General features: G+C 34.6%; 2 protein-coding genes across 5 annotated transcripts in view; both read right to left on the reverse strand.

Moving 5' to 3' along the window:
• Positions 1-3,534: 3,534 nt before the first annotated feature.
• On the reverse strand, positions 3,535-58,835 carry LOC145256393 (ciliary microtubule-associated protein 3-like). 4 transcript variants are annotated; one of them, XR_013863988.1, is made up of 8 exons: positions 58,683-58,835; positions 51,885-52,036; positions 45,386-45,484; positions 24,417-24,550; positions 21,332-21,458; positions 19,673-19,743; positions 5,911-5,972; positions 3,535-4,049 (listed from the first exon to the last, which is right to left on the reverse strand). XR_013863988.1 is itself a non-coding variant. In XM_080115260.1 (7 exons), coding segments are annotated over exons 1-7 (621 nt in total). In that variant the 5' UTR covers positions 58,729-58,835; the 3' UTR covers positions 3,535-4,048. The 4 variants fall into 4 exon arrangements, 2 of the variants coding, with proteins under 2 accessions (XP_079971386.1, XP_079971377.1); XR_013863987.1 differs by having other exon boundaries at positions 3,535-5,972; XM_080115260.1 differs by lacking the exon at positions 19,673-19,743.
• A 31,878-nt stretch (positions 58,836-90,713) lies between these two features.
• Positions 90,714-108,920, reverse strand: part of LOC145256409 (zinc transporter 7-like) — a 108,381-nt gene continuing 90,174 nt past the window's right edge. The window contains exons 9-11 of the mRNA XM_080115279.1: positions 105,960-106,050; positions 104,098-104,247; positions 90,714-90,974 (exon numbers count right to left, since the gene is read on the reverse strand). Coding sequence (XP_079971405.1) covers positions 90,927-90,974; positions 104,098-104,247; positions 105,960-106,050 — 289 coding nt within the window. The 3' untranslated portion in view covers positions 90,714-90,926. The remainder of the gene's footprint in view (positions 90,975-104,097; positions 104,248-105,959; positions 106,051-108,920) is intronic.

Here is a 108,920-nt window from a genome sequence, read left to right on the forward strand (position 1 = left end):
TGAAATTGTCCAGATACATGCAAAGTTCAGAGATCTGAAACTCTCCCTATGCCAAAGGCAACAAAGCCCAATACCATGCACATGGAATCAAAACCATACCAGCAGCTCAAGTCAAAGATAGAGAAACAACCCTGATATATGTTGGTATCATAAATCTTTCAGTGACCAGACTCACAGGTGCAGCCCTCCCTTCAAACACAACAGAACCCTGGGAAATAAATAAACCAACAGACAGTGACGATGACCCCTGTTGTCTCTTTTATGTGTTGGATTATTACAATGGCCTCAAATTCCTAGTTGACACTGGTGCAGCTATCAGCATGATACTACCCACAAACAGATGCATCTTGAGACTCACCCCATTTCAACTTTGGGCAGCAAATGGTTCCATCATGGAAACTTTTTTTTTTTTTTTTACAAAGGAGTTACAACTTATCAAGGCCCGGACACCACTCGAGAATAAGGGTTAATGAGTGTACAGTAGTCAATGCAAAAATGTTGCAGTAATCATTAGTAGTGGGAATTGGCTAAATTGGATTACTTAAGGGAATGGTTCATCAAGAACTTTTCACGTTGGACTCAAAGACAACAAGGTGAAGTGTGTGTAGTGTTGGGATACTGTTGATGTGCGGTTCCCATTGTGATGCACTTACTTCAGATGCATGCAGTTGGTCAGATCTGCCTTCAAGTATTGAGCTTCTTTAGCTGGTCTGATTAATTGTCTATTCCTTCGATAGATGTTACCATTTTGAGGCTCAACTATGTATGATCATGATGTCACGGCAGGATGCTGAATGATTCCGGGCTCCCATAGTTTTGTTTTCTTGTGCTGGACATAGATTTTCTACCCCGCATATAGAGATGGGTGTTGCCTGTTATACTGCTTGTCATAACAGTTCTTTGATCTCTCCTCATATTGCTGTAGTGCTGTTCTTGTCTGTTCATCACCAAGTTGCTGCTTGGATACTAATGGTGTCTGTATTTGTCAGCCATTGAGCAATTCTGCTGGAGATTTGATGTTTGCAGGCACGGGTGTGGCTTTATGCCATCATTGCTAGATAATTGTCTTGTGCCTTTAGCAGTGTTTTCTTGCATATTCCAACTATACTCTGGTACTGACAGTGTCTTGCTTGTGAATGCAACTGGCAACCCTTTTTGTAGCAGTCAATGCATTTACCAATAACACAATGGGTTCCTTTGGGTCCAAAATATTGGAATGTTGTATTTCTTGCAATTCTTTGATTTCCTCAAATGCCTTTTGTTACTGGGATAACCATGTGAATTCATTTCTTTTTGATGTCACGTTGCAAATGAGTTTGATCAAGGTTGCAAATCGTGGTGAAAATTTGTTCAGGTAATTAACCAATCCTAGGAAACTAATGAGTTGATTTATATCCTCAAGTGGTTGTATAATCGCCTCTACTTCCTTAAGATCAGGTTTGATACCCTGTTTCAAAATGATGTGACCAAAAAAGGTATTTCAGATGTTTTTATCACAAATTTTTCTGATTGAATTTGCAGTTTTTTCCCTTGATTGCTTAAGTGCTTCATCATGATCACTACCATCTTCTTTGAATCCATACATGATTATGTCATCACATGTAGAAAGGAAGTTTTTAAGGTCACCAAAATTCTTTTGCATCGCCCGCTGAAATTCATCCTGGGCACATTTTACTCCAATGGGAAACATGTATTTACCATATGGTGTTATAAATGTCATAAATCTTCTGGAATTCTCATCCAGTTTTAGATGCCAGTACCCATATTTAATGCCTACGGTTGTAAACCATCTTGCGCCATTTAGCTCAGCAGTGACATCCTTAAACGTTGGAGTTGCATAATGTGGTCTTCACACTACTTTATTTAAGTCCCGAGGGTCTAGGCATAGTCTGACCGAACCATTGTTTTTGGTCACACACACAAATGAGTTTACCCATGATGTTGGTTCAGTCACTAGAGATAATATACCTTGAATTTGCACTAAGGCGCCTAATTCAATTTTTAACTTCTCTTTGACAGCTGTTGGGATTCATTGCGGTTGATGTACAACTGGTGGTACTTCAAGGTCCACATGAATAGTATATTCACCAGGTAGACAACCATTAGCATCAAATACATCAGAGAAACCCTGAATGATTTTTTTCTTTCATTTAAATTCCATTTTCAACTCGATCTTGGCACTGGAATGGGCTTTATATTTTTTTGCAATGCTTGGTTATTGTTTGTTTGCACCTGATGATTTTTTTCAACTCTCTGTATCAACTGACTTCACAGCTAAGTTTAGGGTCACTAGCCCTAACTCCTGTGATGTCAGTAGTCCTATCAATACGGGTCGTTTTGAATTCACAACATGGAATTTGTTCTGGAATCTTACCCCCCAGCCAGCATGCTCTTTCTTGGTCAATCTTCGTTTCACCGAAGGCAATTAACCGTGTAGCTGTTGCTTTGAGTGGTACTCTATGTAGTTTTTTGTATATTTCCTTGAGTAAAAGGTTGCTTATAGCACCTGTATCGACCTTTGCATTGATATCTATTTGCCTCTGACTATTGCCAATTTTTAATTTAGCATATGCCTCAGTAGTGGATGATGGCAACTGCTGAATGGTGTGGAAATAAATGTCTTCTTTTGAACCACTAATGTTACTTTCAACTTGTGTTGCTATGTGGATTTGTCTGTTTTTATGCCACAGTGGTGGTGTCGTTCTTTTCTGTACTTGTTTCTTATCTCCCAATTTGGAGCAGCAAACATTGGCAAAGTGTCCTTTGTTGTTGCATATAATGCACGATTTTCCTTTTACTGGGCACTCTCCTCAAGGATGCTTGTACGTCGCCTCCTCTGGCTTTACTATGCATGGCACTCTTGCTATAGTCAGATCATTACCTTCTTTGATTAAGGATTTCTGCGCTGACTTTAGATAAATTCTGAGTATGAAGAGATCGACTACAAGGGTATCAAAAATGAGCCGATTCATACAAATTTTGTCTGCACTGCAGCAATTCATGTCTTGCCACACAAAAATTCGACCTTGGATTTGCATACTGTCTAAAGTATTTAATGTAGTTTTCAACTGTCCTTTCTTCTTCATGGCAAAAAACGAATGTATCACTTATTTCTTGTCCTTCGACAGCAGCCAATAATAAAAAAATATCTAACCTTGATATCATCGTTAACATTGTGCATTGGACCTTTAAAATGAAGCCTGGCGACTTGCTGAATAAATCTGTTCATTGATTTAGCTAGGTTTGTGACCAATCTATTGTTAGTGGTGGAACTTGGGATGAAGCTACCATGCTAAATAATATCGATTTGGTATAAGGTAATTATCTTACCTTTTGTGTTTAGCGGCTATTCACGTGGTTGTCTTTTTTTATTTTTTTAACTCATGTGGAAAAAGAAATGTCATTGCTTATTCATTATTTCCAATTTTGGTAAAAAATATGTCTTTGTAATCTCACTCTTGGCATCATGTTATGTTGGGGGGGGGGGGGTTAATCCGATAGGATGGTTGTGATAAAGAATGGATAAGAAAGAACGAGAGCTAAAGAATGCAGGTTTTATTTACAAAAGACGCCATGACAGCAAGTGTACAAGGGAAGTAACTGCTATGAAAATGTCTCTGCCAAAGATTTGTTCCGGCTGTATGTAGCGATTGCTGCAAACTGATAATAATAATAAAATGTTGTGAAAAGCAATATTCTTTTTCATGGATTGCTGCATTTATCTTTGATCCTCCCCTTATAATACTCAATGTTCAGGGACATAGGTACCATTTTTAAGTCTTTGGTGTGACTCAACTAAGGATTGAACTCCAGTATCCCAGCCCATTAGAAAAAACTGTGCCCATTAGGTTAAGTAGGTTGGATTGAAATACACTAAAATTCTAAAAATGTATTGCTACACCCTTACTCCTCTACGATGACGTCCAGTGAGTAATGGCAGTAAATCCAGATGCTCTGGGTTCTGGTTGGTCACTCAGTATCTGGCGGTCACTCTGGTGAAGGCCCTAGGTGTTGAAATGCCCTGTCCAATGAATCACCACTTTCCCCATCTGAAAAGATCGAAAGGGCAAATCGTTCAGCGCTGGTCACGAAAGTCTGTATTACTGGTGAGCAAAAGTCATCTCAAACCCAAAACAGAACAAATAACATTTTAATGGTTTTTTTGGATAAAGTAACAATAATTATTCATGAAAAAATTCATACACTCTAATTCTTCACAAGTTTTACTTAGACTCTTAATATTTATGTCTGGACTCTTGGGTAAAATTTGGTTTATTTTCAAGTTTAGCTATTTCAATCCTAAGTCCATAGGTCAGTCTCTTAAAGGTATGGGGTCAGTGGGTGAGCAGAACAAGTCTGAGTGATCTCCAAGTTTAGCTATTTCAACCCTTAATCACAGAGTCAGTTTCTCAGTAGCATGAATTCTAGCAAATGAGCAGAGAAGAGTCTGGACAATTTTCAGGTTTAGTCATTTCAACCCTAAATCTAAGGGTCAGTCTCATAGCAGGTGAGCAAAGTGTAGTCTAGGTGATTTTCAAGTTTGTCATCTCAACTCTAAGCCCAGAGGTCAATGGCATGGAGTTTGGTGGCTAAGCAGAGCAGAGTCACTGAAGCTCACTTATGCACTGATTTTTATTGAAAATCGCTGGGACATAGCCCTGTCCCCACCCTTTCCAATAGAATTCAACTCACAATTCTTGATAATACATTATCAGTACTATTCTACAATTCATAACCCTGGAGAATACATTATTAGACCAATTGATTTTTAAGTCCATGTTTTTATTCCTGCTATCATGAATGGGAGGTTCTCCCTTCTCTTTTGAGCTGATAATCAAAAATCACAAATGTGGTTGATTAATTGGCATTAAACACAGCCCTTCTTTGTTTAATTCCTTGTCAAACTTTCCACCATGGAAAAGGGATTATTGTCAGGTAATTTAATTAACAGTGAGGTGTGTGATGTCCTTTTCAGTTTTTGACAGACAATTCACTTTTGAAAATTTGGTCAGCAGCATCCTGTCTCAGATGTTGATCAAGATTCTAACATGGTGGTGGTGGTAGTGGTGGTGGTGGATTGGAGAAGAAGAAGAAGAAGAAGAAAAAAAAAAAGCAGATAGCCAATTTTCCCCAAGACCAGTTCTTGGCAAATTTTCCTGATAGACGACTCACAGTTGTTGAAAGGCCATTATTTATTTTATCAACATCAGCCAATTTTTATTTCACAAATCTTTAGGAAAGTTAATTTATTATCAAATCAATATTTCTTTTTATGACCTAGAATTACCCATAGTGACCTTACAAACCAAAGTGATCCTTACAAAAAAAAAAAAAAAAAAAAAAAAAAAAAACCCCAGAATATTTTGTTATCAGTCCCGTTTTTATGATCCTGACAAGCATTTAATACAGTTCAAACGTTTTCTTTCATTACTTCTTTTTTCTCTGCCTTTTTTTTTTGCACCATCTGAATTCCAACATTTGTCTCTGTGGCAAATCAATCCTTTTTAATCAGTCAACATTGTCACATTTGCTATTGGTGTACCCATTTGCAAAATTGACCTATTTAAAAAATAATAATAACCAAGTGATTTTTTCATATTTGTGTTTGGAGATAATCCTCAAAGAAAATATCAGATTCAGAATATTTCTGAAATGATTCAAAATAGTTAAAGATATATTTTTACTGAAACAATAGCTTTTACTATTGTTTCAGTAAAAATATATCTTTAACTATTTTGAAGTAGAAACTTGTTGGCAACAACAACTTTAATCATCAATTCACTTTAATATTTCATTCAGTTTACAATGAACTTATGAAGAATTTTATCTTCATAAGTTGTGATACTAAGAAAGCATGACATCAAATTTCTACTTTCCTCACTGGCACTTCAATTTGAATGTATTCTTTACCAGTAGAGTTTCAAGTATGCCAGTTTTTGGTGATACTTTTGTTCTTCGGTGGTTGTATACAACTGTAATAAAAAGAAAAAAAAACAAATAAATAAAATTTAAATCTTTTTTTTTAAACAATATCGATCCTTCTCAGGACAAAAGTTTTTGTTTTCTCGATTTCATTTGTTTTCTACAATTATGTTATATCAAATCGAACAGTAATAATAATAGTGTTACATCTCTTGATCTATACAAATAAGTGCACATCTATTGGCAATAAACTCCAAAAATACTGGTTGGCTTTCAACCTAACTTAGTATGAAGATAGGTCAGATAATTTCTAGAAAGTTATTTCATTGTATCTTTGACTTTTGCTATAGGAGCTGGAAGTGACATTTTTTTTTGCTTGATAGTCTATTAATTATGATGTAAGCTCATTTTCAAACAATAACAGGTTTTAATGTCTTGCATGTATTTCTTTTGTACAATCGATTGAAATACAGGGTGGTCTTTTAAGTAAAAGTAGCTCAGAAAATGTAATAGAGAGGAGGAACATTGTTTTATTGTTTAAATTACCTGTAATGTTATAAAAGATGATGAAAGTGCTCCCCGTTGACATCTATGCATTCCTGGGCACGTTTAACAACGTTTGCAGATACTACCTGTAGTTCTTCTTTGGTGATTCTTCTGATAGCATTGGTAATGTTTGCCTTTAGTTGATCTAGATTGTGAGAATTATTTGCGCAAACTTTTTGTTTTAAAGTCCCCAAAGATAAAAATCACATGATGACAAGTCCAGCAAACGTGGTGGCCATAACCCTTTGCTTATTGTTTTCTCTTCCGTAAACATGTCATGAACTCGTATTAGTGATCTGTGAGACATGTGGCATGTAGCGCCATCTTGTTGGAAAAAGAATTACATTTTGTCTTGTGATGTCAGTTGGTCGTTAAGAGAAAGATTAGAGAGATCAGGCTACTTTTAAGTGGGCCACCCTGTACGTTTGACAGTGAGTAGTTAATCGCAGTAGATATAATAAAAATTCAGTAGATATAATAAAAATTCAACTTCTACTTTGACATGTGTGTTAAATATGTCTTTGATTTTGTAGCAGTTTTCACGTTTCTTCTTCTGACAAGTGTAGATTGATATTCATATAATTTAATTTGATTGGCAAACATAGTTCACATTGTTTGCAATTTTTTTATTCATGTATATCATTTGAGAAATTCAGGAAAGTTATTTAATTGTATCTTAGGTTTCTCCTATAGAAGATTTTTTTTATTTTACAAAGGAGTTACCACTTATCAAGGCCCAAAGCCCACTTGAGGATAAGGGTTAATGAGTGTATGGTAGTCATTGGGACAATAGCATAATAATCATTATGAGTGGAAATTTTTGATAATTTGATTATTTAAGGAGACGGTTCAACAAGAATTTGTTTACATTGCACTTGAAGACGACCATATTGTAGTCAGTTGGAATGTGGGCCAGCAGAACAGAGTTCCACAGCCAGAAAGTTCTAGGAAAGAAGCTTTGTTCATGAAATCCACGTTTAGATTTAGGCACACATAAAGAATGGGGGGAAATTATTGACAATGGTTTTAGTTAAACATGTGTTTTTTTGTGAAAGTTTGGCAAGAGGGGAACAATAGATTGAAACTCAAATGTGCATTTGCCATGAAAATAACGCTAGAGCAAAGATAGGCTAGCAACATCTCTTCTGTGGGAAAGAGGTTGCAGGGAAAAGAAAAGGGCATCACTTATCAGATTTCAAAGCTAGTTTTGAACTCTGTCCAGGCAGAATAGGGTGCTCTGAGCAATTCTTGCCCATATATGGCAACAGTACTCCATCTTGAGATGTACGTGACTCTTATACGGGTGGAGGATTGCATCAGCAGTGAGATATCTACAGGAGTGATAGAATGATTGAACTATTTTTCCAATGAGCTTGTTGAGAATGATTTATTTTTTCAGTTTATCATTTGTAAAATAGGCACATATTTTAAGAACATAATGAAGTTTGGTGTGTATAGTTTTTTGCAGATATTCTTCTATTTTTTACAGCCAATTAAAATATGTTTGAGTAACTGATTGCATTGAGGTGCATCTTTTGCGTTGAAAAAGTATGCATGTGCTAAATATGTATGTCTGACTCTGCATGTTTTCTCTTCTAACTGTTGTTGATATTTGTGTAAGATACAAATCAAGCAGAGAATGGAAAATTCCATTTAAAAGTTAAAAGTTTAGAATAAAAATTATGTAGCAGGATATCATATCATGGGAGGAAATACATGGTAGAAAAGTAAAAAGAGGTCCTGCCCCTGGGAATTTCATGTCAAAGTGACCAGATGTGAGTTTCAAGTCCTCCTCACCCTCCTCTTATTCCACTACCATCACCAAAGGACTGGGAGAGGAAGATGCTATAAATTACTGTAAGAAGTAAATCAAATCTCAGAGCAATGAATGGAGTTATTTTTTTTTTTTTTAATGGTGTCCATTATTTTAATCACAAAACGGAGGAAGAAGAAGAAGAAAAGATGAATATTTGTACAACTGCTACATACCTACTATATTTATATTTACAATGAGATTTCACTAAGTACTTGTAGAGACAGCAGCTGTGTTTTTGTCAATGAAGAAAAACCAGACAATCCATAAGGATAAAAGAGTCCCATTCCCTCCATCATAATGTTACAACCTACTTATTGGTGCCTAATTAACCAGTTTATTTGGCAACATTTGTTTCAAATCATGGAAACACAATATAGTGTCCAGAGAAAAAAAAATCATTAAAAAAAAACAACAACACTACAATCCAACTTGTAAAATATGTTGAAAATCCGTGGCATAACATATTGCAAGTAGAAAAAATTAACACATATGCATAAAATAAAAAAAGATTATAAGATATAGAAAAATGGACATTTTAAATTGTTGTTCATTTAGAACCTGTGCTGCAATTACATAATATTTTTATTTTTTCTGATTTACATAATGCATATTTTATTGAGATAAATTACTGATTAGATATCAGACATAACTAATTTAAATCTGTAAAAAATTAATTAAATGACAGCAACCATTAATTATTATGGCAACCAGTTTTTGTTAAAAATATTTTGATGCCAATCCAAAGGATAAGAATAGATCTGTCTGCAAGTTATGTCAAGCCATCATATCAAAGAGTGGCAAATCAAAATCTTTTAAAAGAACAAATATGTTAAACTATCTTAGAAAAATTCACCTCGAAGAAGCTACAGATAAGAAAATGAACACATTGAATGTTCAGGGATAGACATTCCAAGAACAAGTGGCAGCAACTATGAACCTCCGACAAAACACTAAACTACTGTAGAATCGATATTGATCAAAAGAAAATTTGGGATATTTATGATCACAGCTCACAAAAGATCTATCATCTGATAATGATTGCTGTTAAACCATATTCTGTAACATCTGACATTGAATTTAATAGGCTAATTGCAAAACTTTATCCAAATTACAATATTCAAAAAAGGTCTTCACTAAAAAATAATTTCAGATATTTTTACAAAAGTAAAAACAAAACTTAATGAAGTGAGTAGCATTTGACAAATTAAGAGACATTTGGACAGCTACTATTAGGTTGGTGAAAAAACAATATTTTCTCACATATATATGATCTCTAAATTAATTCATTGATATATAGCCATGTTACATATCATTTTGAAGCGCATTTTTTGTTCTATCGAATCATGTTATTCATTACCATTCTCAATCTGTTCATTTTTTTTTCAGGATTTTTGACAGCATGGACAAAATTCAAATCTGCACAATTTTCTTGTTCCAGTTCAAACTAGGCTGAAAAGCTGCCGAGATAGCTCATCATATCAACGGTGGCACAATGGTGATTCAAGAAATTTTGCAATGGTGATGAGAGCCTTGAAGATGAAGACAGTCATGGCCAGCCGTCTGCGGTTGATAACGAACATTTGAAAGCCTTAATTGAAGCTGATCCTTGCAAAACCACACAAGAAATTGCTGTTGAACTTCAGGTTGACCACTCAACAGTCGTTCGCCATTTAAAGCAAATAGGGAAGTCAAAAACGTTGGATAAATGGGTGCTGCATGAATTGAACAAAAAAAAAATCGTTGTTTTGAGGTGTCATCTACACTCCTTCTGTGCAACAAAAATCTAAAAGTGTAAGCCATATTTAGTTGCAAAATAGTTTCCAATGGTTTGTTGTTCTACACAAGTCGTGAGAGGTGACTGGTTTGCAATAGACAGAACAGTTTCTGATGGTTCATTGTTCTACACAAGTCCTGAGAGGTGACTGGTTTGCAGTAGACAGAACAGTTTCTGATGGTTCGTTGTTCTACACAAGTCCTGAGAGGTGACTGGTTTGCAGTAGACAGAACAGTTTCTGATGGTTCGTTGTTCTACACAAGTCCTGAGAGGTGACTGGTTTGCAGTAGACAGAACAGTTTCTGATGGTTCGTTGTTCTACACAAGTCCTGAGAGGTGACTGGTTTGCAGTAGACAGAACAGTTTCTGATGGTTCGTTGTTCTACACAAGTCCTGAGAAGTGACTGGTTTGCAGTAGACAGAACAGTTTCTGATGGTTCGTTGTTCTACACAAGTCCTGAGAGGTGACTGGTTTGCAGTAGACAGAACAGTTTCTGATGGTTTGTTGTTCTACACAAGTCCTGAGAGGTGACTGGTTTGCAGTAGACAGAACAGTTTCTGATGGTTCGTTGTTCTACACAAGTCCTGAGAGGTGACTGGTTTGCAGTAGACAGAACAGTTTCTGATGGTTCGTTGTTCTACACAAGTCCTGAGAGGTGACTGGTTTGCAGTAGACAGAACAGTTTCTGATGGTTCGTTGTTCTACACAAGTCCTGAGAGGTTACTGGTTTGCAATAGACAGAACAGTTTCTGATGGTTCGTTGTTCTACACAAGTCCTGAGAGGTGACTGGTTTGCAGTAGACAGAACAGTTTCTGATGGTTCGTTGTTCTACACAAGTCCTGAGAGGTGACTGGTTTGCAGTAGACAGAACAGTTTCTGATGGTTCGTTGTACTACACAAGTCCTGAGAGGTGACTGGTTTGCAATAGACAGAACAGTTTCTGATGGTTCGTTGTCTTACACAAGTCCTGAGAGGTGACTGGTTTGCAGTAGACAGAACAGTTTCTGATGGTTCGTTGTTCTACACAAGTCCTGAGAGGTGACTGGTTTGCAGTAGACAGAACAGTTTCTGATGGTTCGTTGTTCTACACAAGTCCTGAGAGGTGACTGGTTTGCAGTAGACAGAACAGTTTCTGATGGTTCGTTGTTCTACACAAGTTCTGAGAGGTGACTGGTTTGCAGTAGACAGAACAGTTTCTGATGGTTCGTTGTTCTACACAAGTCCTGAGAGGTGACTGGTTTGCAGTAGACAGAACAGTTTCTGATGGTTCGTTGTTCTACACAAGTCCTGAGAGGTGACTGGTTTGCAGTAGACAGAACAGTTTCTGATGGTTCGTTGTTCTACACAAGTCCTGAGAGGTGACTGGTTTGCAGTAGACAGAACAGTTTCTGATGGTTCGTTGTTCTACACAAGTCCTGGGAGTTGACTGATTTGCAGTAGACAGTTCTCGAGTTGGAATCCACAGAGCAAAAGATTCTTCCTGTGTTGAGACGGAAAAAACATATGCGAAATTGCTACAGAAAGGTTTAATATTTATGGAGCAATTCTGGTTTCTGATTGGTTGGTAGCAGAATGGGAATTAATTTGATTCGTCAGTTCCTAGCAGCATCGTTTATAAATAGAATCTCCCGACTGTGCAGGATCATACCCCATTATATTGCAAAAATATTGTAACATCCTCCCTATTTTTTATAATGGGGGAAGTCTCTTGTGTTCATTCTGCTCAAAAATAAATATATATTTTTATATTCAATTATACATAACAAAATTAGAAATCATTTGGATCTTAAAATTTTAGCATGCAAAAAGACGCCATTTTTAATTGTGTTCAAATGTCAAACAGATATATATGTATACAGAGAAGAGAAATAAAAGAAAAATGGAACATATTTTTATCTTAAAAAGGGATGGGTATGTGAAAAAGAAACCATTTCTTAAATTTGATTATGCAGTTTTCTTAAAAATACGCATACATATATACATATAAATAAATATACATATAAAATAAACATACATGCAATATGTACCCACTTGAAAAAAAAGAGTTTTTTTGTTTTGTTTTTTGCTTTGTTTTGTTAATTAAAACAATGCAGAGAAAAAATAGGACATTTTTGATAAATAAGAAAGAAAACTAATGTGCACAAAAAATAAAAGTCAATTGTAATTTATGTGCGCCTTAAAATAAGCATGCAAAAAGTATTTGTTGAAAAGAAAATACGCACAGAAAATGTTTGCCAAAAATGATGCAAAAAATTATTTGTCAAAAAGGAAATTTACAAAGAAAAGGTTTTTAAAAAAAATGACTTTTTTTTTTTAATTTCATTATTTCAGTAAAAGTATTAGTTACGCATTAGTTGGTTAAAGTGTTAATACAAACAAAATGGATGGAGTTTAACGTCTTGCCCAGGCCTATTTGTGGATTCCAACTCGAGAACTGTCTACTGCAAACCAGTCAACTCCCAGGACTTGTGTAGAACAACGAACCATTGGAAACTGTTCTGAAACTAAAGATGGCTTACACTTCTAGAGGTGATGGACCCAGCATGCATCTTTATTTCGATGGATCTGAATCAAAATTCAAATTGTGGCAAGTAAAATTTCTAGGATATCTATGAATTCAAAAGCTACACAAAGTACTTCAAACACAACTTGAAAACAGAAACGACTCCGACTTCATTGAAAAGAACCCAATTGTCTTTGTAGAATTAATACAGTGCTTAGATGACCAAAGTCTATCACTGGTAATGAGAGAAACCGTCGACGATGGCTGCAAAGCATTGAAAATATTGAGAGAGCATTATTTATTGGAAGGAAACCCCAAAATTATTTCTTTATATACTGAACTGACCTCTCTAAAACGAATGGAAACTGAAACCATTACTGATTATATTATAAGAGCTGAAATGACTGCAAATTTTTAAAAAATGTCTGGTGAAGTTATAAGCGACAGTCCGTTAATATTTATGGAGCAATTCTGGTTTCTGATTGGTTGGTAGCAGAATGTGAATTAATTCGATTTGTCAGTTCCTAGCAGCATCGTTTATAAATAGAATCTCCCGACTATGCAAGATCATATCCCATTATAATACAAAAATATTGTAACAAAAAATGACCCATTTCTCAAGTGGAGTGTGGCGTGTGATGAGAAATGGATCCTCTATGATGACAACTGGCGACATTCGGCACAGTGATTGAATGTCGGAGAAGCTCCACAACACTTCCTAAAGCCGAAATTGCACAAAAAAAAAAAGGTTATGGTGACTGTTTGGTGGTTTGCTTCTTGAATCTGGGTGAAATGATTATGGCAGGAAGTACTGTCGACAAATTGATGAAATGCACCAGAAGCTCCAATGTATGTACCTAAAATTGGTCAATATGAAGGGACTAATTTTTCTCCATGACAATGCTCGCCTGCATGTTGCTCAACTAACTCTGCAAAAGCTGAACGAATTGGACTACGAGACTTTGCCTCATCTGTCATATTCACTGGATCTCTTGCCCACCGATTACCACTTATTCAAGCATTTCAACAACTTCCTGCGCGAAAAATGCTTCAAAAGCCAAGATGATGCCGAATCGGTCTTCAATGACTCTGGATTTCTATGCTAATGAGATAAACTTTGCTTCTCGTTTGATAAAATGTGTTGATTCAAATGATTCTTATTTCAATTAATAAAGTTTATGATGATCTTTTGGTTGAACATAAAAAAACGACATTATTTTGCACCACCTAATATGAATAATACTCCATTTCTGAGTTTGACATTGTATAAAATCTCTAATAAAGTTTTCTCAGTCTTGTGTGATTCAGGAGCAAATATGGTTGTTGATGTGAGGGAAGATTGTTAAGAGTCACTTCATACATACATTGCAACTCTCAATAAATGACTCATTATTTTCTCAACAATTTGTGAAGACAATCATTACAACTAACAGAAATATAATCTCTCACTTTAATCACTCTCTATTAGCAATTAGCAATTTAACTGAAATACAAGATCAACTTAATTTAGAAAAAACATAAACTCATTCAAGATTTGACCTCATGGTATAATTCAACATATTATATGCTGAAAAGGAATTTAGAACAATGAAAAACTCTTGTAATGTGTGTTATTGATAATAAGATTTCCACCTTAACAACTTACCACTGGGGACTTGTTCCAAAAATTGTTTAGTTACTGAATCCGTTTGAAAAAAATCACCAAAGAAGCAAGTAACAGAACTTCAATCATATCAATGATAATGCCTACAATTTTACCTCTGAAGTTATTTCTGTCAATCTAATTTTGATATTTCTGACTTTAGTGGAATCCTTCTTACCACTGTTAAAGAATTCAATGAATCAATGGAAAAAAATTTCCATCCAATCTAAATGATAAAAACTTGTGTGTCTATTTTCCTAGATCCAAGATTCAAATTTAAATTTTAAAAAAATGACATGGAAAACACCATTAAGAATTGAATTTTACATTTACTTTTTACTGATGATAATGAAGCAGAATTAGGATACATTTCTTCAAGCTTTGTTGAAGGTCAAAACAACAAAAGTGAAAGTAAAGCTCTATCTCTTTCAAAACTGTTTGATGAAGTATCTTCAAATAAACATGTGGTAACAAATCCAAATTTAGAGCAGGTAGAGGCTGAATTAAATCTGGAGACTGCAACTGTAAGTACAACAGAAATACAAGAAACAGAATCTAAACTCAAAAGAGTAAATCCCTTATTCATAAATTCACAAAAGAACTTGATTGCATAAGTTTCCCACTAGTTACAAGATCCATTGCAGTTGTGGAAAAAGACACAGGAGACCTTTCAAGTAAATTAGCTTAAAATCCCATGGAGAATGAGAGACTCTTTCTTACAAGTGGTAATGTATATGAACCTAAGAGAACAGGCAATGTCCTGAGAATAGAAAAACAACTTAAGAGTATTCAACTTTAAATACTAATGAGACTATAAAAGCAGAGGAGGCAGGCAGCAAGAATAGAAGAGGAAGTAGAGCAGCAGCAGGTGCAGAATAGAAGTAACCACCACAGTTTGCTTCAGTGGATGCAAAACTTTAGCTTATAGTTATTCACTTAATTAAGATTTGTAGTTTGTAATTTCTTTTTTTTTTCCTATCTAGTTGTTTAATTATATTCATTTAAAAATTCGAAATTATACTCTGTATTTTGTAATTTCATTTAATAGAGTAAAAAAAAAGGCAAAAGCTATAATAGCAGCCAGACACTTAACAAATATCAAGTTAAATTGGTAGTTACTGTGTTAATGTGTCAAAGCTATCTAATAAAATGGTTTAAATTTAATAGGAAAGAGAAAAGTAGTTAATCACCTGATTAATTGGTTAATCGACCAATTACTGATTAATTGGCAAAGTAGTTTAAAAAGCTGATTACCAATTACCTGTGGATTAATTGATGCACCTTTATTAGTCACTTTTGCTAATCTTATGATTAGCAGAGATTATGGGTCACTTCTTAAAGGTGGATTTAAAATTTATGTGGTATAACTTTTGATTTGTCAGGAAAAGATGAATGTAACAATTTATTTAACATTTATACGCAATATGTAAAAGTATGGTTAAAATTGGAATTTTTCCATGTAAGGTTAAAAGTGGGAAATGGAAAACTACATTTAAAAATTAAACATTTTAAATTATGTAGTTTGATATGATATCATGTGAGAGAAAAGTGAGAGAATTCCTGCTTCTGGAAATTTTATCCCAACATGATCAGAGGTGGGTTTCGAATTCTCCTCCGCATTACATGTGTGAAATCTTCATCTCCTAGTTCATCTTGGTATACTGACTACAAATTACTGTAAACAGTAAATCAAGTCTCAGGGTAATTAATGGAGTTATTTGTTGTTTTATTTAATGGTTTTATTATTTCTGCCACAAAGAGAGAAAAAAGAAAAGATCAACATCTGTACAATTGCCACATCACTACTACAACTACTTTTCAAACTATATTTCATAAAAACAACTATTTAGATTGACTAACATTTATGTTTCTGTTGTCGAAGAAAAGCCAGTCAACTCATGAGCATCAAGAATGACTTCCTCCTCCTCCTCCTCCTCCTTTCACAATGTTACAGGACTAGTACTTTTCCAGTACCCATAGTTTTGCAACATTTCATGTCTTTAAGGATAATTTGAGTTTTGTCTCTCATCACTGTCAGGCTAGTCGAAGAAATTATGTATTTTGATCCTCGCTTCCTCAAACTCTTAACAATTTCTAACACCTTTATTTTATAACTTGTAATTTAGGTGTGTAGATGGGAGCATTATTTAGTAATCTGATTTGTTTATCATTAAAGGTTAAAAATAAAGTCCCCTATTTACTTGGCTCTCCACAAGGTCAGAGTTATACACAAAGTTGATTTTTAATGAGAGAAAAATCCACCTCCCCAACAAGAAGCACTGTGGATTGAGACACAATTAAAATTGCCTCAGTTTAAAAGGATTTTCCTTCACTAACTAAAGACAGAACAGATACTACACTTTGAATTATTTATTTGCAAATAAAAGATATACAAGTGAGGCACAAAGTAAGACTTTGAACTCAACCTGAAAGTGGAGATGTGTGAAAATAAAATTAAAGGATCCATTTCAAATGAAAGTAGGTTTCAAAATTCTTCATAAAATAAAAAATGTCCAATTATCTTAAGAATAGAATCAGAATGGTCAATTGTTTTTATGATGATGGGTGTCTATGTCCAATGCAAATACAATAAATCACCAAATATTATGTTTTAAAAGACACTTTTTTTTTAATAGAAAGTGCCAGTATGGCTATCTATATATATAAAGTAGTAGCATTCATGTGTGCGTGTGTGTGTGTGTGTGTGTATTTGTGCATACAACATGACAAATACAGTTGTTTTTTGTTTTTTTTTTTGCGGTGGGGGAGGGGAATTACATTTGAAACATAAAATAACGATAAATTTAATTAATTTTTATGAGACCATTCTTTACTTTCACCTAACAATTTTATAAACAGAACGAACCCCAAAATAACATTCAGTTTTTTTTTTGGAGGGGGGGGGGGAATTATTACATTAGAAATATAAAATGACAAAAAATTTCATTTAATTGTTTTTGGAATTAATTTTTGGTAGATCTTTTTTTTTTCTTTTTGCAATCACACGGGAATTCGCTGCTATTTTTATTGAAACAAAAGTTGTAATGATTTATTTTTAATTATTTTTTTGGGGGATGGAGTCTTTTCAGTGCTCAATATCTGGAGAATAGTTTCTTCTCTTTGTAGCCCTTCTGCCGAAATATCTGGTGGACAGAGTATCACATACTTCTTTTTATGGGCGATTACATTTACATGTTTTCATCCGTTCTTTTATTTTTGTTGTGGGGGTATCCACGTTGCCCATGATGAAAATGATTAGGATACAGGTGCGTTTCAAATGGAACTTCATGTCAACCCAGGCAACGCTGGGTACCCATGCTAGTAGTAAATATAGTTTGGCAGTTAATACAAGTTAATTTAATTGCAATAATCAAAGTAATCAAAAAGATGAGTCTGTGTACAATAGAAATTAATAAAAGAAGTAGCAAAAAAATAGACATCTTTTTTTAAGTTCACACACGTTTGTAATAGTAATAAATTCTGAAAAATATCAGGAAAAAACGTTACTATATACAAAAGTGGCTGCAAGAACTTATTTATGGTTTTCCTACAATTAAAATTTTTATGTACACAAGTCTATAAATCTTCTACCAAAAATTTTTCTGTCATGCCATTGTGGCATAAAGATGACTTTTTTATGTGAAGAAAACTTCATAAATTCCATATGATATTTTGGATTTACAAAAACAAAGAAAAGGTTTTCACATCAGAAATAGCAATTAACAAAGAAAGATGAAAGAACAGAAAGATGAAGAGAAAAAGCAATGGAAGCAAGGAAGATGAGGGCAGAAGTATTTTATTTAACAGTATTTAATTTTGAATTTGTTGGTGAAAAACTCATACAATTGTATGTTTTCAAAACTTCAATATTAGAATTACAAACACTGCTAGACCTTGGATTCTAATACAAGTGCCATTGGAAAATTTTAGGAAAAGAAAATTGATATCAAATCAAAAAGTTTTTTTAGTTGGGTATTTTCTTTTAGCTAGAGATCAGAATTACATTTGTGAAAGCTAAATTTAAAATCATATATTATTATCTTTGTGAAATTCTATCATGTGTGAGATTATATTTACATTTTTTTAAATTTTTTCCATGAAAAGATTTCAAGAAATAAGACTATCTATATAATAGTACACCTTCTAATTGGTTATCTTAAATATAAAGTAAAGTTAGAATTTCCTTGGTTTCTTTGACTGATATGGGTCCATAAAAGCTGCAGATAGAATCTTGCACTTTAGTCCAATTTTTGATGCATATTTTCATAAATTATCTGTTTATTTTGTTCACTTTCAGTGTTTTTTTATATTTTATCCTATAAACCGTTTTCTCTTTGTTTACTAATTTCAGCACAGAAGTAAGGGAGAGTAATTTTCACAGTAATAAGTTCTCATCTTTTGACCCAGAACACTGTAATAACATATGAGCAATATATGTATCAGAAGACCAGAGTTTTAAAAAAATACACCTCTGGACTATCTGCATAAAAAAAGACATTGGAATTTATTCCTCTCAAAATGTCTGGGAGCTGATGGAAATACAGCAGCTTGAAAAGTAACTCAAATCAAAATATTGTCTACATAAACATGACAAATATTAAACCTGTTTGAAATTCTATTGTCTTTTGCAACAAAGTAATGGATGAACGCATGCACAAGCAACATAAATACAACAGCTAAAATCATGAATTTCTTTTCAGTGTCTGTCATAAGACTCACTCTTCCTTTTTCCCCCACTGATTTTGAGATTATGCAAAGTTTGTTATAAAATTGTATAGATTTTTGTACACATTGTTTTTGTCATTTACTCGCTTATTGTGCATCCCTTTACAAGTTTTTTTCACCGTATGCAAATGTGTGGCAGTAATAATACTGAAAACTAAAGTTTTCATGTTTCCAACAAACATTAAAAATAGTGTGATGTATTAAGTTTGAGTTTAAACAAAGATGTATATGGAACGTTTTGTGATGTATTTTCTAAGAATGGAATGAGGAAGAAGATTTTGGAGTAGTTTTGTATTATTTGTAATCTAAAAACATAACTTTGTAAAATATTTTACTAGCCATTGCTAGTAATTAATATGAAGTGAATGAATGCCTTTTTTACATCCCTATCTGTGCATGAAAAATGACTACTTAGATTTCTTCCATATTTGTTTAAAGGGTGATAAGTTGAAAGATGGGGGTTTAATACTGCAACAGTAGGAAGTGTACTTTTACTTCCACAATTAAATTAATAAGCAAAAAAGAAACAGTTGATAGGATTTAATATAAATTTGAATGAAACTGAAGTTTTTGTTTTGATCACATGTATCAGTAATTGGCATCAATTGCTGATGAAGTAGATTTTTATATGTAGCTTTTAGTCAGAAATGTATACCTGCCAACAGTACAGGGGAAATCTTACTCTACTTTATATATAAGAAGAAGAGGAAAATTGACGAATGCAATATTTAAATCATCATACCATGAGTTATCTGTGCTTGGATTCAAGATTTCTTAACAACTGTACATCTATATTTATGTATATAATCATTCCTGTAAATATAAAAGACAATTTATTTTCAAATTCACCTCTTCAGTCAACTTGTACAAGATGAGTTACAAAAATCGATTGAAGAATTTTAACCAAGTTCTAATTCACAGAAAGTGTTTTCATGCAATATAGATCATCTTAATTGGACAAAATGGATCCAAAAAAAGATTTTTTACACTTTGTGAGTACAAGTAAGTAAAATTACTTCCTTAACTAGAATTACCTACCTTGATTGAATTTTGAGTATTTTTTATTTAAAAAATTTTTTTTTTTAGATTCTCCAGTAATAGTCAGTTAACATACTTTCTAAATTCCGGTGTGTCTAGTACTGGAAGCGGTGACAAGGCAAATTAGTTCCTTCACTTTTTTCTATCACACTTACATCTCCCCTGTACATGTACTGTTTTTTTTTTTTTTTTTTTTTTTTTGGCTACGTTTTTCCAATCATTCTTTTTTTTTATTTAATAATCATTGAAAAGTTTTTGGTCTTATTTTAATATTTTTGAAAAACATTTTTTTGCTTTTTAAGAATCATTGAAAACATGTTTAAACATCTTTTAAAGTAATGAACTATTTAGTTTATGAACCAATGTCAGGCATGGAACTGTGCATTAATAAAATGGTAATAAAAGACCTATTAGACGAAACTTCGAACACGTTTAGTACATGCAAATAAAGACTAATTGAGTTATTTTTATTTGTATAATTTGGTTAATTTTTATTGTATATAATATTTCAATAAATCACAAATCACAATAGAAATGCTGCAAAACAATAAAAGTGAAGGAACTGATTTGCCATGTCACCACTTCTGTTAGCAGACACACAGGAAATTAGGACTACAACAGATTCTCAACTTCATTGGTTGTATTTTGTTATTGAAGGATGATTAAATTGAATAAATTGATCAGTGAATTTTAGCTGAGTTCACATTCAAAGTAGAGCATATTTTCGATATATAGACCTCAATGGGCTTAGCATGCCACGCTACTATTGTTGTATTTACATTTTAGTTTAGCAAAGATTCTGCTGTTTTGAATAAAAAGAGTTTTCTTATTACTAGAGCATAATTTTGTCTTTCTGTTTGAGGGCGTGACTATACAATTCCTTCTATTAATGTACTATTATACTATCTTTCAATACTCAATTCAGATTACAATTCAGGTGTGTGTGTGTGTGTGTAGATGGGAGGAGGTTAGTGTAGTATATGTTTGTTTGTCATGTTACCATCCTTCCAGGCATTACCTTCTCCTTTTTTTAAGGAGAGAGGTGATGATGGTGTAGTATTTGTTTTGTTGTCATGAGACCAGCCTCCCAGGTATTTCCACCTCCGTATTTTGGGGGAAGGGGCAGTGTCCATGAACAAAAAATTGTCTTTCATTAGTAAACTCAACACTTACATTACATATACTAGTAAAAATCGGTAACTAGACGTGGGGAGCATATTACATTATCATTAATATATATAACTATATCTATTGGACAAAAGTTGGTACACAAAATAATATTTTTACGCATTGGCTGTTCAGATAGATTACGCTATATGCAATCAGAAAGCAATAAAATTAATCAATGCAGTTAAATCCTTACCTTGTTTGTATTTGTTGGTATTGAGCTTTTAATTGTGATATCAGGCATCATAATAGGTGCTCCTCCGAATGACTGGTGCCATACCACTTTTTTGTTCTGGGGTGTGTCAACATTGTAAGTGCTGGGGCTGTTTGAACAAAATCAATAAAGAAATACATCTCCAAGAAGTTAATAGTGTATTTTCAAAGATTACATTTTCTTTTTGTTATTGCTTTTCAAATAATTGCACAATCTGATGGACATGGTATTCATCCTCGGTGGATTGAACCAAATTCTCCTAAGGAGGAAGTGTCATGGGAATATTAAATTCACAAGCAATCCCCAGTCACATGTATATGCCAGTCAGGGAAGATGATAGCATTAAGTTTTTGCAGTTTTTGGAGGGAGGTGTTGGTGTCCCCCTGCATACAGCACTTGGTATTCAAAAATGATCACCTGAGACTGCAAATAGACTGTCACTGCTCATCGCTGTATTGCTTGGGGAAAGTTCAGGAAGATGCTGCTAATTCTTTACATTTAGGTGCATTTCCTTCAAGACTTTGGACAAAGTTTATTTAACCTGTATTAACTTTGTGACATGTGTGCAGTCACTCACTCACACACACACACACACACATGCTCGCACGCAAATAAAGGAATGTTTATTCATTTCAATTTCCCCGCACATTTTAGACAAAAATATGTTCTTCTAGCAACGGCATAATTTCAAATATGCCCACACACTTTTTCTCACAACAAAAAAAGTAAAATGAACATATTTCTGGCGGACATAGTTGATGACAGTATCATGTGACACAAGCGACCAATGAGAAAATTTAGAAGATTGTCTTTTTAACGCTTTTCCAAAAACCAAAATATCAGCAGTAGCAATCTTGTTTCGGAGCCGGTCCAAAAAGTGTAAAAACGCATCAAACATTCTTTCTTCCCTTCTTCTCACTTCAACATCACACGAAAACATGCCTCTCATTTTCATAACATCGTCGCTGTCAAAGCTCTTAAAACCATGGTTACAAACACCATGCAGGCACTCAAAAATCACACTTATCCACACATGCACCCATTCCGCACATTTTCAATAAATTACTTTCCTCATGGGACTTTTAAATAAGGTGAACTTCACCAGTTAAAACACCAACCTTAAAATAAGGACATTATTTTCACAAAGGACTTTTACCTTCTAATCTTATTAATTCCACAAAGGATTTTCATCTTACATTTTAATTATAATGACTTCGCCAGAACTTTCACCAATCAGACCTTTGCTTATTCATCTTGTTGTTTTTGTTGAAAAATAAATGCGCTGCATTTTAAACTAGAAGGAGGTGTCATTTTGTTTTATTCCTTTTTTTTTTATTATTTTGTTTTGGGCAAAGAGATTTAATTTCACTTAAACTTCTTTTCCCTTACACATGACAACCAGCAGACTTCTGTGTAGAACAGAATATTGGTGAAATGGTTATCTAGATCTTCTAACAACTGGTACACTTTGTTGTTCAATAACATTCGTCATAACTCAGGACTTGTGCAACAAAACTAATTTTATTAAAACATAATTTATCTTTTTATAAAATAATAAGAAAAATAAAAAAAACTTAACATTCTGTTTTCCTCTTTTGAAATTTGAATATACACAAAAAGTAAGTCACACTCATTTAAGCAGTCTGAGCCATGGTTCAAAATAGCAAAACAACACTGATAAGCTAACCATATAACTACAAAGAAAGTTATCAAATATAGAAAGGAAATCCAACTGTAATTTTATCCATTAAATGACAATATGATATGTATGCCATAAGTGTGCTTGCAAAAGGTTGTATGCAACCTATGGTGCACATGTGTAACATGTCTGGTCTAAAGCATCCAACGCTTAGATCAGCCGATGTAGCAGTTATAAATAAAACTTATTTTCTATCATGGAGAAATGTTTCTGCTTGGTGATTTGGTTGCACATTAACTAATCAGCTTGCAAGTCACATTCATTTTATCTCTCCCTAAAAGAACTACTTCAGTCACTTTTGGAATCACCTTTGGTCAACAGAGAGAATCCTGAAAACAATGAGGAAAGACGTGACTCCCTCTCTTTCCCCTTCTCTCTCTCTTTCTCTAACCCGTCCCTGTCCACTGGGTGCTCAAGATTCGACTGCCTGAAGATAACTGCTGACAGATTTTCTGGGTTGCAGACTACTTTTTATTTTCTTCACTTGGGCAGTCCAACTTGCTTCCATTGTTACTGAACGGTATAAGTAATTAAATAAATCCTTTCATTATTGTTATAAAAAAAGTTTTATTCTTCATTACGTATGATGGTTTTCATTATATACTTTTAATACATAGAAATTTGCCTCATTTCTTTACTTAATCTAGCTGAAAGTCACTCAAGATTTTACAAAAGTAGAAGTAATAGTAATAATTCACAGTGGAAATTGTGCAATGATCTGGTTCATATAAACAGCAGCAGCAACATAAGCTAGGCGTATAATTGCATATCTATCAGCAAGTTATCGAATCAAGGAATGTAAGCTAATACGTATAACGGGCAAAAAAGTAGAGAAAAATGTTTCTGATATGATGACTACCTGAAGCTGACAATTTTCACTTTTAAGATTTATTAGTTTTATAAACTGTAAAATATTTTTTTATGTAACATTTATTTTTATATGATTTTTCTTCAATTATTTAATTCTTGATAATGCAAGTTAAAAGTTGGAACTTAAACCTCCACAAGCTTTAGAAGACTTTTACTGAGAACTGTTTCACAACACATTTATCTATTGTCGATGTGAAGACATGTTGCAATAGATATAACCACAAATAATTTTTTTTTTAAATAATACTTTGAAACAGCTGTTCCTGGCTGCTGGTAGACTGTTTTTTTTTTTTTTTTATCTCTGCCTGAATAATGAACCTGAGATTACTTCCCTTAGTGTTATTCATTATTTATACCTATATATTGCAACAGAGGTACAATATTGATTTATGAATACACGTGTGTGCATATTAAATATATACATCCATTTCATTGAAATATACAAATAGAATTGATTTTAATGTTAAACTTCAGAAGAATTTGAAATTAAAATACAACCTTGGATTAAATTCACTATCCGTAATTCGAGTTTTAAATCGCTCTACTCCAACAAGAAAAGGCTTGGCATCAGTTCGAAATCTCATAGGTTCTGTTTGGTGCTGCTGATAATGTGTAGGGCAAGGAGTGTCGTCCTGCAATAAAAAGATCAAATTATTAATTCAATTCTTCATTTCTCTGGGCATAAGTTCAACCATAACTAAGAATTTTGCATTATACCTTTTTGACCATTTCATATCTAAACATTTCATACCTAACAACATAAACATTTCATACCTAACAATGTAAACATTTCATACCTAACAACATAAACATTTCATACCTAAAAACGTAAACATTTCATACCTAACAACGTAAACATTTCATACCTAACAACGTAAACATTTCATACCTAACAACATAAACATTTCATACCTAACAACGTAAACATTTCATACCTAGCAACGTAAACATTTCATACCTAACAACGTAAACATTTCATACCTAACAACGTAAACATTTCATACCTAGCAACGTAAACATTTCATACCTAACAACGTAAACATTTCATACCTAACAACGTAAACATTTCATACCTAGCAACGTAAACATTTCATACCTAACAACGTAAACATTTCATACCTAACAACGTACACATTTCATACCTAACAACATAAACAAATTCTTAATGAGCCATCCTTTTATGTAATTCAATTTACCAAATTTCCACTACTAATGATTACTACATGTTCCCCTTGACCACTACACACTCATTAACCCTTATCCTCGAGTGATTTCCGGGCTTTGATAAGTAGTGACTCCTTTGTAAAAAAAAAAAAAAATCAATAATTCCATTTCAACATTTACTGCAAAAAACAAATATATATAATGATTGTATCATTAAAGTTTCCTAGATGTAAATCCACTGAAATTCCAATGTTTATCAAAAAGTGCTCAAGAACAAGCAAAGTGTACTTATAATATATTTATTTATACAAACATTATTGGCGACATATGCGCATACAGGTTTCTGCTTTAACTCCTTTAGAGAAGTAGTGTCATCAGGCCTAAAGAAGATTTGGCCTGATGATATTGCTTCTCTAAAGGAGTTGCAGTAGAAACATGTATGCACATATGTAGCCAATAATGTTTGTATAATGTACTATATATAGTACATTACTTTATACAAACATTATTGGTTATATATATATATATATATATATATATAGTGGTATAATTAGTGGTTCCACTATATATATATATATATATATATATATATATAGTGGAACCACTAATTAATTTAGCTTTCATATCTTGAAAGATGTTTTACATGTAAATTGCCTAATTTGTTCCAAGTCCTATGAAAACACTCATTAAATTTTATAATAAGAGTAAAACCAGAATGAAATTAGAGCTAAATAGTACCCAACGTAAGCATTAATACTTGTAAATGAAGTGGATGTGAAAACAATAGTAAATAGATTTGTTTAATATGAAAATTACTCCTGTTTGTGTTCCTCAAGAAGCTCGTCAATGTCCTTTTCACTGATGACAATTCCCATTGAAGTGTGAAACGATTTCCTCAGCTTCAGGTTGCATAACATCATTATCTTCAACGGTTCTTACTTCATCTTCTTCAAATCTCTCAACGTCTCATGTGGAGATGGCATCAGACCACAGCTTCTTTCAAAAAGAGTTCAAGGTGTGCCAGTAAACCTCCTACCCAGCTTGATTAATGAGCCTGGGGCATATCACAATATCAAAATGGTCCTTCCAAAATTCACAGAAGAAGAGATTGGAGCTGTCAGTGATTTCAAAACATCACTTGAAGAGATATTTCATATACAGCTTCTTGAAATTAAAAATCATTTGCTGATCCATGGGTTGCAGGAGATGGTGGCGTTAGGTGGAATGAAGAGAACTGTGATAAAGGAACATTATGGGAGACTATAATCATTGAGGCCAATAAGGTGAGCAGGGGCATTGTCAAACACCAGCAGACATTTTAGAAGATGATGCTTTTCATTCAAGTATTTTTTAACAATCGTTACAAGGGTTTGCACATTAGCCTTCCAGATCACTGGAAACTTCTCCTTTAGTATTTTGTGGAACTTGAAATCTCAAGGATTCTCTGAATGATACATCAGTAGAGGCTTAACCTTACAATCACTATTGGTATTGCTGCTGAGAGCAAGAGTAATCCTACCTTTCATGGGCGTATGCTCAAACAGCTTCTTCTCTTTCATGATAATGAGGCAATTTTTTCTCAAAAATCCCTATTTCATCAGAGTTAAAAACTTGCTGTTAGATTTAGTCTTTCTGCAGAGTCAATTCATCCAATTTCTTAATGAAGGCTTTAGCCGTTATCATGTATGAACTGGAAGTCTCCCAATTCTGCACCACCTAATGAATGCCAGTTCATCTCTTCAATTTCTCGAACCACTCCTGTGAAGTCTTGAACTCTCGAGATGCTTGCTGTGAATCCTACAATATCTCTTCGCCGGGGTCATCTTTTGCCTAAGCACATACAAGGTCACCAAAAATAGCAATTATTATCTTAGCGATGGTGTCTCTAGTGATTTCCTTTTCCTTAATCCGTATGAGAAGTAGTCTCTCCATCACATTCATGGTTGTGGCGCCTTTTAATTGAATTTATTATGCCCTTCAAATGCATTGCTGCTTTGGTGGCTTCTTTCTAGTGCAGGATGGTACAAATCATAGACTGATTCCAGCCATACTCCTTCACAATTGCACTCAACAGCATGCTATCTTTGTATTTTTTATCCCCAGCTTCGTTTCCATACTTCCATCTTCTTCTTTCCTTTCAATCAGAAACATTCTTTAAACCCATGACTACAGTACAATAAAACAAACGCAAACACAACGAAAATGAATGCAAATGCCCAAATAAAAGTTGGGGATAAATAAAACAACTTACTGATGCATGATGAGAAATTAAAAAAAAAAAAATTGCTCAACTCACTTGCTATTTGACATCCAAATCTAAAATTCTATTTTATAAAAAACACGACTGTTGTGTCTCCAGATCGTGTTCTCTTTTTTAACAAGGTACACATGATTTAAGAGCACCGGTGCCTTGTGCCTCGTTCTCATCCATCTCTGTGCGAGTTTTTTCTTATATAGTTTTCTTTCTTATTTCTTCCCTTCCTGATCTTTCTTTATCGAAAAAACTTAACCGTTTAGGCATTCAAAAAAAAAAAAAAAAAAAGGATATAAGGTAAAGGAAAAGACTCCATGTTGCCATCCTTTGAGAACTCCGAGTTCCCACGTGATCTCGTCCTAGTCTCGTTTTGCGATTCTGTCCTTCCTCCTTTTTAACCGCGGAATTTGAAACGATACACATGGACTTTACTCCACTCCATGAACTGGGCTTCCCCCGTTCTAAACCATGATGTACATTCAGAACATCCCATTATTTCTTTACCTGCCTATTCCTTCTATGAAAAACTTGAAACCCTATTTCTGTTTAATTAATCTAATGTGTGACCTCTATATTCAATTTGGAGAAATTCTAATTTATTCCCTCCTTCTTCGCTCGCACAGAACTTATATCTTTTCTCAGACTTCTATTTCTATTTTTAATTCGTGGGCGCTTGGGCAGTTTATGCGCCGCACTAGAATAACAACCTTTGTAGAAAAAGAGACATAACTGTTCCATACTTTCACCCAACGATTTAATAAAAAAAAAAGAAAAGACTTTTTCTAACCACTCCATACTTTCACCTAACGATTTAATAAAAAAAAAAGAAAAGACATTTTCTAACCACTCCAGACTTTCACCTAACAATTTAATGGAGAAAAGACACTTTTCTAACTGTTACAGACTTTCACCTAACAGTTGATTGAAAAAGATAAGATATCCCAGAATCTGTTAATTTGGAAGCCTGTCCAAAACATAATTATTTTCATGTATTATTTCCTTTTGTTTAATTATGTTTTCTCCTTTTAACTATTTGTTTTGTTTTTGTTTCAGATTTTTTTACCTAATTAATAAAGCGTTTTCAATGTAATAGTTGCTTTCGTTATGTTAATTTGAGTTTATCTGTCTGCCCAACGCACGCTTTCTGAAGTTTGACTGCTGGACGGTATTGCAGGTACCTGAAAGCAAGATTCTGAGGAATAACTGCCGCGAGTTCCAGAACAACGGCAGAAATATGACATAATTTTTTTAATCATTATTTTAATTATTACTGTTATATTCAAGATGTAACAATTTTAAAAAAATATATGAACGATATGAAATATGGTTTTATGAAAATGATATTTTCCTTTATTTACAACAATAACAAAATAAACGAAAAAGGTTTGTCCACAAATATTTACAACAATAACAAAACAAATGAAAAGGGTCGGTTAACAAAAGATACAGTTGGTTAGAATTACTACTATCAATACAAAAAGAAATGACGGCTTGGTGAAACTCGGGTCAAAAACCAGGACGAGGAAGTGGACGGTATGGGGGAGAAAGAAGGTAGTCAAAATTAAGAACTGCTAACAGACCTGACTTCGAGTGACTATTCACACTACTGATGATGAAATTCAATGACAATAAGATTCCTTTTTGTTTTTCTTTTAAATATTTGGTCAATGAGAAAATTTCAAAATTGTATTTACCACTAGTCCAGAAAACAGTTTCAGCAAACTTGCCATGGGTTGAGGGGATGTATTTTCCTTTTTGTGTTTTGGATTCTTTCGGCTGGACTTATCCATGAATCAGAGACCAGAGTTACCTTAACGAGTACAAGCTGATAACTGATCTGTTTCTCTCTCCACCTTTATTTATATGGCACCATAACCCATTCTAGATTATTGCAGAACCATCTGGGGCCTTCTAGATCATTCTAAACTTTCTATTACTATACTCTGGCTTTTAAACTATTTTGTGAATTAAAAACTTTTTAAATTTGATTATTAGGACTGCCTAGAATACTTTAGCACACATTTTAAACAAACAGTTGATTTTTATTATTATTTTATTGAAATGCCCCCATGTAACATTACTCATAAGGTCATGACCTCAATCAAATCTATAGGTATGTGGAAGAAAAAAGATTCGGACCAAGTAAAGATTAGATACCCGGTAGCAGAGGACAAAGATTGGCGCACATTTCAAGTGACACTGGTTGTTCGAGCTTGACATTGCTGGTGGTTGTTTGTAAACATGTCAAATAGCAGTAAATAGGAAAAAGTTAACAGTTTTGTAAATATTTAATATTAAAAAAAATGTTTTGTAAATATTTAATATTAAAAAAAAATGTTTTGTAAATATATATTTTTTCTTTTACATCTTAAAAAGTTTTGTAAATATATTTTAAAAAATCTTGCTCGCGAACATTCGACCATGTCTGCTATTTGACGTGTTTACAAACAACCAACGACAATGTCAAGGTCGAACAACCAGTGTAACTTGAAATGTGCGACAGTATTCATCTTCTGCTACAGGGTATCTAATCTTTACTTGGTCCAAAGATTCAAAGTAAAATGGATTATTTACTTTCTTACAGCTAATGTGTGATATCTAAGAAAAATTATACCAAACTTCTGCATCCCTTACAAAAATTTCAGAGGGTATAGGATAAAAATTAAAATAGAAAATCTTTCTTCAATCTATATTCTATAAATGTAATAAAAGTTGTTATGCGTACATTAATTTTTCAATTTTTAAAATAATTTTAATTTATGAGAGAGACGTAAATAGGAAAAATATGTTCAAGTTCAAGAAAAAATGTTTTCCAAATAAAAATCCACACAAATATTTCCAGAAAACTACTAAAATATTTTTAAATTGAATAAAACACCAATATTTAACAGATTTTCAAAGAATTAGTTTTTCTGTCACTTGTATCTTTCATATCCTGAAATTTTTTTGTATACGATATCAAATTTTCTATATCATGTTTCATAAGCTGAAAATTTAATTACCAGAGTCTTTCATGTGTAGAGATTCCAAGTGTTTTGTATATATACAGTCCTGGTCAAAATCATAAGATCACTTAAGAAAGTAAGCGCTTATGCATAATATCGAATTTTTAATCAAACAAATGGTTGAAACCATTGCCAAAAGGGAAAATATGATGGCAAAAAATGAAATCTGCTTCATTCGAAAACCTTAACCCTGATCTAATAATTATTTTTTAAAAAGCAAACATTTTCACCTGGTCAAAATGAGAAGACCACTTTAATAAAATCGGCTAGTTTTGAAAAAATGAATGTGAAAAGCTTTCTATGTTACTAAAAGCAACTTGATAGTAGATAAAAAACATCTTACTAAATTATAAATGGCAAAAGGCATTATCAGAGTTTGAGAGAGGAAGGATCTTTGAGCTTAATAGGGGTGGACTCTCCCATAGATTCATTGCAAACGAAGTGAATCGTAGCAAAACGGTCATCACAAATTTTTTCAGAAATCCAGATCAATATGGGCACAAAAAAAGTCAAGGTCGACCAAAAAAAAATAACCCCATCACTGGATCGCTGTATCAGAAGTTTAAAAAAAAACTCCAGTATGAGCTCAAGTCGATTGAAAAGCCAAACAACAGCAGAATGTAGTCTTAAAACCATCAGAAGGCATCTGAAAATGAAGGGTTTCAATCATTTAAGCGACTGCAGAAATCACGTCTTCTTGAACAGCACAAAACTAACCGACTTAAATATGCCGCCAAATACCAGACTTGGGATGAAGAGAAGTGGGAAAATGTAATTTTCTCCGATGAGAAAAAATTTAATCTAGATGGTCCAGATGGATTTCAACACTATTGGCATGATAAAAATTTGCCCAAAGAGACTTTTTCAACTCGGCATAGTAGAGGAGGGTCTTTAATGATCTGGGGTGCTTTCTCGTCAGCTGGGACCCTAAAGTTGCAAGTAGTGAAAGGCCGGCAAACATTGTTGAAGTACATTTCAATGCTTGAAAATGCTTCTATCAGGACTGAAGGTCCACGTCTGTGTGGAAGAAATTGGATTTTCCAGCAAGACAACGCTGCAATACATACTTCTCGACAAGCACGAGAATACTTTTCTTCAAATAAAATAGAATTGTTAGATCATCCAGCATGTTCTCCGGACCTCAATCCCATTGAAAATCTTTGGGGATGGATGGCAAAAGAAGTGTTCAAGGATGGAACCCAATATGATTCAATAAAAGAACTTTCTGATTCAGTTTTCAGTACATGGGATAAAATTCCTTCGCACATGATAAAAAACTTAGTCGCAAGCATGCCGAAGAGAATTTTTTAAGTAATTCGTAATAATGGAGTTTATACTAAATACTGAGACACTTTTTAGTAATTTATAATTGCCTTTTGTTATATAAATTATCAGTGGTCTTATCATTTTGACCAGGTGAAAATGTTTGTTTTTTAAAAAATAATTATTTCTCGTCAGCTGGGACCCTAAAGTTAAGGTTTCGAATGAAGCAGATTTAATTTTTTCCATCGTATTTTCCCTTTTGGCAATGGTTTCAACCATTTATTTGATTAAAACTTCGATAATATGCATAAACGCTTACTTTCTTAAGTGGTCTTATGATTTTGACCAGGACTGTATGTATATATATATATATATATATATATATATATATATATATATATATATATAGAGAGAGAGAGAGAGAGAGAGAGAGAGAGAGAGAGAGAAAATAAAATAAAATAAAAATCTTACGATCTTAATCTTATTCTTTTATACTTCCATAAATCTTCTAACCACCCCAACTCAATTATAAAATCTATAGTACCATCCGTCTCTAGAAGAATTTCTGCTCTTTCTGCTGATAAAAAAACTTTTAATCAAAATGCTACTTTCTTCAATAATGCCTTATGGAACTCAGGACACAAGGAAAAGATTAAATACAACAATTATGTTCCTCCTGCAGGCTGCCTTAAATCTGTAATCACACACAATATGACTCGTAAGAAACCAGTTCAAATAACAAGATCTGCCCCTATCAATAACAATGAACCAGTCTACATATATAATTCAAACCAAAATACTAATCGCAATACCTCTAACCCACCCAGTCACATCAGGAGAAAGAAAAATATTTGGTTTAATCCTCCATTTAGCCTAAATGTCAAAACTAATATACCTAAGGAATTCTTCAACATTGTACAAAACTCTTTCAAATACCCACACAGATATAGTTCTATTTTCAATAAAAATTCAATCAGGATTTCTTATTCAACAATGCCTAATTTAGCACAAAGAATCTTAACATCTAATAACAAAAAAATGAAATCAGCCCAAAAAATCCCTTTCCCAATTAAACCCAAAACTAACTGTAATTGTAATAACAAACATCTTTGCCCACTCAATAATGATTGCATCCATAAAGATGTTATATATTCTTGCACAATTACTGAGCTCCCACGCAATCCTCCCATAACAGACACTAATATTTCGTCTTCAAGTTATCCTTCTTCCCATCCTCCATCTGATATAGTTACTAATCCAATACACCACTCAAGCAGCCCCTCCATTTACAATCATACAACTAGCAATAATGATAATAATAATAATAATAATAATAATAATAATATTAATATTAATGAGAATAATATTTCTCCTAACAGCCATCCTAACACTAACAACACTCATTATCCCCTCCAAAATAGTCCTCATACAATCATTGTCCCACCATTTGTTGAACACTATGAACAAAATTCAAACCATTCAACTAATACAAATCAGCAAATTAATATTAATACCAGACCTCGAGCTTTTAATAAAGTACATACATATATCGGCGCTACTTCAACATTAATTAAGAAAAGAATATCAAACCACATTTCTTCTTTTAACAACCATAATTCTAATAATAACCAAGGAACTTCTCTAACCACTTTAATTAAAAAACTTAACTTTAATAATACCCCCTTCTCAATGAAATGGACCATCATAAAAAAAGTTAAGTCTTATACTCCAGGCTCTAAGTCATGTCGCCTCTGCACAACCGAAGCTATAACTATAATTACTTCCCTTCAAAGTAACAATATAATAAATTAAAAAATTAACTGATCTCTTTCTGTAAAAATAAGTCCAAATTTAATTATGGCAATTTTGAAATTACATAGTTATTACTTTTACCTTTTAGATAGATACATAATTTTTTCTTTAACTTTATCGTTTTTTCTACATACGTTCTTAATACTTTATAATTTAATAATCCTTTATTTTAATTCTTTATTTCTTCTTTGTTTGGCCGGTTTTTTATCTGCAATTTCTGTTTTTAGTCTTTAAATATTCCTATCTAATATATCAATCTACCCACACTTTCATATCTTGTATGTATATTTACTTATATTTTACTATATGCATTTACTTACTTACTTTTTCCTGAATTTGCAGATACCGGCCATCCTCTCCCCTTAAATAATTTTTACTTTTTTATTTTATATTTTATTTTTTATTTATTGTTTATTTATTATTTATTTTCTATTTATTTATTAATTTATTTATTTTCCATTTAGTGTCTTTTGACAACTCTTGCTGACATTTTCTTAAGTAATAACCTGTACATTTAAGTTGACTGATATTATTTTGCCCTATATATTTTTTTTCGCGCCTTTTAAGACTTCCTGTCTGGGTTATTTTGACATTTGTTTTTCTATTTTATATTTAATCCTATCACCATTTAATTTTTTTCCCCCTTCTTCTTCCCTGATCTTTCTTATTTATATTTATGTCTCGGCAGCAGTGTGAAAAGCATATCTTATTTTTCTTTTATTAATATTATTGGAATTTTTCCCCTTTTCCCTTGTGAATTATTCCATGGATTTCTGCCATTGGATTATTTTGGCCCATCTTCCAATTACGGGATTTCCTTGGATTTTACTTGTACAAATGGAAATTTAATTAATTTTCTTGAAGTTATATTTTTGGATTTTACCGTCATTGGATTATTTATCTTTCACAAGACTATCCATTCATGTGTAATCACCTTTTTTCTTCACCATATTCCCTCTGCTTCACTTTTTTGTTATCAAGTAAGATCTTTGACTTACTTGTTGTTTCATCAAATACTTTTGTATGCAAAATCCGATCCCGTATTTTGCTAAATCCTACCCTCTGATGAGAAGTATTTCTTCAAAACTCTGCGGATTAAGGACTATCCACTTATCAAGTGTTTCCTTTTCAGATTAAATATGTTTTTAACTCTTTTTCAAAGTGTTTTTTAACATGTTTTATTAACTGTTTGCTCGTATATATATATATATATATATATATATATATATATATATATATATATATATATATATATATTGTTACATTTTTAGTAAAAAAATGTGATTAATTATTCTTTTATATGTTGTTCAAAATCGCAAGAGAATAGGAGTTTGTTTTTGTTTTATTTTCATCAATTGTATTATCGTCTGCGTTCAGTCAAAAAAAAAAAGAAAACAATCAGAACAAGAGAGAATATGAAGAGATATATAGAGAGTGGTCAAAAGAAGAAAAGAAAGAATAGCTAACGAGCACTGACAGTAGAGGAGAAAGAAAAAAAAAAAGAAAGAAACCAGCTAACGAACGCTGGCAGGTTGTATAGAGAGGGGGAGGTGAAAATATATATATAGAGAGAGGAGGGGCGTTTTAACCTGCGCGCTTACGAAGGACACACGAGACAATCTGCTCTTCGCTGCTGAGGAAAGCAGCCGACAACGACGACACTAGGAACAGATATAAGATTAGCAGTAATACTGCGGTGGATAAAAGTGGAGGAGGTGCGCTTAATAAACATTGGAAAAGGAGTCCATTTGATATATTTGGAGCCAGTTTTTTTTTTTTTTAAGGAAATCGGATAAGAAGAAGAAGAACAAAGTAAAGTTGCTAAGACAGTGAGTGAAGCAAAATCTCTCTCTCTCTCCCTTACTCTATCTTTGTTTGAACTGAGCAGACAATAATAACCAGTACGAAAATGTTGTATTGAGATCTGGCATTTTTCTTGAACATTCTCTCTCGATCAAGACACTTTATTTTCTTTTATGCATTACTTCTTTAAATTATCAAAATAATTGCATTTTTATTTATTTATTTTTGTGTTGTTATAAATAAATTTACATCCATAATTTCCATCGGCCTTTTGTTTGTTATTTCAGTTGTGTTTTTCTGTCTTATGTTTTACCGTTGTCTCTGAAGAATTTGGATAATCCCTTCCCGTATTTATTTATTCACGTTTTAATCCCGGAAGAAAAAAAAAATTATTTTTTTTATTAGCGTTGCGATCATATCTCTACAGTTCCCCGTGGAGATAGCTGAGTCGTAACAATATATATATATATATATATATATATATATATATATCAGTCAAACACAGTAGTGTTTGAATATATGGTTATGGTTATATATGGTTAAGTGGCAGTTTTAGTCACTTAGAACTGCTTTAAAGCTTCATTATTTTTTTAATTTAATTTATGACATTATTTAATTGTTGTGTTGTAACACAATAGTAAAAGAAGAAAATCAAGTCGAGGTTGGTTTAATAAAGTGTATTAACAATCACAGGTACAAAGGTAGAAATACGGGTATAACTGACTAGCGCTCAGCTAGGCAGTGGAGTACTGTCGCTCCTTCTCACTAGTGTAGACATTACTGGCACTATATATATAGTGAGAACCGGTGTAATTTCCTTTATGCATAGAAAGGCCAGTATAACAATAATCAACTTTTAATGTTGCAATATTTTAAGTTATAAATTTATTATATTTTTTAATAGAATATCTTGTCCTTTTCTTTTCCAGTTTTAACAACTAGTTCTTTACTTTTCCACGCTTAAGCTTAACCATATTACTTTTCATGTTCGCATTTTTCTATTGTAATATATATATATATATATATATATATACATAATTATTTCTACAATAAGATAATGCAGCAGCTCACAAAAACCATGAAAGCCACAGATCAAAAGTCCTAAACTCAAATTTTGTACTCATCAACAGAACATATCCGAATTCTGGATTTGAAACCAGAGTCACTTGCATGCAAGACAAGTCACCACATCACATACAAGAACGTCTATAAATCGACACAGTGCAGTCCGACTGTTGAATATACCTGCTTATTCTCAACAAGGAATGTAGTTATCCAAATACTAAGAACCCAGGCTGATGTTTTGTGTTTTGTTTGGTTTTTACAAGGGAGTCACCGCTTATCAAGACCCAAAGGCCACTTGAGGATAAGGGTTAATGAGTGTAGGGTAGTCACCAGAACACCAGTGTAGTACTCGTTAGTAGTGATGGAAATTGAGTATAATTTGATTATTTAAGGTGACAGTTCAAAAAGAACTTGTTTATATTGGACTTGAAGATGACCATATCGTAGTCAGCTTAGCAGAACGGAGTTCCACATGTGGTTAATTCTAGGGATAAAGCTTTGTTCATGAAATTTGTGTTTAGATTTAAGCATAGATATGGAGTGGGTAAAATTGTTGATAGTGGTTGTAGCTACATGAGTGTTTTTCGTGAAGGTTTGACAAGGGGAGGGGGATTATAGATTGAAGCTCAGATAAGCACTTATCATGAAAATGATGATAGAGCAGAGAAGGCTTAGGACATCTCTTCTATAGAAAGAAAAAAAGGCATCACCTACTTGGTTTCAAAGCCAGTTTTGAACTTTGTCAAAGCGGAATAGAGTGCTCCAAGCAGCTTCTGCTCAAATGTGGCAACAGTACCACAGCCACCGAGATATAGAAGGAGGCCGGTGTACATGAACGAGTGATGTCATTTCCAAAACAACATGTAGGTAAAAACTGCCTACAGTTAGTTGTGTTCAGACACGTGGCCATGCTAGCAGGCATAAAAATATTTTTCATTGCCTTAGAGAATGGCTGTGAAGAAAGAATAATTCTCCATTTGGATAATTATATAATTGCACATTGGCAGGGATAATTTTAATCTAACAAAATATAGTAGTTAGTTGTTTTTTAACTTTTCTCAGATGTCTATCAAAGAAAGTCGAATATTTCATTTTATTTATTTAAACTACAAAACAAACAATTTGGTATGTAAATATTTTTCAGTCTCTTCTTTTAATAATAAAATTTTCATTGAGTATTTCCAAATATTTTAAAGCATTTTCCACAACAATTTTTTTGTTGTTATTTTTGTTTGTTTGTTTGTTTGTTTATGATGATGATGATGATGATGATGATGCCCCCTCCCAAATTCACCACCACCCTGATTTAATATCGTAGATGTTTATATATATTTTATTTTAACCAATGTTCACATCATGGTGTGATTGTCTTTTAGATTATTTCTTTAGTTATGTGAACTTCATTTTCGTATTCATGTATTCTGCACTGATATGAAAATGAAGACTATAGCAGAGTATAGGATTCAAACCATGTAACTGATGAAAATACTCTACACATTTTGATGGAAAACATGGGAAGAAATGGACATAGAAGAACAGAAAACTAAAACTTTAAATATAATTTTTGTATTAAAAGTAATAGTTATTTAAATATTTCAACATATAATCTTGTGGGGAAAATCCAACTCCCCAATAAGGGGTACTCTGGATAGAAGCAAAAATAAAAATTGCCTTAGTCATGCAGGATTTCTCCTCCACCAATCGAGGACAGAAAAAGTTAAGTGTAGCATCAGAACAGATACTACACTGTGATCTCGTCGCAAAGGTCAAGAATTGTTTGTGTTTAATGTTTCTTTAATTGTTTTTTCCCTGAATTCATAATTCAGTTTTATCAGTATTAGATTGTATATTGCTTTAAAATTACGTAATTTTACATAATATTTATATTTTATCTATATATATAAAAGCTAAAATGTGTGTATGTATGTATGTGTGTTCACTTTTTCTGTATGTCTACAAAAGGCTTTTTTTGCCGTGATTCTCGGTTGGCTCGCTCCTTCTTAAAACTTTTTATATGCTGTCTAAATAATAATATCTATGACTAAGGAATTCTGGTCGCAGCTATCTTTAATTTACCCGACTTTTACAAACTATTTTCAAGATATTTTTTGATTGCCGTGTAGCGGGGAAAACAGAAACTGGCTTCCAGTGCAAAACTAGGTCAAACATCACGTGACTTAACATTCTCGCACCTGTTAATTTCGCTTTATAAACGTTAACTTAACACACTCATCAATTCATCTATTCCCGTGGTCGAGATGGTTAGGTTGCAGGGTTTTTTTTCCATTTCCTTTCCACCTCCACGTCAAAGGTTTGGAGTTCAAGCCTACCTTTCTACTAAAACTTTTTTTTTCTTTTACACCTCCAAACACCCGGCCAACTTTTTTTATTTTTAAACAGGGTTGTTTTGATCTACCCCCCCCCCCCAACACACATACACACCTCCAAACACCCGGGCAACGCCGGGTACTCCCCCGCTAGTATTAAATAAAGTTCAGTTTCATTATTAATCGAATTGGACTCCTTTCTTTTCTATTTTTAACATGTTTTAATGCTCTTTTTAAAAATGACCTCATATAGTATCGACAGAGACAGTTTAACAAATCTTACCGACATTGTCTGCAGGCATTTTTCAGTTAACAGGCTTTCTATATCTCAGTGGCTGTGACAGTACTCCATTTTAAGAATATACCTGGCTCCTATACAGATAGCAGATTGTGTCCGGAATCAGGAGTGGTAGAATGATGCAACTATTTTCCTGACAACCTTGGCAACAGATTTGATCGAGGCCTTCCATTTCAGGCCAGGAGTGAGGGTTAGACCCAGAAGCTTGTCAAAGCAGGGAGCTTCTTTTGGTTGAGAGCTATTCATATCAATTAGGGCCAAGTAGGGATCAGAGTGTTTATGGTGAAAAGATAGAGGCTTAGTTTTTAATGCATTAAATTTAACCAGCCATCTTTTGCCTCATTAGTACCACATGCTTAAGGACAGAGGAGAGAGACTTAGAGAGATCTTGGTCGTTGTTGGCTTTGAAGTGTTGCTATAGATGGTAGTGTTGTCTGTACATATGTTGACATGTGAACTTAGAATATGATTTAGGAGATCATGAATGAAGATAAGGGGGAGAGTTGAGCCCAGGATGAATCTCTGACGCATGTTAGCATTAATACTTTAAGTTTTGGACTGCTGCCCATCGACCACTACTTATATAAACCCATTGGAGAGAAAAGATTTGATGGTTGAGAAAAGATTTGATGGTTGAGAAAACATTTCCAGATATTCCATAGCTGAAATTCTTGTGAAGTAGACCTTAATGCCAAACCCTATCAAATGCTTTTGATATATCAAGACCTATTGTTTGTGAGAAGAAACCCTTGTTGATAGATTCATTGATCCTATGTGATATTACAGTCAGTACATCAGCTGTAGATCTTGCAGAGATCTCGGAGAGATGCTTTCTGATTTGATATTTCAAGAATGGCAAACAAAAGTAGGACAATTCTATTTTATACATTCTTTGGTGCAATATTGTCAGAGGATCTTAAAATTGCAAGAATCACACTTATATTTCAGGATTTTTTTTACCAAAAGTGTATGTATATACCAAGTTAGCATACATCTATATATATAGTGTCCTAGTAAGCAAGCTTTAGTTTTGCTGCTTTGGGATGAATTTTGCTTCAGATTTTTTTTTGCTTGGTTGTCTCCCCTGTAGCCTTGCCAGGCCACTAATACTTATTATTATTTCATATATATATATATATATATATATATATATATATATTTTTTTTTTTTTTTTTTTTTTTTTTACAAAGGCGTCACCACATTATCAAGGCCCAGAGGCCACTCAAGGATAAGGGTTAAAGAGTGTACAGTAGAAATTGGTCAATATAGTAATCATTAGTAATGAAAATTTGGTAAATTTAATAACTTATATGGAACGGCTCATCAAGAACTTATTTACTTTAGACTTGAACACAACCATATTGTAGTCAGTCGGAAAGCAGGAAAACGGAAGACAATTCCACAGGCGTGCAGTTCTAAGAAAGAAGCTTTGTTCATGGAATCTACGTTTAGGTTTAGGCATAGATAAAGAGTGGGGGAAATTATTGATAGTGTTTACAGCTAGACGAGTGTTTCTTGTGAAAGTTTGGCGAGGGGGGACCATAGATTGAAGCTCAGTTGAACACTTTCCATGAAAATAACGATACATCAGAGACAAACTCGCAACATCTCTTCTGTGAGATAGAGGTTGCAAGGAGGAGAAAAGGACATCTCCTACGAGGCTACGAAGTCTATTTTGAACTCTATCAAGGCAGGACAAGTCCTTTCTAGCAGCTCCTGCCCAGATGTGGCAACAGTATTCCATCCTTGGACGTACCTGGCTCTTATATAGGTAGAGAATAGCATCAGCAGTGAGATATCTACTGGATCGATAGAAAGATCCCACCATTTTTCCAGCGGCCTTGGCAACAGATTTGATATACATGTTCCATTTAAGATCAGGAGTAATGGTCAAGCCCAGAAGCTTGTCAAAACTTGAGGCCTCCTGAAGACGAGAGCCATTCATTTCAATTGATGACAAATGTGAATTAGAATGTTGATGATGTAAAGAGAGAAGCTTGGTTTTAGATGCATTAAAAGTAACCAGCCACTCCTTTCCCCATTGTACTACGTGCTCAAGATCAGAGGAGAGAGAATTGGAGAGAACTTGGTCGTTTACTGTCTTAGATGTGCTACCATAAATGGTAGTGTCGTCAGCATAAATGTCTACAAATGATGTAAGGATATGATTTGGAAGATCATTAATGTAGATCAGGAAAAGAGTTGGGCCCAGGATGGATCCCTGAGGGACACCGGCATTAATACTGTGAGCTTCTGATTTTTGCCCCTCAACTACTACTCTTATGAACCTATCAGAAAGAAATGATTTAATAATTGAGAAGACTTTTCCAGCTATACCATAGCTAGCGATCTTATGAAGTAAACCTTTATGCCATACCCTATCAAAGGCTTTAGATATGTCAAGAGCAATTGCCCTAGAAAGATTGCCACCGTCGAGAGATTTGCTAATCCTATGCGATATAAATGTAAGGACATCTGCTGTAGATCTAGCAGAACGGAAACCATATTGAGTGTCACTAAGAAGGTTATTTTTGTTGAGATGTTTGATTACTTCTGTATTTAACACAGATTCTAGCAACTTACTCATGACGCACAGGAGACTTATTGGCCTGTACTGAGAGGGGGATGAGCGATCACCTGAATTCTTAAATACAGGGCATACTGATGAGATTTTCCAGGGAGATGGGAAACTATTCTCCTTAAGACAACGTTTAAACAGTTTTGTAAGTATGGGCGCTAATTCAGGTTGAAGTTTTTTGAGTACTATAATTGGAATACCGTCAGGGCCAGTTGCTTTACTCGAATCAAGGTTTTTGATTAGCTTCGCAACATCACATACAGATATACGTATATCACATAGCGTGTTTTCTGATACAGGAGGACATATTGGGGGTTGGCGGTCTTGGTCGCAAAGGGTAGAATTAGCTGCAAAGCTCTTGACAAAGAGTTTGGCTTTGTCTGATGCTGACGAGATTACCTCAGGTCCATTGATAATAGTTGGGATGGAGCACACGCTTCTGTTCAGGATTCTGTTTGCTATTTGCCAAAACTGGTGGGAACCAAGCCGCTGCTCAGCTACTTTGGACTTAACAGATTGAGCATACAACACTCTTGCGTTCCTTATTACTTTCTTACAATGGTTGCTGGCAGTCCTGAAAACGGCTTTAGTTTCCATACATCTATTACGTTTGAAGCAGTGGAAAAAGTGATTTCTGTGCGCAATGGCAGCAGCACATTCTGGAGAGAACCATGGCTGGCTGTTAGGTTTTTGCTGAAACTTTTTAGAGGGTATGAAATGGTCAATACCTACAATTAACCATTCAGTTAGGTCTAATACTATAGAGGACACATCCTTTTTAAACATGGAATGCAGAGGTAGATCAGATATAAATGTACGGAAGCTATCCCAGTCAGCCTTAGTGTATCGATATACTGTACGATGAAGAGGTACGTCTGGGGACTTATTACATTTCATTTTTATCTTGATTGATACAACAGAGTGGTCGGAAGATCCAAGAGGCGACAGAACAGAAACTGAACATAGTTCAGGGCAAGTTGTGAGAAAAAGGTCTAGTAGGCTTGCATACTGGCCGTCATTATCGGGCACACGGGTAGGTTCCTGAACAATCTGAGTGAGGTCATAAGCAATGGAGAAATCATGACAGAACCTCCCCTCATCATCGGTCTTGTTTGAGTGGGTCAACCATTCGACGTTGTGAACATTGAAGTCTCCACATATGTGAATGTTAGCTGAAGGATAAGTAGAAAGGACTTGGTCAATTTTCTCAGATATGCTTTGAAAGATAGTAACTCCGCTGTTGTGGGGGCGATAGAGAGTAAATATAAATGCAGTAGTGTGAGCTAAAGCAACCCGGAAGCACATATAGGGTAAGTTAGGATCTTCCCTGGAGATGTCCCTCCCACATGGAAAGCTATCTTTAATATAGGCACATATTCCATGCCCATGGCGATCTTGGGGGTCAGTTTTAGAAGTTAAGTTAGAGTATCCTGAAATTGCAAACTCATCTAGGGAAATAGCCTGTCCAATGCCAGTTTCACTTAAAAATAAAAGGTCTGGTTTAGTCTCCTGTAATTGGGTTTCAACCTCTGGAAGGTTAGAACGAAGACCCCTGATGTTGGAGAAGGAGACATGGTAGTAGGGGTCTACGTTGGAAGTTGGAGAACCGGGTTTAATCGTGTATTTTTTCTTGAAACTTGTCATGATGAAATTTTGGAATTTGTGGACTAGGTCGACAGATTTACTTAGAGCAGGACAGAGAGGGGAAATTAAGAGAGAAAAAGAAACGAAGAATTTTTTTTTATTTGTAGCTAATGATAAGGTAAAGCCGTAACAATTACCCACTAGTATGGCATCGAGAGGCCCCACCAGAAGCTACTGCATGGTCCAGAATCCATTCACCAAATGGCAATACAGCAGCCCCAGTACTTTGCACCTGCTGATAGGACAGCCTCCTTAGTGGTTAATCCAAGGTTCGGGTCCCTGACTATCAGGCGGATAACGTCAGCCCAGACAAAACGTTTACCTCCAGCACCCTTACTAGTGACATGGCTACAAGGATAGACATAGAAACAGAAAATTTCCGCCATCTCAGCCAACTGTTCGCAAAAATACTGCCAACCTAGAAAACAGCTTTTTCTTCTCCCTTTGTCCGAAAAATCACTCATTTAAAAAATGAAGACTGAGGGACAAATACTGATCTACATTAGTTTATTTAACAATATTGTTTTTCTATTATTTTGTCAAAATTCAAATAGTAATAATTTGTTGCTTATGAAATGGAAGATGCCTACTTTTTTGTTGTGTATAAATGGCCTCAACATAATATTAGAAATTTTTAGTTATTATTGGATAACTCAATGGTTTGACTTTTTTCTTTCTGTTCTCGTTCTTTTATGAGGCTGTTTCCTTTCATGACGGTGCTTAAAGTATCGCACATAGTGATGAACTGCAATGCTGCATTGGGTTTTTCCCAATTATATTCACTAACAAAATGTAGTGATGCCAACAAGAAGAAAGGAAAACAACGAAGAAGAACTTATATTTACAGAGAAAGAGTACAAAGAAAGGAACAGTTCTTACAAACAGTTGGTCTGCAGGAAACTTATCTGTAAGATATGTCCAACAATTTTATATTTCCCGTGTCTTTTTGGCTGAGATGAAGAAATAGAGCATTTCTGTGTTGCAGTTGCTGTATGAAAACCTCACATGTGTTCTGGTGCTTAAATGACGGACAGAACGTGTTGACACAAGCAAAAAGAGGAAGGGCGTTTATAAAACTCATTCTTGTAGGGTTTGGTGACTCTAAAAAGATAGCCTGTGATTGGTTGTTTTTCATCCCCTTTTTATTTTTATCCCTTTGTTATCTTAACTTATTCTATAAAGCTGGTTGAGTGTATATATATTTATCATACAAGTGAATGTTAAATGTAAAAAAGAATATACATGAAAAGTATTTATAAAATGCTTGATGAATAGGTGTGAGAGGATGGTATATGGATTCGCAGAATAGATTTCCACATAGGAGTGAAGGAGTTGGGAGTCAGAGTTAGAAGTTGGAGTCGGAGTTCGGAGTTTGGAGCCGGAGTTGAAGATATCAAAAGAGTCGGAGTCAGCATCGTAGGAATTCTAAGAGTCAGAGTCAGAAGCAGACTTTTACCATCTGACTCTGCAACTCTGCTTATTCTATCAAAAATCTATCCTTTGCTTTTACTTATTGTAAACAATTTATTGTACACAGTTAATTGGACATAAGTTGCTATTTTACCCATAGCTGGAGATGAATTGCAGGTTCAAATATTTCCTAGAAATTTAAGCACATAGATGACCATAATAAATCTGAGCACTCAGCATAGTCGATTCATAGTTTGTAATGGTATGCATTAGACCATTTAAACAGCCGGTATAAAAATGGACTATCTACAAATTTCTCAAATAAGAAATCAAGTTTTCAAACAATCAAAGTAACCAAAATTTGATTCTTCTTCATTATAAAAGCAAAATTTGAAAACTGAAAACATTGAATTTCAAGTAAAACCAATCGTATCTACTTAATTGTCATGTTGCAGTAATGAAAATATCCCAACATTACAGAAAACAATAAGGTAATTAATTATTAATGAAAACAGTTTTCAAAGAAAATTAGCAAAAATTAAGTTTTGCTAAATCGGCCAAAGATTTTCAGTTTTCAGAAAATATTTACCTTCTTTTTGCTACAATTAAAACTCTCCAGTTTCTTTTTTATTTGCAAAACTTAATTTTTGCTAATTGTCATCAAAACTATTTTCATTAATAATTCATTTTTTACCTTGTGGTTTTTCATAAACTTGGATATGTTCGTTACTGTTACATGACAATTAAGTAGATACCATTGTTCTTACTTGAAATTCAATATTTTGATTTTCAAATTTCACTATAATAAAGAACCCAAAATTTATATAGACGTTATTTTACTTACACATCTTACTGTGCGAAACCGATCTGCTGTCCGAGCTCCCAGGGTGTAGCCAAGATTACTTTGAATTTTGTTTCTGTTCAGTGAAGTAAAATTTGTTTTCTAAAATTGAAAGAAAACAAATCATCAGGAATTGTTTGTATAAGTACAACAATGCTTATGTAACGTAATCATGTACTCTAAGGCGTGTATAATACTATGCTGCTATTATTTTTAATAAAAAAACAATAACAAAATTATCTTAATATTTAAGCAATAAAAACCGTACAAATTTTCAGGCAAGTGTCCACAGATAACATTTATGAAGTTAAAAAATTATAAACAATATAGATATCAATAAAAATATAAAAAAAAATGCATTGCAGCTTAATGCATGCATTTACATGCAGGAGAGCAACACTTTCTATCAGTTAGTGGCATTCTGAGGTTGTTACTAACGCTACTAAAAAGATTAAAAATTTAGTGATATATATATATATATATATATATATATATATATATGATGAAAATAATGGAAATAGTATTCCGACAAAATAGAGAAATAAAAAGGAACAAACCGTATTATTATGTGTTCATCAACGTTTCGTCTTTATTTCGAGACTTCCTCTGGATGAATGAGAATAAGAAACAAAAAATACCAGTACAAAATATTTGAAAATGTTTCACGTGCACAGTGTGACACAGTTTTATTTCAGAAAAACGGAAAAAGACGTTGGAAATTCAAAAAGGTGGGGGGGGGCTGGCACTGTTAAAAAGAGGGAAATTTTAGTGATGTCATATAGTCGTTAATGTAATTTTAAAAAATATGAACGCAGTTAATATTCTTGCTGGAAAAAGATATCTGTTGAAATTCAAATATAGGTTGTTATAAATTACATAACAAAAAACACTCATTTCATTTCTGTTACAAACCTATATTTGAATTTCAACAGATATATCTTTTTCCAGCAAGAATATTAACTGCGTTCATATTTTTTAAAATTACATTAACGACTATATGACGTCACTAAAATTTCCCTCTTTTTAACAGCGCCAGTCCCCCTTCCCTCCTTTTTGAATTTCCAACGTCTTTTTCCGTTTTTCTGAAATAGAACAGCGTCACACTCTGCACGTGAAACATTTTCAAATATTTTGTACTGGTATTTTTTGTTTCTTAATCTCATTCATCCAGAGGAAGTCTAGAAATAAAGACGAAACGTTGATGAACACATAATACGGTTTGTTCCTTTTTATTCCTCTCTCTCTATATATATCTATAATATAAAGCTGAATGTCTGTGTGTGTGTGTGTGTGTGTGTGTGTGTGTGTGTGTGTGTGTGTGTGTGTGTGTGTGTGTGTCTGGTCACGAATAGGCTCCTATATGGTTGACTATTTAAAAAAACTGATTACATATAATGATAGAAGGTGTATCGAAACACAGGAATGGGTATGTTTGATCTGGCAGAACGGTGGTTCATTAAAATTGCGGTGTCTGCGTTCGTGCCTGATCCACAAAGTATTGAAATAAAAAATTGGAAATTAAAAAAAAACGTTTACAAGTGGTTTTGATATAGATGTACATAATAATACTTTGATAAGTATGTTTTAACTTAAATAGGGATGGTATAATAAAATTGTGGGGTCTGTGTTCGCGCCTGGCCTCCATAGAATGGAAATACGCACAAACTTTAATAAAGACTTTTCATATCTATCTGCATAAGTATACTTTGATAATTATGTTTCAGTTTGAAGAAATATGGTATAATAAAATTATGGGGTGTTCGTTCGCGCCTGACCCCCATAGAATGGAAATATGTCACAAAGTTTAACAAAGTTTTTTAATATAGATCCACAGAATATTGTGATAAGTGTTTCAGTGTGAACAAGTATGGTATAATAAATTATGGGGTTTATCTATTTTATTTTTACTTTCATCAAATTTTGCTTTGGTTTTGATACCCCCAAATTCGAAGCTATCTCTTTACAACCCTTCCTTTTCATAACCTATCATACTTTAATAAATCAGAGTCCATTTTCTGTAGGCTGCTTTTGAACCCAGTCAACGATGGGTACTTTTGCTAGTATATATATATATATATATATATATATATATATATATATATATATATATATAAAGTGATATATATATATATATAAAGTGATATATATATATATATATATATATATATATCACTTTCTTCCATCCTGTTTTTCCTCTTCCTCTCCACACCCTTTCTACTTAACTATTCCTATCTCTTGTATTAATGTATAGATGAAAACGAAGAAAATGCATAATGCATGAGACAGTAAAATTATGAACAAGACAGAAAACAGAGAGGCAAGGAATAAGATTAGAAAAGAAAAATGAGAAGAGAAACAGCTATATGAATGAGTTATAAGGATGACAAAAGTTAAGACTAACAAAAACACTTGCACATGAAAAAAAAGGGAACCTAAACAGAGAAACTAAATCCCTAATAACAGCTGCACAAGATAACATGATTAGAACCAACCACATTAAAGCAAACATTGACAAGACACAAGAAAACAACCAATGCAGACTTTGTGAGCAAAGAGACAAAATAATAAACCACATAAGTGAATGCAGCAAACTAGTCTTAAAATAATATAAAAACACACACTATTAAGTGGGGAAGTAGTACACCGGGAATTATGCATACAACTGCATCTTGAACATCCAGACAAATAGTACAAGCACAAATCGGCAGCAGTACTTGAAAATGAAAGTCACAAAATCATATAGAACATTGATATACAAACAGATAAACTTATCCAAGTAAGAAGACCAGATGCCATAATAGTTAACAAGAAGAAAAAGTCTTGCTAGATCATAGATTTTGCCATTCCAACAGACTACAGAGTGAATACCATGGAGATGAAGAAGCAGAGAAAATACATGGAACTGTTCAGAGAGCTGAAAGGGATCTGAAAAATGAAGACAGTCAAGCTAGCACGACTAAGGGTAGGAGCGTTAGGAACAATTCCGAAAAACTTTGAAAAAAGTATGGGAGAGATTGAAATCAAAGGGATAGCTGAGAAGATACAACAGATAACAATAATGAAAATGGTTGAAATATTAAAGAAAACCCTTGAATGTGGAGATGTTGCAATATTTTTTATGTATAATGGGAGTATGATCTCTGAAAGTTGGGCGATTCTATTTATAAACACTGCTGATAGGAAGTGATGAATCAAATTAATTCACGTTCCACTATCAACCACTAAGAAACTAGAATTGCTCCATAAAAATATTAAATTTATTTGCATTTCAGCATATAATATTTTTTCGTGTCAACACAAGAAGAATCTTTTGCTCTTTGCCTGCAAAATTATAAAGTTCAGGACCTGTACAGAACAGCTGCACACTGAAAATTCTTCAACAAAAAAATATCCAGAACCCATATCTGGCTTTCTGCAGTAGGAAGTCAAATTTAACCAGATTGCATGTATTTATTGATAAGAAAAGCAAATTAAATATCAAAACCGGTCAGGGTATATTCCTTGGGTATGACAAAAACAGCCCAGCCTACTTAGTATTTTTTCAACACAAAAAATAAAATAGAAAGTATCCAATGTGTAAAATTCACAGACATTTTTAATTTCAAAGATAAAAATCCATCATATGAAGAAGATGCATTAATATTTCCCCCAATTTATAAAACAATTGACGACAATGAAGTTGCCACAGATGAGGACAAGAGTATTAAAAATGATGACAGCAATGATGCTGATGTTAAAGTCAGAAATTCATCAGAACGTTACCCAAAAAGAAATAGAATCGACCCAATTTTTTTTGGTCGACAATTTGGAAGATAATCAAATCAACTATTGCTATTCCATGGATAATACACCAAAAAGCTTTAACAAAGTAATTAATTCAGAACATTGTCAGCAGTGGAAAATAGCAATGAAAAACGAAATAGATGCTTTAACAGAAAATAATACCTATTCGGTAGTGCCTCTCCCAAAGGATAAACATGTCATTTCTTCAAGATGGGTCTTTAGAAAAATGGCTACAGCATCAGGCGTTGAACAGTACAAGGTGAGAGTTGATGCTAAGAGATACTCTCAGATTCATGACAGAATATTTTTCTGTTTTCACCAATTACAAACCTAACCACAATCAGAATTTTATTGCAAATCGCATCGCAATGTAACCTTGACATCCATGAAATGGACAGAAAAAATGCTTATTTGAATGCTCTGATAGACTGTGAAATTTATGTTATCCCTTCAAAGGTATTCATAATAAATAAAAATTGCATGTGGAGGCTTAAAAAATCACTGTATGGTCTAAAGCAAAGCGCACAAATTTGGAATAAAGTATTTCATGATTATATGATTGAACAACAATTCAAACAATGTCCAGTTGACCCCTGTTTGTATGTCCAAAACAAAGACAATAAATTACTGATTTTAGTTTTATGGGTCGATAACATTTTAATCGCATCAAATTGTGACATAATGTTAACTGCTGTTAAGAACAGATTAAATAAAAAATTCAAAATGATCAAACTTGGCCAGATATCATGGTTTCTTCGCATACAATTTATTCATGAAAAAGGAATTATTAAAATGAATCAATTCAAGTACATTGATAAAATCTTATTAAAGTTTGGGATGAAAGAATGCAAAAAACACACTACACTGGTCGAAAATTATATCAATAAAAATACAGACACAGAATCTTAAATAATTGATGATAAACTATACCAGGAGATGATAGGAAGCCTTTTATACTTAATTACTGCTACGAGATCTGACATGTTACACAGTAATAAAACTATCACAAAAATTATCAAGACCGACGATGAAGGATTTTAAACAGAGCTAAACAAGTCCATCATTATTTAAAAGGAACTAAGAAACAGCATTTAGTATTAAGAAAATCAACATGTCCCCTAAAATTAGAGGGGTTTTCAGATTCAGATTGTGGAAATAATAATATTCAACAAAGTATAACTGGATATTGTTTCAGACAATCTAAAAATGGGCCTATTATTTCATAAAAATCTAAAAAGCAGCAGGTTGTATCTATCTGTACTTGTGAGGTGGAATTTATAACGCTCACACATTCTGCACATAAAGCGCTATACCGAAAAGCTATTCTAAAGACTGTTTTAGAACCAGAATTAACTGAAACTTCTGTAATAATTAATTGTGATAATCAAGCCAGCATAGTGATAGTGCAGAACAAAGTAATTCACCAAAGATCTAAGCATATAGATATTAAATATCATTTTATAAGAAATAAAGTAAAAAAGGAATCCATTATTGTAAATTACATCGCATCAGAACAAAATATCATTAATATATTTACTGAATTACTGATGCACTCCTCTTTTAAAATATAATGAAACCTATATTTTTTATAATGCATTCCTAGGCAATGTCAAATTTCTTATCCACCCTCAATAATATAATGAAACATATATTTGTTAAAATATCCTTTGACAACTCTGATTTTCTGTCTTCTCCTTCTCAATCAAACATATACCTTTATCCAGGTGTTGAGCACTTATTGATTCAGCATATATCACTTCTCAAGTGTAACACTGTATTATTATACACATACCATCTCTATAAAGAATATTGATCAATTCCAATTCACTATATACCACTGATCATAAAAACTAAAAGAAAGGTTCACTTATCCATAATAACACTTCAAGTTAAATAAATTTCAAGTTTAATGCCCTTTCTTTCTCTGTTGTCATATAAAAGTAGAAAAAATATACATCTTCAGTGTCCAAAGATTCTTAGAAAAACAGGTGTGTGCAGCATGATTGTCTTTGCACATCAATTTGAATGGTCCATTGATTGGTTAATTTGAAGTGTTTCGACCAATCAAAATGAGATGCCATGTAAACTATTAAAAGAGATAACCCACTTGTCTTAATGTTATATATACTGTTTGTTCTTGTCCAGAATTTCCCATTATTAAAAAACAAAACTAAAGAAAAATCTGTATGATGTACATACCCATGATGAAACGAAAATGTCATATTCCAAAAATCACATTAATAAAGTAGTTTTATTTTTAATTATGAAAATCAAATTTTATGAGTAACTGAAGAGAGACTGTCTTGCCTACCATTTTAAAAACAAAGTCAAGAAACAGGAGAGATAATTCAACAATAATTAAAACTTGTGAGATTTATGCTGTAATGTTCACAAATTTCTATTTATCACTTAAAAATGATCAATTTACATAATTTTTGGAATATAATATTTTCGTTTCGTCATAGGTAAATATTTTTCTTTATTTTTCTTTTTTTTAATATAGGTGGAGTTCTTTCTTGCCATCTTTCATAGTCCAGCAGCAATTCCTAGTTTATGTAGGAGAACACCATTTACTTTAGTTGATAAAATGTAATAAAAAGCAATGTTTTTTTCAAAAAGTATACCAACCCCATCAAGAAAACAAGAACAAGAGATCATTGTTAGCCATGACAAAATGAAAAATGGTGAGAACAATGTGATAAAAAAAATTAAAAGTTACTGCTTCGTTTTCATAACTGCCAGGTCCGATATGAGGTGTTCCCGTGATTACAATACCATTAACACCAATTCCATTACACGGGGCGTTTTCAGGAAATATCTTCCTCTCTTGAGAGGTCGCAAACACAACGCGTCCAAGTTTGGGTGCTTGAGCTTTGAAAGCAAAAAAGAAAAAAAATTAATTCTTTAGGTAAATATTAGTAGTTAAATTCTTTTTCTTTTTTTTAAATTTAAAATTGCAACATTTATTGAAATTTGTGAAGACTTTTTTCTATAGACAGCATCTCCGTTGATATGGACACAATATAATGGATTTTGACTTTGAACAGGAAAAGCAACATCATCATTATAATCAGTTTAAAATATATTCTATATGCTTTTATTTATTGGACAACTTTTACGAATTAACTTCGAAACTAACCTATCTCTTCCCAGGTCCTTATTTATCCCTCTTTCTCTCGAGTCCATCCTTATCATTTCCTCACATATTTGCTTTTCATCTTCCCCTATGAAGTGAACTCAATTGTTCTACATCTCCTAACACAAACTCTCATCCATTTTTTTAACATGGCCATACCTTCAGAGTTTTCTATTCTGCACACATCTCCTATATTATCCAGATAGACTGTTCCTCGTCTTTAACACTCACATCACACATCCATCATATTATTCTCATATCGTTTCTCTCTATGCAATGCATATCCTCAATCCTCACTAGTCAGGTTTGACTTCCATCATCACACTGTGAACACATGCCTGGTAGACTCTTTCCTTAGTTTTCTTTTTATTCTTTGTTTCTTATCGAGTCTTTCTTTGTGCAGATTTCTCTTCTCTTTCTTTTTATGGATTTTGCTTCTTTTCTAACTTTGATGATTTGGTTTTTCAGTTTAATTTCCCATTCAGGTTTTGTAAATTCTTTGTTTTGGTTATGTTTTGTTTCCATTTTTAATTTCAGACTTACCAATTTGGCACTAGCATATATCAAGTTGTTTAGATATGTGATAGTATCTGTTGGGATATATGGGAGGAGTTTGTTCACTTTTTCTATTTTTAATTTTAATTTCTTCCACTCTTGATTTCTTAGTGAGAGTAGTTTTGCTTTATCCCATTATCATTATTAAGCCAATAATTTTTTTTTTATGAAATATTAATAATAATAATTTGACTAGAACTTTGTCAGCTGTTGCATCTCACTGAATTCATCTTTTCGTGTATAGCTTAAGCTATGGGAAGCCTGAATAAAACTGACATTTCAGGGGATAGTTTTAAATATATATATATATGGTTAATTTTATCAAACATGAAGATCTGGGAGGAAAAAAGAAGCCCCCCCCCCACACACACACCTCACCACTCCTTTTTTACCAAGTGTTTGCATCATTTTCAGGTCACAATCTTTCTGGGGGTGGGGAACGAAAGGCAAGCAAATACACTTTTTATTTATATTGGTGAATACACTTTTTATTTATATTGACGTTTTAATAGATATTTTACAAATTGTCCTCTTTACTCGACTTTACATGTTCCCATGTGAGGGGAACCTATTTTTTAATTTCCTTTTAAGACTCAAGTAGTATAGTCAACATAGATATAATAAGTCCCTTTTTTTCTCTCTTTCTCATCTGTCTTATCTGTCGTAATTGTCACTTTATGTGTGTGTGATAGTGCACCTGGTTTTATAAAAATGAGATAAATACTAACCCTGTGACAGGACTACATATAAATAGACTGAGCCAGGCTGATTATCTGAACTCAAACTATTGGAAATTCAACAAAAATTAGATGGTGTAATAGGTCAAGAAACTCTTCCACAGGTAGAAGAATGCCAAAGCATTACCACCGAAGCTGGGCAAACTGAAGAAAACAATCACAGAATTAATTGAAGAAGATGCAAGATAAAACATGTGCGAGGATAAAACAAAACTGTCTAAGAAACAAAGAGTGGAACTAATTAAAATTAGAAATCATTTGCCTCAACAGAAATGATCACAGATCTCAATAATTTATTATATAGGTGGGGTGGCAAAATCAATAAGCATGAAGCTAAATTTTGAAACACAAACAAAAGATATAGCAAAGCTGGATGAGAAATGAAACTGGAAACACAGATCACAAAACCTAGAAAAGAAGCTAAAATAGAATGAAGAACAGAAAATTGTGGAAGAGAGAAAATATAGTGCACAAGGAAGGATTCAATAAGAAACATGAAGAAGTAAAAGAAAAAATAACAGCAAAAGAAGACTGAGAAGATATACAAGTCTGAACAAAGAAAGCAAGATTTTTTAAACCAATGAAAAACAGTTTTATGAAAACATGAAAGGAGAAATAACAAAAACAGAACAACCAAACTCAAAAGAAGCCAAACACTTTTGGAGCTAGATACAAGACCACAACAAAAACACAAAATGGCTGAAAGACATGAAAAATTGGAAATTGAAGAAAGAAGAGAAACAGAAATCAATGAGGAAACACTCTATTCAACCCTAAGGAAAATGCCAAATTGGAAAGCACCAGGTCATGATGAGATACATGCATACTGGTTCAAAGAATTCACAACACTCCATGATAGACTGGTGCAAAGTCTGAGAAGATTTATCTGCAAAACACAAGTACCAGAATGGATAACCAAAGGAAAAACAACGTTAATATTTAAAAAAAAACACTGAAAAAAGGAGGACTCCAAGCAATTACAGACCAATAACCTGCTTACCAACCATGTCACTATTAAGGGTGCTGGAGGTAAACGTTTTACTGGGCTCTCCTTATTAGCCTGATAGTTAAGGACCTGAACCTTGGACTAACTACTAAAAAAGACATCCTATCAGCAGGTGCAAAGTACTGAGGCTGCTGTATTGCCATTTGGTGAATGGATTCTGGACCATGCAGTAGTTTCTGGTGGCGCTTCTCGTTGCCATGTTAGTGGGTAATTGTTACGGCTTTACCTTATCAGGGTCTACAAAAAATATATTTCTTCACTTCTTTTTCCCTCTCTGCCCTGCTCTAACCAAGTCTGTTGACCTATTCCACAAATCCTAAAACTCCATCATGAAAATTCTCCAGAAAAAATACAAGATTAAACACAGAACTTCAACTTCCAACGTAAATCCCCACTGCCATGTCTTCTTCTCCAATATCAGAAGTCCAACCTTCCAGAGGCTTAAATCCAATTATAGAAGACCAAACCAGACCTATTTTGCCTATGCAAAATTGGCATTGGACTGAATATGTCCCTAGATGAGTTCGTAATTAAAGGATATTCTAATTTAACATTCAAATCTGACCCCCAAGATCACCATGGCTTGGTTCCCACCAATTTGGGCAAATAACAAACAGAGTCTTGAATAGAAGTATGTGTTCTATCCCAACCATCATCAATGAACCTTAATTAATCTCGTCAGCCTCGGACAAAGCCAAACTCTTTGCCAAATATTTTGCAGCTAATTCTATCCTATGCAATCAGGGCCACCAACACCCCGTATTTCCTTATGTGTCTGAATCGACTTTTTTATTTATTTTTTTCTTAAATGTCAAAAACATTTTTTTTTATAATACAAATACAAAATAATGAATTAACTTATTTAATAAATAAATAAATTGACTTCTTTTAATAAAGAGAATATTGAAAACAGTTTTTTTTTTTTATTTGAAAACAAACTTTAATAAGCGAACATGAAAAACTTAGATGAAAATATACAAGATAAATCAATCAAGTATATTTTTTTTTTAAAGAAAATGATTGTCTTCCCTTGTTGATCCCAGGTGTTGTTAGTGTTGTTAGCTTTTAAACAAGATGGCATGGAGCAAATCTTCGATAAACCGTGATAATATTTGATTTTCTTAAATAAATAAAACTACTTGATCGATTTACGTGATTTTTGGAACATGACATCTTCATGCAGTGACAAGCACAAAGATTTTTTTCAGATTTTCTTGTAATAAATTTTTTTTCGGCCCCATTTATAGACAAACACCCTTTACTTTACTAGTTATTTTTGAAATAGATCCAGAAAACTAATATTTATCTTTTAAAGGATTTTTACAATTCATTTATTTAACTTCAAAATTTAGCTGAATTGAGTAGCTCGCTGTGAAAACATTTTTCATAACTTTTTTTTTTTCATGTGTACAAATATTTTTTTCCTTTTGGAAATTAAGTTTAGTTTTTAGTCTTTCAAATACAATCAAAAAGTAGTTGGGGACCTACAAAAAAAATGATAAATCTGTGCAAGCCTGTTCTAGTCTCACACAAAACACGCGTTCACATCTCAAGCCATTTTTCTTGTCATACACATACACGCACACAAACATACGTGCGCACGTACACACATGTACAGATATTCACATTCACGTGCATACACACACGCACTAACGTACACATATGTATGCACACATACACACACATGTGCAACGTCACTTCCCTTTAAAGGAAATCCACACATGCGCAAAAGACCGGAAACAACTACAAAAGCAAGAGACCTGAGCTGTTTCTTTCTTTTCGATTCGGCTCCCGAGCTGAGCGGTCGACGGAGCAACCACTCCCTTTCGGGGCGCGCATCATGACCCCTGCTACTATGTGTGAGGCAAGAGCCAACAGACAGTACGTACATCTTACACACTTTCTCTCTCCATGGCCTGGATTGACTTTCTCTCTCTCTCTCCACAACAATAGACTTTCCCTCTCACCAGTTAACAGCGAGAGACGCACGCCAAACTAAACACGTGCTGTACCCTTTTCTTTCATTTGTTTCTTCATGAAATAAATTCTAGTTCGCGTTGTTCGTTTTTTTCTCCATTCAATTCATTTTTCCTATTTTGTACGACTGGGGGATATATATAATATATCCACCAGTCCACTACAAATTGGCTTTCAAAACTAGGTCCTCCTATTTTTGCCCTTCCAATTTGTTTCAAAAAGTTTGTCTGCTAGTTTCCAGAGCACCGATTGGCTGATCGACGTCTTACATCAGATTACAATCAAACCGTGGCTACCGAGAGTAAAGAGTCTTACTTTCGGTGGCTGTGATCAAACCTGAGCGCATAACGTCATGTTTTGAGCAAAGCCGAACGGACGCTGAGTTACGTCTGGTTCAAATTATGCACAAGAACCTTTTTTTTTTTTTACACAGGAATCACCAAATTATCAAGGCCAAGAGGCCACTCAAGGATAAGGGTTAAAGAGTGTACAGTAGAAATTGGACAATATAGTAATCATTAGTAATGAAAATTCGGTAAATTTGATAACTTATATGGAACGGCTCATCAAGAACTTATTTACATTAGACTTGAAGACAATCATATTGTAGTCAGCCGGAAAGCAGGAAAACGGAAGACAATTCCACAGGCGTGCAGTTCTAAGAAAGAAGCTTTGTTCATGGAATCTACGTTTAGGTTTAGGCACAGATAAAGAGTGAGGGAGGATTATTGATAGTGTTTTCAGCTAGACGAGTGTTTCTTGTGAAAGTTTGGCGAGGGGGGACCATAGATTGAAGCTCAGTTGAACACTTTCCATGAAAGTAATGATACAACAAAGACAAACTCGCAACATCTCTTCTGTGAGATAGAGGTTGTAGGGAAGAGAAAAGGATATCTCCTACGAGGCTACGAAGTCTATTTTGAACTCTATCAAGGCAGGACAAGTCCTTTCTAGCAGCTCCTGTCCAGATGTGGCAACAGTATTCCATCCTTGGACGTACCTGGCTCTTATATAGATAGAGAATTGCATCAGCAGTGAGATATCTACTGGATCGATAGAAAGATCCCACCATTTTTCCAGCGGCCTTGGCAACAGATTTGATGTACGTGCTCCATTTAAGATCAGGAGTAAAGGTCAAGCCCAGAAGCTTGTCAAAACTTGAGGCCTCCTGAAGACGAGAGCCATTCATTTCAATTGATGCCAGATGTGGATCAGAATGTTGATGATGTAAAGAGAGAAGCTTGGTTTTAGATGCATTAAAAGTAACCAGCCACTCATTTCCCCATTGTAGTACGTGCTCAAGATCAGAGGAGAGAGAATCGGAGAGAACTTGGTCGTTTACTGGTAGTGTCGTCAGCATAAATGTCTACAAATGATGTAAGGATGTGATTTGGAAGATCATTAATGTAGATCAGGAAAAGAGTTGGGCCCAGGATGGACCCCTGAGGGACACCAGCGTTAATACCTAAAAAATATTTTGAAGTTGGCGGTATTTATTCCGAAAGACGTTCTTAACATGAGGAGGTTGGGGGGGGGGGTTAAAATTCCAGCCTGGAATTATTTATTACCCTTTCTTGTCCCAAGACGACTTGACGCTTGAAAAGCGCAATGACTCTGCCGTTTTTATTTTCCTTTATTTCTCCCCCCCCCCACCTCCCAATTTTTACCGTCTCTTCTTGCTCACTCGATATAAGCTGCCGGTTTCCATCGTTCTCCAGGCGTTGCTGAATGAGACTCACGGAGAAACGGGCTTTAAACTACAAAAGTACCGTTCAAATAACACTCTGCATTCAACCAGGACTTTATAAAACTACTGACCATCCATACTAACTCGAGAGACGAAGATCAAACTTAGAAAGGCGTCTCTTCAGTTTAACCTTTCTCTTAAAGTAAAATTGTACGAAACTTACAATATCGTCGCATTTTACGTTTCTTTTTTTATTTAAACTTTGTTACATGAAAAAAAAAAATTTTTTTTCTTACAATTCTTAGTAAAATAGAGTTACCTACCTTAGAACAATGATTTAAGATTCTAAATTCCCAAATAATTAATCATACACATATTTTGTCAAAATATATATAATAATAAAAAAAGACAACACTCACTGGGAGCTCGAATCCCAGAGGTAAGCCCAGTTGAAATATGCGCCATGCTTTCTTGTTTTTTCGATATGTTACTATGACGTTGCCAAGCAATAATTCTAATAAGAGTTATCGCCCTTTCACCTGTTTCGTTTTTGTTTTATTTTTTTTTTTATTTGAACGTTAATTTTTCGGCAATATAAAGTTCTTTTTTCTTTTTTCCTCTTACGAGCAGAAATAATATTTGTTATATATTTTATTAAAGGTACTTTGAATCATGTTTTGCAATAAAGTAAACATGGATGACCTCATAAAAGGTAAATAGTATTATTGGGGAAAAATAAAGTCCATTTTGTGACGTCATCCATTTTCTGATGCTCAAAATTTATAAACATTTTAACCCCTCCCTTTACTTGAAAAATCCTCCAAAATCAAGAAATTAACCAATTTGAATGAAATTTTCAATATTTATCAAATAATAATCACGGAATATAATGAACACATTATTTTTACTTAAAGTCTTAATGGAAATGCATTATTTTGTTTAAACAAAAATACCTTTACTGAAGTTATGGTTTTTAAAAAAATGCATGAATTTACTTTTGCTTTTTTTATGAAAATAAAGCATCGTAAATTGTAACAATTTAAAAAAATAATTTTTACAGGAACATTATTTTACAAGTCCATATTAATGAATTCGATATAACTCCAAGAAAAATTGATTTTTCGAACTACCAAAAGCAATGTTTATTTAATATTTTAACACAAAAAATTATACCTATTTACTATGCCTCCCCACGGGACAGAGTTAGACACCAGGGTCGTTTTTTAACGTGGAGAAAAGGTACAAAAATAAAAATTGTCTCAGTCGTGAAGGATTTCTCCTCCACCGAAAGAGCACAAGAAAATGAAGTGCAGCATCTGAAGAACAGATACTACACTTTGATCTTGTTTATATATTTTATTGAGAAAGAAAAAATTGAACATAAAAAACGTACAAAAAATTCAATTCAACAAAATTAGGCACAAGGCCCTACAAGAAATTGGGAGGGGGGGGGTACAGGGTCTTTTTGACTATGTAACAGATGAGACTTTGAAGTCTTACTCTTGACTGGCAACATTTACCAAAATACCTCAATCACTCTGTGGATCCTAATCTAACTAATAACCCCAGCGTTCAATGTAAAATTTAACTATGTAACACTTTGATCTTGACCAAAAGGCCAAGAAATTTATAATTGCAAAAAATATTTCGGCAAATATGCATTTCAGCAAATTATTTGGCAAAAATTTATAAAAATTATTTATTTTTATATAAAACACATTAGACCCTAAAAATCCCGAAAAAAAATTTATTTTTTTTATTTTTTTCAACATTTTTTATTAGACCAAATGTACGACAATTGAGGCTGCTATTGTTTTGAAAATTTGTCCTTCCTAAGGCTTGCCAGATTGGCCTTTTTGAGGCCAAATTTGGCCTTTTTTACGCTCTTGATTTTGGCCGCCTTTTTTTTTTGTTTTGTTTGTTTCTTTTTTTAAATGTGCACTTCAAGTGCGTAAATTATTGTTAAGACATTGGTGGCCTTTCTCCCCCCCCCCCCAAATCAGTGTTTTTTTTTGGTACTCCTTGGGCGTTGAGTTTCATGGCAACCAGCATAAAAAAACAAGTGTCGCGCCCTTCCTGACGCATGCGCACGTAACATTTTTTTTTTAATTACTGACTAAATGATTACGTGTCACATTATTTATTTATTTATTTATTTTGAAAAATGTTTTACTCTTTATGAATATTAAAAGAAAAAAGTTACTAAACAAGAAAAAAGTTACTAAACATTTATTAATAATCTCTCACTTTTACAGACATTTGTTTTTTAATTTCTTTTTAAATGACTTTTTATCGACTTTTATTTTAAATAGCATTTGCGGATGGGTAAAAAAACAAAAAAATAACTAAACCATTTACTGATAATTTCTCACTTTTACAAATATTTTTAACAAATAAATGTTATTAAAGTCAAGATACTGAGAAATTATCAGTAAATGGTTTAGTTATTTTATTTTCGTTTTTTATCCATCCGCAAATGCTATTAAAATAAAAGTCGATAAAAAGTAATTTAAAAAGAAATTAAAAAACAAATGTCAGCATACCCATCCGCAAATGCTATTAAAAAAAAGTCGATAAAAGTCATTTAAAAAGAAATTTAAAAACAAATGTCTGTAAAAGTGAGACATTATTAATAAATGCTCAGTAACTTTTTTTTTAATATTCATAAAGAGTAAAACTTTTTCCAAAATAAATAAATAAATAATGTGACAAATAATCGTTTAGTTACTACGACAACGTCAGTAGAAAAAAAAAAATATTACGTGCGCATGCGTCAGGAGGGGACCGACGCTTGTTTTTTATGCTTGTCGCCATGGAACTCAACGTCCAAGGAGTACTTTTTTTTTTTTTTTAAATAAAACATGGACATCAAAAATCACGATCCCATGAAAATACCCCCCAATAATTTGGAGAAAAAAAAGAATGGCAACATGAAAAAAAAAAATAAAAATGGCCACCAATGTCTTAATAATTTTCGCACTTAAAGTGCACATTTAGAAAAAGAAACCCTCCAGGAAAAAAAAACAAAAAAAAAAAACAACGGTCAAAATCATGGTTCCATGAAAGAACGTAAAAAAGGCCAAATTTGGCCTCAAAAAGGCTCATTCTGGAAAGCATTATATATGAAGTTGAAAATATGGTGAGCTCTATAAAACCTTTCACTCAGCTCTTAATCTTTGAAACCACATTTCTGTGCAAAAGTTCCTGCTCGTGTCACGAAATCATATGGGGACTCATTTAATTTCTGGCGATACTGTATAAGGTGCAGTCTGTGTATTCTAAAGTTAATATTAACCCTCAGCTGGCCTCCAAAAAAGTTCCACAGGTGACTATTTTGTTGCTTGGTGAGGCCATTAGCATTTAAGCTAAGGTTCCCAATATTTTTCTAACTTGTTTTATCTCGTCTACTATCTCTTCAGCTTCTATAAATAAAGTCATTTTTTGCTTGAAAAGTGCCATCTTCACTAAGATCTGAGTCAGACCAGCTCATTGTTGGCAGAAAATGCGCCATAACACATTTGTTTGTGTTTTTATTTTTTCTAAGTTTTAGTTTTTTTTTTTTTTAATATATTTAAGCGAAATGTGCAATGGAGACAATTTATACGATATGTGTGATATAGACAATGCAATCGATATGTGTGATATAGACAATGCAATCGATATGTGTGATATAGACAATGCAATCGATATACGATGAAAAGTTATAGTCTATAGAAAAAAAATGGCATTGCATGTACCCCCCCCCGTGTTGCATGTTATTTTATATTGTACTTGTAATACCATATATATTTTTCAATCAATTTACCTGTATAATTTTAGTTCCTAGTAGGATGATAAATAAAGAAAACCCCGCTGCCATAGGTGTATCAGAATTTTTGGGCAAATCGCCATTGAAAAGATTTGATTAAATAGACTCTCCATGTCTACAAGCTTATAACAATATGAAAATGTAATTTCAAACCCTAATTTTTATTTCAATAAAATGAGCAAAGACCAACTTTTAAAATCATAAAAGGTTTAATCGAAAAATATACAATATTTTTTTTTTCATCGGTTTTCTTTAAAAAAGATTTCATGAAAATCAACAAATTTAACTTCATCGAAATTTAATAAATATATATAACTGCCAAAAAATCACTCACCTGTTCAAAATTACTAAACTATGGGTGCTTCTATTCTTCATGTATAAGAATTTGTCCATATTTATATATTATATTCCATGTATTTTTTAAATAAAAGGATTTTTAAACCTAGAGTCACGGAAAAACGTCTTTTCGACAATTGTTTAACCGCCATTAGCGAAACAGGATGTTCGTCGATTTATGATTTGCTGTATACAGAAGCATCAAAGTGACAAAAATAATTATTTATGCCATGGTGCCATGGAACCTTATCTCCCTTTTGTATTTTTGACATATTTCATTTCAACTACAAAGTGGTCAGTATGTGCTACCATATGTGGGAAAAAAACTATTTAGAGGGTAAAGTAGATTACCCGGTGATAGCGTAAACTCCGAGGGGTTGCAAAGGATGCCCTACTGGGTCGAGTAACAAGTATTGTAGTACGGCGAGCAGCGAGTAACTAAGTTGTGCCAACCGTTCCCCAGTAAGTCATTAACAGAACTGGTACTAGTCAGAGACACAATTCTTTTATAACAGAAGAATTGTGCCTCCAAGTCTATAAGAGACTCGTCCTCTCAACCACTCAGATTAGAATTCTGCCCTCGAGGCCGGCGCCACCAAGTAAGCAATCTTTTTTTATTTTTATTTTCTCACACACTCCCGACAAAAACGAGAAAAAAAACAAAAGAGAGAAAAGAAAAAGAAAAAAGTTACATCAAAATGACAGACCACCAAAATACTTAATCAAAAAACAACTGTTAGTACAATATAGCAGTAGTCGATCAGTCCAGATATCAATCAAGCAGGCAGCAGGCTAGGTCTATCCCGTCGTTTTTTCAGGGACGCGCATTCTAGGCAATACCACTTTTGCCTGTTGGGAGGTTCTGAGTCGATACCGACACATCGGAAATGGTACCAATCATCGCACGAGTCACACCCGATCATTTTCTGATTCTGCTGTGGAGAGCTGCACAGGGGACACAACAAGACCTGCTCCTCAACACTAGGGGGTGAACCCAACGTCTCCCCTCCCTCCGCAACAGGAGGTCCTTCAGGAGTCCTAGAAAGCTCTAAGGGGTACAGATGTTTCAGGGAATGTACTTCCTCCAAGCCCTCCCCTTTTTGAACACATGCTGCTCTAACGACACCATCATGGCCTGGAATCAGTTCAGTAATAGTTCCTAAGACCCAAAACGGTCTGGGTTTCAAAGGACTCTTAATCAGCACAACATCATCCTTCTGGAGGCGGGTTCTTATACTGAGTCGGGATCGACCAGGAATCTTCCTTCCCAGCTCTAGCAGGTACTCCTCATACCATAGTTTGTGGAAATCTGTCAGACATTGGTCCCTAAGTTCCAAGGTTTGAATTAGCCTCTCCCTGCTGGGAGGCAACAAGGTTGTTCTATCCTCTCTATCCAGTCGTATCAATAGCCCGGGGCTCTGATTGGGCTTAAGGAACATATTGGGGGTAATTGGAGTAGCATTTTTGTCGGCTGACACCTGGTAAGTAAGAGGCCAGTTATTAACAGACCTCTGAATATCCGATAACACTGTCAGAAGGGTAAAGTAATCCAATCTACCCCTGCCAAGAATCTTAAATAGGCAGTTCTTCATGGTCTTGATACATCGCTCCCATGTTCCTCCATACCAAGGAGAGAACAAGGGAATGGTTTTAAGTTTTAACTTACAAGGACCGTATTTTCTTTGATAGTCCGTAAAAAGAGAGAGATGGTCGAAAATCTTTCCACTTCCTATAAACGTTTTCGCGTTGTCACTATAAAGGGTTTTGGGAACGCCATATTGGTTAGTAAATCGAACCAGTGCCTGGAAGAAAGAGGGTACGCTCATGTCGGGAACTACTTCAATGTGTATTGCTCTGATATTCAAGCAAGTGAACAGGAGCAAGTACATTTTCGTATCTCGTTTCCCGTCACTCACCCAAAGATGGCCAGTAAAATCAATCCCAGTGTGTTGATAGGGGACTCTGAAATCGGTACGGTGCGACGGCAGGGCAGCAGCAGCATTCGGCGTCACTGGCGTTGAATTATAACGTTTACATCTGGCACAAACAGCCAGTACCTTATTCACAGCTTGTCGACCCTGCGGGACCCAATAACCGCTTCGCCTCAACTCCGCTAGAGTTGACCCAGTTCCAAGGTGGCAACACCTTTCGTGACAATCCAAAATGATGAGTCTGGTAACAGGATGATGTTTCCCTATCAGAATGGGGTTTTTAACTTCATAACCAAAGTGGGAAGATTGGTTGATTCTTCCCCGAGATCGAATCAAACCGTCAGAGTCCAGAAAAAGATCCAGAGCACGAACCCTAACTGGCATGGGTTTACCACTCGGCTCCTTTAGGTACTCCACTTCCACAGGAAATTCTTGCCGTTGCACTGTCTTCATAAGGTAGATCGCTGCCTTAAAGTTGTAGTCCCATTGTCGATTAAATCGGATGGCTAGGAACTTAAACACCAAGGCAGTAACAGTCAGTAAACCAGAGAATGAGGAAAACCTCTGAAAAGGTATGGCAGAAGTGTACTCCTGATCATGGATCAAAGAACAATTCGCTGAACTGCGGGTCATTCGCTGGCATATCTCACTCAAACAGGGCATATCCTGTCCTGGCCATTGAGATATTCCTTCGCATAGCCAGGAAGGGCCTGAACACCAAAATTCCATCTTAGATTGGAACTTTCTCAAGGTTAATCCTCTTGTTAACAAATCCGCCGGGTTGAGTGTACTATCAACATATCTGAAGAGAGTCTTCAAGCCATAGCGAGACTCCAACTCCACTTTCATCTGCAGAATGTCTTTAAGTCTATTTTTTGCAAAAACATTTTTGCTAGCCATGTTTTGAGATAAAATCCAGGACAAGACCACCTGTGCATCCGTGGCTATACACAAATTCTCGGGGACAAATCCTTCACAATTGTCCAGGATTGTGGGGAGACGAAGGCGAGGAAAACGGCCATTAGTTCCAACACAGGCAAAGTCTTGTCCTTCATAGGTGCCACCTTAGCTTTCGCAAATAATAAGGATGACCGACCATTTTGCATGATATACACGGCAAACAAGGTTGTTCTATCCTCTCTATCCCATGTGCTTCCTTGGACGCGTCGCAAAACAGGTACATATCTCCAGGCAGCCCTGCCATAAGCGCCTTGCGCAAAAAACGGAAGTCATTCAATCCTGAAAGGTCCCTGGCTAGTTCTCTCCAATCGCTCAAGATTGCCGGCTGGAGTGGATCATCCCAACCTGCACCATTCTTCTACATGGACCTGATTAGCACTCTACTGTGGATAGTAACCGGGAGACATAGGGACAATGGATCGAAGACCTTAGCTAACTCGGAAAGAACACCTCTCTTAGTTGTCACGTCAGGATTGCACTTTACTGGAGCGACGTACAACTCCTCCGAATGTGGGGAGTATCGGTAGCCCAGTACTCTTTCCCACTCCTCTTCATGGATACTTAGAGTACCATCCTCCTTCATCCTAGTGCGGAGCGCCTGACTGTTTGAGTTGCATGACTGGATAACAAAGCCCCCTTCCAGCAAACGCTCTCTAACAAGGGAATACAATGTAGTAAGCTCACTTGCGTCTGCCACAAGGTTATCTACATAAAACCGGTCCTCAATCATTCTGCGGCAAGCATCCTGAGGGTATTTTGCTGCATGCAATTTTAAGATGCACCCCAACACAAATGGGCTTGAGGTAAATCCGAATATCAAGGTGGTATAGCGGAAGCAGCGCAAACAATCTTCTTGCTTAAGAAAGAAGCAAAACCGGTTCCTATCCGCCTCCAGCTTAAGCCAAATCATTAGGAATGCTCGGCGAATGTCTACTAGTAGCACATAATTGTTGGCTCTAAAGGCCAACAACAACTTTAAGATGTCCCCTGTTAAGTTAACGCCACAAACTGGTCTATGTGGTATCCACACATATTTGTCGAACTCCTGAAATCTCTTCAATTATACCGTTCTCCTGTTGCTGACGAAACACCTCCAAATATTCATCATATACTTTTCTTTTAGTCAAGTTTGCTGCCACCCGGTCTAAAACATGCAAGGAAGTTGCATGATTAGAGGGGACTCTGGCTAATCTATCGTGATGCCAGGGGAGCTCCACATAATAGCTTCCATCCCGAAGCTCTACAGTTTCCTCAAATCGCTTCATCTGCACTTTATCGTGATCAGAAAAGTCCTCCTGACTGGGAAGCCCCAGAGATTCCAACGTAAACATTTGTTCTAGTCCTCTTTGCACCATACTGTCAGGAAAGCACTCCGCCATGGGATCCAGGTATGTTGATTGTGTTTCAAGGACAAAACATAAATGTGATGCATCGACCTGGGGGGTATGTTCCATCACCGAATTAAACGAGAGGGGCTTATCTTCCGAGAAAAAAGAGTCCACTGCTCTGAACGGAACCAATCCAGGTGGGGTTGCAAAGGCCCATCCATTCAAACACGGGATCAGCTTCAATGAGTCCAGGTGTTCAATCAAGTCTAACCTAACTGGCCGGCCAAAGCATATTTTGCATCCTGAAAGACATGCAATAGAGATTCCAGGTTGGCCACTCGAACCGACTAGTCCATACCTTCGGCTACCAAGACAGGAGATGTCACAGTCCTTCCAGAACCCAAGTCAACTCCCAGGACTACCTCTGTGAACTCATGCTGACACTCACCTAGAAAGGTAGACAATCTCAGCTGACAATTGACACCAAGGGTTTCGATTGGGCACAAAGTTCTCAGTACATCTGCCGCCAGATATGTCCGCCCGCTACCCGTGTCCAGTAGGCAATTCACTGACACTGTCTTTGGTCCACAAGAGAATGTAACTGAGAGAATGGGTGGCAACGTGTGGGAATACCCAGTTGAAGTTGCATTGTTCACATCCACATGAAAAGAAGGAGTTCTCCCTACCAAACTTTTGAGACGTATTCTGTCTTACTGTTGATGTAAATGCAGTGGAGGCACCACCCTTAATCTGCAATCTCTTTATTGCTTCTCCAGTTAGTCTCAATATGGAAGACAAAGGCAGCACCCATCTATCTTTTAGCGCTATTATCTCCCCTTTCAATTCGAGAGGAAATTTCCTAAATAGAATCTTAGCCATCAGTCTGGCTCCGCTAGAATCGTCCACAGAAAAGTCACACGAAAAGGAATTCCCCAGCTCTTCCAACAGCGATGCCGTTCTGGAAACGAAGTCCCCCAGCTCAAAAAGGGCTCCACCTTTCTTCGGTACATAGTCCAGAATATCCTGGAATATTTGGTCAATGATTTCATCCAGGTCCAGATACTCCCTCTTCAGTATAGCCATGGCTTGCTGGTAATTGGTGTCAGTGCAACTCAGGTGATTTACCAGCCTCAAGGCTCTGTCTGAGAGTGAACACTTCAAGAAGTTCAACCTCTCGGCATCATAGTTCTCAAACCTAGTCAAGAAGTTTCTGAAACTCATGCGGTCAGACTCCATTTCCTGTCCGCTAAATGTAGGCCCTGTGATCTGTATACGTGGGGGTTTAACAATGAAGGAAGAACCTCTCCCGGTAGTTGCAGAAGCCCTTGAGAACTCAAAGGCAGATTCCGAGTAAGGGCTAGGCTCTGGCTGTCGGTATGCTTGATCCAAATCGCCCAAGTCCTCATAATAATCCTTCAGTTGAGGAAGCCAAGCACCCTCAATCTCGGCAGGTGTACTCTCATCAAAGGAGCCTAACTCCAGCTGTGCGATACAAGTCTCTAACTCGACAATGAATTGTTGAATCTCCGTCCTTAAGAATGAGTACGCTGATGGCCTAACTCAATCACGACACATCTTCAGTCGTCCCTGAATCTTCTGAGTCAATGACTCCCTTCTGCGTAGGAGCTGCTCTTTCGTGACGTTCATGACAGTAGTTAACCAACGAAAGAGTAAGCAGCAAGTCCTTTGCAAGGTGTGGAAAAAAAACTATTTAGAGGGGAAAGTAGATTACTCGGTGATAGCGTAAGCTCCGAGGGGTTGCAAAGGATGCCCTATGCGACCCCCCCCCTACTGGGTCGAGTAACAAGTATTGTAGTACGGCGAGCAGCGAGTAACTAAGTTGTGCCAACCGTTCACCAGTAAGTCATTAACAGAACTGGTACTAGTCAGAGACAATTCTTTTATAACAGAAGAATTGTGCCTCCCCCTACTCCTCCAAGTCTATAAGAGACTCGTCCTCTCAACCACTCAGATTAGAATTCCGCCCTCGAGGCCGGCGCCACCAAGTAAGCAATCTTTTTTTATTTTTATTTTCTCACACATATTGCAAAATAACATTTCATTCATGGATTTTAGTTGATTACTAAAAATTTGCTCTACCAAATTTCCAATTTTTATTTTATTCTCGTAAAAAAATACATGAATTTTTGATTTAATATATTTTAATTCTTCTTTATCGAGTGGATTTTTTTTTTTTACATATCTAAAAACAGAAAACATTGAATGAAATAGAAAAAAAATGTTGTTAGCGCCCAATATTTACTTGATAATCTAAGCATAACATAAGCTTCCACTTAAAAAAAAAAAATCAACGTGGTTTAAAAAAAAAGAAAGTTTTACACTTTGAACTTTATAGGTAAATTTAAAAAAAAAACACTTCTTTTTTTGTTTTAAGTTAGAATATTTTATTTATTGATCTTTTATCTTCAATTTGTGATATATAAAACTTTGGTATTTAAATTTTAATAGATATTTCAAAATGGGGGTGAATTAAAAAAAAAACGTTTGTCTAAAATATATTTGGTTTATTGGAAAGCGCATAAAATTTCACATTGACCCTGAAAATATTGTATAAATTGAACCAATAGAAAAATTTTGAGAGATTTTTAAAGTTTAAAAATTGAAAATTATTCAACTCGTAAAATTCAATTGACTTCATTACATAAAAAAATGATTGCATATGGCTGTTTAGGGTTTTAAATGCTTTTAGGGCACAACCTAATAAAATAAATGATTCCATACAAACTTCTGAAATGACGAACGCAACAACTTCATAAAATGTAACACAGAAAAGGTTTATTAAGGAGAATGTGTACCGGGTGATATGTTCCTGGTCAAAAGCTGGACTCCAGCTACCTGGTGCTATCGCGGTAGTTATTCCGGTGGAATCGTCAATACCGGTTGAAATAACACCGAGGTGGAGAGAGCGAAGAAATAGGGTCCGTTCTGTTTGGTGTCTCTCTCAGTAAGGGAGAGTTCTTATTCTTCAAACCGGATGCTGGCCGATTTACTTAGGGGATAGAAAGGATCAATGCGCCGTACCCCTAATTGGTCAGTATGTGGCCAAACAGCACAGAGGAGAGTCATTGATTCGTGAAAGAAAAAAGTTCCATTTGTTTGTGCGCCAACTGTTTTTTAAAAAATATTTCTATTATTTTTTTAAACAACTTTAATAGTTTACTTTGGAAGTATATTCCGTAAAGAAAATAAACAACCCATTTTAAAAAGAGAAATTACGAGTTTTCTATATTTTATTCGCAGTTTTGTGTTAGGGGTGTCAAAAATTCCCCCCAAAATTCTGATACATCATGATGTGAGGGTTGTTTGTATTTGATTAAGGAATTAGAGCTGAACGATAGGAGTGAGCGAAGGTTTAAGCAGTTTTATTTCAGAGAGAGAAAGGGTTACATCCGGTTCTTGGCGATTCGCAGCAAACAGTAACTGCGATACTATAACTATCTGACGATATATTGCACAATCACGTTCATAAATATGAGAGAGAGAGAGAGAGAGAGAGAGAGAGAGAGAGAGAGAGAGAGAATGTGTGTGTGTGTGTGTGTGTGTATAATAGATGTATACTTGTAGTTTCCTAGATGTAAATCCACTGAAACACGTGTTTATCAAAATTTGCTCAATAAACAGAGTGTAATTATAATATCTTCATTTATTTATAAAAACATTATTGGCTACATATGTGCATATATGTTTCTGCTGTGACTCTTTTTCAGAGAAACAGCGTTGTTATATTATCACAACGTTGTTAATCGATCAGGATGGCTGTTAGTTTGATAATAAATGGAAAAACGAAAGCTAGGTAAAAACATGTTTTTAATCACAAGGTGCCATAATGAAGAACGTTAATAACTAAGGGCAATAACTCTTCTCAACTTTAGTTATAACAAGGGGAAATAACTACCACAATATCTCCTTTCTTCAATTAAGAGTGAACATCTGATTATTTAAATAAATAAATACAATAAAATTTTGTTATTTGTTAATGAGAGAATATAGAGTCTTTTTGTGTAAGGGAGTGGGGAGCTTTATAGATCTAGTTTTTGTGGAACCTTTATACATCTTTGAGATCTTGGCTCATGGATCCACTTGGTGTGTGCTTCCATAGTCAGCTGCTTTATCCATGTAAGTGATGCCTGGTTCTCAGATTTGACCAATGCAGGCAATGGGTCTGGCGATAACCTGTTCTGAAGTGTGTATAAAGTTGGAGCATTGTTGATGTGCAGTTCCTTTTGTGATGCAATTTCTTCAGATTTGTGTGGTTGGTCAAATCTACCTTCAAATATCGAGTTTCTTCTGGTCTGATAGATTGCCTATTCCTTCGGCAGATGTTACCACTTTCAGACTCAACTATGTATGACCTTGGTACCTCAGCAGAATATTGAATGATTCTTGACACTCATAACTTGGTTTTCTCATAGAGGACAGACTTTTCGTCCCGCATGGAGAGGTGGGTATGGTCTGTTATGCTGTTTTTCATAACAGTTCTTTAATCTCTCCTCTTATTGCTCTGATCTTGTTCTTGTCTGCTCATTGCCAAGTTGCTGCTTGGATACTAGTAGTGTCCATATTTGTTGGCCACTGAGCAATTCTGTTGGAGATAAGTTATTTGTAGTCAATGATTGCGATGTCTGTGAAATTGTGATCAGAAGATAGATTTAATTCTGATATAAATTGTACATGTCCTTCATATCTTGCAATTGAACATTGTCGAGATTGCTTCCATATCTCCAAGCACACCTCCTTCTTACATGAATTTAGAAAATGCCCAGAATGCATCACCTCCAATTTCCTGTGGAAAGTTGAACCTGAAATATTCCCATGTCAAATCTGAATTAGATGAATGGAGCAGCTGAGAGCAATTCAATTTTGTGTACCATAATTTTCATTGTACCATTTCTAATTGTTGCATAACAAAATTTTCCTCTCTTCCACAAATCTGCCATATTTGCTAACATGCTACTCTGCTGATTATGAATGGCATAAGAATGAGTTGATCTCTTGGCAGATTTTACCATAGTTCTAGCAACATTTCGATTTGTGAAAAGACCTACTTAGGAATGAACATTTGTACTTCTGAATTTTGACCGATGAAGAGATACTTTGTATTTGTCTACAAAAACATCATCAGATTTGGATTACAAAACATTGTTTATTTTTGGAAGATCTTTGTCAATTCTGGATTTCGAAATATTTTCTTTATTTTCATTTAAGTATCCTTCAACACTGTCTTGGAATTGGAACTGGTTTTGTATTCTGCTTGAATACTTGATAATCGTTTGGCTGTACCTGATGATTTTTTGTAGTTGTAGTGATTTTACAGTTTAGGGTCACTAACCCTTACTCCAATGATGTCTGTAGTCCTATCAATAGTCGTGTTTTTGAATGTTACACCAACAAATCTGTTGCAGAATCTTACTCCTAGCCAACAGGTTCCTTCTTGATCAATTGTTGTTTCACCAAAAGCAATTAACCATACCGCTGTCACTTTGAATGCCACTCCATGAAATATTTTATATATTTCCTTGGGCAAAAAGGTTGCTTATAGCACCTGTATTGACGCCTATCCGCATTTGCCTGTTGCCAATTTTTAATTTGGCATATGCCTCTCTAGTATTTGATGGTAACTGCTAAATGGTGTGAAAATATATTCATTCGAACCAATATCATTACTTCCATTTTCCTCACCATGTCATTTTTTTGTTTGTTTTTATCTCCCATCTTGAAGCAACAAACAATAACAAAATGTCACTTTTTGTTGCATTCTATGCATAATTTTTCTTTTTGTAAGGCACTCTTGAAGATGACTTTTGCTACAATATTCAAACTGTTGGCTTTTTATTATTTGTAGCCTGAATTGCTTGTGTATTGCTCTCTTCGACTGGGATGTGTATGGCTTCAATTTGCTTGCAAGTTGCCTCCTCTGTGTCTACTATGTGGAGTGCTTTTGCTATAGTGAGAACATTACTTTTCTTAATCAAGGATTTCTGCACTGGCTTTAAATAAAAAGAGATTGCTTATAACAGTGTCTTCCACCATTTGGTCATGTTCACACGGTTTGATTATTTGTCAAAGCTGTTTCAAGAACGAGTGTGGTGATATATCTGAATTTTGATTGAATTGGAGCAATCTGTAACTTGCAGAGGAAAATTTAATCTTGGATTGGCATATTGTTCAATGTATGTTTTGATGGTCCTTTTTTCTTTATGCGGAAAAAAATCAAATGTTTCACTCATTTCTTGTCCTTCGACACTGGCCTAAAAGATATCTAACCTTGACGTCATCGTCAATGTCATGCATGAGACCTTCAAAATAAAGTTTTACTTGTCAAATAAATGTCCATTGATTTGGTAAGGTTTGTGCTGGTTAAATCTATTATTGGTGGAGGTATTTGAAATGAAGCTGCCATGCTAAATCGTATATCTTGTATCAAGATAGTTATCTTACCTTAGCGGCTCCACATGTGTTCATTTTTTTTTTTAAAATCCTCGTGGAGAAAAAACAAATGTCACAGTTAATTTCAGTTCCTTTTTCGTATAAGTATGTCCTTAATAATCCCACTTCTGACACCATGTTATATTATTGTGTTATTCGGTCAGGATGGTTGTGATAATAAATCGTAAGATGAAAACTAGGTAAATACATGCTTTTATTTATGATGTGCTAAGCTCAAAATTATTTATTATTTTTTTATACAAAGTTTTCATCAAATTATAATAATGTAAAGGGAGAGGGGTATTACACAGAGGCACTATATTTGTGCACGTTTAAATATATGTATATAAGTGTTTTATGTATGCACAAGTGGCTATTATATTATGAGGCCTTCATAAAGATAAAATAATATAGTCTTACCATGTAGGAAGATCATGTGTATTAAGAGACTTGAGAGGTCTTGTAAAAGTAATGAGTTGGAGAGATAAAGAATAGGAGTATTTGATGTGTTTATTCACAGAGAAGCCATTACAGGAAGCCCAAGAGGACTGGAAGTTACTGATCGCAACTCCACAGTAAATGTCTTTTCTAAACATACATAACATCCCTTTTTCCAAGTTCCATATTAAAGATGCAAGTCCTCTTTAGTGTGTGTAATCTTGCATCCATCCAAGTTGATATATTAGTCATGCTGATCTCGATTTGACTCAATTTATCTGGGATAGTTTTCGCATGACCTGCATGGTAGTCCTTTGACAAATTTCCATGTTAACTGCTCATGAAATTCGAACCAAAGCTATCCCTGGCCTGCTTTCTATGCATTTACAGATAAAATCTGAAGGCAACCCTATCGCTCCACCACATCAGTCAGGCCATATACTAGCCTCTTCTTTTCAATTGTAACTAGCCATTCCCTCAAACCCATAGCATTTTATCCCCACACAGCGGCTGTTTAATAGTCATTTGTAAATCTAGTGAGCCGTTGGCCCAACCACCCACCCAATGTCTGGCTTTCATCTACTTTGTTCCCTTTCACTTCTTTTTTGGAGCCCATCACTTTATTCCTCTATTATAACTTCTACCACCAACAACAAAACGACATTCAATTCCATGCAACATTGAATCCTAAGATTAAAACAAAACACAGACAGAGCCCAAAACTGAGCAAAGTGTAAAAAGTGACTGTTTTTGTGGCTGTCTGCTCCTTCTGTGGTCTTCTGTTGCTGGGTGGTTGTTTTAGTGAACTGGCCTAAACCTTCTCGTCTTCCAGCTAATAATAAGTCAATAACTGAGCTTTTTGTATAAAAAACAGGATAATTATTCACTGAAAGTTACAAAACCCTGATCACTCATAAGTTTCTGACAAGATTCAAATGTTTGGGACTGGCGGCTTTTATTAGTAAAGTTAGGGTCAACTCTAAATCTGGGAGCTTGTCTCTTCACAGTGTGGATTCAGTAACTTGGAACCGAGTGAGACTTATGTTAAAAGTTTTTCTTTTCTCTGAATGGTGTGGCGCCCTCTGGCGGTCAGGCAGAGCGTGTTCTTGATGCTATTTTTGCCTTACATTATATTGAGAATCAGTTGGGCTTCACCCTGCCTCCCGATCCACAGAATTTTATTTCACAATTCTCAGTAAACCAATCTCAGGCAAAGTTTTTGAAATTCTCAAGCTCTAAAATCTTTTCCTTTTCTTCTTCCTCAAATCTGCATCTCTGACCACCATTCTCAATGAGAGGGTCCGATTGCCCCTCCATTAGGTCTACCTTTCAGCATCACTTACATGGGAAAGTCTCTCTTCTTGCTTAATTTGCATAATCAAAGATTTTCTCAAATGCTATTTCATATATGTAAAAAATAAAAAGAACAAATAAATTGGCTATCTTTTGAGATAACTGAAATTCCTTCTAAGACTCAAACAACAATTAAAAGCCACTTGAATTCATATCCACTATCTTGTTTTCTCCTATTCAAAGAAACTCATAAAATCTGGCCTATATTTCAGGTGACCCCCAAATCTGACCACTCCAAAGAATTTGATTAACCGTTTTTCTTAACAAGGGTGGCATTAAGATGAAACTAATCAAATAGCCAAACAGTGCCATTACTGATATTTTTGGGAAACATTTTATAATCGAAGATACCAACTTTTTAAGCTAGTGTGTTTTAATGACTGTTGGTTGTCATTCTAATTATCATGGAATAAAAAGATTTCTTCTTTATCAATTCATTATATCCATAAATTATCATGTGTATTAAATCAATATCATAGCAACCTTTCTTAACAATGCTCTTTCTTTCCATTATCATCATTGTTATATTCAACAACACTGTCACACTAGAAATACGCCTGCTAGAACAGCTCAAATTAATTACCCTTCACTGCAGTTAAAAAGATGCACATCAAACTTTTGCAGTAAAACCAATCAATGCAATAAAAGTCCTAATGCAGATGAATCCAGACTGGTTTTATAAAATTGGCTTCATGCGTGTGAGACTATCAATCAACAAAACTATACAACCACACATTGATGAACCTAAAAAAGCCCAATTGATCTAAAAGACAGCATTAAAATAGGAAGTTGAAAACATGGTTAAAAATAATATCAGAAATGTGAGAGAACCAACAGACTGGATTTCAAGTTTACTTACAAAAAAATAGAGGTCTGAGAGTCTGTTTAGACCTAAGATATCTGAATATAGTGCTCAAGGGACTACACCATGCAACTGCAACAGTCGAGCTAATGCACAAGTTTTCAGGTGGCAAGCTATTTTCTAAACATGATGCTAAAATTGGTTATCGGTCTATACACATGGAGAGCGAATCTCAACTGCTAACAACATTCCAATTTCCTTATAGTAGATACTGCTTTCAAATATTACCATTTGGATTGAGTGTATTACAAGACATTTTTCAAAGGAAGATGAACCAGATACTTGAACAAATTAATGATGCAGTAGGAATCGCTGATGGCATTGTTGTTTATAGTAAAGCAGATGAAGACCAAAAAAAGATTCTACATAGGCTCATGCAAGTAACTGCTGATAATGGTCTCGTGTTTAATTCAACAAAACATGAAATTAAATTAAAAAAAAAAAGCACATCTTCATGTTGGGTAAGATATTTTCTGAGTCTGGGCTGATATTATTTTCACTATAGAGTGAAAATAATATCAGTCCAGACCCAGAAAAGCTCAAAAACCTACAAAAATATCTGACCCAACTTGTAAGAAAGAGCTACAAGAATTATTAGGCATACTTATCACTGTTCATTGCTAACCTGACTGACCAGATAATACACTAAAAAAAGGACTGTTTCAAAAAAAGGATGCATTTTTCAATCAGCACCACAACCATCAGACACTTACCGTGATACTGCAGAAGTCACTGACTAGTGCATCTCCTAGACTACAACGAATGGATGATCCAGTTACAGGAACACCAGATGCAAATACAGTTTATACCAGGACAGGAAATGACACTGATACTATGAGCTGTCTCCTCAACACAGAAAACACTGATACAATTGAGTTAGATGTTCGAGTCGATTTGGTGAGATTCAAGAGTGTGTGCCTGAATGAGATAAGAAAGGAAACAAAAGCTAATCTAATACTTGATCATCTACAAAAATTCATAAGATGCTCAGACTCAGTTAGGGAGATACTGCCAGCAAAGTGTCTCTGTATGAACAGAGAAACTTTCTGACTATGATGGATTACTATTCCTGAAACCCAACAGAAAATGCATTACAACCATCAAAGTGTTGAAAAAACATGCTTTCAACCCAGAGATGCCATACACTGAAATACGGTTAATGCTGATATAGAAAATATGATCAAGAAACGTTCATTATGCTAGGAAAACTTCCCATCACAAAGTAAATTTTAACACTAATCCCAGCAGAGCATACGAAGTTGTGCACACTGATTTGTTTCACTGTAATAATCATGAATACCTAATAATTTGTTTCACTGTAAAAATCATGAATACCTAATAATTGATTATAACAGCAAATTTCCAAGTATACCAAAAATGATTGGCCTGACTACAAGTAATCTGCTCATCTCAGCAATGAAACAGATTTTCTCTGAACATGGTGTTTTCACCAGACTTGTTAGTGGCAATGGACCACAAAATTCCAGTGAAGCATTCAAAGAATTTGCTCAACAATGGCACTTCAATCACATAACATCACTTTCAAAGTTTCCAAAATTGAATGGTTTTGTCGAACAAATTCAAACAGTTAAAATAACATTAACTAAAGTAAAGCAAGCAGGAAGAGATCCTAACTTTCCTATTAACAATATCAATCAACCACAAACTTTCAAACCCAGTTGAACTTTTAAGCAATCACATTATGGGATCGAACATAATTTAAAAAATTCCAAACCCAACATTTCTCAACCCTGACAAAATCCATGAAAAACTACAACATAGACATAATATGCAAAAAATGTACCATAACACAACAGCTCATGATTTACCAGCACTTGTCCTTGGACAATATGTAGGCTGGATAACCAAATGGAGAAATGAAAACCAGTTCTGAGTAAATTTTTGTTTTTTACAAAGAGAGCACCACGTATTAAGGCCTGAAGGTCATTTGAAGATAAGGATTAATGAGTGTATGGTGATCACTGGGACAACAGTGTAGTAAATGTTAGTGGTAAAAATTGGGTCAAATTTGATTATTTAAGGTGACGGCTCAACAAGAACTTGTTTACATTGGACTTGAAGACGATCATATTGTAATCAGCTAGAAAGCAGGCCAGTGGAACAGAGTTCCACAGGCAGGCAGTTCTAGAAAAGAAACTTTGTTCATGGAATTTGTATTTTGATTTAAGCGCAGATAGAGTAGGGAAAATTGTTGATATTGGTTGTAGCTAGATGAACACTTTATTTTTTTTGCAAAGGTTTGACCGGATGGCACCGTAAATTCAAGCTCAGATGAACATGAAAATAACGATAGAATAGAGACAGGCTTGAAACATCTCTTCTATAGGAAAGAGGTTGTAGAAAAGAGAAAAAGGCATCTCCTACTAGGTTTGGAAGCCGGTTTTAAACTCTGTCAGAACAGGATAGGGTATCCAAGAAGCTCCTGCCCAGATGTGGTAACAAGACTTCATTTTTAAGATGTATCTGGCTCTCATACAGGTAGAAGATAGCGTCCAAAGTGAGATATCTTGTGGATCAGTAAAATGACAACTATTTTTCCAGCAATTTTGGCAACAGATTTGATATAGGTCTTCAATTTTAGGTCAGGAGTGAGGGTCAAACCCAGAAACTTGTCAAAGCTTTTTTTTAGATGAGAACCATTCATATTAATTGGAGCAAAGTAGAGATCAGAGTGTTTATGGTGAAAAGATAGCTTAGATTTTGAGGAGTTAAAATTAACCAGTCATCTTTTGCCCGATGGCACCAGGTGCTCAAGGTTGGAGGAGAGAGATATAGATGTGAAAATGAAAATTTAGAAGGTCAAGAGGGTCACACACACATTGCCTGGGTGTTTGGAAGTGTATGCTGAGCAAAAAACAGTCAATTTTTTAAACTTTGACCCCTATTATGACCCCTTAAAATTTATTGTTTTGGGCTCAAATCAAGTTATTAAGTTAGATCCATGTCCAAGGAACCCATATCTAAAAGTTCAAGTGTTTAGACCCGAAATTGTCGGAGGAGTTTGGTAGAGTTCCCAAAGGTCAAATCGCTGAACTTCGACCCCTTATAACAGCCAAATTTCTGGCGGAAAACCGATCAAAGATTTTCCCAAATCTCAGTACTCTGTATATCAAATTTCGAGTCTGTAGACTAAAAATTAACAGAGTTATTGCGTAGGGAAATGTACACAGACAGACACAGACATTTTCACTTTTATAGATATATGGATAGATAGACTAATAGATTAAATAAAAATATATATGTATACATAAATAAATATAGAACAATTTTTTGCAAATATTATGCAAGTATAAATCATGTAGAATATCTGCATGAATATAATTACACATAATAGTTAACTATAGATGATCATCCCATAAGAAAACCGAAAAAACTAATAGGGAATTAATTAAAATGAATGTTTGAAAGAATATGCAAATTAGCTAGATCTTTTGCTATTGAATGCATTTCCACAACCAATATATAAGAAAATTGTATTTTCTTTTTCATTAAATAGAAAAGAAGGGTTTTAATATGAATATCGATACACACAAAAGAAAAACGAATTCATAGGAGTGTATATATATATATATATATATACACACACACACATAATATAGTATATATATATATATATACACACACATAATATAGTATATATATATATATATACACACACATAATATAGTATATATATATATATATACACACACACACACATAATATAGTATATATATATATATATACACACACATAATATAGTATATATATATATATACACACACATAATATAGTATATATATATATATACACACACACACATAATATAGTATATATATATATATATATATACACACACACATAATATAGTATATATATATATATATATATATATACACACACACATAATATAGTATATATATATATATATATACACACACACACATAATATAGTATATATATATATATATATATATACACACACACATAATATAGTATATATATATATATATATATATATATATATATATATATATATATATATATATAAAGTAATGATTGCATTATTCCAACAAGACAAAAATGTATATTTAAAAAAGTATAGCCATCAACATTTGTTGATTTTTAAGATTTATTTTTGTAATATTTTAAAATATTTTCATAGCACGTTTCAAGCTACATAAGAGATGGCATTCACTTCCTAAGTTCCTTACCACATACAGTAGAAAACGGGACATGACTAGTTACATTTGACGTTAACAGTTTATATAGCAACATACCCCATGACTTAGGAAAAAAAGCAACAAACACACACAAATACTACACCCAAGATTCAAAAAACAATTAGTTATCGGAAGTTATAGACATAATTCTAAATAATTCCCTTGAGTTCAACAACAACTACATTCAAATACTAGGGAACAAAAATGGCACCGACATACACCACCCTTACACTTGCCTACATAGAAGAGACTATATGAAAAGATAGAACAAACATTCGGTCATAACACTAAAAATCTATTTATAGAATATTGGAAAAGATACCTCAATGACTGCTTCATCCTTTGGAGACCCACATGAGAGGGACATCAAGGATTTACACACCATACTTCAAAACGGACACCTCAAAATTAAATTCACCCTAGACATACTAGTAAAAATTAGAAACAATATTATTACAAACAACTTCCACAAACCTACAGACACCCGATAATACCTACACTTTAAAAACCATCACCCCAAAAGCTGCATAAAATCCATACCTACATTCTAGCATGTAGAATCTGCACCATAGTCACAGACAAACACTTTTGAACAATCTGACTTGAGGAACCACAAATGAATCTAAGAAGAAGAAAATACCCACCACAACTTATAGATAAAAGTATCCAACTGGCGAAGAATATACGAGTAGAACAATTGAGAACCCCAAAATTAATGAAACAAAGAACAAATCCTAGCATACGTCTACACACATAACCTAGAACTTTTTACAGAGATAACGAAAAACCTTGTCCTATTTAACCTAAACAACTTCCTTAAAACAACAAAAATAATAAAAAGCAAATGCCAACCCAAAAACCTAAAACACATTCTTACTTCATCCAAACTCGATCAATACACAACAGAGTCACAAAATGCAGTGGAGGCAAATTTAGGATAATGCCCATTTTTCAAACTGACAGCTACTTTTTTTTTTTAAGAAAAAAAGATTTCATAACAAAATTCACTCCCGCATTAAACAAATCCCAATAACAACTCATAAATAAGTAAAACACAAAATACAGTTTACATCACACATATCTTTCAGAAGCATACTTGTGTTGTGCTGACTGAACTAAGATGATCTCCAAAAGAAAATTCCATAAACCTTTCACCAAGAAACAAACTTTTAACTAAAACAACTTAACTAAAAAATATCTGAAGAGAGCTAAATAAACGCTTAAGAAAATATTTAAAAATAATAAAAGTCTTAAAAATCAACAAATGTTGCTGGTTATACTCTTTTAAATATATATATATATATATATATATATATATATATATATATGAACAAATGATTAATAAAACATGTTAAAAAACATCTTGAAAAAGAGTTAAAAACATATTTAATTTTAAAAAGGAAGCACAAGATAAGTGGATAGTCCTTAATCCGCGGAGTTTCGAAGCTATAAGCTCTATTTAATAATTAATTTATATAAGCTCTATTTCCTTTTCAGTTTTATTGAGCTTTTACATCTGGTTGAGATTACTTTACTTGCAACTATTATCTCTTTAATATTTATATTATATTTTAAGTTTACCATTTTGATTACCTTGGTAAGCTTATTGTAATTTTCATTTCTTTATATATATATATATATATATATATATATATATATATATAAGGTTGAGAAGAAAGTTCTTGTGGAATTTTGAATTTTGATTTCAAAGGATGAATTTTTAAATAAGTTTTTGTGATAATACCTTACTTTATATGTCATTTTAAAAAGTGTTTTTTGCACTCTCTAATCATTTAAATTATAATCGTTTTAAAACAATTATTTTTAAAACGTTGAATACAAGATGGAAAAAAAGCAAATTCACACAACTTTCTTATTTCAATTCAAGCAGCTGAAATAGCTTGATATCAACAAAGTATTTGGCCCAGGAACCACAACTGAACGCACAGCACAATGGTGGCTTAAGAAATTTTGTGGCGATGACAAGTGTCCTTTAGATGATGAGTGCAGTGGTCAGCCATTGAATGCTGACAACAATCAATTAAGAGCCTTAGTCAAAGCCAGTTCACACACAACTGTTTGAGAACTTGCTTCTGAATTAGTCATAATGTATACAACTATTTGCAATCACTTGGGAGAGATTGGAAAGACAAAAAACTTGAGGAATCATAAGTGCCTTACAAATTGGACAACAAAAAAAAAATGCTGTCATGAAGTGTCATCTTTCTTTTACGCAACAAAAAAGACCGGTTCCTCGACCAGGTTGTGACTGGCAATGAAAAGTGGGTTCTTCATGACAACCAACGATGCTCAGCCAGAGTTGCACCGAACAATGGTCATTAAGGCAGAGAAGTACTGTCAATAAATAGGTGAAATGCACCAGACACTTTGACAATACCCAACATTAATCAACAGAAAAGGCTTATGACAACGCCCAACCGCATGTTGCTGAATCGACTCTGCAGAAATTTAACGAATTGAGCTATGAAATTTTGCCTCATCCGCCATACCCTCTATACCTCCCACCTACTGACTACAACTTTTTCAAGCATCTCAACAACTTACTGCATGAAAAATGCTTAAAAAACCTAAGCAATATCAAACACATCTTCAGCAACTTCGTCACCAGAACACAGGATTTTTACATTATTGGCATAATTTTTTGTGTTAGCAAAAGTGTGTTGATTCTGATGGTGTTTATTTCGATAAATACACTGCATATCAAATTATTAATGAGTTTACATTTTTTAAATATTTAAGGAACGAGTGAATAAAAATCCATGAAACTTTGAAAAAGTTCTTACAATACTAATCAGCTACTCCAGTCAGAAAATAAAAGTATTCAAAGCAGTATTAGCGAAACTATGGCAGAAGATGGGAATATCTGTTGATTTCATTGTGTCAAGTTATTAACGATGTTGAGAAAAAAAACAATATACTCATAACTTGTTTATTAAAATAATTTTCAAACATTAAATGAACTAGAATAAAATGCTTAGAACACAATAACTAGATAGCAATTTCTACGTTGACATAATAGGGGATATGCGATCCTTTTTTATGAAGGACTTGTAAAAGACGTTGGTCCACAGAATTAGTCAAATTTGTGATTTCGTCATCAGTATTCCTCACAATACCTCTTGGAGAACATCCTACAACTCATCTTTGCTCTTAAATTGGCGTCCACTTACATAGAGGTGTCCAAAGGTTCTCAATTGGGTTCAAATCTGGTGAATTCGGTTCTCAATTGGGTTCAAATCTGGTGAATTCGCAGGCCACTCCATCTTACGTAGCCCAGAGAACCCCAGTTGTTGCAAATACTCTTTGCTTTTGTTTGCTGCATGCGAAGGAGCATTATCCTGCATTTATGCAGACTAATGCATGGTAATGCCAGGGAGTATAATGGTTCTTCTGAATGTCAACCTTTGCTTCTTCAACCATCGTTCAAAGTGCTCCTTCAGAAAAGTTATATAAGCATTTGACATGATTTTTACGCCTTCTGAAACTCTCTATGGGCCAACTAAAGTACCTTTGATAATCCCTGCCCAAATCATTATCCCATCACCACCTTGTTGACGCCTTAAACGCTGATGATGATTGTTGTCCATCTAGGAGCCATTCTTTGCTCCAGCCATCTGGGCCATCAAGAGTGACACGCACTTCATCCGTGAACAAAACTTTGGAAAAATCCATTTTCATATTGTCCTCTGCCCATTTCAATCGGTTTTGTATGTGATGTTGCTTTAATGGAGGCTTTGTCACAGGCTTAACAACTTTGCCACTTCTTTCAGAAGGCGACATCGAGTACTTTTTAAAACATTCTTCAAAGACTTTCGACTTGTCTGTCCAGGGTGCTTAACAACTTCACGTTTAATTTGGAGTAGAGAACGGCGTAAAACAACTCTGGATTTACCTTTATTGGATCTCTTATGTACCTTTGTAGGATCCTTGACAAAGTTCTTCACAGTTTGATGGTACCTTCCTATTGTTACATGATAAGGGCTGTCCCCTGTTCATGTAAGTATAAAAATAGAGAGATTAGTTAAAATGGAAATAAGAGAAAGCAGAAATCGAACCCTGGACATAAGTTTTAAAGAACAATAGGTTTAAATGGAATGTCCAGTAAATTGTTAATTCGGATGAAATAAATAATAAATAAACTATTCAATTGTTAAAAGAATGTGGATAATAAAATATGAGTTAAATAAATTAGATATGTAGGTTAAATTCCTTTATGGAAACAAACAAGGAAAATAGGTTATTGGGAAATCAATGTCGAAAACGTGCAAAGTCGTGCATGTTGAGACACGTGAATTTTGCTCACGTGGCCGGGATGCATGGAGTTCTCAATATAGCAGGTGGGAGTTAGTTGGTGGAGAGACAGTCAGAGAGACAGTCAGTGAGAAAACTCAGAGACAGGCGGACGTCTGAAGCGAGACGTCACTTCAGAAACTAAGATGTGAAACTTTGAGTTCTTAATGAGGAAGTCGACCGGTCGTCAGAAAATAAATTCACCATGTGTTTTGGATAAAGCTTATCTTTGTGTTGTGATTTCTACAAAAAGGTAAATTGTATTGTTATTATATGTCTGTGTATAAAATGTCATTACAACAACATCTCTCTCACTAAGGCACATATCATTACTAATAAGAACTCTCACAAGAAAAAGCATCACTTATAATAGTCTCTCTCTAAGACTCTTTAATGAAACAACTATATAACAACTCTCAATTTGGTGTTCGTGAACCTTTTGCATCAGCGATGCAGAAACCGAACCTGGGGTCGATACCACGAAAAAAAAAGAAAAAAAGAAACACAACGTTTTAAAGGGGTCCAACATAATTTAAAAAAATAAATAAATAATACCACGGAAAAAGAAAAATTACACGATCACAGAATTCGAAAAAGAAAAAGAAACACAACATTTTAAAGGGGTCGAACATAATTTAAAAAAATAAATAAATAATACCACGGAAAAAGAAAAAAATCACACGATCACAGAATTCGAAAAAGAAAAAGAAACACAACGTTTTAAAAGGGTCCAACATAATTAAAAAAATAAATAAATAATACCACGGAAAAAGAAAAAAAATTACACGATCACAGAAATGCGAAGAAAAAAAAAATGATGAAAAAAAAAAAAAAAATTTGAACATACACGCACACAGAGAACAAAAGATACAAGAAATATTAAAAAGAAAAAGAAGAAAAGGCCGATATGCCGTAAAAAGAAATTCGTAGTAATGGAAAAAAAATAGTAAACAAGTGACCATGCGTAATTCATTGATAAATGAATTGGTCTGTTAAAAAAAAACACACACACACACACACACACATACACGCGAAGGCAGAGATTGTGTCACCCATTATTATTGTTTTGATATGAAATCGTTTGGACGAATTGTTGAATTTAATCTGTCAATCAAAACAGGAATTTCAAAGGTCGCATGTACTCTCTATGAAACAGCGTGTAAATTGTTTTGAAATGCATTTTGTGTTCATAGTGAACTTTTCGGCTTTTGCGTGTTCATTTATTTTGTTTTTGAAAAAAAAGGGACAATTGTTTTGGACAGACTGTTGAATTGTTGTTTCTTACAGATGATTTTTTTTTTTTGTTGTTAAAAAAAAAAAAGTTATAACTGTTGCAAAATGTTTAAATGTATTAATGTATTTTTTTTTTTAAAATGTTTTTATGATGTTGAACAAATATTGTAAATTGTCTTATGTATGTAATGTTATGATTTTCACAGCAAGAATTCAAAGTTATCCGTAAATATACATTAGATTAAAATGATCTAGTAGAAAATAAGTTAAGACGTATGGTTGGCTTACAGATTCAGTTAGAATTTTAGAAGGGGGACAAGAATTAAAATTACGTAAACGGGCATTTGGAGAGTTTTTAGATGTGATACGCCGTAAGAAAGATGTTTTGTTTTAGCATTTGGTTTTGTTGATTTTTTTTAGAGATCCTAAAATTTTTTCTCCAAGAAAAGTGACTTGGTAGGGATTGATAAGCACAAGAAGTGCCCCTATATGAAAAATTTGGGAACCTGGTTAATTAAGTGCTTAAAATAAGCTAGTTGCACGTAACGACTCCAAGCAAAGTGGTAAGTCTTGGCTTAGTTAATAAACAGGCGTTGGAAAGAATACGAAAATTCTTAAGGGGACCAGTAAACCGATGAGAGGTAGTCCCGAGGCAATCACATATAGCTTAATGAAGTAAGAGACAGGCAAAAATATGCCGTAGATTACGTAAGAAAGATATAACCTTGTATTTTTTTTTAGAGACGCATGAATGTGGGATATATCTGCTGGATCTTGGAGGCTCTGGTAAGAGGAAAGAAAAATCACAAAAAAAACGGGCAATTAGATAGAATTTAGGCGCAATTAAGTTGTTGGTCGCAGGAAACGTGTTAGTTAGTTAGGGGTGATATTTCTAAATCCTCGTCGAAGTTTCAAGAATCCAAGCAAGGAAATCCGAGTGAATCCGTATGAGAGAAAAAAAGGTATATCTTAAACTTCTGAAGCCAACCACAAAGATTTAAGCATATGAGCTTTGGTATGTCCCGTATGAGATAGTTATAGAATAAAAAACAAAGCCATACTTGATAAGACTAACCATGCGGAAAGAGAGATCAGAGCACTTTTGAGACGAAGGAAGTCGTCCATTTCGAGAAAGGTGAAAACCTCTAGTCTGCGGCATATGGGTGGCTGGAAAATAGGTGATGTGAATTATAGGAATACCCTACACCCAAAAAGTAAATGCCACAAAGATCAGAAAGGTTCTGATCTTATAAAAAAAAAATAAATAATTGTGAAATCGGCCGTGAAGGGCTGACTAAAAGAGATTTTTTTTTTGTGTTTTTTAGCCTGATCTTTCTAGCCGTGTGGTTGTGTAGATGTAAAAATAAAAAAAAAAATGTACTAAAGTTAAAAATGCATACATTTTTTTTGTGAAATATGGAAGGGAGGGATGTTACATGATAAGGGCTGTCCCCTGTTCATGTAAGTATAAAAATAGAGAGATTAGTTAAAATGGAAATAAGAGAAAGCAGAAATCGAACCCTGGACATAAGTTTTAAAGAACAATAGGTTTAAATGGAATGTCCAGTAAATTGTTAATTCGGATGAAATAAATAATAAATAAACTATTCAATTGTTAAAAGAATGTGGATAATAAAATATGAGTTAAATAAATTAGATATGTAGGTTAAATTCCTTTGTGGAAACAAACAAGGAAAATAGGTTATTGGGAAATCAATGTCGAAAACGTGCAAAGTCGTGCATGTTGAGACACGTGAATTTTGCTCACGTGGCCGGGATGCATGGAGTTCTCAATATAGCAGGTGGGAGTTAGTTGGTGGAGAGACAGTCAGAGAGACAGTCAGTGAGAAAACTCAGAGACAGGCGGACGTCTGAAGCGAGACGTCACTTCAGAAACTAAGATGTGAAACTTTGAGTTCTTAATGAGGAAGTCGACCGGTCGTCAGAAAATAAATTCACCATGTGTTTTGGATAAAGCTTATCTTTGTGTTGTGATTTCTACAAAAAGGTAAATTGTATTGTTATTATATGTCTGTGTATAAAATGTCATTACAACAACATCTCTCTCTCTAAGATACAACATCATATGTAATAAGACAAGAACTCTCACTAAGACTCATATCATTACTAATAAGAACTCACGTAACATACGCGCACAAGTGGTATCGTCTAATAATAATAATAATAATAATAACTATATAACACTATCATTTTCGATATTTTGAGGGTAGTTTTACCTTTTGCTAGCTGTTTTGTTATAGTACTCTTTTCAGAACTACTCAAACCACCTTAACAACCCATTTTTTTGACAAAACAAACTGCCTTGTTAATAATTTGACACATCTCAAATACCATGGATTCAGCAATAACGATGGCAAGTTGTTTACATTGCGTGGAACAGTATGAAAATTTCACAGTACGCGCAGCTCAGCATTGCCAACGTTTCTGAAGCTTTTGATATGAAACTATTAAAAAAAATGTTATCTCGTTAATAATTTGACACGCACTGTAAATTTTTGTTTAAGCTGAGATATGTTCATCTGAATTTAAAAATTAAAAACTGCAAGAACTTTCTTGTCAACCTGATATATACAAGAAATAATGTATTAAACTTAGCAACACAAGATTTGTCTTACAAATACACATAACAGAAAAATGTACAAATATATATATATATAGAATGCATGCTTAAAATTGCAAAATTCTTTAAAAGAAATGTTAAAAATAAATCTCAAAATAGAAACAAAACAGAAAATTTTCATTTTTAGAAGTTGCCATGTTGGATGTGTTTTTATGAACAGATATTTTTTTCTTTTATTTTTCATCTAATTTTTGTCCTTTTTCACATTAAATGCTTTATTATAACCATTCACCAAAATGGACTGAAAAATGCTTGAAAAAAGAAAAAGAAATGCAACAAAATTTTCTTGCATGATTCAAATTGAAACAGTAAATATTGTATATCTACAATAATTTTTTCATTAAATTATTACAGATTTAAAAAGAAACCATCCACATTTTGTTTTTACTCCTGTAACCCATTCAAAAACCAATAACTGATGTATAAAATGAAAATAAACCTCTCAAATAAGCCTCTGAATCAAGACAGCAGACTTGTACACATAAATACATTCAATATCCTAACAATCAATATTGCTTATTTTGACTGCAGTTTTATGACTTAGCCAATCATGAGAAGTGCATTAATCAAATTTCATTGACTTCAGACAATTGCATATAATAAAGTGTTAAGTTATATTGATTATGATTTTTGATATTTTTATTAGGAAAAGTGCTTAATACCGAGTAGATAGATTATGTAGCTCCAAGTTAGTAATGTCAACAATAGCAACTACATGGACTGAAGAATTCAAGGCACTGCTGACTGTGTGCAGACTTATGTTTGATTAAAACTGAAAAAAGTAAATAACCCAGAAATCAGTTTTAATGCCGGTATACACATTTTCTCACACAATTCAATTTACATCCTGGATCAATAAAAAAAAAAAAAAAGTATCCCAGCTGCCATACAGAATTTGATTTTTATCTAATTGCACATTTTAAATATAAAATCATTTAGAATTTTTTTTCTGAAACAAAATAAAATTGTTTACTAAGAAAAAAGAATTGTATTTATGCATGGAGTCTGATTTTTTTTTTTTTTACACTTAACAAGGCCCAGAGGCCATTCAACGACAAGAGCATTAACCCATATCCTCGAGTGGCTTCTCGGCCTTGATAAAAAAAATCACACTCCATGTACAGTAGTCAATGGGACACAATTCTAATTAAAGTGAATGTTTCAGAAGCACTTGCATTAAATTACTTTAATTAAACATCTTCCCAGCAAAAATGGAGTTGAGATTCGATAGTAAAAATGCTGGAAAATTCACGGTTTCATTTCAAATGGAATGATGTCAGAAAAATAGTTGTATATAAATTCCAAATTAGCATGTACACAAAACAGATTTTTAGGGAAGAACTAAATGAATCTCATAAGATACTTTAAATAATTTTTTTCTTCTTCACAATTTGAAAATAATGTCTAATGACAATTTCTAATAAACATGACATTTCATTATGGACAGTTCTAAAAAGTTTCAATTAATGTAACCCTAATCCCAATTTTGTTCAACGAAAATACTAACAAGAAAATTAAAACCTTATTTATTGAATTCCCAATTTTCTCTTCAAAGTATTTTGTGTAATCTTTGCATATAATTAGTTAGAAGACAAAAGTTTTTAAATGCATTTCCATCTGCTGAAAAAACTATTTAGTATATATAAATGAAATCATTTAAAAATTGAACTCATTAGCAATAAAAAATTAAGAAATCTGCAGATTATTTTGTAACATTTGGCATTAAGCATTAATTTTATTAATATGAATTAAACTGCAATCAACTCCATATGAAAGACTTGTCTAAGGTATATATATATATATATATATATATATATATATATATATATATATATATATATTGATTGAAGAGCATCCATGTCTTATAGTTTGAATAATCTCATTGTATTAAATAATATAAGTACTATTTGATCTTCAGATTAATATTTTTTTTTATTTAAGTTTTGGGTGTTAAAAACTTGAAATGCAAAGATTTTTGTCTCCACAAGTTTCTATTTACTTGCCTTCTCACAAGGGTACGGTTAGACATGATGACCGTTTTTAATGTAGGGAAAATTTGGCAAAGTTCACTCACTCAAAAGTCCACTCTAAATTGGGATAAAAATTAAACTTGACTCAAAAATCCAAAAGAATTTCTTCACGGACCAGAGACAGAATAGATGAAGTGATAGAGCACTTTGATCTTATGTAAAGGAACATATTTTCTTAAGAATTATTAAATGTCAGATTACTTGATAATTGTGGACAACTTCTTTAAACAAATCTTTAACATCGATAAAGTTTCATGCAAATAAAATAAATTAGAAAAATATGTAGTTCAATAGTGAAAGTTGTGGCTTAACCATTTTTTCATAAAATCATTGGTTTCTTGACATTTGTGTGGATGTAATATAAAAAATATTTAAGCATTAAAATAAAAGTTATCCAGCTTATAATGTAAAACCCCAGCAATAATACTATTAACAAATGAGCTTATGTTTTTTGTTAATTACTATGATACCATGAGTTGCATATGAAAATAAGTTTAGAAGGGAGACCTTGAAATGATGAACACCCGAAATGGAAAGAAAAAGAATTGGTCATAGATGAAATGAGAAATTATATTTGTCCAAACAAACATTCTTTGGTCTTCATACATTTGCACTCATTCAATTCTTTAGTCTTTTTTCTATTTCATATCAAATGAGACACGTTACAGTTGAGAATGAATGTCAGCTTTTGTGGTCTGAACAGAGTTCACCATATTTGCTTCATGCAGTCATTTATTTCATACACATCTTTGTTGTTTTATTTTACATTGGCTTGTGATCAAGTTGGACGTAGAGTTGACGGACTCCAGCCTGATGGAGGAAGAAAAATAAGTTTTAATCAGTTTGATATTTATCATGATTGCATCAAATAAACTTGAAATTATAGTTCAAAATATATAAAGAACTTCCAACAAAAATTATAAGTAACAAACTATTTTTCCAATGAAGAAATATACAAAATGTTATTTTCAAATCTGCTCATTTTCAGAGCAAGAAAGTTGCAATGTAGTATTTTACAACACTAGAATTATAGGAAAGGGGGAAATAATCATTTCCACTTTTTGATAATTATTAGTGTAACTACTAATATAAATTTAGTTTTTACTTATCAGGAAGCAAAGAAAATTTCTCTCGAAATCAATTTGAAAATGATTCCAACTTTTATCAAAATACTTATTTCTATAAGTAAAAATAACTCAGAGAAACAATAATTCTGCTAATATGCAAAGGTTTCAACAGCTTTGACAAATATTGTCTTTATAGAATACTATAGGGAGGGTGGAAGGGGGGACCATGGGGGAGGGAGACTGGTAGTGACAATTGGTATGAAGGGTTTCCGCTACATTGACCAAAACTGATTGTTACAAGAGCAATGGTCTTATATGTGGAGTTGTCCCCACATATAACTTTGATTGCAGTATCTGCCGGAACAGATACTACACTTTGAGATATTAAATTTTTTTTATTCACAAGAAAAAATAAAATTGGCAAAATTAACCAAAATTTAGGCACAAGGCCAACTCAAAAAGAAGGGGGGATGGTGAGGTTAGTTGGTCCATCTCGTCTCTGTTGGAAATTTTAAAGGATTTCTCTCTCGGCCAGCACCTTTTATCATAGTTACCCTTTTAAATTTGTATGTGTTTGTGTGTGTGTGGAGGGGGGGGGTCCTACTTAAACCCAATTTTAAAACATTATTTATTTATACCAAAAATACAAAAAAGATAATATTAATAAAAAATTTCATTTGTGTTGAGGGTGATGGGGGAAAAAAGAAAACAAAAAATAAAAATGTGGTTAGTAAGGCCCTCTCAACCCTGTCTGAAATGTTAAACTACCCGTTTCACTCTGATTTGTAAAGGAACCAGGGTTGGAAGGGGTTGTGTCCTAGTCAGGGAAGAAAAGAAAAATTAGTGGTGAGGGGAGGGGGTGTTAGTGTATGATTTGGTTTCCTTTAAGATGAGAGTGGAATTTTGAGAGGGGGGTTGGCGAAAGAAAAAATTGTGGTTTTTGGAGGTTGGGGGTCTTGGAGGCTAAAAATTATTCGCTGGTTGAGAGGCTAGAAAAAAGTAAAATTGGAAAGGGGCAGGGGTCCAATAGAAACCCCGGAACCTTGGCTCCACACCTAGGCAGGGAACATGTATTCAAATTGGGCCCTTCTTTGTACACACAGACTTGATACATGTATCCATCTTCTTTCAAAAGCCACGTGATACAGCCTTCTTCTGTCACATCTGATCTTCACCCGAAGTTGGTGTTTAAAGAAAGTGATCAGATCCTGATCAGAAAAAGGCAGCACCCCCGTCCATCTTGCAGTCTCGACGTCCAAATCACCATTCTCGCCACGGCCAGGATTGCGATGTAGACCATTTGTCTTTCCCGGTTCCACGGCAACCTCACGTTGTCCACTACATTTGATCAGTTATTTCTTTAGTCGTTGTCCTGCAACAGGGACAGGCCTGCGACTCCAAAAGACCAGAGCTGCATTGTACATTGTTGAGGGGAAGCGCATTTCGGGCCAATCGTCAGGTCAGAGAGAACTCAGAGTTGTTCAAATGACTCGAACCTGACGCCCAACTCCACGCAGAGCAGATCTCACTCTGCTGCCAACCCAAATGCGCGCATAGCGAGTCATCAGCGACCTCCCTCACTAGATCCCTGTGGAGTTCCCTATGGGTGGTAGTCACAAGGTTGCTGGACCTTGGTAGTCATTTTAGCGCGGCTCGGCACTCTTTCAGGAAGGTTGAATCTCCCAACGGCCTACAACGACTCTTGATAGAGGGGTCGAGAATGAGGTTGGAAAAGGTGGCAGTAATCGTGGGGTGCCACGGTTGATCATTTTGAAAGCCAGCCTCTCAGCGTTTCGATAACACTTCAAGTCCGGCATTGTAAACCCTCCCTCACATGGACGTCTGCTCACCTAGTATCTTCGTTTGTCCCAAAGGAGCAAAAACAAGAGTTCGACAAGAGCTTTTAGGTGTTGTGCAGGTAGGGGAAGTACAGCCAGTCGGTAAAGGATGAGAGGAAAGATGTATGTGGCGCACGCCTCAGCTCTACCCTTTAAGGAAAGTTTCCTAGAAGTTGACCGCAGTCTCCACCTTTAACCATACCTCCAACCAATTTTTTTCAAGCTGGAGACCGGGTCCGAACCACATGCCGAGATCCAAACTGAGCCATCCGTCCAGCTGAAGGGCGCTGGGAGGTTTGTGTTGCCACTCCAGGTGCTCAACCACAGTTCAACCAACTTACTGCGATTTATCTTGGCCCACGTGATTCTTTCATACCGTGCAAGCGCCTCTGACATGATCTCGATGTCTCTGAAGCTCGACACAAAGACTGTGACATCATTGGTGAATGCGGATACCTTGGCGGCTGAGCTGCCAGGCAGAGCAATTCCGTGCAGGGCCGAATTTGCCTCCCCATGTCTCAGCTTGTGGAGCAGAGGCTCCAAGGCCAGGATGTAAAGCAGGGGTGACAGCAGAAAACCCTGACGAACCCACTGAGAGATAAAGGGTTTCGAGCACTGTCCGTTGACTGGCATGACAGTTGTGGGCTGTCGATACATCATGGAGATCCACTGCAGAAGTCTGGTTTAAAACTGGCGGCCTCTAAGACAGATGCCAAGAAACGATGGTCGACCCTATCAAACGCTTTGGACTGATCTAAATTGATCAGCGTGACTTCCGTATCGTCATCTATTCCCCCCTCTGTAGTCGTCTAACTCTTCCCCACCATGCCCGTCACTTTTTCTCAGCAATGTGATCACTCCCTTGGTGACTAGCCCTGGGATGGGTCCCTGAGGAAATCCATCAGAAGAGGCAGAAACATGAGTGACAGCCTCAAATACAGTTCGTATGGCAGACCATCAAGTCCCAGCAATCTGTCACAGCTGACCTGCTTCAGCTCAGTAAAGACCTCCCGCTCTGTCACCCGGCTCCCGCAACTAGCCGCTCTAGCTACCTCGAAGCGGGGAGAATCGGCCAAATAGTCGCTAAATTCAAGGACCGGAAGATTGGGCTGCTGCGTAAAATGATCCTCAAAATGTTCTCGAAACCCCTCGCAGATCTCCAGTCGATTCCAGGGTGCATCCATCCGGATGTCTTACTTTCACAATGTATTTGTGCGAGTCACGCCTAGAAATTTTGCGACGCTTGACAGCGTCGGAGTTGATTGCTTCATTGCCTATCTAACTAAGCCTAGCTCTGACTACTTGACCTTTGTAATGCTTGCTAGTCTCACGCTGAAGGTCCTGCTTAGCTAGTTCCTAACTAACCCTATCATCCTCTCCCGTAGCCCGGGCTAGTTTCTGTTCTAGCTGCTTCTTCGTCTTGGTCTTATCTAGTGCGAGGCGCTGGGCATACTTGACAGAGAAGCTTCTAATGTTGGCTTTTAGACCTAACCACGACTTACTCCCGGTAACTGCCCCCACTAGTGCCTTTTTATTAATTCTATTAACTTATTTTGGAAGTCTTGTATCTTCAGAAGGGAGGTGTTTAACTACCAGTACCCCACTAACTTGGGTCTATTTCCTAGCTTCAGCCGGGCCATAACAAGTTTATGGTCCAACTGACCTATCCAAGTGAATGTGGGACAAGATAAGAAATCTATTTTGCCTCTTCTAACTAGTATGCTGTCCAAATAGGTAGGAGGAATTGCTATCCACATATCCCACCCTGGATGCTCGACGCAAAACCTGTCGACAAGACCGCATCTAGCCATCAAATCAGCCGGCTGCGCTTACACCTCTCCGACCCTCTAGCTTCACCTTCTAACTTATGTATCTCGGGGTCTAAGATGGTGTTCCAACCCCCTATCAGTACTACTCACTACTGACAATCTATGAACGTGTCAAGCTAACTGAAGAAGGAACCCTCTCACAAGGTACATGAGCTGCGACCACCTGAAACACAGAATCTTTTATGGCTGCGATCAACCTGCCCTATGAACAATGTTGACCATCGTGGACAGAGTTTGTTTCACTTCCTCCGCAGGCTGCCATATGCCGAGAAAACATTGAAGTCTCAGTTCAGCACCTGAAGAAGAAACAAAATGTGTCTCCTGGATCACAGCAACATTCACTCCCAGGGACAAGAGACCATGCCGGAGGCGAGCCGCCCAGCCCTCGCATTCAAACTGGCCAAATTTAAAGACATGCTACCTACCTTAAGATGTGTTGCACTTGATTCCGAAGTTGGTCGTTGTACACAATGCTCAAGGACATCAGGTCTTTCAGGTCCTGGCCTTCTCTCTTAATGCTGTTGACGTCTAGGGTCAATTTTAGGGCCCTGTAGAGAGACGGATGGACCCACACAGAGACCCTTCCCTGGCATTGTTTTGATAGTTCGTCAAGGAAAGGGTCGGTTTTTTTTTAAATAGTTCCATTCCTGGACAAACCCCTTCACCTGCCTCCAGAAGCGACCACAAGTTACTCTTGCAAGCCTCCAGAGTTCTAACAAAAGTTATTAGGAGCGAGCAGGGCATCTGGAAAATTAGAGGAGATGTTGACATCTTTTCCCTCTATCAGTTGGCAACCCAGCAGTGGTTTTAAAGTCTTTCTCTGACGATGTGAAAGTGCTGTTACCACAGATAGAGGGTTAATTTGACAAAGTTCTTTTATTTTGGTTGGTCCGCGAGTAGCAGAGTGATCCCTCTCTCTCCCAGGTCCATTCATTTCTTTTTGGGGGCTGATTCGGTTTGCATTGGTGCGGGGGTGGGTATTAGTGTGGTGTATGGTGTTGGTGCTGTGTTGGGTGGTGGTGTGGTGTCTGGTTTGGAGGCAGGAGTGGGTTTTGTTGTTGTTTGGGATGGCATATGCTCACAGGGTGTGTGTGTGGGGGGGGGGACCTTTTCTTCCCCTTCTCTCTTTAATTTTCTTTTTTTCCTTGAATGAACCGGGGAGCAGGGGGTGGCGGAATAATCTTCCGAGGAGCAGTTCTTCTGTCTCTTGGTCCTTCAGTTTGTTCGGGGGCCAGTCGTTGTTCTTGGAGTGGTTTGTCCTGCTCCTCTTGCTGATGATTTTGCTGCTGCTGTGGTTGCTGCTGCTGCTGTTCGGGTTGTGACGTCTTTGACTGTAGTAGTTGCTGGTCTTTTTGTTCCAGCCATTTTGGCGGCTTCAGCTGCGGCAACTGTTGTTGCTGCTGTGACACTTGTTTTATGTTTGCTTGCTGGTCGGAATTGGGGAACTTTGTTTTCCCCTTTCGAGTTACAGCAACCCATCTCATAGCTGGGGAATGGGTCCGCTGGCTTGGTTGTTTTCTCTGGGGCATGAAGCTTGTCGGCAGCTGCAGGGACTTTGTTCGGATTTCTTTTGGGGCAATCCTTTGCCATGTGCCCCTGCTGCTGACAGTGCAAGCAGTGCGGTCTCCATAACTCTACTATGACGGACAGTGTCCTCTCCTCACACCTCGACGTTGCTGGTATTTGTGTTGAAGCACATCAGGAGTGTGTAGCCAGAATGTCCCTCTTCTTGCTTGCAGGGGCAACTGACACCACGTCCCCATACTGGCTGAAGACTGCTCCTAGTTGTTTGGCGACATTTGTGATCCTTTGACAAGTATTCTGGTTGGAGCTTGATGCTTCTCCAGCGCAGATTTGTCTTCTTGGCCGTCTCTTTGGCCTCTTTTTGGTTTGGGAGTAGGACGTGCCACATGGCATAGCTGTTCCTGCATATGTATTTTGCTGGAATCTTCAGATCGAGGAGGAGGTCTACCATATTGTCCTTGTCTACTCCTGTGAGATCTCTTCATATCCGAGGTGACAAAGGACACTATCCTCTTCTTAAGGTCATCTTTGGTGCTTGCGAGGGGTTTTATGACGTTCCCATCCATGAGGTCCTTATATGTTGATTCAAAAAGGTCCCAGTATTCGTGAGAGGACATTTGGGTTTGTGGATCCCGTGCTGTGTCTTCCTCACTGGCCCTAGGGGTCCAGGACACTTTCGTCTGGCTTGAATGTTGCTGTTGCTGCTTCTGCTGACAAGAGGTTGGCGGTTTGCCCAGGGGGATGAGAGTTGGCCAATCATTGTGAGGTGTTGCCAATCTGCCAGTCCCTGCCTCCTGGGTCTCTTCTCCTTCCTGGAAAGGGGCCGTTGACTCTGGGGTGCCACCTGCTGTGATCCACCACTTATGGTGGGTTTGTTTTTCCCTCGGAACTGTCTATGCCTCCCCTTTTGGGCAGGTTTTCTTTGGTTGCGTGTCCTCTTGGAGAGAGCGAGCTGCTTGTTTTTTTTCAGATCTTGGTTCCTCCGAGAGTACCTTGATCGACTATGGTGACGTCGATCAGATCTTGGGTTCTCTTGGAGGCGTTGCCATCTTCTGCCTAGGAGCTGTCCTCTTGGGGAGCCAAGAAGGAATCCTTGGTGTTCAGCGAGTCCTGGGATGCTACAAACTATCTCACCTTTCGAATTTGCCGGTTTCTCCTCCCTTTCTGGTGCTGTTCCCTCTTTTTTTTTTTTGGGGGGGGGGGCTCCCCTCCTGGGGAGTGAGGGCAGTGACTTCTACAGTTTGACCCAGGGGTATCATGGGCTGTGATACCCCTCCACTGTTCATGGGCTTTCTGTTGTTCATGGATGCCTCCTCTTGTTTGGTGGGTGTAGCTCCCTTTTTTGGGGAGTCTTCTTCCAGGGGAGCAGGTGGTGGTGGGGCGTTCATTTTTGTCGGCATGCTCATTTCAGTTTAGCATATTGAAAGGTGCAACCAGTCTGGTGAGTGGTGACGTCGACCAAAGTGTAGTGTTGGGGGGGGGGGGGGAGAACAAGAAAGTGTGACCCCCCGTCCTTACAGGAAACCGGGTTAGCAGCTCAGATCCCCCATGAGAGGGAGAGCAGAGAAGGAAGACGCAGTGGGTACTAGCAGGTCAGTGTGCTGCTAAGCAATTAAGGCAAAGGTTCAGACATTTCTGCCCTGAGAGGGGGGGGGAAAGAAAATGTAAAGACAAACCCTTCCCAATTACCCCAAAAGAAAAGCGAGAAAGAAACCCACGTTATCAGCTCGATCCCCTGATAGGGAGAGAGCAGCGAAGGAAGAACAGTGGTTGCCTAGCAGGTCAGAGTGCTGCTAAGCCAAATTAAGAGGAGAGAAATTAGACCATTCTTACCTCGAGAGGAGGGTAGGAATGAAGTAAAAATAATAAAAGAAAGCAGGTCTCGTCAACCAAAGAAAGTGTTGTTGGTTCAAAAAAAAAAACCCACCAAACTCCCAAAGAAGGGATAAGTTTTTGGGTCCAGACTACCACACAATGGCGTCGGTCCGGACACCCCAAAAAGTGGGTCTGGTCCAACTAATCAAGGTTAGTGTAACAAAAGTGAACACCTTAAACTTAGTCCGAGGACCAAGTGGCAGATCAAAAATATGGTATCTTTGCCTCCCAGGCCGAGAAGCAATTCAGACCTGTTGGATCTCCAAGAACAGTACAGGATCATACCTCAGATGACCAGTGAACAAAAATGACAGAAATTATGCTATCAATATTATTTGTCAAAGTTGTTGAAATTTTTGTACATTATCAGAATTACTGTTCATCCAATTTTCTTATTTTTACATAAGATGTATAAAAAAAAAAAACAAAAGGAAAAATCAGTATAGAAATTTTTTTATTAAATAAATATATAATGGGAAGTTGTTTATGATTTTCTAGCGCTTCTACTGAATTGGGATGAGATTTTGTAGTCAAATGGAGTTTCAGATAAAACAATGGTTTCAAGTAATATTTTTTGTCAATTTTAATAAGTTACAATGGTATGCAGTCAAAGTTACCTGAATATTATTGAATTATTAAACAACTTTAATCATGTTAGCAGGTGAAAAATTGATGCCAGTTTGTTGAAATCAAAACAGAAAATTACCTCCCTTTTGAACTCTCTTGTGTCTTATGACCATTTTCATAAAATTTTCTTTTTCTTTTATTTTCTTTAATAAATAATTTTCTACCTTATCGATCGTCTTAATTTTTGGATATATTCACCTTAAAAATACAATGATTTTCATTGTTTTCATGTGAAATTCAGTATAATGATTTCCGAAATTTCATCTCAGTAGTGTAGAAGCACCGATTTTCTAATTACAGCAGAATGGGCGACTGAAAATATGATTGCGAATTACTTAAGAGCTCTATTCAGTCATGACTGATGGAATGAGAGCATGCTACTCCCATCAATTAAATAAAGGGTTTCGTTAGAGAAATTCCGTGTAGATTCCAAAGCTCAACAAGACACACCTGGTGTGAAAATAACATTCAAGATGTTCAAAGAATACAAATGATATGTGTTGTGTCGTAACATAATAGTAAAAGAAGAAAATCAAGTCGAGGTTGGTTAAACAATCACAGGTACAAAAGGTAGAAATACAGGTATAACTGACTAGCGCTCAGCTAGGCAGTGGAGTACTGTTGCTCCTTCTCCTTGGTGTAGACATTACTGGCACTATATATATATAGTGAGAACCGGTGTAATTTCCCTTACGCATAGAAAGGGCAGTATAACACATACATGTTTGCATTCGCCGTGATCCTGTAAAATTGTAAAAACTGTTGGATTGATTTATCCATCGGTGATCCACTAGCTTTTTTCAGAGCTCTCTTGAATATATCAACAAACCTCTCTGCTTGCCCGTTACTTCTCGGGTGGTATGGTTATATGCTCGATTAGATGATCCCCACAAAAATTTTTAAATTCTGTAGACGTGAATTGCGTGCCATTGTCTGTGACAATGCAGTCTACTACCCCAAACCTAGAGAATAGTTCATACAGGAAGATAATAGTTGCCTCGGATGTGGGGTTCTTGCATTTTAGTACTTCTGGCCACTTAGATAAGCTGTCTACAAAAATGAGAAAATAGAACCCCTCTAGCAGTCCCACAAAGTCTAAGTGAATTCTCGACAAAGGTCGGTCCGGTTTTGCCTATGATCCGAATTGAGTCGGAGGAGCTTTCATAACTAATACATATCCTCTACACTCCCTGACTTTTTTCTTCTATATTCTTATCCATGTTTGGCCAAAAAAAGAAAGAGCGCATAAGGCATTTCATTCTTGATATGCCTGGATGTCCTACATGGAATTCCTTGAGCATTCTTTTCTGTAATGTCGCAGGAATTACAACCCTGTCGCTACATAACAGGACGTTATCGCAAATTGAAAATTTCCTCATCCAGTTGGTTATTGTTGATTTTTTTCTTTCGTGCTTATAATAAATTTGTCCACCTCTGCCTTACTCTTAATCTCATTAAGCATTACTGAAAGTTCTCTTATCGTGTCACATAAAGTATTTTTTACCTCAACTTCCGCTTGAATAGTTGCTAATACCGTATCCTCCAATGGTTCTGTCTGCTTATGTATTAACCTTGATAACCTGTCTGCATGACCAAGTTTTTTTAGATGGTACATACTTCATTTGAAAATTGTAGTTCAGAAGCATGGTACCCCATCTTTGGAGTCTATTCGCCATATGTTGTGGTAGTCCGTTTTTCGATCAGCAAATTGTTAATAATGGTTTGTGATCTGTTTGTAACAGAAATTGCCTACTGTGAAGGAAATGATGAAATTTCTTTATCGTGAATATAATGGCTAGCGCTTCTTTCTCAATTTGAGAGTAATTTTTTTCAGCTGGCAAAAGTGACCGGGATGCATGGGCTATGGGTTTTACTTTTCCATCATCCATTTTGTGTAATATGCATGCTCCTATGCCATAGGCGCTGGCATCGCTTGCAACTACAATATCAAGCTTGGGATTATAGTGTGCCAGAAACAAGTCAGATGTTAAAGTCTCTTTAATTTCCTGAAATGCTTCTTCGCACTTTTGGTCCTTCCTTAACAGTTCATTTAAGGGTGATCTTAGTTTATGCATATTTGGCACAAATACATTGTAGTAATTCGTCAACCCTAAGAAACTTTGTAGAGACGCAATATTTTCTGGAGTAGGTATGTCTCTTATTGCACTCACTCCATCTGGATCCGGCCTTCTTCCATGTTCATCGATGATTTACCCCAAATATTTTATTTTCCTCATGAAAAACATACATTTTACCTGTTTTAGTTTTAATCCATAATCCTGGATCCTTTCAAATACTTGGTTTACATGATCCTTGTGTTGTTCTTTGCTAGTGCTGTTCATTAAGACATTGTCCAGGTACCCTACTGCGAAATCCAACCCATTTAGCATAATGTCCATAATTTGCTGAAAAATCGCAGGGGCGACTTTGACCCCAAAAGGAAGTCTGTTAAACTTGTACAATCCCTTATGGGTATTGATACATAGCAGCTTTGAACACTCCTCATCGATGAAACTTGCAAATACGCATCACTCAGGTTGATTTTAGAAAAATATTTCCCTCCACTCAGTTTCGCAAATACTTATTCAGGGCTCAGAAGCAGATAATGGTGCTTTTTGTAATGCACTGTTTAAACCGATCGAGAAGTTCGCACAAATCCGAATCTCTTTGCTCTTCTTTTTAATGTAAACTGTTGGTGCAGCCCACTAACTATGATCAATTTTTTCAATGACACCCATATTTTTGAGTCTTTCTATTTCATTGTCTATTTGTTCTATAGCGGCGTATGGAACGTTCCTTTTCTTTCTGAACACTGGCTGTTCATTTGCTTTGACTTCAAATTTTGCTACTACTTTTTACACCTTCCAAGACAGCCTTAAAATACGTCTGGAAATTTCTTTTTTTTAACTCTCTTAAGTTTTTCTGTCTCCACATTCGAATCCTCAACCTTTTGGCAAAAAAGAGCTTAAAGGCAAATCCCATAGTCTAAACTTTTTAAACAGATCAGTCCCAAAGAGGTTATTTGATTTCCGCATGACAAAAATTGTGTTTTTGGTCTTATTCTGAAAAGAAATATTTGTCAATAATAATTCTTCGAAAATGATTTTTTCACCACTGACGCTTCTCATCGTTTTATGTGATTTAATCACAGCAGGTCTCCCAAGCTTCTTCCATGTCTGTACATTAATAATGGAAATGTCAGACCCACTATGAAGCTGTAGTCTTACTTTATTTTTCAACATTTTAACCTGTACATATTTCTGGATATTTTGTTCTTCAGGTTCAATTTTCGTAAGTTTAATGGATGTCTTTCTACCAGATTTTTCCTACAATGTGATGCCTTATGTCCTTTCTGGTAGCATATGTCACATTGTTTCAATTTGTAGGGACACTCATTGTACCAATGTTTATATCCACACCCCCAACATGGTGCAGGTAGATCTTTTCCCTGTTTTTTCCTCTGGTTATTTTTTTAAGTCAATTTTTTCGTCTGATGGATCTTTTTAATGTGCGATACTCCGCTTTCATCTATGTCATATATACAGCAATTTGAGTAATTTATTTAAAAATTAAAAGTTAAAAATTTTATATTTTCACGCAAAAATTCTTGGTAAATGCTATAAAAATCTGAATGTTAGGAAATTAGTGAAAAATAAAAAATTTAGCTAAAATGAAATACTTTAGATTCTAATTCTAATTCAATGTCGATAATAAAATTAAAATAATTTAATGCATTAGTAATTACTAATTAGTTAATTATTGCATAGCATTCCCCTATTAAAAAGGTTCTCTTGTAACTAAAATCAAACATGTCAGACATGCAAAGTTGTTTCCTGCACAAAATATTTTGTTATTTCATCAAATTGCAGTTTTAAACTGGATAAACATGTGTGCTGTAATTCATTGAAAAAAAAAACAAACAAAAGAACTCCAGCTTTTTATTCCATTGACAAATCACATGTTATCAATTTCAAGAGCAGAAAAAAGAAACACAGGCACCTGTATGGGTAACTGCTACCAAAGTATCATGTTTCTCTAATCTTAATAAATTAAAATTAAAAGGAAAACTTCATATATTTAAATGAGATTTAGAATAATTTTTAGTGAACTACCCAAAATGAGATAAGTATAAATAACTGGAAAAATGGTGAGATCCTTCTATCGATCCAGTAGATATCTCGCTGCTGATGTAATTCTCTATCTATATAAGAGCCAAGTTCGTCCAAGGATGGAGAACTGTTGCCACATCTGGGCAGGAGCTGCTAGAAAGGACTTATCCTGCCTTGATTGAGTTCAAAATAGACTTCGTAGCCTCATAGGAGATGTCCTTTTTTCTTCCCTGCAACCTCTATCTCACAGAAGAGATGTAGAGAGTTTGCTTTATCGTTATTTTCATGGCAAGTGCTCAACTGAGCTTCAATCTATGGTACCCCTTAGCAAAACTTTCACAAGAAACACTTGTCTAGCAGAATACATTATCAATAATTCCCCCCACTCTTTATCTGTGCCTAAACTTAAACGTAGATTCCATGAACAAAGCTTCTTTCTTAAAACTGTAAGTCTGTGGAATTGTCTTCCGTTTTCCTGCTTTCCAGCTGACTACAATATGGTTGTCTTCAAGTCCAATGTAAACAAGATCTTGATAAACCATTCCCCTTAAGTTAACAAATTCACTGAATTGCCATTACTAACAATTACTATATTGTCCAATTGACTACTGTACACTGTTTAACCCTTATCCTCCAATGGCCTCTTGACCTTGATAAGTGGTGATGCCTATGTGTGTAAAAAAAAAAAAAGAAAAAGAAAAAAAAAACATTTATACACATGATTTTAAATAAAATTATTTTGCAATAATTTTATTAAACAACTTCAGCATAAATTGACAGACATGACCCCAAGGGAATCTTGAGTCTGACATACCTGACTGCGGTCACTATATATATTTTTCCAGCCAGAAAGCAGAGCTGCATGATTTCCAAGCTTGTTAATATGAATGATCTTCAGGTATTCTTTAATAACGCTAATTAAGTTGAAATACAAAATGGTAGCTGAAACAATCTTTTCAAAACAAATGGAAACAAAACAATTTTCATGTTGATACAAAAAGCAGAAATGAATAGATGTTAAACCATTTATTTAAAGTTGAAAAAAAAAATGTTGTGAAATTTACCTGCGTAAAAATATTATGAGTTTGACTAAGAATATATTTGGCATCTGCTTGTTCTGCAACTTCAAGTTTTAATGTTCCGATATAAACTTCACTGCACAATGTCCAAAAGTGAGGCTCCTGTACTCCATAAACACCGTCAATTTGACTTACCTGAATGAGAATTAAACATAATCTTATACAAAGTCAAGCATCAAGACATTTTATACAGTTTTTGTACTTAATGTTACAAGATGTAGCTATAACAAAACAAATATTTTTTAAAAATAAATAAGATCAAATTTAGATATTCAAAATTAAATCTGGAGATTTAGGTAATTCCTAAACATGCATACAAATAGGATATTAAAAAACAAACTAATTTAGAATTTTTGAGGTGAAGATTGACAATTTAGATGCTTTAGACTTCTACCCAGTTGGCAGAATCAGAACAATTTACCTGAATGGATTAAATAAAGGATTCAGTTTAAAATTCTATAAAGGATTCTAAACTTGAAAAGATGCACCCAAAGAAGGTTAACTGAAACATGTTGAATATAGGAGAATAATAGAAAGTGTAGATGGCATTTCTTTGCATGATTATCGTCTCAGAAAAAATAAGTTTTATTTTTTAGATTTATACTGTAAACTCTGGTCAGTTTGTCTTCATAACTTCTATTGTAGATTACATTTGATGAACTCTTCTTTAGCTTTCAGGACAACCTAAAGGAAATTGTGAAACTGGCCACAGACCTTTGTCATTGAATTCTGACTTCGGACTCTGAAAGCTTTGGCAATCTTGTTCTTCATCACCCACAAAGAAATCAAGAAGTTAGCAATCAAGTGAGCTGGGAGCTTAAATAAAGTATGATAGTCTGGCCTAGATCTTCTGGCTAGTATGGTCTTGCTGTCAGATGTAAGGTTTACTGGCATGTCTGGAGATAAAAGACTGAGCAAAGTGCTACTGCCATATGTATGGCCTTTCCGCAGCCATCCTCATCAGCCAGCCCTTGACAACAGTGGACAGCAACTCAATATAGCCATCTGAATTGAGTTTGACTCTCTTTTCAAGGATGTTAGGTGGTGGCATTTGGTTTTCACCGGAAGGCTATTACAGTTAGAAAGGACTTGAACTTAATGATGCACGCAACTTTATGCATACTGAATACTAACCCGACTTGTTGTACACATTATGCAACTAGCCTGGAGAATAATAAGGACATTCCCGGCTCAAGTGAATGTTTGATCTTGTTGAGAAGTTTCTTGGTCTTTGTAAGACATTTCTCTTAGGCCTTGGCAGCGAGTAGGTAGCCTTTGTGGCTCTCCTATCAGGAGTAGCAATGGTCTTCATTCACAGCTTTCTTCAGTCATTAACTTTTTTCTTTGTAATCACCACTCATTCAACAACTATCACTCTCTCAGTAGCATCAGCATTGTTTTACCCGGATTTTGCCATACCATTTTTTGCAGCTTCAACAAATTTTCATTATGTGACATGGTTAAAAGGTCTGCTATAATGCTTCTTGCTAGCCACTGTTTCCATCATCTCCATCACAACTCTCCAGCTCACATCTCATGATCTTCCAGCTATTCAAAGAGTGTTGAGCTGCAGCTAAAATTTCATGCCGGATTTTAAAAAACTTCAGAATTATCATGATACAGGTTACTCTTTTCCAATATAATCTGTCGGATTTTCCAATCTTCCATGTTTTTTAGCTTTTAAACCCATTCATACTAAACAGAAACAGCTATCTATTTGCACTTATTTGCTTCAAATGATTCCAAAATTAAAAAATAAAAATCAATTCAATATAAGTTTATCTTGTGGAAAAAAATAAATAAATAAAGTAAGAAATTTCAAGTGTTCAATAGGATATCTAACTTACTCTCTGATAGCATCCAGGCAAAAGTGAATCTAATTGTTTTGGTGTTCTCTGCATTAAAACTCCAGATGAATCTTTCAAGAGAGGTAAGACACTACAAAAAAAAAAAAATAAATAACTTAATTGCTATTCACAAACAAGAGTTAAAATTAGTGATAGGACGATTCCTAAATTTTTTCCAATCCTGATTCCAGGAAAAAGTTGATTAACAATTCCGATACCAACTACGATTTCAATTCCCGTGGGATTGTTATTTTGAAATATACCATCATATAATCGAAAGTTTTTGTGTAACGAAAAAATTTGGTACAACGAAAAAATGGAAATACAATTAAGGGAATTTCAAAAACGATTTGATGTTTTTCGTAAAATTTCTTTCATTGAAGATAAAAGTCAAAAATATTTTAACCATGAATGTTTAATTCATGGTTAAAATATTTTTGACTTTTATGGTTAAAATATTTTTGACTCATGCACCATGAAATTAATAACAATTAATTTCAGGAGTTATTTTATATATTAAAAAATATAAAGAAAAAGTAAGTCATGATTAATTCAACAAAAATGCAATAACATCAAATTTCAAGGGGAATAACATGTTTTGTTTATCTTTTGATATTCATTTTTTTGTTTTATTTTCTCTTTATCTTCCATAACTCTTTAAAATTTAACTTTTTTTTTTGCAGCTTCAATTGCTAACTAATTTTTATTCCGTTTTCTAAAATATTCTTATTTCTAAATGAAATTTAAAAATAACTAAATCTTTAATTAAATTTTTAGCCTTTTATATTCAATCACCCCAAATTATTCCTATTTATTTATTTGACTTTTAAAAAAATATTTTAACAATGTTATTTTTTTTAAATCTAAATAAATTGGTTTGGTGAATGTTACCTTACGCTACAACAGAACAGTGCCCCCTTCCCCTCCTCAATGTAAACAGAATTTCTGTGAAATGGTAAATGTCAGCGCGTTACTTACAGAAAAATGGTTAATTAAACATCAGAAGCACCTGTTACACTACACAAGTCCTATAGTTGAATACCCCCACCCCCAAATGAACGAAATACATAAAAATATGTTTGGTGGTTATGTTTTTGTAAACTGCTTGTGAAAACTAATTTTAGATCAATTAAAAAACATCAAAACTACTAGAGAAAAAAAAGCAAAAAAAAAAACATCTTTTTTTTTTAACTTGATTTGAAATGACTGATTAAAGATTCCTATGTATAGTGGCGTGCCTTATAATTAAGACACCCCACTATGACCGTTCGCACGTTAGAGTGGTCAGTGTTCTGTTGTAGCGTTAGGTAACATTTACCATTAGTTTATTTCTATATATATATCTATACACACACACATATATATATATATATATCTATACACACACACATATATATATATATATATCTATACACACACACATATATATATATATATATCTATACACACACACATATATATATATATATATATCTATACACACACACATATATATATATATATATCTATACACACACACATATATATATATATATATCTATACACACACACATATATATATATATATCTATACACACACATATATATATATATATATCTATACACACACATATATTTATTATATATCTATACACACATATATATATATATATATCTATACACACACATATATATATATATCTATACACACATATCTATACACACACTATATATATATCTATCTATACACACACATATATATATATCTATCTATACACACACTATATATATATATCTATATACACACACATATATATATATCTATCTATACACACACATATATATATATATCTATTATACACACACATATATATATTAATATCTATTACACACACATATATATATATCTATCTATACACACACATATATATATATCTATCTATACACACACATATATATATATCTATCTATACACACACATATTATATATATCTATCTATACACACACATATATATATATCTATCTATACACACACATATATATATATACTATCTATACACACATATATATATATATATATCTATACACACATATATATATATATATATATCTATACACACATATATATATATATATATATATCTATACACACATATATATATATATATATCTATACACACATATATATATATATATATATATCTATACACACATATATATATATATATATATATCTATACACACATATATATATTATATATATATCTATACACACATATATATATATATATATATCTATACACACATATATATATATATATATCTATACACACATATATATATATATATATCTATACACACATATATATATATATATATCTATACACACATATATATATATATATATCTATACACACATATATATATATATATATCTATACACACATATAATATATATATATATCTATACACACATATATATATATATATATCTATACACACATATATATATATATATATCTATACACACATATATATATATATATCTATCACAATATATATATATATATATATCTATACACACATAATATATATATATATATATCTATACACACATATATATATATATATATCTATACACACATATATATATATATATATCTATACACACATATATATATATATATATCTATACACACATATATATATATATATATCTATACACACATATATATATATATATATATCTATACACACATATATATAATATATATATATATCTATACACACATATAATATATATATATATATCTATACACACATATATATATATATATATATCTATACACACATATATATATATATATATATATCTATACACACATATATATATATATATATATATATCTATACACACATATATATATATATATATATATATATCTATACACACATATATATATATATATATATATATATAT

This window comes from Euprymna scolopes, chromosome 3, assembly GCF_053919585.1.
Source record: "Euprymna scolopes isolate OS-2025 chromosome 3, ASM5391958v1, whole genome shotgun sequence".
Classification (NCBI taxonomy): domain Eukaryota; kingdom Metazoa; phylum Mollusca; class Cephalopoda; order Sepiida; family Sepiolidae; genus Euprymna; species Euprymna scolopes.

What these genes read in the sequence shown, in the direction of transcription:
- LOC145256393 (XM_080115251.1), bottom strand. Translation starts at nt 58,728, where the DNA reads ATGGCGCATATTTCAACTGGGCTTACCTCTGGGATTCGAGCTCCCA. An exon ending in GGTTTCGCACAGTAAGATGT is followed by an intron (nt 24,551 to 45,385) that starts GTAAGTAAAATA and finishes TTTTTATTGCAG; the next exon opens with GACGACACTCCTTGCCCTAC. An exon ending in TACCAACAAATACAAACAAG is followed by an intron (nt 5,973 to 21,331) that starts GTAAGGATTTAA and finishes TTTTTATTACAG; the next exon opens with TTGTATACAACCACCGAAGA.